At 47.7% G+C, this 140,249-nt stretch overlaps 4 protein-coding genes across 7 annotated transcripts; 1 reads left to right on the top strand and 3 right to left on the bottom strand.

Annotated features, from left to right (window-relative positions):
* Positions 1-24,987: 24,987 nt before the first annotated feature.
* Positions 24,988-34,400, bottom strand: SPARC (secreted protein acidic and cysteine rich). The gene is made up of 10 exons (XM_054287893.1): positions 34,255-34,400; positions 28,451-28,519; positions 28,246-28,296; positions 28,006-28,090; positions 27,477-27,598; positions 27,172-27,292; positions 26,870-27,003; positions 26,593-26,741; positions 25,905-26,053; positions 24,988-25,720 (listed from the first exon to the last, which is right to left on the bottom strand). The coding sequence occupies exons 2-10, from the start codon at positions 28,505-28,507 to the stop codon at positions 25,692-25,694; spliced, it is 897 nt and encodes a 298-aa protein (XP_054143868.1). The 5' UTR covers positions 28,508-28,519; positions 34,255-34,400; the 3' UTR covers positions 24,988-25,691.
* A 12,520-nt stretch (positions 34,401-46,920) lies between these two features.
* ATOX1 (antioxidant 1 copper chaperone) lies at positions 46,921-51,699 on the bottom strand. Its single transcript, XM_054287992.1, has 4 exons — positions 51,624-51,699; positions 50,211-50,286; positions 48,821-48,977; positions 46,921-47,127 (listed from the first exon to the last, which is right to left on the bottom strand). The coding sequence occupies exons 1-3, from the start codon at positions 51,627-51,629 to the stop codon at positions 48,844-48,846; spliced, it is 216 nt and encodes a 71-aa protein (XP_054143967.1). The 5' UTR covers positions 51,630-51,699; the 3' UTR covers positions 46,921-47,127; positions 48,821-48,843.
* A 2,116-nt stretch (positions 51,700-53,815) lies between these two features.
* On the top strand, positions 53,816-73,089 carry G3BP1 (G3BP stress granule assembly factor 1). 3 transcript variants are annotated; one of them, XM_054288137.1, is made up of 12 exons: positions 53,816-53,923; positions 64,831-64,944; positions 66,124-66,205; positions 66,585-66,758; positions 67,559-67,649; positions 68,112-68,205; positions 68,572-68,776; positions 69,200-69,301; positions 69,681-69,792; positions 70,128-70,253; positions 70,362-70,471; positions 71,217-73,089. In XM_054288137.1, exons 2-12 carry the CDS (start codon positions 64,850-64,852, stop codon positions 71,421-71,423), a joined length of 1,398 nt encoding a protein of 465 aa, XP_054144112.1. In that variant the 5' UTR covers positions 53,816-53,923; positions 64,831-64,849; the 3' UTR covers positions 71,424-73,089. The 3 variants fall into 3 exon arrangements, with proteins under 3 accessions (XP_054144112.1, XP_054144110.1, XP_054144111.1); XM_054288135.1 differs by having other exon boundaries at positions 70,341-70,471; XM_054288136.1 differs by having other exon boundaries at positions 53,829-53,923; positions 64,838-64,944; positions 70,341-70,471.
* Positions 73,090-86,564: 13,475 nt separating this feature from the next.
* GLRA1 (glycine receptor alpha 1) lies at positions 86,565-121,749 on the bottom strand. 2 transcript variants are annotated; one of them, XM_054287947.1, is made up of 9 exons: positions 121,672-121,749; positions 106,673-106,803; positions 102,537-102,604; positions 94,774-94,997; positions 92,494-92,576; positions 91,712-91,849; positions 90,759-90,973; positions 90,078-90,224; positions 86,565-86,894 (listed from the first exon to the last, which is right to left on the bottom strand). In XM_054287947.1, the coding sequence occupies exons 1-9, from the start codon at positions 121,725-121,727 to the stop codon at positions 86,580-86,582; spliced, it is 1,377 nt and encodes a 458-aa protein (XP_054143922.1). In that variant the 5' UTR covers positions 121,728-121,749; the 3' UTR covers positions 86,565-86,579. The 2 variants fall into 2 exon arrangements, with proteins under 2 accessions (XP_054143922.1, XP_054143924.1); XM_054287949.1 differs by having other exon boundaries at positions 86,565-86,870.
* Between the last annotated feature and the right edge of the window lie 18,500 nt (positions 121,750-140,249).

Raw genomic sequence — 140,249 nt, 5'->3', positions numbered from 1 at the left:
AGGGAACAGCCTCTCACTTCCAGCTCTGGCAGGAGGTTTCTCTATCAGTATCCTGGTCATTCCCAGATGCCTTGTGTATCACAGACCCTAAACCCTCCTGGTGTGACTCACTGAGGGGCTGGTCCCCTTCACAGGACTTTGCTTGGTCATGCTTTTGTGCACCAGGAATGGTGCCACATTAAAGTCTTTCTGAAGTTGCTGCACTGGACCCCCTTCTCCCCACCATGCACTGCAAGGCAAGCATCATAACATCCCCCTGGGATAATGGCCAGGGCAGGGACATGGTCAGCGCCTTCTGCTGGCCCAGCTTTGCAGGAAGGAGCTGGGGCTGTGATGGGTGGGTGAACACAGATGTGCTTTTCCACCACCCTGAATGAGAAACCAAACTTCAGCTTGGTGTTTGTGGAGGAGATTGGTGGGTGGCAGTGGATAATAGAGGAGGGGACAAGGTGGGAATTGCTTGGGTCCTACGAGGAGCTGGGGATAGAGGACAGTGAGTTAAAGGGCAGAGCAAGGATGAGAAGTTAAATTACAGCTCCATAGTTCAGGTGTCTGTCCAGGGAGAATGAGCCATTCCCAGAAGATGAGTCTCTCCCCTCACTGATGCCACACAACCAGCTTGGACTGGATGTTTAACTTTTAGTCCAGTGCACTGGATTGTGTCCTGGGGATTGCACGGGCACTGGGAGATCAGGCACAGGCAGACCAGGGTCTGCCCACACTCTTGCTTCACCCAAGTGTCTCTGGTTTGCCTGGCTTGAGCAGAAACTCTTTCAAAGTGGAGGTTAATTTTGAAATAGGGAAATAATTTGTGCTTGTTCTGGTCTGGCCTGAAAAACCCTGGACCACTAACTCTTTTCCCTGGGAAAGACCACTCCTCTCCTGCTTTGTCATGCTTTGGGGAAAAACTTCTGTTCTTCTCCAGCCCAAATCCTTTGTACTCTTTCCTTTGCATCGCAGTCCATAAATGTTTATTAATCTGTTAACCCATAGCAGTCCATAATGTTTATTAATCTGTTAACCCATTGCAGTCCGTACATTTTTATTAATCTGTTAACCCAGTGCAGTTCATACATTTTTATTAATCTGTTAACCCATTGCAGTCCGTACATTCTTATTAATCTGTTAATGCATTGCAATCCATAAATGTTTTTTAATCTGTTAACCCTCAGTCCCAGACTTCCATGCTCCCCTCTCAGATCCTTCTCTCTCCTTCTCCTTTGCCTTGGTGCTCAGACCTGACACCCAGTCTTGCCTGGCAGAGAAACCAGGCTGGAAGTTCCTTGCTCCAAGGGCATTTTAAAGAGGCGCCGTTGTGCAAGTCCCAGTCCCAGGAACACAATCCATGTGATGATTATCTCGATACCATCCTCCCTGAACCAGGGCAGCCTCAGCCAAAAGAGGAATTTAGAGCTAAACAGCTTTTGTTTACAGGAAGCCAAGCACGGTGTCTGGGCTTGTACCAGTGCAGCAGGAGATGTTGCTACTGTCTCAGACTGCAAAATATTGATGGATGTGTGTCCCTGAGATTTCCCAGGGACCTTATGGGAGCAGTCTCCATAACTTTTGAAGTGTCTAGTATAGGAGCCTGAAGGGAAAAGTGTTGCCTTTGGCTGACTGGACAACCAAGCAAAGGTCATCAGCTTGATTGGCTGCTGTGTTTGGCCATGATCACCACAGGCTTTGCAGCACTCTGTGCCTTGGGATGGAAGAAGGTTGGGTCTCAGGTGTGTTCTAAAGGGCAGTGGCCACCAAGGGACACGGTACCAGCAGCCCAAACCTCCATGAATTTGTACTACTGAACAAATCCATTGTAAAAACACACACTGATTCCTCACAGGCTAGCAAAAGAGAGGAGACAAACTTCTCTCCCAATACTGAAGCTGCTTTTCAGGGTGTATTATTTTCTTCCTTCCGGATTTGCAAAACCACAATCTTACAGGAAAAAATGCTGGTGGACTTCTCTGCAGAAAGAGGCAAAGAAGCTCATCTCCAAGGCTTGTCCTGCTCAGGACAAGGAAACAAACAATTGAGAGAGAAAATCAAAATGTCTGACTGCTCTCCAGATGTGAGGGAGGGCTTGCCCACATCTGGCAGGGAGTGTTTCTCAATGGAACAGCTTTCCTCAGCCCTGGGCACAGGGCTGGGGGTGGCTCTGGTACCCACAATCAGGATGGTCCAGTTCCTGTGCAGGCAGGTCTGTTGGGGCAGTTCAGTGAGTCAGAGAACATTTACCAGGAGCTTTTTGTGTCAGGAAATGTGTTTTGGTGAAAAAAGGAAGAAGTTTAGAATAAACTGAGAGAAAAAAAGGATTGAAAAATGAAAGAAACACAGATTGCAGAGGCATTCCCAAACAACAAATCCCAGTGCTGAGGGATACCATCCAGCCCAGTCAGGATGGCCTTTGTGGGATTTACTGGGTCCCACTGCCTGCTTTCAACTGAGCCATGTTTGCTAACACCTCTGGGGCTACAGCAAGGCTTTCCCTATCATTGAAACACTTTGTCCAACCATTTGGAGAAATATCTGAGGAATTTACCTTTGGAGTTGTGCTGCTCTGATGTGCATCAGTCCCAGGCTCCTTCCCTTCCTTCCTGGAACAGGGGATAATGATGTCTGTAGTGCTGACAGTCTAAAATGTGTGCTGAGAACAGGGGTGGCAGAGCCTCAGTGATGTTGGGCTGGGTCCATGGCATCCCCCAAATGTCTGTCATCTTCCAGTGCCTGCATCCTTCCAGGGAAGCAGGGGCATCTGTTAACCTCCTTTTCACTGGTGGGGAAACTGAGGCACAGAGATGTTCAGCCATACTTGCAAGTATTTTAAGCCAAACAGAGTAAATGGATGAGGGGAAGCAGAGGAAAGGAGCAGGGACCTGAGGACTGGGAGGTTTGGTGGGGCCAGAAGATACCAGGTGTGGAGATGCTGCCTGGGAAGGCGAGCCTGTCCAGCCTCCTTTGCAGAGCCAAACCTTCTGTTTTGTCAGGGCTGGGGAAGGCACTGCCCTCATCACCCTGCCCAGCAAACCTTCCCCAGTGAGCTGGGCATGAGGGCTCAGCTCAGCTGCTTGAGGTGAGTGCTGGATACACTGCTGGAGAGCAAGGTTGGTCCCCTCTGAGTTTCCCCAGAAAGGAGATTTCTCCATTTTCTGCTATGGCAGCACTCTGCACCCCTGATGCTTCTTGGTTGGGGCTTTTGCTGTGGACCAGCTCTGAGTACCCACCCTTCCCTCCTGCCCTGATCTGTGCAGTTTGGGCATTGCCTGAGCAAGAGGAAGGGGCAACCTTCATTGGAATGAGAGGTAGTCTGCCAGGAAGATAAACAGAACAAGGCCTGGGTGAGAGGTGTGGCGAATCCCTAAAGCTGAGGGGCTTTGCATTAATTATCATATTAAGCGTTCAAACTGCAAAAAAATACCCATCTCCATTTTCATGCGTGTTCACTTTAAAAAGAAATAAAAATCTTGCTTAATTGCTCCACTTAATTCATTAAAGGATTAAGGCAAAGACTAAAGGAAAAAAGTGAAGTATGATGATGGGCGGTTCTGGCATCCTGCTCCAAACCATCCCTGAGTGTTTTGGAAGGAGGCAGGGTGTGAACAGGACTGCTCTGGCCAGTGCTCCTGCCTGTTCCCAGCATGATGGTGAGCCCTGGAGCTTGAGCAACCCCACCACTGGGACCAGTGGGACATGGGGACACAGCCCCAGGCCCTGCTCTTTGCTCAGTGGATGCAAATCCTCCCACTGAGCCCTTTGCAGAAGCTTTGCAGAGACCTCAAGGCATTCTCCATCCTCCTTGTCTGCATGTTTGACAGATGCTTCTGACCCAGGGACAAAACCTCATTCTGAGCCATCCCATCACCCAGGGGTTTCTTTTCTTTTTGTTTTGAAGTGCTGCAGCAAGAGGCAATGTTGGCTTTTGCAAAATGTCCTCTGTGTTTGTTTGCATTGAGCTTAAAAGTAAACCTGGGAGGCTGCTTTATCTCTCAGGCCCATTTTAATTTGAATTCCTGAAGTTTAGAGGTCAGTTTGGTGTGGGTCTGCCTGCATCACACCTGGGCAGGAACTGTGCTGGTAGAAAAAGGGTATGTGGAAAATGTGGGGATTTGCTGCCTGATAAAGGGGAGGGGAGCAGCTGGCTGGAGGTTAAGGTTAAGGTTAAGGTTAAGGTTAAGGTTAAGGTTAAGGTTAAGGTTAAGGAAGCCTGGCTTCCATTCCCTCCTTCCTTTGCTCTTCCCTCTCTGGTCTCATCCCTGACCACAGGTGGTAGCAGGTGCCTCACACAAAAGCCAGATTGGAGCTACAGATCTGTGTGTGTGTGTGAGGGGAAAACAGCAAATCATCCTTGAAACAATGTCCCTTTTCAGAGCCTTGGCTCCTGGCAGGAATGATCTGTCCTCCCTGGGCAGCTCAGCCTGGCAGCAGCTCTGCCTAATCCTGCCCAAGTCGTGGCAGATCTGTGGATTGCTCAACTGTGGGGTGACACGAGAGGCTTCTGCAGCCCCTGGGGAGCTTCTGGGGCTTGTGGTGGCTCTGGAGGAGGCTGGGAGGAAAGGGCAGGTGATGTGTTTATATGGGGAGGCACATCTGTACAGGCAGGCACATCTGTATGGGCAGGCAGGAGTGCTCAGAAGTTGGGTTTGTGCTCTGTTCTTAGGACAGCCCCCATGGGGGATGCTGAGGGTTGATCCAGGGTGGGGATCAGGGTCCATTAAGGAATTAACCTGGATGGGGATCCATTGCTGGGCGGGGAGAGCACTGACTGCTTCTTTGTGGGTCACTCTTGGGCTGGACTCAAAGCAGAGACCCCAGTCCTGGTGTGCTGCAGCAGCTGGATGCTCTGGAATGCCCTGGACACAGCTGCTGTCACCCACGGTGAAAAATAAGGGCTGTTCAAAGATTTCCAGTGACTTAATAACCCTCAGTGACTTAATAACCCTCTTTCCCCAAGGAGAGGAAGAGGCAGCACAGTCCTGCTCTCTGGAGCTGTTTGCAATAGTGCTGCTCAGGTTACTGGGGAGGGTGTGCACAGAGATTTAATTTCAGGAGTTTTCAGCATTGTGGGCTTCTTTCTGCAAGTGAATCTTGTGCTGTTTTGGATGTAATACTCATGGTTTGAAATGCCCTCCCAGAGTTGTTCCCCTACCAACTTTTATCTGTCTCCGCCATCATAAATATCATCTCATTTTATCTCTCAGATGGGCCCTGGAATGAAGGCTGTGGGCTGTCTTGAACCCCAGACTGGGGAATTCACATTTTATTTGCAACATGCCAGGGAATTTTGTTTTCCAGTAACGACTTGTGCTGTAATTGTGAACTTCCTCTTGTAACAGAGATCCAACTCCCCACTTCCCTGGAAGGGAGGCTTGAGCACTGCTGGTGTTTTCTACAGTCCCCTTGGAATTCTCAGTTTCAGCAAAGCTGGTGCAGGACAAGGATTTGTTCACCTTTTGATGAAATTTGGAGCGGGTGATGCAGGAAGGGTCATTGCAGCTGGACCTGCCCTGGAGGAAGGAAGGATGGGAGGAAGGGTGGAAGGAAGGGGAGTTCCTGCTTACACCTCCACCTTTCCTTCCCAGCTCCTGTTTTCCTCTTCCTTTGCCTCCCCCCAGCGTGTCTGACCCAGCCTGGCCCTGGGTCACTCCTGTGGCCGTGTCAGAGCCCAGCTGAGCCCCTGGCCCTGGCAGGGAGGGCAGTGCTGCCCTGTCACTGCTGCCAGCCCTCAGTTACCATGGCAGAGGAGTTCCTTCAGCCTGCTCCTGCCAGACCCCAGGGTGATCAAAGTCGTGTTTAAAGGCAGAGATAGGGCTGGGGAGGGATCAAAGCCATGCTGCCTGCTGAGCTCTGGGCCATGCAGAGCGTGGGGCTGTGCTCTCCAGGTGATGCTCAGCACTCCTCATCCCCTGGCCCTGCTCTGTGCCACCCCAGTGCCAGCCCTGGCTCCAGACCTGCTGCAGGGAAGGCTCTGGGCTCTGCTGGGCACAGGCATCCCTGCACACAAACCCCTCCTGCATTGAGGCACACGGGAAGGTGGCTGTGGTCCCTGATGTTTGGGGGCTCTTTGGTCCCTCCTGGGGGTCACACAGCACCCGGTGTGCCACCTGCAGGGGCAGAGCTGCAGAAATTGCATGCACATTAAAATGCAGCCTGGCAGGCGTGGAGCAGCCTCTGTTCCCACGGACTCATTTACCTGCTTGGAAGTGGAAAGTGTTCAGTACCTGGCGGGCTCTGCTGAGCTAATTAATTTATTTAATAACAATTCTTAGCTGCTCTCCAGGCCTAGCTGCTTTGCATCCCAAAGGGTAATGATTTTTTTTTTATATATTTTTTTCTGAAATTCCCAATGGAGATGTGCCTGGTTTATTTATATAGATAGGTATTGCCTTTTTTTGCAGTTCTCCATTTGAACAGCATGTTGCACAGCAGGGCTCTGGCTCTGTACCCTGCTCTGCCATGCTGTTGTCATGTCCATAGACACTACCACCACTCTGGGGACACTGCTCTGTGGATGCTGTGGGCTCTTCCCTCTGGGACAAGGGGTCCCAGGGCTCCATGGACCAACGGGGCTGCAGCTTGAGCTAATGATCCAGCCTGATTAACCTGAAATCCTCCAAGGATTGCAGTCATTAGAGGGAGATGGGGAAGCCCCTCTGCTGGTCTGGGTGTGGGTGGTTCATGGTGCCCTGTTTCCCTTCCTCTGCAGTCCCCAGGAGGAAATCCAGCTGGTTTGGGGGGATGCAGGAGGATGCAGTTTTCCATCATGACTTGTCAGCTCAGCATTGCTGCTCTCAGCCAGCACCCTTCCTTGGAAGTGGGGATGGAGCTGTGCCCTGGATTGGGGACACACATTTCCTAGCAGGAATTGGGAAAGTCTTGTTACCTGACGGGGAATCTGTGCCCATTTTCCTGCTGCCCCTGGCAAGGCTGTTAGGACAGCTGACTCCAGGGAGTTTGTGTCTTGTTTCAACACAACATGGAAATGCTGATCAGGGCTGCCTTGCCTTCAGGGACAGGCAAGAAAACATAGGTGTGGGAAAAAGCCTGTTACCCTGTAGGGCAGGCGCAGGGCACGCCACTGGAATTACCCACAGCAGTGCCATGGGAGCCTCTGGGTGCTGGGGACACTGGCTCACTGCTGGGGTGCAGGTGCAGGTCTTGCTGTCCCAGGGACTGGGGAAGGGAGGAGAGGAGCAATGTCCATGGGTTGGTTTTCCCAGAGCCTGGCAGTGGCACTGTCAGGGATGAGAGTGACTCTATGGCAGAATTCAGCAAGGTGCACCCAGCCAAACCTCCTGTGACCATCCTGTTCATGGAGGGCTGTGACCGTGTTCACAGGGGTCTTGGGATGAGGGAAGAGACAAGGATCTGACTCCATGTTTCAGAAGACTTGATTTTTTATTTTATGATATATATTATATTAAAACTATACTAAGAGAATAGAAGAAAGGATTTCATCAGAGGGCTAGCTAAGAATAGAAAAAGAAAGAATGAATAACAAAAGCTTGTGGCTTGGACTCTCTGTCCGAGCCAGCTGACTGTGATTGGTCATTAATTAGAAACAACCAGCATGGGCCAATCACAGATGCACCTGTTGCATTCCACAGCAGCAGATAATCAATGTTTACATTTTGTTCCTGAGGTCTCTCAGCTTCTCAGGAGGAAAAATCTTAAGAAAAGGATTTTTCATAAAAGATGTCTGTGACAGGGGGCTTGTGTGGCTGCCTCCTGTCCTGAAACACAAAGAGGAAAGCTCCTAGTGCCGTGGCTGAGTGAGGAGCTTTCCCATCGAGCTCCGGCAGGGCTGGGGTGCAGCATCCATGGCTGAGGAGGCTCCCTCAGTGTGGTGGGCTCGCTCACCGCGCCCCATTCCTGCAGGAGTGCGTTCTCCTCTCAGCGCTCTGCAGCCGTGTGTTCTCCTCCTCGCCCCGAGACAGACCTGGGTGTTTCCGAGCCTGCCGCCCCCGGGTTGTGCCCCGGCGGGCTGCTCTCCTCCCCCGTTCCCCGCTGCTGCCCCACATGCCATTTTCCGTGCCGTTCGGTGAGTCACCCGCGCTGTTGCAATGCTCACCTGGCCGCGACCCCAGCGGAGCGCTGTCGCTGCACGCCGGCGCTCGGTGATTCAGCCGCGATCAGAGCGCTCGCTCCTTCTCCCTGCGCCCAGCTGTGTGTATCCAGGAAGGCATTTCTGCCTGCTGGGCAGTGAATCACCCAGGAGTGGCTCACCCGGCCCTGCCTGCTGCCGGCGGGACGGGCCATGGGAGGAGAGGAGGAGTGCGGGCAGCCTTCCTCCTGCACAGGCACCGGGGCTGCTTGGGATGCAGCACGCAGGTTCTGCAGAGGAGGAAGAATCAGGGATGCAGCACTGGCTGCTCGTGTGCAGCCTTGTAGGGCGCTCTGGTGGCTGTCAGCCCGGGACAGAGCAGAGCAGAGTGTGACAGTGTTCACAGGGGTCTGAGGATGAGGGAAGAGATGAGGATCTGACTCCATGTTTCAGAAGGCTTGATTTATTAATTTATGATATATTTTATATTAAAACTACATTAAAAGCATAGAAGAAAGGATTTCATCACAAGGCTAGCTAAGAATAGAAAAAAAAAGGAATAATAACAAAGGCTTGTGGCTTGGACTCTCTGTCCGAGCCAGCTGACTGTGATTGGCCATTAATTAGAAACAACCACATGAGACCAATCACAGATGCACCTGTTGCATTCCACAGCAGCAGATAACCATTGTTTACATCTTGTTCCTGAGGCCTCTCAGCTTCTCAGGAGGAAAAATCCTAAGGAAAGGATTTTTCATAAAAGATGTCTGTGCCAGCAGAGCAGCCCAGCCTGCCCTGTGCTGGCTGCAGGGGCTGCAGATTATCCCCAACCCCGTGGCTCATCCTCTGCTGTGCTCCAGGCAAGCTGGGACACGGACACTGCCCAGGGGACATCGCTGTGCCCTGCACTGAGCTGGGCTGGGGATTCTCTCTGCCATTCCCACAGCCTGAGCTGGAGCTAGAAGCTGCTCCAGGGCCATCCTGCCTGCCCATCTGTCCCCTCCCACAGGCAGTGGGTGCCATTTTGTGTGGATGGAGCAAACTCTCCTTGTGCTCTTTCTGTTGTGCTGTCCATTGGCTCAGAGCAGTTAAGAATTCTTAATTTAAGAACTACTACAATAAAAACAACTTGTGGCAATGACACCAGTTTTAAAAGAAAGCCAGTTTCTGAGTCTTCCTCTTTGACCTGTCTGCTTTTGGTGCACTGTGTAGCATGATGAGCATTAGTCACTTTAGTCACAAAATCCTCTTTGCACTACAGGTCCTGGGGAAATGGAGTTAGGAGCTGAGGGTAAGGCTGCTTTAGGCTCCCCAAAAAGCTAATGTGGTGGTAAGCCTGGTGAGCATCTCTTTAGATGGGATTTGCAAAAATGTGTCCCTAACAGGTCAAAGCAACCCTGTGGCCAGTCACTGAAAAGCCTGCTGCACTCAGAAAGGGCAGGAAGAGGTGGTGGGGACCACAGACATCCCACCTGCGCTCCCCTGTGTGGGGCTGCTCTGTGCTTGGCTGTTACTCTGACCTGAGCTTTCTGGTGGGTATATTGGCCAGGACTGTTGGGCCTTGCTGCTGGCTCCATTCAGTCTCCACAAGGAGTGATCTGAGCAGCAGCAAAGCTGTGTCTGATCTGGTCACAGGTCCCTAAAGGGCAGCATGGCTGCACTCACCTGTATCTCCTCATCCTGCATCACATCAGACTGCTTGTTGCCTTCATTCTCAGGATGTATTATGGCTTATCCCACCCATCCATGCATCCCTTATTTGATACCAAGCAATGAGGTTGTTCCCTGCTGGTCTTGGGCAGAAGGGGACCTCACCCTGGTGGTGCCACCGTCCTTCAGGTGCTGCTGGCAGGCACACACACGTGCCTGGTGCTGAGGCACCCTGGGACAGGGGCTGTGAGGTGCTGTGGTAATTCACACCATCAATAACTGCAGGGGATGAGTCTCAGATACACATCTCTGGGGCAGGGCGAGGGACCTGCGGCTCATCTATTCCTGGCACGGGAATCAGGAATAAAATCGCAGCCCCTCAAAGTTCAGTGATAAGCCCGACAGTGATAGGTGTGGGGAGGGAATTTCCTGCAATCTGCTGACTATAAACATGGCTGTTAATATTATTCTGAGAGGATCTGGTTGGTGATTTATTAGACCTGTGTGGGGGACAGGCCCATAGAAGGCATATGGAATAAATCAGGTGAAACTCAGAGCTGGATCCACCCCTGCTGCTGCATGAGGGTGGTGGGAGCATGGGGAGGCTTTCCAAGGACACACCGCAGCATGGCCAGGATGGGTCTGAGCTCTGTTAACAGGCCTGGGGTTAGAAGGGGAAGCAAGCAGGATGCTGGGAGGTGAGGGTGAGGGGCTTGGTCCTTCCCAGGCCCCACAATGTCTGGGCTGCAGCACTGAGAGCAGCTCGGTGCCCCACAGCGCCGATGCAGAGAGGGGGGTGGGAGGGAGGCATGTTGCTACAGTTCTGCCATTACCACATCCAAAATTATCGTTCACATAAACAAGGCAAGCAAGAAGCAAACCTCAGGACAAACCAGAACTCGTCTGGGGGGAGCGGGAAAAGGCAGGAGCCACAGGGAGGGGATGGGAGGTGGGCTCCTGCTGCTGGCACTGCGGTTTAACCCCTCTCAGGAGACTCTCACAGCCATCCCACCTGGGGGCTGAGGGGCTGACTTTCCCCTGGTGCAGGTTGGAAGGGGGAGATGAGGAGGTGAAGGAGCAGGGGTACCTGGGGAGCAGCTCCTCCGTGCTGATGTAGGAGCTTCTCCCCAGCCCCAGGCAAGTATCCAGCAGCAATTATCTCCGGTGGGTGCCACCCAGAGCGAAGCTCTCCTGGGTTTTATTTCCCGGCCATCTCTTGAGCTGCCTGAAGAAAGCTCTGCTGTAAAACCTGTGTTCCTCCTCTCACGATGAGGGCTGTGCCTGGCTGACTTGTACTCGGATAAATAACAGCAAATGGGCTCTGTGCGGGGCACTGGACAGCAAAGGGACCGTCTGCCAGGCTGAGGTTTAAAGCCTAGGCTGGAATGTTGGAATAAATCATCTTCCCATTCAGCATCCCCACCTCTCCAGACTCTGGTGCACCCCTATGGTTCTGTAGGGAGGTTTTAGCTCCATGGAGCCCAGTGAATGTTGTGTGCCATGACTGCCCCTTGGGGCTGAGGGAGGGGATTTGACCCTGAGTTTTAGAAGAAGTCATCAGGTATTAGGTGGCTTCTCCTGGGGAATTCATAGGGAATTAACCTAAGGGTTCACACACCAGGCTCTGGAGGGGATGTCTGTGCTTCAGGTGGCTGAGTGACCACTGGGGTCATTCTGCCTTCTGAGGGGCTCTCCCTGGTATCTGGAGAGTGTCTCACTTCAGCATTTTCTTGCTGATAGGGTTTTATTTATTGCCAAATGAGTAATCTGCAGGTGAGCAGTTTGAACATCCTCGGTGTCAAATCAGAGGAGTGAAATATCAAAGTGCCTGAAATATGGAATTTGAAGCACCAGGAGAGCAGGAATTGAGAAATAACCAGTTCCTTGACTGATCATGGGAAACCCAGCCTTCTGGTCTGCTGCAGCACAAGTGTTGCAGGGATGCAGGCAGGCAGATGGATGGGTGAGATCTCATAAATATTGGCCAATGCTGACATGGCTTGGTGTGTGTGTACAGAGGGTGATTGTGAGCAGCCTAAATGTGATTGTTGGGCAATAGTTTGCTGTTATGCAAATCACACCAGCGTTGCACAACCAGGGAGGGGTAATTCCTCAGGTGTCCCAGTGCCTCAGCTGGGGCTCTGCTTGGCTGAGATCAGCTTGAGCAGCACTGCAGGAGCACGATGAGGGGCACAACGTGCAGCTCAATGTCTGGGCTCAGAGGACAGGTTCTGCTCCCTCTCTTTGGCTCTGTTGTCACAAACTCCACCCAGCTGGCTGAGGTGCTTCTCTCTGTGTCCATCTGCCACCGCCTATCCCTTCATTTAACACTGTTCAAAGCTGGACAGGAGCACAGGTGCTGTGGCTCTTGCACAGAGCCACTCCAGACACAGCTCTGCTCTCAGATAAGCTTGGGGCCAGGTGTTTCATCCAGTTTTAAGTCTGGAGAACTTCTTGCTTGCAGCCCCAGGGCGCGAGGAGCCCAGGCTGGCTGCAGCTGGGAACACACCCTGATGTCAATGCCTCTGCTGGGAAGTGTGGCACTGTGAGCTGTTCCCATGTGGATCTGCACTGGCTGATCCCTGGCCAGGCCCAGATTGCTGTTAATATCCTCTTAATGCTCCCTAAGCTGGTTATAGAGGAAATTCTGCTTTAGACACCACCGTGAGCTCCCTGCCAGTCCTTAGCACAGCTCAGTGGCTTTCAGCAGCATGCAGGATTCCCAAATGAATAGGAAATTATGGGGCATAGCTTTGTTAGGTGCTTGGAGAGGATTTCCTTCTGCAAAGCAGTGTGTTGTGTTAATGGGAGAAATTATAAAGGGATTAGGAGGGAACATAGCTCTGCAGCAGATGGGCAAGGGCAGAGCAGCACAGGAAAGTGCAGTGGAGCTGGACCCTGTGGGAGCTCCTTGGGCTGGGTACAGGGAAACCTGGGGCGTGCAGAGCTGGAGAGGGGAGAGCCAAAGCCCCTGACTGTGCACGGTTCTCTCAGGGCAGATCAGAGCAGATCAGATCAGATGAGAGCAGCCTTTGCAGCTCCTGCACCATGGGCCTGTGAGGTATCAGTGGTTGTGACTGAATCCTCAGGTGAGGGGCAGAGCTGTCAGCTGGCACTTGTTCTGACTGAGCCCCTGGGGACCCTTATTCAGGGAGGCTTCAAACCACTGAATCCAAGGGGTTTAAGGTGAGCAGAGCCTCCCTGCTGGGCTGTGCTCTGCTCTGGCGAGATGCAGTTTCAGGGTGAAGCAGGTGCTGGGTGCATGCACTGGCTCTGGCTGTGAGTCCTGGGAAGCAGGACATCCATCAGCATGAGTGCCAAGGCTGGTGTAAGGTGAGGGCAGGTCCTTGTTCACAAAACAGTGAATGTTGTGTGCCATGACTGCCCCTTGGGGCTGAGGGAGGGGATTTGACACTGAGTTTTAGAAGAAGTCATCAGGTATTAGGTGGCTTCTCTTAGGGAATTCATAGGGAATTAACCTAAGGGTTCACACACCAGGCTCTGGAGGGGATGTCTGTGCTTCAGGTGGCTGAGTGACCACTGGGGTCATTCTGCCTTCTGAGGGGCTCTCCCTGGTATCTGGAGAGTGTCTCACTTCAGCATTTTCTTGCTGATAGGGTTTTATTTATTGCCAAATGAGTAATCTGCAGGTGAGCAGTTTGAACATCCTCGGTGTCAAATCAGAGGAGTGAAATATCAAAGTGCCTGAAATATGGAATTTGAAGCACCTTGAGCCAAAGCTTGCTGCGTTCCTGGAGAGTGGGGCAGGTCAGGGGTTTCTGTGGCAGCTGGTGTGCCTGCTGGCCAGGCTGGCTCCAAACGTGGCCCAGTGAGTCCAGCAGGGAGTGTGTGCATGGACAGGAGCCCCACAGTGCCCAGCAGGGACGTTTGCTTCCTGGCTGCAGGGTTTGACATTCTTCTGCTCTTTGTTTTCTGGCAGAACAGGAGAGTGTGTGGATTCTCACAAGTTCTGGTATCTCTGATTTATCTCCTTTCTCTTCATACCTGAAATCACTGAGGATGGGGAACAGAAAGCCTGACTGCCAGCAGCACTGAAAGTGCCCTCAATGTTACCTGTGGTTTATAATTTCCCAAGTGCTTCTGTCCAAAATTACCAGAGGGCAGAACGGCTGTGGGGAACGTGGAAACAACAACAGGATGGCTACAGCTTGCTCATGTTTATACAGGAATGGACCAGCAAGGCAGTGGGAGCATGTGAGTGCCAGATGGACAAATGGACAAATCCCTGGGAACTCCTCACATGGATGGACCTGGCCAGTGTCTTCTGCTGTGGTGGATTTGTGCATGTATGGGCTGCAAACAGAGGGTAAAGGCAAAGTGACCACAGGCTGTGGTGTTCCACCGCCTTCCTGAGTGTGCTTTTGTTCTTACAGAGACACATGGACCTGCGTGGGGCTCAGGAGACAGAAAACTGAAGGTGGGGGAACTGTTCCCTGCCAGGGCCTTTGATGAGAGGCAGCTCTGAAGGCAGAGGTAATTCCAAGGGAAAGAACACAGACGTTGGGGTGTTTTAGGATCAAGGGATTGCCTTCAAAGCTGGTTGGGCATCTTAGGCTAACCCAAGGTAGGTGTTGTAAATAAAACAAGTGACCTGTGAGATACAGCAGCTCTTCACATCTCTGCTTTCCCTTCTGCTGGGCAGCCAGGATGCAGAGGCTGGGGCAGGTTGGTGGGGAATGGTGCTGATCCAAGGACATGACAGCAGCCGTGGAGAAAACCAGGCCAAAGTTGTGCATGTGCAGAAATGAGTGGTTTTAGGGACATGGGATAAACACTTAACACACACATGTGTCAAAACACTCCTGTAAGGTGCAGAAGCAGCTGGTGGTGCAGAATGTATTTATGTGGAAATATGTCTGGGGGTAGTAAACAGCAGTTTGTGCTCGTCTCCATGTATGTGCACAATGCCTTTCATGGCATAACGTGAACATGACTGAAGGGGAGGCCTGGTAATCGAGATGAGAAAAGATATGGAAGCACATGAAAGGCAGAGATTATACATTCTTGTACAGCCTTCAAAGGTGAATTCATGCACTGGTATACAAATATGCAGGGTGGGGGGAAGAGATGTACCCAAACACATCAACAGGGAATTATACCCCCAGAGAGGTGAGCAGTCCCCCTCTCCTTTTGGAGGTATGTTTAATACCTTTGTGATGATAATTAAAGCCCCTGTTTGGGTGTTGCATCTTGTGATTTACTGCGGTCTTATAAATCTTTCAGCAATTTAAAATCTGCAGGAAACAAAGGTACTGCAGAGCTTGGAAAAGAAACAAAGAGAAGGAGCTGCACCACATTGAGCAGAGGGTACCCTGGGCTATCTGGAAAGAGTGGCTGATAGGCAGGGAGGGTAGGAGGTCCCACAGGACTTTCCAGCCCAGGAAACCAAAACCTGTTGCCTGTGGACCCCAATTCCTCCCACCAAAGGGAGGCACCCATCCAAAGCACCTCTCCCTCTGGCTGGCTCTTGCACTCATGGAAGGGGATCTGGGTCTGATTTCTCTCCAAAAGGGCAGAACTTTCCTGGTGGCTCCGTGCCCTCCTAGAGAGATGGAAGAGGAGGGGAGGGCTGAAGGTGGGCAGGGAAAGGCACGTGTGAGGGAGCTGTGGGTGGAGGCAGGCAGAGAGAACACTTGGGAGCAGACAGAAATGGGGTGGAGATGGTTTTTGGGGGAGCTGGGGAGGGAAATGGAGCCAGTGAGGGATGTGCTTGTGAGTGATAGAAATAGAGCAGAAATACTCAGATGAGATGTGTGAAATGGGGGGCTGTGGCAAGAGGCACTGGATGCAGAATTAAGATGGTGAAGATAGTAGAGTCTGGAAGGAAGAGCCAGAGGGCTGGAGAGCTGTATGGAGACCCAGAGGAGTGGAAAAAGGATGTCACAGTGGGATAGAGAACACAGATGAGATCTCTCTAAGAGGATCAATGTGTGAGAGGCAGCTGGGCCAGGAGGGCTCCACTCCACCACAGAGCAGCCCTGCTGCAGGTCAGGGAGAGACCTTGGGGAGGGATCTCTGAGCAGTGGGAGCACTGCAGTGCTGTCTGTGGACATGCACAAACCACATCTCCCCACCCTCCCTGTGACCTTGAGGGTGCTCCCTGTCCTTGCATCCAGGAGCTGATCAGGCTGGGTCAGCACGGCAGAGCTGAGGGCTCAGTCTGTTTCCTTGTGCCACCCCAGCCCTCTCAGACAGGCTGTTTTCTTGTGCCGCCCTTCTTTGGGGTTTGTTTTGCTACCCTGACACTGAACTTGTTTTCTTCTCCTTTTGGCCAGCTCGCCTGGTGCCCAGTTGGCATTTGGTGGGATAGCAGTCACAGCCATGACAGCAGTCCTGACTATTCCTGCCAAGAAATCAAAGCTGAAGAATGTGGAGGTGCAGGTGATGGTGGGACTGAGGGGTGGGGAGGCATGAGAGGCCATCTGCAGAGAGCACGGGGTGGTCTGTGCAGCTGACACGGAGCACCATGACTTGCCCGGTGGAGATGGTGATTTCTGGCTTCCTTTCCAGGGTGAGATCATTCATTGGATTCCCACCAAAAAATCAGCACTCCCTCCCTCAAACAGTTCAAGCCTGCTGAGGGCATCTGTGCTGGTTATTGCTGTGGATGAGGCTCCAGGAACGCCGAGGGCTGATCCTTCAGGGAATCGAAGCCTGGCCACGTGTGGGTGGATGGGGAAGGGAATAAAAGGATGAAGAACTTGGTCAATCAATGCCTCCCAGTGCTGGAATCCTGCTTGTCATCATCACTCAGGTGAAATGGGAGGCACTGGCAATGAGCAAAACTGGAAATGGAGAGAAGTCAGTGGAGGTTTTGGGTGGTTTTTTCAATGATCACCTGTGTGATCATTGTTTCAAAGCAGCACATGGTTTAATTCTGAGCTCTGCAAGGAAGAAAAATGTTGTTGCTAGGCTGCTTCTGATACCTGAATAATCTACAAGAAATCCAACCATCTCTTCTTCAGCAAGGCAGGGTCACACTCAAAGTACTCAGATCAGAGCTGAACCCCACAGCTAATCCCATTCCTGGGGTGCCTGCAGATGAACAAACTCGGCTGCAAAGCTGAGACCCTTCAGTTTGTGCTCATGTTTTCCAGCTTTGCTCCTCTGCAGGTCTCTAGGCAGGGGTCACAGGCAGGGTCCTGCTAGGAAAACGTGCTGAGAGATCAGTGCCTGCTCAACCCCTGAGGCTGAGGGGGGAAGGAGAGACTGATGGGGCCAGGGAATGAACGCTGATATTCCCCTGTGGGTGAGCCATGGACTTGCCAAGAGGGTGGGGAGCAGAGCCTCCTGTTTAGCTCTGGGGGAAGGTTGACTTCACTGCAGAGGGATGGGAGCAGTGCTGGGGTGGCTGCTGGCTGTGGCACGTCCCTGGTGATTTAGATCTGGAGATATGGAGGAGGAAACCCCAGCACAGAGAGGCAGAAAATCCCTTCCAGCATTTCCTGGGAAGTCTGCTGGGTTCTGGAGAAGGCAGGATGGAAAGTGGGCAGGACAAAGGGGTCCTGGGGTGCTCAGAGGAGCTCTCCAGCCCTGTGTGGAGACAAGTTTGGGGACAGCTGTGGCTCTGCGGAGCTGGCTTGGCAGGATGGGATGGAGACAGGGAATGCAGAGATGGAGGGTTTGAATGGATAGATGAATGGGTGCTCCCATCCAGAGGCACCCACCCACCAAGAGTTGTCTCTTGGGTTAACAAGCCCCAGAACAAGCTCCTCTTCTCTGTAAGGCTGGTGTGGTGCCCACAGAATCAGAGCCACCTGGACTCAGCTTTACCCTCAGCTCAACTCACTGGGATGGAAGGAGCTGTGCAAGGATAAGCTGAGCCCAGGGAGAAGCAAGAGAGGGAGTAGAACATGGAAGAAGAAGTAGAAGCTTGTCAGGTAACCAAAGAGCCCCTGTTTGTGCGTGGGTGTGCACACGTGTGTGTGTGAAGAACAGCTCTGCCATTTGGTCTTGGTTTGGTCTGAATGGAAGGGGAAGAATTTTGCTCTCACACCTGGATGGAAAGAGGAAGCATTTCCAAAGAAGCAGGGATGCCAAGGCAGGTTCATTCACTGTCTTCACAGATCCTTTGGCGCCCTCATAGAAGGAACCTTTAGCAGCAGGGGCATGTCTCAACCCCATCTTGTTTCCTCTGTCCCTGTGGCTGCCAGCGGTTCCATCCCTCTCTGCCTCCTCCCTGGGTCCATTCAGAGCCTTCCCAGACAGGGCTGGATCAGGAAGCCTCTCCCAGCTTTGGCAGTCCAAGGCTGGCTTTTCCCCAGCAATTCAATCATTCCTTCTCTCCCAAACGGAACGTGCCCCAACACCTTTGCCTTGAACCGAGCTGCGTTCAGGAACCTGGGTTTGCCCACACATGTTAAAGGTACAGCTGGAGGCCAGGAGCAGGGAATCCAGCCACAGCTCCAGCGTGGAGGGAAAGGGGAGCCCTCAGCAGAGCCCTGAGCTTGGGGCTGAGGAGGGGGGGCTGGCTGCTGGAGCAGCAAGGTGTACCCTGACATCCCAACTCCTTTCCAAGGGAGCTCCGCCTCAGCTAACATTTGGCTTTTCAAGCCAGAATTGAGCGTCCCTGGGGAGAGAAACCATCCACAGTAGGAGGGCTGGGTCTGCCAGGGGGTCATTGCCTGCGTGCCTGTGATGCTGCAGCTGTGTGGCGTGATGGGCTCTGGGGGTGGCAGCAGCAGGGATGGGCACAGCGGGGTGGGAGCACCAGGCTGAGCCCTGCAGTGCCCAGGGCTGTGAGGCTGCTTGGCTCCCAGCCCTGCTCTCCTCCCAGCACGGGCAGGGGTTTGTAGGTGTGAGCTCTAGGTGCAGCACTTTCATCCCTGTCTGTTTTCAGGCAGAGGCAGCCAAGGAGAAGAGGAGGATGGTCTTCTCCTCCCTTCCTCTTTTGCCCTTTGCATATGGAGAGGGAAATTCATTCTTCCACTCTGTGTGCCATGCCAAGATCTCCAGGGGAAATGAGTTTCCATGGGCAGGGGTTGAAGTTTGCCAGCACAGGCCCTGTGTTATGGTTAATGTGCAAGGCATATGGGCATCTCCTCTGAAGGGCAACAAACCTCTGGAGCCCTCCAGATTTCCCCTCTGATTGTTACAGCATGTTTCTTCCTGCCACAAGTAGTTCATCCCATGCCAGCTGCCAGGCAAAGGAGAAGGATGCAAACAAGACATGTTAAGTGAAATACTCCTGGATGAGCAAGCTGTAAAGGAAAAGGAAATTATTGCTGTGGAGCAGGATAAAGGCTCCCCAAACAGACAGCATGTGGGCAGTGCTCAGAATAGGGAAGGGCTCTTTGAAGGGCATGAAAATCTGCACCAGAGCTAAAACCTGGGGCTGGCTCTCAGGTGAAGGGGGAATCATCTGATGGAAGATAAGGTAAGGTTTTCATTGAGGACACCATGGCCAGGAGGAAACAACAGGAATCCTGCAGGATGAATGGTGCTGCTCAAGCCCCAGCAGACAGGGCATGATTGCAGGTGTGGTTAGTGCACAAGAGCAGCAGGACTGGGTCAGACCAAAGGTCTGCCCTGACTCATCTCTGCTCTCAACAGCAGATGCTTCAGGGAGAAGGAGCAGAGCAAACAAGTGGTGATACTTGACCCAGATATTAACCAGCTTCCAGACTGCATCCAGTTCAGGCACCTGTGAGCTGAAGAAGCAGCTCTTCTGGGGGCATTGGTGTTGGGGGAGAAAGAGCCTCCAGTTTCCAGGAGATCCCTCATTTCATGGGAAGGAAATGCATTGCATGGCTGGGCAGCACTGGATGCTCAGCGTAGGAGTCCTGGGGTGGTTTTACACTGCTCCTGGCTGTGAAAAGCCCTGTGAGTGTCAGGTACAGCCCTGGCCACCAGGAATTGTCCTGCCAGGCATGGTTGTGGTGCCACAACTGCCCTGGGCAGCCGCAGACAGTCACCATCAGGCTGTGGCCAGGCTTGGCTTTGAGCATGGGGAATTTCAGCCCCAGACCTGACAGCAGCAGAGTCTCCAAAACCCAGGCAGGCAAGGTGATCAGTGAGGTGTTTGGACAAGAAACAACAGGAGACTTGTGCAGTCTCTCAAATCCAGATGGAGTAGCAATCAAAAGGAATATGAAATTAAGAAAAATGTAGGGAATGCACATAAAAATGTGTCCTGGGGCGAGTTGTTTCCCAAGAATCACAGAATTAGAGTTTCTTTGATTAGGAGCATAATACTGAGCCTGGCAAAAAATGGGCTCAGTTGGGAAATGGCCCTTGTTTATGTGGTAGGACAGAAAGTAATGGAAGTTCTCCATGGGCAGTGCAGAAACTGGCTAAAACCTGACACAAATAATTACTTACTGTGCAATTACCTCGGCACCAGAGCATCAGGCCAAGCCCAGCTCCTGTTAGAATTCAGCATCACTGTGCAGTGAAGTACTTGTCTGTCTGTCAGTCTGTCTGTCTGTCTGCATCCTCACTCTGTCCTCAGGCCACCCAGAGGAATGCCATGGCTGTGGTTTTATGTCCCATCAAATCAAGTTAAGACCAGCCAGTAAGTTCAAAAATTAGAGGGAATGGTACTGAGAAAGACAGAGCGAGCTGCAAAGCACACAGCTTGGGATCTATAAGCCATGAGTCCTTTAGAGTGCAAAATGGGCTGTGCTCCAGAAGGGCTGGGGGGGCTCAGGCACCTTGGGGTGAGATGGGATGGTGTCATTCGGTCACTTAGAGAGTCACTGACAAAGGTGTCAGCAAAAGCAGGTTTGAATGTAAGTTTTTCAAACTGCAGCTTAACAGAGTTTGATCCACTCTGTCACTTCCTATGAGGATGAAGCATACAGAGGAAAATTGACCAAAATAATCTTAAACGGATTTGCTTGGAGACCAGGGACACAAAAGGATAAGAGTGCAAAGGGTGAGGAAGAGCCTCCCATTGAGTCATGAGATTCAGAGTGGACCCCCTGGCCAAACTTAGCCTGAGATTTGATCAACTGCTTTGATAAAATATAATATATTATACATATTATAAATATAATAAATAATTAATAAATATTTATTTATATGTATATTAAATAAATAAATATTTAATATAATAAATAAGATTTGTTATAAATATCGTAAATAATAATTTATTATTCATTATAATAAATAAATATAAATATAAACAAATAATAAATATTATAAATAAGTTTTATAATTTACAAAATCATTTACTATATAAAATCTATTAAATTATTTATAAAATAATATAAAATATATTATACATATTATAAATATAATAAATGCTTAATAAATATTTATTTATATGTATATTTAATAAATAAATAATTATTTAATATAATAAATAATATGTATTATAAATGTCATAAATAATTATTTATTATTTAATATAATAAATGATAAATACAATAAACAAATACTATTTTATAAATTATAAATAAATTTTATAATTTATAGAATAAATTCTAAATAAATTTTATTATTTATAAAATAGATTATAAATATTATAAATACAAATATATTTGTATAACATGTTTAGCAAATGGGATGGGATGGGATGGGATGGGATGCGATGCAATGGGATGGGATGCGATGCAATGGGATGGGATGGGATGGGATGCGATGCAATGGGATGCGATGCAATGGGATGGGATGCGATGCGATGCGATGGGATGGGATGGGATGGGGTGCGATGGGATGGGATGGGATGGGATGGGATGGGGTGCGATGGGATGGGATGGGGTGCGATGGGATGGGATGGGATGGGATGGGATGGGATGGGGTGCGATGTGCGATGGGATGGGATGGGGTGCGATGGGATGCAGTGACCAAGTGTGGTGGGCACGGAGCCCTAAAGGGAGCAGGGCTCTGAGCCGCTCCGCTGCGAGTGGCAGAGCCCTCGGCTGAGGGATGCGGAGCGGGTCCCTCTTCTCTCCCTGCGCCCGGGCAGCCCCGGCACAAGCTCCCTGTGCCCCTCTCCGCTCGGGCAGCGCCTCCCGCAGCCCCGGCTCCATCCCCGGCCGCAGCGCTCCCCCCGCCGGCCGCTCCGCGCCGCTGCCGCTGCCGCTGCCGGGGATGGCACCGGCCGGGGAGGAAGGAGAGAGAGGAGGCGCCCCTCACAGCTTCAGGGGTCAACAAAAGCGTGTGTGCTTCCCTCCCCTCTGCCATCCCTCCCGGCCGGCCGCAGGAGATGCGTCCCTCGAAGGGTTTCCCTCGGCATTGTCTCCTCGCTGGAGGCTGGGCAAGATTTGACTGAGTTCATGTATCTTTCAAATATAAGGGATTTTAAGACCAGAGGATGCTGCACAGGGGATAAGGGCAGTTTGGGAGCTACTCCTCAGGCCGGAGCAGGGCAGATGGATGGAGGAAATCGTGACACTGGGGGACACCCTCTGTGCCAGACCCATTATAAGATTCTCCCTAATTCTGGGGGTGCTTGAACTGCTGTGGCAGAGACCTGTGTGTGACATTCCCACTGGGAATGGTGACTCCATCGACCCCACCACCCTGGGTGCCTGAACACGGGGCAAAGCCCTCAGTTACATGGTTAATCTTCCTTTGCAGGGCTGATTTTAGCTGGTGAGGCTCAAACCTGTGTGAAATAGCAGTCTTCACACATGGAGCCTGAGGGAATCGTGTGAAGCTGTGTCAGGAGAGGCTTACGTCTGATATTAGCAGATATCCAGAGGGTGTTTGGCACTGGAAGAGGCTCCCAAGGGAAGTGGCCACAGTGCCTGCCTGATTTTTAGAATCATTTGGACAACACTCAGGCGCATGTTGTAATTCTGGGGGTTGTCCTGTCGCAGGAGTTGGACTCAGAGAACCTTGTGGGTCCCTTCCAGCTCAGAATTTTGATTCCATGATTCTGTGCTATAGGATGAGTTTAATTCCACAGGTTTCCAGTGTCACTGTTAGCTAGAGCAGAAGCAGCTCCAGGTGCAGCTGCACCTCACAAACAGTGGGGCTCTGAGTCCAGGCTGTTTCCAGGTGTGTGACTGGAGTAGTCCTGGTGTCCCCTTTTCCATCACCTGCATTTTGTACATTTCAGCCACAAACCTTAATGCAGTATTTATGCCACAGTTTGTTTCTCTTACAAAAGTAAGAGTCAGGAAAACAGAGAGCACAAATCTGTACAGAAATCTTTGTCTGCCCCATCTTTCCTCTCTTGAATGCGGGAATGGCTCAGTGGGTAACTGCACCAAGAGGAGCCATCTCTGCAGATGCACTGTAGCACTTGGGTCAGGCTGGTGCTGGTTTTGGATCCAGATCTGTCTGTTAATTATTTTATTTAGTTTGTTGTGGTTTTTTTTCTTTTTCAGGTTTGCAAACTGTGGCCTCAGTCAGCACAAACCACAGGGAGAATTTCCACTCGGAAAGTACAGGGGAGTTTCTTTACTGCTGTGCAGCACGGGAAGGCTCCATTTCAGCTCCAACAGGGAAAGGGCTGTTCTGTTCCACCCTTGCTGACTGTCTGGGACTGAGAGCTCAAAGAGGCCAGCTTATTCCTCAAGTCCTGACATAACCCCTTGTATGGCATTTGCCCCAAGGCAGTGAAATTCCAACCACTTGATACTTCAGGCTGTGAACTTGGAAGGGTTAAGAGAGCCCCAGCTCAAACCTTCTGAGCTCATTCTGATGCTCAGTTAAAGCCAGGCCAGCTGCACTTTGTTGTAGCTCTGAGTTGGCTCCTTTGGGCTCTGCCAGGCTGCTGGGACAGCAGTGTTGTCCCATGGGGTGGGACATGGCCTTGGAGAGGGATCTCTGCACCTTCAGAGCTGTGATAGCCAGCTCTCCTGGGGCAGCCTGCTGGCTTTCCTGAGCTTGCTGGGGAAGGCAGGGGAGAGCAGGGCTGCAAAGCCTTCCCCTGCACAGGACCCAAGCTCCTGTGCTGTTTGGTGGCCCTGGCAGGAGGGCTGGGATGGAAGCAGTGGAGGAGCTGCCTCTCACAGGGGAGCAGGGCGAGGGTTTCTGGCTGAGAGGGAGCGACAGGACAGCAGTTTGCACTCATCTCCTGCAGCCCCTGCCTGTCTTCCTGTCCTCTCTCCTGCCCAAACCTTCTCCCAACGGCTCTCCAGGCCTGCAGGTGGGTCACATCCAGCTGGCTCTTGCAGGGGACATGGGCAGTGGTGTCCCTCTCTGTGTCAGGTCTGCCAGTTTGTAGAGCTGCTCCCACCGTGGGGAGGCATTCACTGTGTCTCCCCTGAGAGCCCCCTTTGGCTAACAGCCCCGGGAGGCAGTGTGGCCAGGGGATGGGTGCTGTGTTCACCTGGCCCCTCTGGGCTGAGCTTTCCCCCCATGGGGGTCACACACCTTGGCCATGCAGAGTGTGTGTGTCCCGTGGGATCTGCCCTGGCAGGAGTGACCCTGTGCAGGATCCTGACAGCACATTCCACAGGGGCTGTCAGCAGGGACCTCACAGCTGAGCCAGAGCTCTTCAAACGTGGCTATTTTTAGCCCATGCAAATGGGGGTGTTTATTTTCCTACTCTCGTGCCTTTTTGCCTTTCCCAGGGATTTTATTGCTGATGAAAACAAGGGCCTGAGAGCCATGTGAGTGTCTGTGCTGGCTGCTGCAGTGACCCCATCTCTTTTCCCATCCAATATTCCCCAAGCCCTTTACAGTGATGGGCTGGAATGGGCAGAAGCACCTGATCTTACCTTGGACCAGAACCTTTTTTGGGGCTGGGAGATCTGTGCTAACAACTTGAACCCATGCATGCGGTTGGTGATGAGGGGGCAGTCCCTCTCACCAGGATGGGATGAAACAGAGGAACATTGCAGGCTGGTTTGTTGTCAGTGTTTCAAATCAGTATTTTTTATTACAGAAACTCATCAGGTTGCTCACACTGTGGCAGGAATTTAATAATATAAGGCACAGGGAACATTCAGAGGTAAAAAAAAGAGTTCTCAGCCTGTGAGATTTAACCATCACTTTGCTCCTGTCAGGACCCTCTCTTATAAAGCAAAATCCAAATACCTTCTCCCTTCCATCCTTTGCATCCCTTAAATCCACAACAGGAAAAAAAACATTACAGCATTTCCCTCAAGCACGTGGCACACAGGCCACTTTCTGGGCAGAAATATCCCTTCCAAGTGTGACACAGCTTCCCTGGAAGAGCAGGGCTGGAATTGAGGCACAGCCAGGGCAGAGGGGTGGGAAGTGCTTCAGGGCACTGTGATTTGGGGAGAGCCAAGAGCTTTGTCTCACCTGCAGCTGAACCACAGCACCAAGGTGAGCCACACATACACCCTGGGGAACAAGCAGCCACACAGAAAACACAACAGCAGCGTGGTCATTGAGTGATGGTGAAGCATGGAGCACTTTCAAACCTTTATTACTCAAGAGGATTTTACAGGATGGGAATAATTTCATCTTATTTGTTTTAAATTCTGTGCGCTTCCCTATTTGCTTGTTCAGTTTATATTTTTTTTTCTGTGCCCAATAACTGCTAAACCCTGGGAATGGGAGGGGAAAAAAAAAAGGAAAACAAAATCCTACCACTCTCTGTCTTTCTCACCCCTCTCCATCCTTCCTACCACGAGCTGGGTGGCCACAATGCCACCTGCAGCTGCTCTGCTTGAGAACCCAATCCTCCTACATCCTCTGTCTCTGCCTTCCCTCGCTGGCATCTGCGCCTGGGGTGGTGAATCAGCTGAGAGGGTTTTGTGTCTGAGTGCCCAGGAACGTGCTGCTAGCGAGAAGTTCAGAGAAGTCTGAGAGCGGATGGTGAGGCAGAGCAGATATTTAGCACAGGAACAATCAGCAGTGAAGACGCAGGAGAGAGAAAAGGCTGGTGAGAGCGTGTGGAAACAGCTGGGTGAGTAATCTAGTGGTGATAGATAAGGCTATGAATGAGGACTGTTATTTCTCTTAGCACCGTTACTACATATGTTTAGACCTATATTAGCACCTTGTTCCCAGGGAAAAACAAAACAAAACAAAACAAAAGCAGTTTAAAAACCAAAGGAAGTGGGAAGGTTAAAACATGACAAAGTTGGCAGCAGAGCAGGAAGGTGAGCGTTTAGATCACGAGATCCTTGTCTATGTCCTCTGTGGAAGGAAAAGAGAGACAAAGTTAGGGGGTGGATGCTGCCAGGCTCCCACTGTTCCTGCACCCTCCCCACTCCCCCTGCTTGCCCTCACCCAGGGCTGGCTGTGATGCATTGCTTCATGCACAGTGGGGTTCTGGGGGTGCTCTCCAGCCTCCCCCACCCCATTCCTCCTGGGTACTTACTCTCCTTGATGCCAAAGCAGCTGGCCCACTCCTCCAGGGCGATGTACTTGTCGTTGTCCAGGTCGCAGGCCTCGAAGAAGCGAGTGGTGCAGTGCTCCATGGGGATCAGGGGGGCACGCAGCGGGGCCAGCTCCGTGTGGGACAGGTACCTGCCAGGGCCACCACACCCTCACGGCACGGAAGGTGCTGGCCCCAGCTCTCTGCTCTGGCTGCTGTCCCTGTGCCCTCCCAGGATCAGCCACTGAGTGTCACCAGGGTCAAGGGCTGGGCACAAAATAGCCACCAGCTGGGGGTCCCTGCCAGCTGCCCCCACCCCACAGGCCTGCGTGTGTGATCACTCCCATGCCCCTCTGCAGCCCACAGCTAAGCCAGCAGCTGCTATCTCAGCTGCTGCAGTTATCTCAGGGCCTTTGGACTAAGATATTTTAGGGGACTGTCATAGAACAGTAAATCTGAGAAGAGAGAAACTCCACACGCAAGGGAGGTGGGAGCAGCTGGGGCTGGGGGAGGTCCCTCTTGCAGGAGGCAAAGGTTCTTCTACCCCAGCCTGGTTTGCCACAACCTCTGCCACCAGCCACCCACTTGTGTCACATCTCCAGCCTGCCTTGACACCTTCTGCTGCCAAATCACCCTGCTCCTCAGGCAGGAGATGGTTCTGGGGTCCTCATCCTGCTCTGCTGGCACTCACCCATCAATGGGGTGCTGGTCCAGCTGCCCAAACTGCCAGTGCACAGGGAAGATGTACATGTTGTAGTTCTTCTCAAAGTCCCTGGCCAGGAGCTCCACGGTGTGGTCACCGGCCTCCAGGCGCTTCTCGTTCTCGTGGATCTTCTTCACCTGCCGTGGGAGAGGTGGGGAGGCCTTGTCAGCAGGGAAATGGGGGCCAAGGCTTGATCCCACAGGTCATTTGGATGTGCTGGCCTCCACGGTGGGGGTGAGCCCCCAGACCCTCGCCCTGTGCCCACCTTGAGCTTCTGCTTCTCGGTCAGCAGGTTGTTGTCCTCGTCGCGCTCGTACAGCGTGATCAGCACGTTCTTGAGCCAGTCCCGCATGCGTAGGGGGAACTCGGTCAGCTCCGTGTCCAGGCAGGCAGGGATGACTGCAAGTCACACACGGGGCTCAGTGCAGCATCTGCACATGCAGCTCCACGCCCTGCACACAGCCCCGGTGCCCTCCCACCTCAGCCCTGAGCTTGCCACCACCTTTGCTCCCCGCTGGGCTGTGCCCAGTTAGGGGTGCCTTTGTCTGAGGGAGTGGCTCCACTTACATTTGCAAGGCCCAATGTAGTCCAGGTGCAGCTTGTGTCCCTTCTTGGTTCCCTCCAAGGTGCACTTGGTGGCAAAGAAGTGGCAGGAGGAGTCGTAGGTCTTGTTGTCAGTGCCACAGACCTGCACAGGAAGGGGAGATGCTGCGTGAGAGGCAGGGAGAGCTTCCAGATGAGATGTTTAACTTGTTCCTGGGGACACCAGATGGGGACCAGCCACCCTGACTCTGTCTCCACGTGTCACCATCTCTGGCAGAGCCTGTGTGGGTCCCTCCCTGCCCTGGGCACTGAGCAGACCCTGCCCTCACCTTCTCGAAGACGCCGGCGCTGGCGGGGCAGCTGGAGGGGTCCTGGCACACACACATGGGAGAGTTGTTGTCATCCACCTCACACACCTTGCCGTGCTTGCAGTGGTGGTTCTGGCAGGGGTCTGCAGCAGGAGGGGAGCAAAGTTAGAGGCAGCCACATCCTCACCTCCCACGAGATGCTCAGGGCACCTCAGCGCAGAGGGAAGACTGAGACTTCACCAAGGACACCTCCCACGTGTGTTCTAACACCGGGAAGATGGGAAGGGTTCCAGAAGTCCATGTAAGCCCTGAGGTTAATCCTGGACTCCTTTCTGTAGCCACACTAGTGGCTTTTCTGTTGCAAAGACGGGCTTACAGAGAGCTGGAAAAAGCCACGTGCCTCTTGCTTTGAATGTGCATCCAGACTGGCATTGTCCTTGTGCTACAGCCCTTCCCAAAGGAGCCCCTCACTGTTTGGGGTGGCTAAAGCTGCCTCACACAGGGAGGGAACAGTGTCCCTGCCAGCTGGAGGGCAGGTGAAGTGACTTACTCTCTGCAACAATCTCCTCTACATCCTCGGTGGGTTCCTCGAACTCTCCCACCTCCACCTGGACAGGGTTAGCCCCCACGGGCTCCTGCAAGAGAGATTGGTGTTTCTGCTAGGGGTGCACAGCTCCTGGGGGGCAGAGCAGCCCCCCATGGCTCCCCAGAGCTTTGTTTGGAGATGCTCTTTGCAGAGCAGTGGGTGCTGAGGGGATGGGTGAGGAGGAGGAGGGACAGAACCACCTACCTCTGTGGTGGGATCCTCGATGACCTCTGTCTCATCGGGCAGAGCCTCCTGCTGCAGAGGAAAATGCACATGAGTATGGGTTCAAGGGGGGTGACCCAGCCTCAAATTGTCCCTCATTCCTCAGTACTTTAATTTTTATAAAAGCAAATCCCCTTGGCTGCTCCAGAGGGACAACCCCAACAGCTCTGCTGTCTCCTGCACTTACCGGCGCTGCCAGGGCTTTGCCTGCCAGGCAGAGAAGGAAAAAAATCCAGGCCCTCATCTTTCAGCAGACCTTGAATAAAGCAGAGGAAAAGGAGGGATGAGGAAGGAGGCCCCTGGGTGCTGCTGGGCTCCAGGCTGAGCAGACACTTCGAGGAAGGCGCTCTCGCCATTTCCTGCCTCGTCTGTTCGGTGTTACAGACCCACATGCTGGCTTTTCTAGCCAAAACCTTGGGCCAAATCATGTTTCCAAGATAAATTCGTTTGATTTTGCAAAATGAGACAGTGGGGTTTACATGTCTGTTGCTCTCCTGGATGCCTTTAGGAAAATCACAGTCAAAATGGCTCTTTCCTTCTCTGGAGGGTTTTTTTTTTCACCAATCCCCCCACATTTTTCATGTTAAAAAATCCAGTGATATGAGTGCCAGGTACAAGGAATGAAACTCTATCATCTTAGTTGCCAATCAGAATAAACATAGAAGTGGATGAAGGAAAGAGATAACAGAGACACAATGAGACAGAGCACTTGAGAGTTAAATCCTTTAGAAAACCCCTTCCCCCATGGACACAGACACCCCTAGGGGTATCAGAGACCAGTCCCTCATCCCCAACACCCCAAAATATTGGTGTGTCTATTGTTTATACCTTTTCTGCTCAGACCTAGGGGTATCAGAGACCAGTCCCTCATCCCCAACACCCCAAGATGCTGGTGTGTCTATTGTTTTCCCCTTTCCTGCTCAGACCCGCGGGTCCCCAGACTGGGTTTGAGGGATCCAAGGCACTTTGGGGTTGTCTCCAGAAGGACGAGCCCTTTGCACCCCCCCAGTCTGAGCTGCTGCAGAGCCCCTGCAGGAGAGGTACCAGCTGCTGTGAGAGCCAGCAGAGCGCAGCTGGTGACATCCCCGTGTCCTTGTCCCCCCCGGTTCCTGTTTGGCAGGGCTCAGTGCTCTGTGTGCGGGCAGAGGGAGCTCAGCTGCCCGCTTGGTATGCGGCTGGCATCGCTGCTGGAACATCCTCTGTGCCCTCCATCCTGCCAGCCAGGGGACCTGTGCCCCTGCCAAGCCTCCCCTTCCGCCTGCTCTCCTCCCCTCCACCTGCACACAGCCCGCCCTGGGGCCAGCCGCGGGGCTGATCATGATTATTGCTGGCACAGAAAGCCTCGGGTGAAGTTTCTCCTTCTCCCCCAGGGTATCCAATGTCACTGCAGCCTTTTCCTGCTCCTTCACAGCAGCTCTCTGGGTGTAAAGCCACCCCAAAGCTGTGCTGCCAGGGCACCAACCTGGCTGGGCTCTGATTTAGAGAGGTTTGGACACTCAGAAAATCCTTCTTCCAATCTCAGGAGCTCACCCAGCCTCTAGTGGGGTGTGTGTGCAAAATAGGGGTCAGGGAATGGAGGGAAGCTTTTTTGGGATGTGTCTGTGTAAAATAGGGGTCAGGGAATGGAGGGCAAGTTTTTTGGGATGTCAGAGGACTGGGAGGTGGTGATGGGGATGTCTGCTGTGGTGGCATGAAAGGCAGGGGTGATGAGCTCTTTGGGGCCATGGGCAGCGGTGATGAGCTCTTTGGGGCCATGGGCAGGGGTGATGAGCTCTTTGGCTCTGTTGAGGCTGCAGCTGAGCAGCTCCCTCCTCTCCTGCTTGGTGTGATCTGTCCTTTCCCTTTGTCTTGGTTTGTTCTGGAGGTTTCTGTGAGCTCTGCCAGCATTTGCCAGCAGAGATCACTGGTTCTTTTTTACTGCAAGGGTTCTTTGATGAGAGAGGTGGAAAAGTACAGGTGATTCTGGCCATCTCCTCCTTGCTGGTATCCCCTGGCTAGAAAAGGCTCCTCCTGGGCTTGCTTGCTTTGGAAGGTGCTCTGAGGTTCAGTGGTGCCCAGCCTGGAGGAGAGGGCAGTGCATGCACATGTGGAAGGTGGCACTAAGAAGAACCCAACCCCACGCCAAGGCCATCTTAGATCATTTCCCCAAGCTTTAAAAAAGCCTTGAATTTCAAAGTCTGGGCATGCAGTCAGTGGGGTCATGGAATTAGGTGTTTGCTAGGAGCCAGCAGACAGCTGGAGCTGACAGTGTTGTGTTTGGAGGAAGAAAAAGTCTGAGCAAACAACCTCTGCAGAACTGTCTTGTGCCTTAGATGGTAAAACAGATTTATAATAAAATCACAACTTTTTGGAGGCAAGGCTGTACAGTGAGGACATTACAGAGCCTGTGGGCCCCTGGCTGGGTTGGAAATGGTCATTCCTGAGTGCCTGGTGGCCAAAAGTCCTGAAATAACAGCTCAGGAGCCCTGCACATGGGATTGCTCTAGCAGGATAACATAGTCCGTGGTGCAAGTCTCCCTCCTTGTGGAGCAACCACGATCCTGCTATCCAAGAGGAGGCTCTTCGGAGCTCAGCATCCATCCCCCAGCTGACCTGGGAGGATCCCTGAGGGGCTCTGCACTGGGAATGCCTGGTGCTGTTTTGTGAGCCCCATGGAGGGCACAGGGCAGCAAGGGGGGGGTGCAGCCATGGGGTCATTTTGGACAGAAGAAAAGAGGGAAAAAGAAGATTTCAGCAAGCAGGCACTTAGGCCCTTCTGCATCCTGAAGGAATCAACAGACATCAGCACTTTGCAGGATGCTGGAAACCAGCACAGAAAAGGCTGCTGAATATAGAATAGGAGAAGTTCCATGGTCACCACCCTCTCCTCAGGCTTGCCCTCCTGAATGCTGTGGATTGAGCTGACAGCAGGGCATCATGGGCTGCAGGACCCATGGGCTGTGCAGATTTTTCGATACCTGATCCCACTTACATCCTACATGGGGACTTCAGCTCCCAGTCACTCTTTAAACAGAGTCTGGGGGCTCCCCCAAACTCCTCCCAGTGGCTCACCTCTCCAGCATGGCCCTCAGCACCAGCTGCTCATTGCATTTCACAGCCATACCCCAGAGAAGAAAACCATGGGGTGTAGAGAGGGCAGAGCCTGACCCTCAGCACCTCCATAAGCCCCAAGCCAGCTGTTCAGGGAATCTTTACCACGCTCCCCGCCAAGCTTGTGGCACCACCATCAGCTCCTCCTGACAGGGAACATACCCTGCAGTGATGCACAGAGAGTCTGCACCACTGGGTCTTTCCTGGGGCCTCTGTGGAGGACACTGATGGGGCGGGTGCAGCCTCCAGGAGAGGCTCCATGGATGGTGGAGCTGGTCCATGTGGCGCTGGCCCTGGCCAGGGTTGCGTAAGCCCTTTGGGATGCCACGTTAGCGTGGGGAGGAGTCTCTCCCTGGCCCTTGGGCAGCTCCTCCTCAAGCCCTGCTACCCCGGGCCAGGGCTCTGCTGCCTCCTCCCACTGCAGCCACGGAGGCAGGAATGGGGGCACAGCCCTGCCTGCACCCCAGCCCGCCAGCAGGGTCTCCTGCACCACCCTCCCTCTGCTCACTGCCTCTCCAAGGCTCTGGAGGATCTGATATTCCCCCACCTCACACTGAGTGTGAAGGCAAAGCTGGTCCAGAAAAAGATTCTGCCAAACCCGACTGGGGCCACAGTGCTCAAGGTGCAGGTGGGTGATCAAGTGTGACCCCAGAGACACGGCACCAAGGCTGTGTCCCCAATCCTGCCCTGCCCTTCCTGTGCAGGCAAGACCCTCTGAGCTTTGCTCAGCAGCCACTCCCAGGCTGAAATTCCATTTGAAGCAGGAGATGTTTGTGTGAGTTCCCGTGAAGCTCCCTGCTGAACACGTCCCTGCACGTTCGGTGCTGGCTCACCCAGATGTGCTGCAGCTGCCTGGGGAGCAGGGCAGGGACGGGGCAGAGGCCAGCCTGGCTCCTGCCACCTGCACAGACCCCTCTGACACACTCAGAGAGCCATGCAAGGCTTAGATGGAAGTGAAATTCCCTTTAGCTCACACTTTGAGTAAAACAAAAGGGAAGGGAAAAAAATCCCCCAACCCCATGTGCTCGTGTAGAGTCACTGAAGACACCACAGCACTGTGTGAGCCCATTCCCTGTGCTGGGAGCTCTGTGTGAGCCCAGAAATGCTCAGATCTCACAGGGCTTGTTGATACAACAGCAAGAGCCCAGCCCCATCACAGCTGTGTGCTGGAGCTGCCATAGTATCTCCAGGTTACAGATTGAATCCCTAATGGAAAACAATTAAATTAGTACCAAGCAAAGAGCCTGGATGTGCTGTGGGCTGCAGGCAGCCGCTCATGGATGAGCCCTGTGCAGACAGGCGAGGCAGAATTTTGCTGTCCTGCCTGAGCTGAGCTTTTCCTTTTGTGTGGGCTGGACCTAAGGCTGGACCTAAGGCAGTGTCCAAAGCAGCCTGGATGCTTTGTGCCAGGTGCTGGAGGTCCCTCCGGCCCCGGGGGTGCCACCAGCTGATCCCACAGAGCTCCACAAAGGAGAATTTATTATATTCTCCACAAAGAGAATAAACGGTCCGATAAATATTCTGCAAAAAATGCAAACCATCTCCAAAGCACTCCCTGGACCTGCCCTGCCACAAGCGCTCCAGCGATAACAGCCCCGACATCCCTCGGACCAGAGGACCCAAAGGTTTCCATGGGAGCCGACATTCCTCTGGGGCTGAGTCATGGAAGAACGGGGTGTTGTGGAAGGAAGGGCTTGAAAAAAAGTTCGAAAAGTTTATTTCTGCTCTTCCCCCTCCCAACAGCGCCCGCACCCCTGCTCCTGCCGATGTGGCAGACAATGGCTTGGCTTTAGTTGCTGTGCTGGATGCCACAGCTTTTATTTTCTGATCAAAACTCGCCTGGCCGACCCTAACAAACGGCTGCAATTAATTTCTGTCCTTTTGGAGGGATGCTTTTTGGGCTGTTTCGAGTTGGTCCCCTCTGGGGACTCGGGAGCACAGGTGACATTGCCGGTACCCCCCGTTTCACTCCAACTTTAAACTTCTGCCATTCGGTTTGGGTGGGAATTCAGCCTCCAACCGGTTAAATTTTCCTTTTTTTGGCTGGATGCTTTCTCAGAGAAGGGACACAAAGAGCAGAGACTGTCACGTCAGCGGGCCGGGAAGGACAGAGGCTGCCTTTAAAGGAAACGAGCCCTCTCTCTTCTGTGTGGAACTAAAATTGTGCCCGATGGAACCCAAGTTCTTAAAACTTAAAAAAACTTCCCAAAAGAGTTTTGCTCCTCCTCTCCTGCAATCTCCGTCCCCCTAACAGTCGATCAGCCCGAGTTTGGCAAGCCAGGGCAGCAGACTTGAAAGGCTTTCAGAGTTTGCTGGGAACAAAAAGCCGAGTGTCTTTTTTTTTTTTTTTTTTTTTCCCAACGAAGAAATAAGACCGGCTGCACTGAGAAAAATAAACCCGCTGACATGAAGCCAGCAGCTCTTTTGTTCTTCCTCGGGATACTCTGGTGAGTAAAACATCACCCTCCAACACACCTCAGGCTGGGAGAAGTGGGGACTGTTCGCGACTACATCTGATTTTTCTGCAGGTTGGTTTGATGTGCCCACACCTTGGTGTCATGGATCTCACTAAAGAACTACCCACCAGCTGAAAACACAGAGGGGAAAAGGGAGGAGAGAGAAGAATGAGGGCAAATCAAACCTTTACAGTCAGGTGCCACCAAAGCATTAAAGCTCTGGCAGCGAAATCGAATAAGAGACAGTTTAGAAGGGGAAATGTTGCGAAGAGGAGAAGGGGATGAAGTCAGGAGGGGTCTCTAAATGCACCGCGTCCAGCTCCCCATCCCGAGTGACGCCCTGCCAGCACTGGATGGGGACAGGGCAGGGACAGCGGGACCCCCACGGGACCCCCGTGCCGGGAGGGAAAGCGCAGCAAAGGCAATCGCGGGGCTCGGGCCATACCTCGCAGTCCCGGCAGCACGGCTGAGGGAACTTCAGGCGCTCGGACAGGCTGGAGGAATCTGCAAGTTTTAGAAGGAGGCAGGAGGGAGGCAAAGGGTGGGCTGGGTTTCCCTCTGCCTCTCCCCCTCCTCCTCCTCTCTGGCTTTCCAAATCGGTCTCTTCCTCTCCTCCGCTTCCCAGTGGGCAGTCCCTGAGCCTGGCTCCAAAGGATAGACCAGAGGAATCAAGCTGAAAATCAAAGGGTCCCTGTCGGGGACAGAGCAGTCCCCAGCAGTCACTGTCACAGCACTGCCTGCGCTGAGTTTTCAGTTCTCTGTCTCTCTCGGACTGACAGCACACGGGGATGGGGAGATGCCATCTCTCTGCCTGGTTCCGCACCTCCTAACACCTCGACTGCTGCAATTATAATGCTAAATGCTGTCATTTCTCAGTCCCTGAGCTGGTGTTTCCCATCCTCAGGGGGATGCAGAGAAAAACAGTTTTTGCTTCTTCGTCCTGTCTCCTGACATTGCTGCTATCTGTGACTGCCTTGTAGAGAGGGAGAGGAAAGAATGACCCAGAGAATGTGGAGGGTAGATAATTTCATATCTGAAATGCTATAAGTAGGCAGAGCAATGCTGGGCTGGTAGATGTGACTCTCAGCACAATGATCTCTCTGTTATGGTTATCATCCAGCAGATCTGGACTGACTGAACAAAACCCACAGCCAGAATTGCCACTCATCTGAATTTGGTGGTCTCTTCAGACATCACTCACTATTTACAGATCATAACTCAGCTGGAGCAGCTGCCCAGCCAGAGGCAGCCAAGCAGCAAAGCTGTTTGGGGTTGAGTTTTCCCATCTGTTCCTCTCTTTGCCCAGGGTGAAAACCCAGCTCCTTTCCCCTTGCTTCTCTCCATGGCTGAGAGGATCTGAGGTGCATCTGCTCCCCCAGCACCAGCATGGCCTTGGCACTGCACTGCAAAGGAGAACCAGTAGCCAAAAATTGCTACAGTTTGGGCATCCACAAAGAATATCTCTGTGCCATGTCCTGAGCCCTGTGGATAATCCAGCTCTTTGCATCTTGTGATCTCCCTGTGGCTGCTCTCCAGGGCAATGGAAAGATGATGTCTCGTGTAGCCAGCAGGATTGCGGACATCTGGGCACCAGCAGTGAGATTGTGGATGCTGGGTGAAGGACACTGAGATCACAGCAAAATTCAACATCGTGTTTTGTCTCGGCTGCCTTTGGTATGGGCTCATTCTTGATTATGTGCTATCTTTGAGAGGGCTGAGACATGGACCTGGGTGCTGAGCTCTTCCCACTGATGCTGCTGAGGATTTAGATGTCAGCACAGGGACTGGGCTGTGATGACCTGCCAGGCTGTGCTGGCTCCTTGCTCTGTGGATGCCTTTGTGTCATGGCTCTGTATCAGCTCACTCCTCACCCGGCCTCGCAGCACTTCTGCTGCATGTGGGAGGTCAGATGTAAGACTAAACATCCCATGGCCAACAGGGAAAAAATATAAACAGGACAGAAAGGGAAGGCAGAGGGGAAAGAATGGAGGAGGGGTTAATGAGAACCCATCATCACTTCCCAGTGAACAGGAAATCTCTGTGATCAGGCAGCTCAGGAGGCTGGTGTCAAAGAACAAGAGAAGAAAATCTTCTTCACCCATTTCTTCACTTGGCTGCACACTTCCAAAAGCCATCCCTGGCTGCTGATATGTGGATGTTGATACCACTCACAGAGACATTAATAAATATTCCATGTGACACTCCCAGCTCCCTGTGGAGGCTGGATTTGTGATGGTGTCTGAGACTCCATGGCTCCTTCTAATGCAATTGACTGGAGCACCTTGTCCTGCCACCACAAGTGTCTGTAGATCCCAGGTGTCACTTGTAGGTCCAGTTTGGCTCCAAGAGGTCACACATCCCCTAAACCAAAGTTTAATTTGCTTGAGTTATAACCCAAGGAGCTGGACACAGCTGTTGAATGCTCTCTGCAGTGGATTAGTCACGGCTCGCATTGAAATTGTGCCGCTGCTGGTTCTTCTCCTAAGGAAAAAAAAAAAAAAAAGACATCTGGAAAAAATTTTAGAGAGGGAGGAAAAAAAAAGGAGAGAAAAGAAACCACGACTTTTCTAACTGACAACGTGGCAACTGCTCTGCACTGCAGCCTGAAGTTGAGCCCTCGGCTAAGGGCTTAAACAAATGATAGCGCCACGGAGATAATTATAGCAGGGGTTTCTTTGTGGATGTGGTGGCTTAGACCCTGGGTCTGAGTGAGAGCAAAAAGCAATGGTGCACTCTCATCTGGAAAATCTGGAAATGGCCCCCAAGCTCATCCAGCGAGCCCAGGAGGGTGGGAGTGAGGGGGGCTCATGGTGCACAGGGTGGGGACAGCCAGGTCTGTGCCTTGGGAAGGACACAGTGCCAGGCATCAGCAGTGGGATGGAGGGGATCACAAAGAGCCTGGAGCAACAGCCTGGCTCTTTAAAGTCATCAGCTTTAAAGAGCTCCAGAAATGACTGAGAGCTTGCAAAGGAAGTCCTGGAAAGTCCTTTCCACTCTTGTAAGGCTTAGTGGGGTCAGCAAAGAGGAGATTTTGCTGTCAGGCTGCCAGGAGGGAACCTGGACCTCACACATATTTAGAAAGCTGTCTTATGCCATCTGGGGCACTGGATGGGCAGGAGATTGCCCAAGGGGCCTCCTCAGCCCCAGGAACCCTGGCAGGGCTGCAGCAGGTCCAGCTCAGGCTCCTGACTTGTGCCAGTGAAATTTGGGCACAGCAGATGAACCCCAGGGCTCTTGGTGCTTGCTCCCAGCTCAAGTGACTGCCCAAACTCTGATGGAAACAGCGAACAGGGCAAGACCCTTTGGGGCCTGAGCTCATTTTACAGCAAAGCCAAGAGGTCTGGAGGGGTGAGGTTTGAACTGCAGCTAACCCCAGATGAAAATCCAAATTTCTTCATCCTGATTTGAGCCAGGCTGGGCAGATCTGGGCTGGTGCTTTCCAAGAGGGGAACAATTCTGCTGTAAGAGATGGAGAAAAAGGCAAGTGAGCAGCTCTGTAGGAGTGATACAAGTGTAGATTAATAATCCTGCTGTCACAGATCTGTCAGTGTGAGGAGCCTTTCCTTCCCTCTGCTCTGGGAGGGATTCTCTAATGAGTTTTTCTCTAAAGGATGTGCATTAATTTCTGGTGGATGCTGCTGCAAAACAATGAACGCAAAGTGCATATAAATAAACAGGATGCCCTGGAACCACAGTGGGAATGTAATTTGCTGTCTTCCTCCCTGGCTGTGTGGCTGAAGGCTGAGCTCCTCACAGGTGCAGGGCAGCGTGGGGGAAGTCAATGGCTGCAGGGGTGGGAGCACCCAGCTCAGGAAAAGTTGAGAGTAAATGCAGAGCAGAGAGGAATCTGCTTATCCCAGGAATTTCCCATCTCTCCTGCTCTCTGCGAGTGTGTCAGCTGGAGAGTTTCTGGTTTTTTCCATTTCAGAAGCAGACCAGAGGCAGAAAGGCTGTGCTCCCTGGGCTTGCACTAAGCAGATGCAGGGCACTGGAAGCAGCATCTGCACAGGGCAGGAAGAACCCAAATGCACTTGGAACATGCCTGAAAGTGGCTGTGTTTGTCCCTGTGTTTGTGGGGCAAGGAATTCTTCCCAGTGGGATGGGACTCTGTCCCTCAGCTGAGCTGTGGGGCTGCTGCCTGGTTCAGATGGAGCAGATGGACACTCAGTCTCTTGGATGCCTGACTGGGTGCTGGTCAGAAGCTGATGGAGAAGGAGGAGTGGATTGCAGATTCTCAGCTGTGATCCAGCAGGGCAGGGGATGGAGAGGCAGCTGTGCATGGCTCTGCAGTGACTCATGGCCTGGGAGCAGGCTGCAGAGCCAGAAAGCAGGACAGGCTTACTGTGAGATGTCTGGTTCTTTCCATGAGCTGTGGGGACTCTCACAGCTATCCCAGGGCTCTCTGGGGGAAGGCTCTTCCATGCCCCATGGGGAGGTCTCTGCCTCCTTCAAACTCCCCCTATATTATCATCTCACTCACTTGGCCTGGGAGGAGCCTGTCTGTCCTCCCTGAAACCAAACTGAGGCCAAACTGAGCTGTGCTGGAGCTGTGGCTGCATCCACAGTGCTTCAGGTGCCTGAGGTACTTGGGGGCACCCTTGGCTGATCCTGCACCCACCAACCCTGAGAATCCACATTTTTATCTCCATTGCTCTGCCACTTTCTGCTCCAGCTGAGCTCACTTCAGAACAAGCCCTGGCTTGAGCCAGGCTGCTGCATGCAGGAGACTCCATTAACAGGCTGTCCCTCAGAGGAGGCAAAATGGGATTGGTTTTGGCAAAATGCATTTGGGAGGATTGGGTACAGAGGGGAAAGTGTTGGTGCTTGGTTGCCCACTGGGGTTACACCACCATAGCCAGTCACAGGCAGCCCTAGAAGCTGGCAAAGGTGATATTTGGGGAGACAGTGGGAAATATTTTTTGACAAGATTTGGGACAGGATATTTTGTGAGCCTGAGCCACTCCTGTTGTGCAGGAGCCATGTGAAGGGCTGTAGGGTCAGGCAGGCAGGGCTGGTAGGGGCAGTGCTGGGATTTTGGCATCTGACTGTGATTTACAGACATGGCCATGCCAGGCTAACACCAAGTGCAAGCACTGACCTCCACATCATCTCTGCTTGCTGGCTCCTTTCAAATCATCTCCCATGCACCTTTGAACCTCTCTAAGCTCCCCTGTCCAGTGTGGATTTTACTCTGGGAAGTTCAAGTTCCTTAAAGTCTTCTTGCCTTGAGCAATTCAGATCTTTAAGGCCATGTATAGGCCCTTGCAAGCGCCAGTGAGTGCAGGAATCATTCACATCATCTCTGTGGAGCTTGATGGAATTTCACTGACCAGAGAGTAAAGGAAACCCAAGAGGACACAACACCCTCAGGTGGATGAAAATCCAGCGGACATATGTGGGCAGAAAATACCTCTTCTATCAGTGCTTCAGTGTGTGAGCTGTGGGGATCTCAATTTAGCCCTGGAGCTTGTTTACTTCCCTTCAGAAACCACCATCCCCTCTGGCCGGGGTTTGCAGAGCGGGGCTGTGGCAGCAGCAGCTGGGCTGTGGGAGGCCCAGGGCTGAGGCCACACTGTGTCTGTGGGCTTGGGGCAAGGAGGGACGTGGGCAGCCCCAGAATAGCGAGGTCATGTGGGGCCCTGAGCAAACGCTGTGACTTTCCATCCTGTGCCTGGCCAGAGCAGGGCCCTCCCTCAGGAGCTGCTGCTAAAATTAGCAGTGCTTCCCCAGCCTATGCCCTGCGTGTGTTATCAGCAGCTGTTTGAGGAGAGGGAGGGACCAAAATCACATTTTAAAAAAAACCCTATCAGATTTGGAGAAGTCCCCTTTAAGCTTCTATTTTATGGGAAAAGCAGAGAGAAAACATCCTTCCTGAAATGTGGGAGAGAGAGAACTCTGGACTCTCCCCTGTGTAATGCTGCTAATGAACATTAATTGTATCAGGCATCTGCAAAACTAACCAGAAAATTTGAGAGATGAGACACAAGCCCTGGTGATGTCACCCCCCAGTTCCTTAACTTCAGACATGCCCACAGGTACCCTCTGCAATCTCTCTCCTGTGCCTGCCCACGTCACCCCAGGGAGCAAGATTGCCCAGGATTTACTACCAGCATTACTGGAGTGGATTTTTAATGGCATGAACATTCAAAATATTCTGTTGTTCACTTAGGGGGAAAAGGTGGGAACTGGGAAATTATGGAAACAGCAGCTTTCTCAATGAGTGGGGTGGTGCAGGGAATTGTCTGGGCCCCTCTGGAGGTACTCAGCTGCAAAACAGGAGGGAGACCACACTCTGCTTTTGGATTATTGAAGGCCATCCAGTAGGATCCAGGCACCATGGGGATGTTCCTCTGCTCCTTCACTAGTGCACACAGAGGCTGATGAAGCTGCGGACAGCGAGGGCATCCAGGCAGCTGCTGAGGGATCTTGGCTCCTGCCTGTGCCTAAGGGCTCCTTTCCTGCTCCTCTCCCCCAGGAAACTCTGGAGAGTCCCAGAACTATACAAGAGTTTGGATTGGAAGGGAACTTTAAAAATCATCCACTGCAACCCCCAAGAACAGAGGTCCTCACTGCCTGAGGTGTGCCTGGCCTGACACTGATGCCATCTCTCTCAAGGCCAGGCAATTCATGCTGGTTTTTCTCCTAGGTATTAGAAATAGTGAGTGCTACCAAGGGAATCTGTGCTGCTTCTGGATGGAAAGTGAAAAGGTGGGTGAGAAGTGACACCTCTTTCTCTGACCCCTCCCCAAATCTCTCTGCGTTCAACCATTTCCAGTGGGATCACAAAGTTCATCCCTCTCCCTGAATTTCTGGGGCTCTGGAAGAAATGAAGGGAGGAGTGAGTTCTCATCTCCTGTCCCCTCCTTTTGCACTTACCAGTGGCCACATCTGGAGTGTGGTCCCAGCCTGGTGTGTCTGGGAGGGCTCCAGCTGCTGCCCCCAGCCCTGGAGCAAGGTGTGCAGCCCAGGGAGGGCTCACTGCAGCTGGGACAGGGACACTTTCCCTCCTGCTCCCCACATGCTGTGAGGCTGAGACAGCTGGGGACAGAGGGACAATGCCAGCGTGGGGAGCAACGCCTGGCTGGCAGTTTTGTGCAGACACACAAACAAGTTTGCTGCTCTGGCAGGAACTGGCTGCTCCTCTGTTGGGGCTGCAAATCTGGAAATAACAGCTGGAGGTTTTCAGCATTATCCTGCTCTAGGGATGAATTTTAAAACTCTCTAGCACTGGGTTGGGTCTATTGTTTTCCATGGCAAAGAGCAGTTCATGCCCAGCTCCCTTTGCCTCAAAGTGGCTCTTCAGCATTGATCCTGAGCACAGCTCCTGCTATTCTCTGGATCTCTGGGTGGCCCACAGGGAAGGTTTGTTGGCCTATTGTAAGGCCTGGGGTGCAGCTGAGCCCATGCCATCCCACTGGCATGCTCTTTGGAGGAATTGTGAGCAGTTCTCTGCCAGGGGGAAGGAAAGCAAGGGTATGGCAGGAGGGGGTTGGACACACTTTGCTGAGTTGATTTCTGGACTTCTGGACACACCAGGACTTGTATCTTCAGCTGTTCATAGCAGAGGTGACCAGCACTAGTGGCAAAGGATGATTATTCATACCTGGGATACACATCTGTGTCTGTAGCACATGGAACCTTGGTGAGAAGCTCAGCACAGAGCCTTTAGAGCCAGAGCTGGCCTCCTGCCTCCCTATGCTCTTGCTTTGACCATGCTTTGACACATTCTGACCTCAGGGCAAGGCAAGCTTGGAGGGCTGCTCCTGGAACTGGAAAGCTGAAAATCCCCCAGCAGTTGTAAAGCCAGCTGGGAGGACTCTGGATGTGCCACATCTCTGCTTTTTTGGCCTCTTCCCTGGCAAACGACAGGCTGAATTAAGAAAGCAAACGGAGAGGAAACTGTGGAGAAATAAGAGCGGCTCTGTGAGTCGAGGACACTCTGGACTCAGTCCCGTCCCAGTTGCCCTGGAAATTGGATCATTCCCACCAAGCTCCCTGCTTTGCTGGCTGCTCCTGGGAGGGCACAAGCATGGAGCACTGGACAGATGCAGGGGAAGTAAAAAACACAGGGAAATAGAGATGCAAATGCTGGTGTCGGAGATTTTTCCACCCAAGGGAGACCCTGTGTCCCATGCCTTTGTGAGGATAATAAAATAATAATAAAATAATCATAACCAGTTGACAAAGGCAAGGGAAAAGCCAAAGGACCTTAGGCTCTATTTGTAGAGCAGCACAGCACAAGCCTGCACTGTGGCTTTTCCACAGACCCTGGGACAGCCCCAGGGACCCCAGCACTGCTCCCCAGGCACCCCCACTCTGGGCCCTGGAGACAGCCCCTTTCCCAAGCAGACTGGTGATGCAATTGATGGGATCACCCTGACAATAGCTGTGTGGGATGGGGTTTTTTGAAGCTGTGCACAACAGATTAAGCTCGAGGCCCCTGTTGTCATTGCCAGGCATTGTGCACCCTGCTGACATTGGCTTCTGTGGGCCAAGCTCTGCCCACAGAACAGCAGGAGCTTCAGAGGGGGGGAAATTGCTCCATCTGAGATGGAGCAGGAGGGTACTTGCACACAGTGGATTCCTGCTCCATTCAGGCATCTCCTTTCATTTACAAGGGCACGAGTTGTATTTGTTGTTTGAGCATTTTCTCACCCATCTGTTGAAAATAGGTGAGCAGGTCGCAGATGGGCTGAGAGAGATGGTCCTGCCCTGGGAATTCCATGCCAGCTGGGAATTGTGGAAAAGTCTGAAATGCTGCAAGATCTCTCTTCTGGCTGTGTCTTGCCCCAGTGACAGCAACCCACTAGTGTGGAGTGATGAAGAGGAAACTGAAACCAGCTCTGCAGCACCCAGCAGTGCTTAGGGAGGTTCTCAGGAACAGACATGATGGGCAGAGGGACAATAGCAGGAAGGGCCAGGCTGAAGGCTCCCATCTATGCAGACCAGTTTCCCTCATCTCTTCAGGGTACCTGGACAGGCCCTGGAGCAGAGGGCAGATCTGCTGCCCCCAGGGCAGCCAGGGTCCTCACATCGTGTCCTGTGCATCCCACAGCCCCTCTGAGGGAGCTGCTCCCTTACCAGAGCTGGCTCCCACCCCTTCCCTGCCCCTGCCCCAATGTGCCACTGCCTGCAGCAGCTGTGGGGCTGTGAACCTCGGCTCTCCAGAGCCCAATAAATTAAACCTTAGTCCAAAAGGGGCTTGGGCTGTCTTTTGCAAACAGAGGCTGCACAAAAGCTGCCTTTCTCCCTCTCGTTTGACTTTGTTTTCTCTCCCTCCCCATCTGCTTTTAGCCAAATGGTTGAATAGCTACAGTATATACTGTGGGAGCCCAAAGCCAAGGCTGGAGCATGGGGAAGGATGCAGAACAGCAGTGCCCTGTGGCCGCTGCTTTCCGGAGGGGCTGGGAACTGTTTGCTACCCTTGCTCTGTAACCCAGCCTCCATCACCTCACTGAACCCTTGGAGAAAGCAGCTCCAAAAGAAAATATTTGTGCTCTGGCAAGCACACGTGTGCACATTTCCTGCTCTTGAAGTCCTTAATTAAGCCTGTTTTTTGTTTGTTTGATTTGTTGGATGGTTTTCTTTTTCTATTTATGCTGCCACAGTCTTGGAGGGGGAGTCTGTCAGAACCCTGTGTGTTTTCCTGTTTTGGAGGGGGAGTCTGTCAGTCCCTGTGTGTTTTGCTGCTTTGGGAGCTGCAATGTGGAAAGCTGCCTGTGATAATCACTCAGGGAATCTGCATGTTTCAACAGGGCAGCTGGGAACCAGCCAGGCCTTTGATGTTGCTGTGTGTGTCAGTGCTGCATTGGGACAGTTCTGCAAATCACCCAGCACAGAGGGGCCTCAGCCCAGCTGAGGCAGATTGGCTCTTTGCAGACCTCATTTAAGAGATTCAAGACCAGCACATTTAGCTCAGAGAGACCACCAAGCTTTTTCCAGTCAGTTTGGGGTCCTCCTGAGGGACACATCATTTGCAGAGAGGTTTGCCCACTTCAGGTGATGCTTTTGACTTTGAACAACCAGCCCAGGGCAGCCCCCAGGCCTAGCTGCACGGCTTTAGCTCAAAGAGCAGCTGCTCAGGGCAGTGTTGCAGATATTGACCCCAAGTTGTGGGGGTATGATCCTGCCACCAGCCCATCACTCATGGTGCTCATCACCCCCCCAGCTCTGCCACTGGGCTGGGAACAGGCAGGCAAGCAAAGGTGGAAGCCTGGGCTGGGCTGTTTCTCACAGCAAACATTTAAAAGCACAGTAAGACTAGAAAATCCCCATCTTTTGGTAATAAATCCCCCATGGAACCATGTAACACGTGTGTCTTAACACCCAGACAGCCACGCCTGTGAAATTCCTGAGATTGTTGCAAACTGAACCCTTCTTTCCCACCCTGAAATTTCACAGCAATTTACATCTCCAAGCCACCAGGAATCACCATTTGCAGGCACTGAGGGGGATCTCCTGTCCTTTGCCTGCTTTCTGCAGCCCGTGGTGCTATTTTGGAAATTCTCTCATTTACTGGGTGGTTCGACTGAGTACAACTGCTCTTTTGGCTAAAATCATCCCCTGCCTGTCATCAGGTAATTAGAAAGTGCCCAAAAGCCAGTGGTGCTTAAGGCAGCCCTGGGATAACCACGGCTTTTCTTTTGTGGATAAAGGACTGGGCTTTGGAGGCTGTAGACTTTTCCACCTAAATTAGATTTTTGTTTAAAATGTGGGGGAAGGTAACAGTGGGTGAAAAATGACACCCAGAAGCACAGCAGCAATGCTGCAAACACAGAGGTGGGTGAGAAAAGCAAATGCTGTCTGCTGGAAACACTGTGGAGGGGGGTCAGGGGGAAAGATCACTTTGAGGCAGGGGAAACAAAAGAACTTTTAGAGCCAGTCCCTCAGGGCTTGCCCAGCTCTTACTGGTGCTGCAGCTAGAGGCAGTTTGTGGATTCTCACAGTTCAGCTGGAGCTGGGCTGAGACCCTTCTGAAGAAACCAGAAGTGAAGAAATTAAATAAAAAGAGACCAGCAGTGAAGCCTCCCTGCAGCTGGGACGCCACATTCATGGATGGCAATGAACCATGGACCCGACCAGCTGCTCATCCTGCTGACACATCAGTCTTCCAGCAGGCCCTGGGATGTCCTGCACAGTCTGGTGTCTGTGGTATAGGAAAGCTCCTTTTCCAAGTGCCACCCTTTCCTGTTTGCATTGCAAACTGAGCCTTTCCTTGTCTGAAAACAGCCTCAGTGTCTGGCATATTGTTTCCTGTGGAAAATGCTGTGGCGATGTTATCCGTGTGGGCTTGTCAGGGTCCCTCTCCATGAGATGCAGTCAAGTTCTGGGTAACATGATAAATGATGTTGCAGTTGGGCAGTGGTGGAACAATGAACAATGAAACTCTGCTTAGGTAGTGACTCTCCTATTCTTTTAGTCTATTCTTTTAGTCTTTTTTCTCCCAAGGCTTTGCCACCCTGCAGGCCTGCAGCTCTGTTCAGACTCAACCACCCCAGCTGTATCCAGCCCAAATGCAGCCCACACTCCAAAGTGAGGACTGTCACAGGATGTCATTACTCAACAGGCCAGAGCTTAAAGCAGAGTCTGCCCTCTGCCCACACTGAACAATGGAGAGGAGAGCTGGGAGATTGCAGCCCTGCAGATGGGTGTTGGAGCTTCAGGTATGTGCATGAACCTCCTGGCTGGCTGTGGGTAGAAACCTTTCCTTGTCTGCCTCAGAGATAACAGGCTGTACCCAAAGCAGAGCAAGGAGGAGGGAGGAGAGCAGCCAGGGCAGCGTGGGCAGCATAAACTGCTCCCCAGACACCAAGGACGAGCAGCTTGGTTTCAGCAAGATGGAGTGGGAGCTGTCCTGTGTGGGCACCACACAGGGGACACCAGGCTCCCTGCCAGCCTGGCAGACAGCAAGTGCCACCAGGACTGTGTCTCCAAGGCCACTGTGCCATCCAGCTCTTCACCAGGTGCCAGCACACGTCCTCCCCCAGCCACCAGCGCTGAGCCACTGGCTCTGGCCGGGCCTGGGAGGAAGATGAGAGCAATAAATAATAACTGAGCTTGGCAAACACCAGCTCAAGGCAGCAAGGGCAGTCTAGGGAAAGGGATTCACTCACTCCCCCGGACCCTGGAGGGGTCACACAGGGCATCTGAGTGCATGGACACAAAGCAGAAGCAGGTCTTGGTTCTGGGTCTTGGCTCCGGAAACTTCCTGCCGAACTGGGAGACTTTAAGGCAAGAAAATCACTTGTAGCCTTTAGCTTCCCTTAATTTAAACAGTAATAAAAAGTGTCTGTAACACATTCCTTGAAGTGCTTCTCCAGCCCCCTGCAAGTCCATCCACAGCAATTAATAATCATGCTTGGATCAAAGGTAAAGAAGGACTTTGAACAGTAAACTACTCTAAGAAAGAATAAATCGCAATTATGTCAAAATTAATTTAAAGTAGTTACAAAAAAATTCTGAAATGCAGAGTAACCTTTTCCTCCAAAGTTTAGTTGCTTTTCCTTTCTGTAGAACAAGCCCTGTCACTGGTAGGTGTGGGAGAATCCCCCATGTGAAACCAGACAGCAGACTGGGACACACACATGCGATCCCTCACTGGGCTGAAAACCTGAATTAAATGAAAGCAGCAGTACAGTCCAGAAGGCTGGTCACTGGGCCAGGAAATGAGAGACCTGGGATATGCCCACACCCTAATCCTTCCTCCATCCCTTCTGTGTTTCTCATCAGGCCAGGCATTCTCTTTTGCACACTTGTGCCTCAAGGCCACATTGAGCTGTAAAGGACACTTGGTTATCCTTGACTTACAGGGGCTGCCAAAGTCATTTCTGCCCAGCACTTGCATCCCAAATGGAAAGTTTGTTTGTTTGTTCTGTGATGGAAAAACAACTTCCAAGATGCAGATTCCCTGAATCTAAGTGACATTCACAGTTCTCCTGAGATATGTCCCTCAGGCAGAGGTTGCAGTCAGCTTCTAAGGATAGCTCCAATTTCCTGGGAAACCTGTCCTGCATGGAAAGGGGAGTCTTCCATCCCTAAAAGCTGCCTCTTTCACAGAGAACCACTCAAAGCAGTACAAAGACACACAGGACACACAGACACACACTGAAAGTTAAAAGCAGTGCCTTGATTTACTGTGGGACTAGAAACACCACACAACCTCCTCCCCCAGCCCTCTCCACTTCTGGAGAACAAGGCCCAGCTGTCTCCTCCTGCCAGCCCTCTGCTTTCTGACATCTGGCAAAGGTCAAATGACACAGCAAGCTGGGACACATGCAGACTGTTAAGCCATCTTTTTGCTGAAGTCATGATTGCGTTCCTGCAAAATAAATACATAAATAAATGAATAAATGAAGGGGAGAGAACAGCAAGGCCCAGAGCAGATAATGTTATACAGAGATGCCCTCTGCCGGTCAAGCAGGAGGAGGGCCAAAGGAAATTCATGCAGCAGAGCCAATGATTTGCAACTTCCCTCCCTTCTTTTACAGACGGGCCCCTAAAAACATTCCCTATGTGCTGTGCAAAGTTTAAATTGAGTGGATTTTTAGCCTGACTGAAGTGATCTTGCAAGGGCAGTCCAGCCCCCTGCTCTCCTTCGTTTTGAGTCTTAAGATCCTTGGATAAGTCAAAGAACTTCAGTAAAAATGCAACAGGAAAACAAAGGCATCCAGAGAAATGTTCTGCCACGCTGGCCAGCTGAACTGACTCACCAGCTGCCTTGATGTCATATAAGGAAAGAAATGGGAAAACTGGGCCAGGAAAAGAGACACACCCCCCTTATTCGAGATTGACTTTGCTCTAATAGTTAAATTCTGCAGACAAATAGTCCACAAGTCCCTGCAAGCTGCAACAGCCCTTGCAGTCAATACTAGGAAACTGAAATACACTGAAAACTATTTGAGGCACAGATCAATTCAGATCAGCCTCCCTCTGTTAAGTGGGGTTGTTATTTGATTACAGCTATGATTTTAAATAATTTCTAAGAAGCACAGAGAGCTTGCTCAAATGATACAAACTGCAGATTTTCAATCTGTTGTCAGCCTATTAAGCAATGCAGATCCATTGCACACACATCACTATCAGCTCAGCTCTTTCTTGTATCAATTTAATTCCTGCTGGTATAAATCCCTGATTTAATTTACTGACTGGGAATTAAATCAGCATGAACTGGTTTCAGTGCATCTGTGCTGGGCATTTGTGATGATCCAACTAGACCATTAAAAAAAATGTCACTGGATCAGAAAGCTGCACTGACAGAAACAAATTCTTAGGAGATGCCATGTAATAATTTTGCACACTAAAGAACGATACATGCAGCGAGTGGGCAGCCCTCTCCCACTTTATTCTTTTCACTGAAATTGAACCTTGTCTGCCAATATATTTTACAGTCAGCAGAGGTTTGTACATGTCTTCATAATGCTGGAATTCTGGGAAAATTGACAGGCTGCAACCATCAGGTTGTCATTGGAGTAGACAGTTGGCCAGGGAATGTGTTTATTGGGAGCTATTCTGAAAACCAACATTTTACATCCAGAAGAGTAGCAGGGAGCTGCTGTTTTTCCATCCTTAAGTGTAATGAAGGATTAAAAGCCTGATCAGGAGAATCAGCTATTGGAGGTGCTTGTGCTGAGAGCCAGCCCACAGCATCTCACACCCAAAGGGCTCTTTGTGTCCCATCACCCTCCCACCACTCTCTCTGGCCAGCTGTTAAGTGTGTTTGGGATTTGTTTCCATGCACAATGTGCTCTGGCAAACCCTGGGTCCATCTGGGAATGGCACAGAGGCTGTGTTCTACCTCTCCACTACAGCCAAGGCTGGCATCACACAGGCTGTGCAGAACAGCTAAGGGGTCCCTGTGTGTGCTCCAGCTGCTTCTCTGACATGAGGGGTTTGCTGAAGCTGGACCTGCAGGTCTTTTTAAATTTGTGCTTTCCAGGAAGATGCTGTTTTACTGGCAGAGCTGGAAAAAGCTCAGATGTCTCTCTTCCACACTGGGTTCAGCTGGAATATACCTAGCTCCTCACACCAGGCAAGGCTACTGTGCAGACTTCTCCCCAAGGTAGGAAGCATTCTTTCCAGTCTTCTTGAGGGTTTCCAAGAGGGTGTCAACGTTGTGCTCTGAGTCAATGTACACCTTCTTGTTGGGCAGGTCAATATCAAAGTTGACACCTATGAGGAAAAGCATTTTGCAGAGTTAGAAGCAGCCAAATGGTGTAAGCACATGGGAAGCTCACCTTCACACATCTGTGCCCCCCAGGGCATCAGACAAATGGACATTTATCTCCTGCCAGCACACTCTGACACCACCACCAGCCAGCAAAACCAGCCTGCTGTCCTGCCAGCTGTGGTATGAAGGAAGTCAAATCTGCTCTAGCTCCACATCAGGTACCAGTCTCTCAACTGCTTTAATCTGCTCACCCCACCTTGGATCAACACAATTGTTCATGTAGGAATCTGTGTAAGCTGATTTCAAACCAACCACTAAAATTTCCACCTAGCTCAGTCTGTGCTCTGGTTTAGTGTGAACAGGGTTAGGAAAGGCTCAGGACAAGATGCCTAAACTGGCAGTGCCACCTACCAGCTGGAAGTAAAAGGAGGAAAAAGACATTTTACCATGTGGATTTCCCTGTGCCTAATAAAGGTGAGCCACTCTCACCCCAGTGAGAGGAACTGGACATGCAGTCTCTATCCAGTTATGTATTTCACAAAACCTGCAGGTATGGATCAGCTTTGAGAGCTATATCTCATCATCACTGAGGCTGATACTGGCCAGCCTGTTGAGGAGTGATAGAGGTGCTGACAACCACACACAGAGAAAATGGATTGTCACAGCCTGGTAATGGGGTCTGGAAGAAGTTGCAAGGCCTTTGCCTTGGTGGCTGGAAGCTGTTCTCCCTCAGAGGGGAGCAGGTCCACACAACTGACGAGTGCAGGCCAGATCCTTCTCTCTCGGAAATGCCAGCAAACAAAAGATGGGTTACAATTTTTATAATTTTCCAGGTGGTACTAAAAATAGGCCACAAAGACAAGCACCAAAGGCTCTGCTCAGCAGCTCTTCCCTGTGACTGCTGATGACACATCTGGGGAAGCACCATGGACACCCCAGGCCTCCTTGGAAACAGGGCCAGGCAGGACATTCACCTCCCTTCCCTCTGGCAGCCTGAGCAGGCCAGGGCTCAGGTGAGGCCCTGGTGACTCAGAGCCACCTGCAGCCATGGCAGCTCCTCCCTCCCTTGACACTTCTCCAAGGGTCACAGACCTGCAAACAACCAGTGACTTGTCACCAGCTAAGGAGCAGCCTCAGAGCAGAGCAAGGACAAGTCCCACAGCGTTATCCTTGAGGATGGAGGAGCCCAGGGCACTGCCCTGGAGCTGGCTGTGCCACAGCCAGCACTGACTCACCTCCCAGCCTGTGCAGGACACGGGTGACTGCATTGGAACAGCCCTCACAGGTCATGTCCACGAAGAACTCGTGTTTCTGGAGAGAAAAGAGGCAGTCCAGGGTCAGGGAGAGCACAGCTGGAAATGCACCATGTGCACTCCACACCTGCCTTTTTCCTTGGGGAGGTTCAAAGCCTCCCAAGTCAAATGGTCCATACACACACCACTAAGGGATGCTCAGCAAAACTGAGAACTCTTGGTAGTCCTCCCTATGGTGTCCTTGTGCTGTCCCCCACAGCATAATCCTGAGGCACCTTTGGAGATTGTGTGGCTACCTCAAAGTCAGCGCCCATGGCCATCTCCATGGCCTCTGTTGGACTCAGCCTGTCCAGGGGACCCAAGGAGAGGCAAATCTCCTGCCTCCACCTACTTGCTGTCCTGACTTAAGTCTGTGAGGTTTTCACCCCATCCTACTCTTCTTGCATCTACAAGGCTTCTGGTCTCCAACATAATAAAAATAAAAGCAAAACATAAATTTAAGGGTCATTAGCGCTGTTTTTCCATCCCTCCACTCCACTGGGGCCCCAGCGATATCTTCACTACTTGTGATCAACACTGGGTCAACAAAACACTGTTTGCCTGTAACCAACCACTGCCTTCAACCTTTGGCACCAGATGGGTCCTAATTTCCTTCTCTTGCACGTGCTTTTTACTTTCATTTAAAAAGAAAAGTAAAACTATTGTGCCTACAACCCATATTTCCTTCTAGTCAGAACCACCCTGTGCCCCCTGCCACTGTGAAGCTAAAATACCCTCTTGGGATTTTTCACCCAGGAAGGAGCCTGGGATGGACGTTCCCATTAGGGTTTTTCTCAGTGTAATTGCCATTTTCTTTGGTTTTATTTCCTAAAGGCCCTGTGTGCTTTGGGGAAGTATGAAGGCAGGGGGGAAGGAGAGTCCCATAAATGCTGCCCTTCTGTGTCTGAGCCCTGAGGGCTGGGAATGGCCCGGGTTTTGGGGGAGTTTGGGCCTGGGGGAGCCTTGGAGTTTGGGGGAGCTGCAGGATCTGGGGAAGCTTTCGAGGGCTGGGGTAGCCTTAGGGTTTGGAAGAGCTGCAGGATCTGGGGGGGACCTTGGGGGACTAGGGAAGCTCTGGAGGGCTGCGGGAGCCCTGGGGAACTAGGGGAGCATCGAGGAGAGGGGAAACTCTGGGGGCTGGGGGAGCCTCGAGGACTGGGAGAGTCGGGGGCTTTGGGGGAGCCCCAGAGCCTGGAGGAGCCCCGGGGGATTGGGGAGCGCGGGGGGCTGAAAGAGCCCCGGAGGTCCGGGGAACCTCGGGGACTGCGGGAGCACCGAGGGTCGGGGGAGCCCTCCCTGCCCTGCCTCCCCGCCACGTCCCCCGGCCCCTCAGCGGCCCCCGGGCCCCGCACCCACCGGCATGGCGGAGCCGCTCCCGGATCCCGATCGCGGCTGCGGGCGCGGCGCGGAGGAAGGGGCGGGCCTGGCCCGGCCTCGGGAGGCGGGGATGTCGCGGAGGGCGAGGGAAGAAGCGGTGCAGAGCCTTGGGATGGTGGCTGGGCCGTGTGGAGCTCCAGCACGGGTGCTCTGCTCCCCTCCAGGCTGGGGATCAGCACGGACAAAGGGCTGCGGGAGGGCGCTGGGGACAGCCATGAGGATGGGCTGCTAAAAAGCTCGTTCGTGTCCGACTTTTGAGGTTTTGAGATTGATTGGCTTGGGAGAGTTTCGGTAGACTGGATATTGAGGGCGGGAGGTTTGGGGGAAATCTCTAAAGCAGAGGAGCATGTTGAGAAGAAGGGTCCTGGTCCTTGAAGATGTGTCTGCTTTGTTTTTGTTTTTTGGTTTTTGGTTTTGTTTTTTTTTTTTTTGTTTTTTTTTGTTTTTTTTTCTTCCCTGCCTGTATGGGCCTTTGAAGGAAAAATGGGCCCCTTTCTAAAAAACTTGAGTCAAGGTGGAGGACCCGGGAGCAGGGAAGCTGGAGTGGGGACAGAGCATCACATCACACCAGGGCTGAGGAGAGCTGGCAGAGCTCTGTGTGTGTGACACTTCCCCACCACGTGCTGGCTCTCAGCATCTTCCCCTTGAGAAGCCCAACGCGTAGCAGGCAATGTAACCAGCGTGTTTCTTGTTTTCTGCCTCACCAGCTGGGGGTCAGGGCATTTCTTTTGAGGTGCACAGGACGCTGCTGCTGTACCGATGGTTTTATAAAAGGGGAATTCCCTGCCCCGCTATTGCTCTGCAGAGAGATGGCCAAGATCCCCCTGGCAGTTTATTCAGGGCGGGCTGTTGTGCTGGGTCACTGGGCTCACGTTAAACTTTGTAAAAGTCTGCAGTGCTGATTTATGATCTGGCAGATTGCAGCGTGGCTTAGGCTAAAAATAGTCAGAGGTATTGGGGGAGGATATTAATGCTGAGGGTGGCCTCATGCCAATCCTGTCTGTATCCCTTGCTGCCAGGCATGGCAGGGAGGGCTTTAGGCAGCACTCAGGGATGTGGCGGTGGGCAGGAAGTCATTTTTACAGGGTGAAATCCATCTCTGAGTGCTTCATGTCATAGATACGTGTGGGATGGGATGTGACACAAACAAATGGAAAGCTATGGCTGCCTGGAAGCTGCTTAGCTCTGGCTCACTGCCTGCTCCCATTCCCTCCTGTTCGCCGGGGTCCCTGGACCAGCACCTGCTGGTGAGCAAGAGGATCTGAGAACTTCCAGGCCTTGCTCCTCCTTTGTAGATGTGTTAGAGAACGCTCCTGCTTGCATTGGCTTTCCTCTGGGGCAGACGATGCTGTCTGCTTTGCTCAGAAGCTGTGAGGGAAAAGCAGAGCTGGGTGAGCCTCCCGGGATGGGCAGGGGTCAGTGACCACCGGTGACCACCACGGTCAGCTTGGCGTGAGCTGCCGGGCTGGGTGTGATGGGGACGCCTTGGGGTGAGCAGCTCCTTCCGCCCACCCGCACTGGGGTTTCTCTCAGGTGCGTGGGACAGATGAGCCCCAAGCAGCCTGTGGAGACACAGCCAAAGCGGGCAGCCACTGCCTGGGAGTTCGCAGCGCTCGGCCGCGGGGGCCGGGCCCTGCGAGCTCCCTCAGCCCCCTCATGGCATCCGCCGCCATGTTAGCGCCCCCTCCCTCCCTGCAGCAGGGGGCGCTGCGGAGCTCGGGACGCCGCCCCGCATGGCGGCCGCCTGCCCCTTTAAGAGCCGCGGCGGGGAACTGTCCGTCATTGCCGAGCGCGCCCTCCCATTGGCCGCCTCTCCCCGCGGGGCCCGCCCCATCTATAACGGGGTTTACCACCACCTTCTCAAGGGCGCTGCAGTGCGGCTCAACCACACTGCGGCGTCCGGCGCGCGCCGCCTTGCGCGCCTGCTGGCGAGGGGAGCGTCGTCCCATTGGCCAAAGCGCAAATCTATCAGCAATCGCCCTCCGCCTATTGGTTCACCCGTCTGTCAATCACTCTGCCCGCCCCACGGAGCGCTGCCTCATGGTTGGCTGGCTGAGCTGCCCCTCAGCTCTCCGCCCGCCTCCTCAGGGCTGTGAGCCAACCAGCATCCGAGCGAGGTCGAGCGCCGCTCTCTGACTGGCTGGGCCGCGCCCGCTGGGGTAGGCTGCGCGCCGGATATATGTAGCCGGCGGCAGAGCACGCCGCTGCGTGAGGCGCTTCTCGTTCGCCGGGCCCTGTGGTGAAGCGGCGCCTCCGCTCCTGTCCCGCTCTGCCCGCAGGTGAGGGGGTGGGGGGCGCGGGGAGACACCGGCACGGCCGCGCCTTTCCCGGGGACACCGCGGGCCGCACGCACCGCCCCGGCTCCGCGGCGCCCCCGGCTCTCAGTAGGCCGCGGGCGGTGCGGGACGGCGCTGCTGGCGCCCCCCTCCCCCTCATCCCGCCCGCTCCCCGCCGCGCTTTGTGGCGGGCGCCGGCGCCCTCCCGCCCGACCCGCGGCCGCGCGGCCCCCGCGGGCTCCGCCGCCTTCGGCCGACATCCCGGTGCCGCGGCGGCCTCGGAGCCGCCGGCGGGAGCGGTGCGGGGCAGGGGGGGCGGCGGGGGAGCCGCTGCTCGCGGGCCCGCATTGTGCGAGGCGAGGGGTGCGGGTCGAGCTTTGTTCTCGCCTTTCCAGGCTCGGAGCCTTTTTCGCTCTCCGCTTTTGGGTTTTGTTTTGGGCAGGTGGGGCCGGGGAGGAGCCCACCCGAAGGCCGAGGTGTTCCCGGTTCAGGGGGAGCTGTGGCTGCGGGTGGAGGGGCAGCGCTGCCTGCTCGCACGGTCCGGACCTGGGTATCAGCTCGGGGTGCCTCCCTTGCTGTAACTTTATAGGTGAAGGAAGTTAAAATTCCAGCAGGAGAGCGTGGATCTTAACCTGGTTTACCGCATGACCTTGGCTGAATCCGAGATTAGGCTAAGATTTAAATGCGGAGTAGTGCTTGTAATGAGACTTTCCAGCATCCTGTAAGGCCCCAGATAAACGTGCTGGAGAAAGCCCAGAGAAAAGGTTTCCATACATCTTCCAGTCACTCCCAGTGTTGATCTGGGTGTTCTACGGCATTCCTCATTCTCTGCGGGCTTACCTGGTGACCTCCTGTGTCAAAGCTTGCATGAATAGAATAAGTAATCTTTACCAAAAAAAGGATTTTTTTGTTCCACCACCGGGGGAAAGCAGCATTTGCAGCACGCCGCCATGTTTCCAGTGTGTGCTATTTTTGGCAAGCCCCTGCTCTCACAGCCAGGAGTGACAGATTTAGGAAATCTGGACACTGCTATCAAGCTTTGGAAGCTGATGCTTCCAGATGTCATAAATCAAACGTGGCGAGGGGTGTGTTGGATTTTTTTTTTTTTAGCTAACAAACCTTGTTAGATTGATGTCATAAAGGGAAGTGCAGAAGTTGACAGACAAAAACTGCATTTTATACCTTTCCTGATATTTTTCCCTTCGACCAAATTTTCACTTTTCTTATTCTCTGTCTGTAAAGAATAAGCCAAACCATTTTTCTAGATAGCTCTGTGACAGTTCCATGATGCTGATGGCAGCATCTTCTCATCCTGTGAACTGAACTCACCTTTCCTGGGATGGGTCAGTCACCATATATAACAATGTAAAGTTGTGAGTTTAGCTTTTTTGTTTTAGTGGATGGTGTATGCAGCTAATTTGAAGGTTGGCTGGAAGTGTTCATGTGCTTGAAGTCTTACATCCTTATCTTTGTGATGGAAATCTCACGACCTTTTTGACAGCATCACGTGTTGCAGGGACTCGTTTGCCTGAAAGGCACTACTGAAACCTGCTAGAAAGTGTAATTGTACAAAGTCTGTTAGGAAAAATCAATGCTGGAACCTTTGCAAATGTATATCATAATTTTATAAATATAAGTCTTTTTAAAAACCTTATGCTTGTATACATCAGGAGTAAAGAGTGGCCCCAGTTCCTGACTGGGGTAAATTTGCCCTTTTTTTGCTAGGTTGTGTTAAGTGTGGACTCCTTAAGTTGAAGGCAGGGAAACATAATTAAAGTGAAAGAAGAAAACCTGGTGGAGAGGACTTGGTCAATGTGTGCCAAGCCCATCAGGATTTCTGTTGGAAATCTTTGTATTTGCAGCCTGAGAAACAACAAAAGGATTTGTTTGTGCTGTGATGGCAGGACCACTGCTCTGCTGCTCCCTTTGGTGCTGGCACCACAGCATCAGTGGAGTTCAACACATCTGATGGAGTTTGAACACCTGAATTTTAAACAGAATCTTTAGGCACTCAATGAAACAGCAAATTCTTTGTTTCAGAGCTTTATTTTTCACATTGCAAATTGTAAGGCAAACATACAGAGCAACACTTTTTGCTGAAAGGGAAATAAAGCAAAGGTGGTGTTGCTGTAAGTACATCTTGGTATTTCTGCTCAAAACAGTAGGAGCTGATGAGAGAGCACTCATAAAGGGGCATAAATGGCCTGTTAGAATTAGAAAACACTATTCTAGTTTTTAATATTAGCACCTGGGCCTTTTTGCCTGACTGAGGTGATGACTGAAGAATGAAGGAGGAAATCCAAGCAGAGCAGGACTTCAGCAGGGTGGTGCTGCTTGCTGTGCTGGCTGTAGTCTGCTCTGCCTGGAACAAACCAAAAGTGATAGTTTGCTCTAGAAGACTGGGTGATTTTTATTATTTTTTTATAGATGCCTATATAAAATCAGCTGAGTTGAAGTAGTTATTTGATTTCCTGGGGTACCTACTAGTAGACTTGATAACCTTAAGCTACCTCATTGAGTAATTAAAAAGAAAACCAGAAGTGTCATCCTCAGGTTCTGTAAAAGAATCCTTAAACTTTGCAGGCAGTGAGTTGTGCTGGCTTGAGGTCCCAGCTTTGCTATATTAAGTCTGGAGCTCTTCCAGGAGGCCGTGGCTGCTGCAGAGCAGCTTTCAGAGCAGGACCTGGCTGCTGTCAGTTATGTAGGAGTGATCTGGGCTGAACCTGACTCCTTGCTGAGGCAAACGTGCAGCTCTGCTCTTCACTGCCCACCTTCCATTTCCATCTGCTCTGCCCTGTGCTGTTCCCTGCCTGCTGCAGGGCTGGCTGTGTTGTGTTTTTAATGTAACAGTGCTGGGATGGGGCAGTCCTGAGTGCCAGGATACAGCTGATACATCAGGTTTAAGCCTCTTCTGTGACCTAAGTGGGTAGAGGTGAAAGAGTTGATTCTCTTTACAGTTCTCTGTTGCTTGGCATGCAGAAAATATTTTGAATCTTAATCTTGGTGATTCTAATCTGAGTGGCATTAAGCTTGAATTTCACTGTAGTGTTGGTGTAGCTCAGGGTTCTGATCTGCCTCTTCTGACTGCTGATGAGTAACTTTTGCTTTTTTACTTTAAGAAGCTGCACTGGAGCCAAATGGAAAATTTGCAGACCTAAGAGAAGATGACTGGACCTGCTGCCAACTTCATCAAGATGTTGGAGCAGCTCTTGGATGTCAAAACAAAACCTGTTCTAATGGCAAAATCACAGGGTCTGAGTAGCTGCTTTATCATGAAGTGATCTGGAGAGCAGTAGAGGCAGAAAGCTGACTTATTTCTTACTAAAGAAAAAGTAAACAAACCATTCAGCACTATCCTACTGCCCTTCAGGATGAAATTTATGTGTTTAAAATGTAGTTTTGGAGAAAAACATTGATCCTAACTGAGGGGTCAATGAGGTTAAAATAAGTTTAGTTAGAAAGGCAAATCCTTCCCCCACACTGGGGAGTTCATTTAGGATAATCTGATTTTAGGATTATTAAAAATGTAGGAATATTTCTGAGAATTCTCAAGGCTTTGAGTTTTCAGAGAACTCGGATTTTGTGTTCCTTTTTGTGGAATTCCTTTTTCCACAAAAAGGAACACAAAATCCGAGTTCCTTTTTGGCTTCTGTCAAATCACAAGGGCCACATGTTTTTCTGTATGCTAAATGCGACAGAGCTCTCTTTTTGTGAGGATATGAAGTGTTGCTCCTTAGGCTCAGGACAAATCACTTCAGTTTAATGTTACAGCAGGTAACTGCTGAATAGAAGTGAAGATTGGTGTCAAGTAGAAACTTAGAAGCCAGGTGAAACAGCTTTAAAAAGGAAGGAAAAAACCCTCAAACCCACAGCATACTAGGGTGTGGAAGGGGAGGCAAAGTGTTTTTAGGGAGGAAGAGAAAAGCCAAACACCTTGTTAAAAATTTCTTACTGTATCACTTAGTTTTAATGGCAGGTTTTTAGGATTCTTCTGGGTTAGATTTTTTCCCCTTCTCTTGTAAGCAGGACCTGATTTGCTATTTGTCTTTGGAGCTTTATGCTCTTAGCCACAGGAATAGTGTTTGGGATCATTTTCCTTACCCAGATGAATGTTCATCCCTTACTGTTTGCTGATATCAAGTACCCTGAGTTACACTTCAGGTGATCTTTGTGTTTTTAATCTGCTTTTGAGTTTAATGCCCTGGAAATAACATTTCTCCAAAATTATCTCTTTTCTTTTAGATTGACTGAAAACATTAGAAATCTTCAGTTTGTCTCTTTCTTGCTTGGTAGAACTGAAAAACACAAGTGCTGAATTTTGTCTAAGAAATGGCAGACTCCACCATATCCATCAACTTGTGGATCACACTTAGGTTTGTTAGCAAAAACACAGGCAGACTTCTACCCTGACAGCTCTTCAGCAATTGCTGCCTTGTTTATTTGTATTCTGCCAGTGTTTGAAGGGCTGTGCATTGCTGCTGAGTAAGGCTTCCCATCTGCCACTGGCAAGCAGAGGGGGTTTGGTACTAGCATGGGCAGTGCTGAATGTAATTCTAAATTATTTTTTAATTTTGTGATGAAAACTTCTTTTTATTGTGCTTAAATTTTGTTTGAGTGGATGATTTGATTAGAAAATAGTTAAGCTTCTAACTTAATTCTTTTTATCCATGTGTTGGTGTGATACATGGCTTTTTTAGAGAGTCCCATGTCAGTGTGACTCAGAAGGGGCTCAGGTATTGCTCTGCTTTTCTGCTGCATCTGGGTAATTCAGCACAGAGAAAGCTGATTGCTTGAAAAAATCATCATTTTTTTAGGTTCTAGTTCCCTGTAACACCTCAAGTATCTTATGAAGGTTGGCACTGCCTGTCTTTGTAGGTTGTGTGGGTCATACAGTGGAGATGAGTCACAAGTGAAAGGAGAAATAGCTGTGCTATGTTTGACAGTCTAGATCCACATTTTATTAGGTGTTTGGGAGATTATTAAAGGCTTCTCTGTCTGCATGATATATCTGACACTTCATTCACTGCCTGCTTCTGGAAGTTCCTGGTGAGTACATTCACCTTACAGACTCTGTGTTTCCTGGAGATGCTAGTAAGAGTTGAATGCCACTAACTTCACAACTTGTCCCAATTTGATCCTCAAATATTTATTTATTGCATAACTTACCCCATCATTGAGCTTCCATTGACTGTGGCTACCAAGCATCTTGCCTCCTGTGGAATGGTGCTGACTTCAGATAACTTCTTCCAGGCTCAATGCTTTGCCTCTGAATCTGTCAAGAGGCAGAAAAGATGAGCTGGTTACAGGTAGGCAGCTGCAGTGGTTTGTGTGAAATACAGGCTGTGCTGCTGGGACTCTGTCCCAGTGACATTGTCTGCCTTCCATCCAGTGGGAGGCAAGTAATGAGACCTATTTTTTAAAGCAGATTAGTGTTTTGGGACTTCATCTGCCTGCTTATTTGAGGTGCATTTTCAGCTCTCTATAATTTAAGCTCAGGTCAACAACTGGATTGGTTTTGGTGTCTTTGTTCCCCTTGGATAGTTAAGGCTGTATTGAAATCAAGGTATCTCAGTGTGTCTGTAGTGTTTGTGTTTTAAATACACATTTAATTAACATCACTCTTCCTACTTGAGAGCAAACTGGTGTGATGATATAAATCCCCAGCTGAGATGGGCCCTGGAATTTGCCATGGGGTTGCCATGGGGTGCAAGTTTAGCTTGTGTTCCATTGTTCACTGTAATATTTTATATCATGGTTCACACAGGTGCCAGCCTCATGGTTTTTTTCTTTTATTGCTTAGTCAGCAGCAGAGCAGATGCTAGTCATGTAAAATGTATGGAGAATTGGAATTAACTGTATTTGTTGTTTTGTAGTTAAACTTCGTCTATATTATCCCTCTTAGAGGCCTGCTGGTGTTTTCTTTCATTGCTTTAAGTTTTTTTGTCCATAGCAGCAGCAGTAACTGCTTCTAGAGCTGGTTTTTCCATCTAAATAACTGGTTTGTGGCTTTGAGCATGCTCACCTGTTGCTAAGCAACTTGGAGAAATCCCAAATGACACTTAATTATGCAATCCCATTAACTATTGACCAGACCTTTAATTTCCAGCAAAATTGCTGTTTGCCACATTTGTGTTGTGTTGTGCTTGGATACAGACCCCTCTTTTCTGTGTAAGCTTCTCCTGCTGTTTCTTCAATTTCCAAAAAGCCTTTTTAAGTTAAGGGATTCACTGATACCAAAATGAGGGAGTGGGGTTGTGTGGAAAGTTTGATAATCTGAAATGATGTTTTGGCACCCTGTAAACTCCACCAGTTTGTAGAGGTGTAAGGAAGGAGTGGAGTTCAGATGTGAGTAGCCAAAGGATAAGGGCTGAACTGTGTGTAGTATTCCACTCAGGACTAGAATGCATTGTAGGAACTTTGGGTTTCTTGAGAAGATTCCTTGTATTAAAATGCAAGTCAAAAAAAATGTAATTAAAGATGGCAGAGAACAAAGAAATGAGGCTAATGTTAAAAACACATCAGAGCCTGTTGAGATTATGATTCAATTTTAATTTGTCTTCTTGTTAGTTTTAACTTTTTTTCTTAACAGAAGTTTAAAATTGCCACACTCTTTGGGAAGTGAAGTTTGGGTTTTGTTCCTTTGGCTTGTTACATCAGGCCAAGGAGCTTTTGCCTGGGTTGTCCTGGGAGTCCCAACATCCTGTGATGAGCATAACACACACTTCTGTTGTGTAGAAGTCCAGTAGAAGCAACATTCAAGCTAAACTTGCCTGATTCAAATTTTTTTAAAAAACCCAAATCCACAAAAACCCCAAACAAATTGAGTTGGGACAGCAGTGATTCGTTTGCTTTCACCACGTTGCAGTTTGGTAAGAAAATAATAACCCATGCTAGATATGAGTGCTGAACCCATTTTTCTGAACACTAATATACTAATAGGTTTTGTGGGCCTAAATCTGAATTTGCTAATGTGGAATTTACATAAATGGCACTAATTTACATAACACTATTTCAGAAATTCAGTGCCTGACATTGATTTTCTGCCAAGTGGGAGCATTGTGACAGATGGTGGAATTTTCCATCAGCCAGGTGATAACCACTGTAAAGGAGGTATTTGTCTTCCTCTAAGTCCTTGGCTTAAGGAAGGGGCTCAGTTATGCTGCAGAATTGTTATAGTGTGGTTGTTAAAATTGGATTTATCCAATTTGTTTTACATATGGGATAATATGAACACATGATTATGAATGAATCTTAAATAATCAGATTTTCGGCTTTTCCTGTCAATTTTCACCCTTTCATCATTATGTCAATTGACAGGAAAATGTGTGGATAAGCTTTTATCAGGAGTAGCACAGTGACAGTTCAAACATTTGGTGCTATTATGTGCTGTGCAATGAAAATGTAGTATGAAGTATTAGCAGTTTTTCTTGGATCAGGGAATAGTGGGGTAGTAAATTGCTCATGAGTGGTAGGGAGCAAATGCTCTCTGAGGAGATGCTTGGCTTCCACCATTCAGGTTGTGCTGGCTGGAGAACAGGAGCAGATGGCAGCTGGCAACGTAGCAGCAGGTGCAGCAGCAGTAAAAACAGATTGTTGTCCTCTGATTAGGTCATGTAGGTCTTTCCCATTTCTTTTCAGATCTGCTTGAGAACAACTGGGCACTCAGCAGTTCCCCTTTTCATGTGAGGAGTTAGTTCTGGTAGATTTTTCACCCTTAGCAGGAGGGAAGTTCTTTTATGCATATTTTTAAGCATGTAAATATGACAGATCTAATCAAGGCACTTCACTTCCAATATTTTTTGAGACCAGCACAGAAGATGTCTGTGGGTTAATGTGGGTGAGGGCTTTCACTGAAGAACAGAAATCTGAAAGAGCTGTTGGTGAATCAGCTGTTGAACTTTGAGTGCTACAGGAGGATTTTGCCATAATGTGAGAATGTCAGGCTTTGTACATTGGTGTTCTAGGAAGCACTCGAAAATAATTCTCAGAAGAGCCCAATTCATCATTTATCAGAACTGAATAGAAAACCTGCCTATTTACATTTGTAGAAATAAGCTTGAATTCCAGGGAAACAACCTTCACAAAGAATTAAGTGTGCCTCCTGTCATTCTCCAAATGATGATGTGGTGTATGGTGGGACTGGCTTCCTGGCTGTAAACTGTCAGCACAGAAGCAAATTTTTAACTGTTGTGCAGCAAAGAAATCCTGGCTTGACAGTTAAGCTGACTGGAGCTAAAAGTGCAGTAAAAGTGCAGGTCATGTCACTCTGCCACTTCTGCTCCCACTGCTTTAGGCCTGGCCTGCTCCTTCTAGAGCTTCACAGGTACCCAGGAGGAAACACAGCGGGAGGAGGAAGTCAGCAGTGGTAGTCACCACTTAGCTGTACTTTTTATCTTTGCTGGGTTCTCTTACTGTCTGATAACATTTTATGGGGATCTCATTTAACATGCTGTAGAAGGCAAGAGTTCATCTCTTGGAGGTTTTTGTCACCTCAGACTGTGCTGTGGGTGTTGGACATCTGTATCTGTAATACATTACATTTTGAGTTCAGAGGCTTCTGCAAAACCACAGATAGTAGAACCTTCCTGAAATGAAAGTGCTTTGCAGAATCTGAGCATTTCCTGCAGGCCAGACCCAGCCATGGACTCTTTCTTCCTTTCTGCATGGTTAACTCTTGAAAGCCCTCTAACAGCTGAAAGCTTCTGAATGTTTTGAAAAGCCTCTTTAAGTTCTAGGTTATATTTAGTCTTTTTTCAGCACATTATCATGTAGGTAACATTTCTTGGTGTGATGGTGATAGGCACATATCCTGGTGAAAGAGAGGGAGTTTATGGACACCTCTTGTGGAGCTCACCAAATCTTTCTTGCTGTGTTTAAACCTAGAGAAAAGTGTGCTTCAAAACAGAATGGGGAGATTTCTCACTTAGTCTAGACTTAAAAAGATGGTAACATGTGATTGTATTAAAAGCAGAGCAAAACACCTCAATGTACACAAAATTATGGCTCTGCTGTTGTGTCTTCTGCCTTGAGTCTTAGCTGCATTCCTGCAGCAAAGCTGATTGCAGTGGATTCTGGCCCCTGCTGGGAGCTTGGGTGTGATCACATCCTCGGATCTGTTACCTGGGTGTTCTGACGGTGTGGCTAAACATTGCCTTGTCCCTTGATTACCATGTGTTGGGTGTTTGACCATTGACTGAGATATGACATTTGCCAGGTTCATTTGGACTTAGCTTCACCCAAAGTGTCAGGTTCCATACCATCTTCTTCACTACATTTCTCTTGGGGCTTAAAGCTTCTGTTATGCATTCCTGGTCCGTCCAGCAGTGTGGTTGTGATTTCCTTTGCAGCTCTGTGTTCGTTGTGTTTGCAATTAACACCAGCCTGGTCACCTCTGTCTCCCGAAGCTCTGCTCTCTGTCAGTTTTTGATATCTAAAGGACTCTGAAATTCACTAAATACAGTGAGTATCAAACATTTCAGATCTGGGACGGGGCTGAGTACAAGCAGGTGGGAAAGCCACTCTTTTTCTTTCCCTTTTGCTATGTTTGAAGCATAAGTAGTGGGCAACTCAGTTTTCCCAGGATAGGGGATACTCTTGGGTATAGTGACAAGAGAAAGCTTGTCCTGAGACATGCCTGCCTTGGCACGAGCTTTTGCAGGCTCCTTCTGGATTATTCTATGCTGAAAGACTACTTAGTTTGGCTTCCATTTTTCCCCCCCCCATTCTGTGTTCTGGCTGTGACCCAGTCTGGGTTTCCCCCCAGCCATTGATGCTGTCATATCTTGTCACTATTTATGGTTATCAGTATTAAATAAAAGCAGATAAGTAATCGATGATTCCTGAAGTGCTTTTTAGAGGGCTCAGATGAGTAGTGTCAGTTTTGACTTGCTTGTGACACCTGGAGGATGTGCATATGGAATTTGAATACCATGTGGTTGGGGAAAAGAGCTCTATAGTGAAGGAGAGAGTTTCACCAATCAGTAGAGAGTGGGGGCTTAGCAAACTGAGTGTGAAGCAGAAAATCTGCTGTTGGTTCTGTATTTGGTACCAAGAACATGGCCTGCTATTGGTGCTTATCCCTGTGAGTTTAAAACTATTTTGAGTGAGTTTGAACAGTGTTTGAGTATTTAATAACAAGGAAATGTGAGAATCTGCTCTGGTTTGAGCTGAAGATACCTGTAATGTGTAACCTACCTGCAAATACTTTTATTTTTGTAACTTACAGCTCCATGGAAGGTAGGTAGAAGTAGATGGATTTGTCCCTGGGCACGGGTGGTGCTGTTCACTTGACTCGTGGTCTGAATTTAAGTGAGAAATGACTTGCTGAGATTGGTGGAAGCAGGGGAAGAGCAGTTTGTGTTAGTTTGTAGCATAATAATTTTAATATAATGTAATATTCCTGCAGAGTGCTTGACACTCACAGCAAGTAGCGCTGTGCTGCTGATAAAAATAGATTGGACTTATTCTGACCTTCTAAAAATGCCCTTAATACAGTAGCACAGGCTTTGCCTGAGAACATCTGACTTTTAATTCTGATTGTGAAGTCAAGTGAGGTAAGTAGAATTTGGATTGACTGTAAATGTCTTAGCCACTTAGCAAATCCTCTTGAAGAACCTTACTTGCTTGCCACCTGCTTTTTCCTGAGGATATGTGGGATGCTTAGCTACTGGCAGGTTATGAGGTGACCTGTCTTGGCCTTGCAGCCTCTCCCACCTCTGGTTTGGTACCCAGGAATCCTCTCCCTGACACCAAAACTCTGATGACTCTGAAAACACATTGCTTAAACTGCTTACAGGGTAAAACAGTCCTGGTTCATGCTTTCCACTGTGATTAGGTGGCTTATGCAATCAGGATCAGAACAGCCATTTGAAATGCTCGTGGTTTATGGAGCTTTTGTTTTTTTCCCATAGTTTTCAGTTGACCAAAGAAATGGTGATGGAGAAGCCAAGTCCCCTGCTGGTCGGGCGGGAGTTCGTGAGGCAGTACTATACCCTGCTGAACCAAGCACCTGACTATTTGCACAGGTAAAGCTCTGCTTCACTTGGAGCTGGTTTTCTGGGTGAATTTCTTAACTTGTGTGTTAAAATTGGTGAATGATCTTATTACTGTGTCTTAGTTTGCTGAATTTTGTCACTTAAAAAACTGATTTATTCAAGATGCTAAGCATCGTTTACTTTTGGTTTTGTTCAGCTGGGTTAAAAGATGGATAATAAAGATTACAGGAATTCTCTAAATATCTGAGTTCTGGTTCTAGCTGAAATGCTGCTTGCCACTTCTGCTTGTAATCAGTATCAAGTGAAGTTGGAGAAATACCACTTAGTTGAGCATTTCTGTAGTTTTCAGCTTGATAAAATGCCCTCTCACTAGAAGGAAAGATTGAATAAGCTTTGTGCATGTCTGCTGGTCTCTCTTGGGAGTCACACCAGCTCTTTCTTAAAGGAAAGTCATGAAATTGTGGATATGCAGCAGACTATAATCTATTATCTAAACAAATCAGTCCTGTTTGGTGTGACAGGTATCCTTCTGAAACTAGTCCTGTTTATGAAGAGACACTTCATTTTGTTGTGTTTTGATAAAGTTTCTGACAACTTCCCCCCATCCAGTCTCAGGAACAGTTACTCAGAATGTTTCTCCACTTAGGTGAATAGCTGACCTCATCTCTGTGGGTCAGGGGCAGTTGACTCTGTGCCATGGAATCCATTCCAGTCTTTTATCTGCTGGCAGAGTGCAGTGCCATGGTGCTTGGGGTGTTTCAGGTGGTAACCTCTCAGTTCCAGAAAGGAAGATCTACTTGCAATATTTTTTTTACTGTAGGAGAGCAAAACAGTCCCAATTGCTTCTTACTCACGCTTGAAATCAGAACTTGAGAGGGAGCCTTCAGCATCCAGGATGTTCAGGGTGTTGTTTTGGGGACCTCATGCAGAAAGAGGATAATGGGATTGGATCATGAGCTCTCATGAGACTTTGGTTTTGGTTGTTGGTGCCTGGGTCTCTGACACACCTGAATGCTACAGCTTACAGTAGAAAACTTTGATTTCCCCCCACCCTCTGATTAGTAACAGGATTATGAGATTTTGTGGCTTTATTCTGGTGATTCAGACAGGAAACTTACTTAAAAGTGAATTATTTGTACTGCACTCTAATGTAGAGGCTCAATGTTCTTACACAGCAAAGCTTGGCATTAAAATATTTCTTTCCAACAGGTTTTATGGAAAGAACTCTTCCTATGTCCACGGTGGCTTGGATTCCAATGGAAAACCAGCTGACGCAGTCTATGGGCAATCTGTAAGAACTTTTAAATAAGAAAGCTGTTCTTTCCTTCTATTTTGTCACCTTTATGGTTGAGAAGAGAAATGTATCCAGCTGTGATTCACCCCCACACACTGTTCAAGCGCTTCCTGTAAAAAAAAGGAAAAAAAAATGGGGAGGAAAAAACCCTCTTGACTGTAGACAGCAGTAGTTAGGCAAAATGTGCTTCCTTTATAGAAAGCTTATAATGTAAAATTGCTTACAAAGCAGACTTAACAAGCATCCTGCCAATCTCTCTCCCCAGAGTTAGGGAATGTATCTTACCCCAGTTTTTATGATTTTTCTTTCTCTGAAAGCTGCTTACTTAGCAGAAATGGCTTCTGCAGCATAACCCACGTGTACCATTCTTTCCTAGGATATCCACAAGAAGGTGCTGTCACTAAACTTCAAGGATTGCCACACAAAGATCCGTCACGTGGACGCCCACGCCACCCTCAACGACGGCGTGGTGGTGCAGGTGATGGGGGAGCTCTCCAACAACATGCAGCCCGTGCGCAGGTTCATGCAGACCTTCGTGCTCGCTCCTGAGGTGGGTGTGCTGCTGGCACCACTGCTGAGCTCTGGCTGCCTCAGGGCTGTAAGCTCAAGGGTTAGACTAGGAAGGTTGCTTGCCACAAAATTCAGCAGTTACGTTCTGAAAATTCCTTTGGGAATCACACTACTTCTGTGTGATTGTACAATGACCTTGGATATTGAAATCAGTTATAAATATCCTGACTTTGGACTCCTAGGTAGTGCAACACTTTTTTTTTTTTTCTTAAGCATATTAAAATTATATTGTCTTTGATTTACTATTCTAGCAACTGGTCTTTTTACTGAAAAAGGGGTAGTAGAAAGAGGGAAATGCTTCCTGTCACTTTGAAAATATGGGTTCCAGATTTTCTTGTTAATAAAGTGCTGACTTAGCATTTGAAGTGGCATGTTTAAATAGACTTTTTTTAACAAAGCAGTTCACAGAAATGAAAATGATAGTGAAAAAGGAGTGTTGCAAGATCACTCTGTTTGACAATATGACTTGGAGATAAAAATTGATATTTTGAACACCAGGAAGTTGTCAATCACACTTCTTTAGTGTTGTGAACTATTGGAATTAAAAGCACTTCAAAATTTTTTTTTTCTTTGTTCCATCCATACCTAACTTGTTAGGAGTGATGTGTTTTTAGTTTCTCGTTTTCCTGCCCCACATAACATTTTCTTAAAAGAGGCAAATTTGGATTAATCTTGTGGGAAGGACAGTTTGCTTAAACCTTTCTTGTTTTCACATTATTTCAATTTTTCATTACTGGGTTGTTGTAATTGATTCAGTTCTTCCCTTTGATTTGCTCTTAGGGCTCTGTTGCAAACAAGTTCTATGTCCACAACGATATCTTCCGCTACCAGGACGAGGTTTTTGGGGACTCTGATACTGAGCCTCCAGAGGGTAAGCAGCAGAAATTTTTGGATGGTTCTGTTGGTGTTTGGTTGTGGATCTATATCAACATTCTATTCCCAGATTAGATTTCATGTGCTTGTAGGTTTTTTCCTTGCCTGTGGTTCTTTACGGTCCACCAAGGAGTTGTGACATGCAGATGGTTATTTTTCTGGCATAATCTGTTTCTATTACAAGAACTGTAAGACTTATTTTGGCAGTTGCAGTCAGATTTGTAGGTTATAAATCTTGTTCTCTGAAATATTTGGAGCACATTTTTTAACCTTGGTCAAAACTGAATAACCAAAGTGATAGTGGAAATATACAAAAATGTCTGTTTCATGTCACATCTCAAAAGTGCTTCTTGTGTGTTCTTTGGCAGAAACTTCACCTGTATTTTGTGATAAGTGACTTGTGTTTGAGCCTCTTACTAAAGATGTGTGGTTTTTTTTTTTCTTTTCTAACCTTATTTAGAATCAGAGGAGGAAGGGGAGGAACCTGAGGAAAGACAGCAGACACCTGAGGCTGTTCCTGATGATAGTGGTGCTTATTATGAGCAGACTGTCAGGTAATAATATATTTATAGATGAAGTCAGGCATTCTGTGGGACAGACTGCTTGTAGAGCAGGTCACATGAATTTATTGCTATTAATAGTTTTCTTCTGACAGTCAAAAAAATTCTGTTTGTTGATCAGCTGAAATTAAAATGCTGTTAGACTGAACATGGAGACTCTGGATTTTTTGTTTTGCTGCTTCATAGTGTACCAATGCAAAAAGTGCATCCTTGTGCAATGTGGCCTTATTTGGCCTTGTTCTTCCTCTCATGTGTCATGAGCCTGACTTCTGTATTGCATAAGTAGCACTGCTTATCACCAATAATAGAATAAATACAATACCACCTATTTTTCCTCTTTTTTGTGCTGCTGTGTAATAGCAATGACATTGAGGAACACCTGGAAGAGACAGCTGCAGAGGCAGAGCCTGAGCCAGAGGCAGAGCCTGAACAGGAACCTGAACCAGAGGTGCAGGAAGAAAAGTCTGAGCCAGTATTAGAGGAATCTGCTCCAGAAGAGACTGTGGAAAAGAGTCCTTCTCCAGCTCCTGCTGATCCAGCTCCTGCAGTGCAAGAGGACTCCAGGGTAATGACAGTGGATCTCTTTTCTCTGATGTGGTTTCATCAGTGTGGCTCTCCTGTCTATTTACACAGCTTTATTTTTACCTGGGGATTTTTGTCACTTCTCAGTGTTAAGGAAGGTACAGTGGACAGATTTGGGTTCAGGAATCCAATACTTTGGTTAACCTTGATGTGGTACTTGGTGTTTGGTGTTGGGCCACTGCTGTGTCCCGTTTCAACTCTCCATTGTCATTGCACTGAGTCTTTTGAATTTAAATAATTTGAAGGAAATTGTAGGGAAACTGCTATTGGCTGGCTCCTGATTTTCAAGTACAAGTTAAATTTGTTCCTGGTATCCTGTGTCTGTTAGCTGTCCTGTCAGTAATAAATTTCAGATGGAGATGTAGTTAGTTAATATCATTCTCTTTTTTTTTTTTTTTTTTTGAAGACATTTTCTTGGGCATCAGTAACCAGCAAGAACCTTCCTCCCAGTGGGGCTGTCCCAGTATCAGGAATACCACCTCATGTTGTGAAAGTACCGGTCTCACAGGTAGGAATCCAGCATCTGGAGAAGTTTAAGTGCTAAACTGGCTGACAGGGGAAAAAGAGTGAAATCTGCTTGCTTCTGATTTGACTTCCCAGGCCCCAAAGACTTTAGCATTCTGTGATTCCTGGTAGGCTTTATGAAGATGTTATTCCTTGCTTTTTGGGTTGAGAATTAATTGTTTCTCATGGAGGAAAACAGGGAACGTTCATGGGAATGCTGCTTGCTTTAAGCATATAAGCCAACATGTATTTTAGTCACAGGTGGAAGAAACTATTACCTTTTCCTGTATTTTTTTATTACCAACTTGATAGTGAGCTCTTAAAAGCTGAACCTGCTGGTATGTCTGACTCTAAACTGTTCACTCCTTTTTGAATTTGTGCAGCCCCGCCCTGAGGCGAAGCCTGAATCCCAGACTCCCCCTCAGAGACCTCAGAGGGATCAGCGAGTGAGGGAGCAGCGAACGAGCATCCCACCTCAGCGGGGTCCTAGGCCAAGTAAGGGAAGCTGGTTTCTGTTGCTTAAAGGTTTTGGAGAAGCAATGTGTTAATTGAAGGTTTTGAAATATCATTATTTTTGTCAGTAAGCACACGATTTTTACTCAAGTAAAAATTCAAGCTTGGCCTCAGCCAGGTGATTAAAAAGCAAATCATTACACACTTGTTAGCGTAGACTACTTTCCTTTTTTTTTATATGAATGGATAGTCAGTGTGAATTGATTCTTTCTAATGGTGATGATTCTGACCATGGCTTGTTTTTCTGTTTGTTCTTGTTCCATTTGTTTTTTCTGTTTGTTGGCTTTTCTAAAATCAGTTTTGCTTTTCTGTTCAAGTTCGCGAGGGTGAACAAGGCGATGTGGAAACCAGGCGGATTGTGAGATACCCAGACAGTCATCAGCTGTTTGTTGGGAACCTTCCCCACGATGTGGATAAATCTGAACTTAAAGACTTTTTCCAAAGTAAGTTGGTTTCTTTGCTGCCCTCTGAGGGGGTGGGGGTTGCAGCCATGGGCGTGGCCAACAGAGTATTCTAATGTATGACCCAAGAACTTGGCTTTTCTCTTGCAGGCTATGGCAATGTTGTTGAACTCCGCATCAACAGTGGTGGAAAGCTCCCTAATTTTGGGTTTGTGGTGTTTGATGATCCTGAGCCTGTTCAGAAGATCCTTAGCAACAGGGTAAATAAATTTCCAGGCAGTGGTTTTCGGTCTGTTGACAACAGACAGTGTTTTTCAGCTTAACAGGAAGAGGATGTACTTGATACCTTTAGATTTTTTTGAGCATATTAAAGTAGATGTGATGTTTTTCCCTCCCGTTACCAAGATTTGTGCAGTCTTTGTCATTGAACTAGCTTTGTCAATGAAGGAGGTCATTACAGAGCCTTTTCTAGTGGGAGATTGCTGAGCACAGGAAGTGTATAAACAGCTTTTAGGAGGACAAGGTAGAGAGAGTCTTGATTCTATAGACAAGTAGAATCTTGTTTGTCAGAGGCTGAAAGGAAGAAGCTGTATTGGTGTGCGTGCTGAAAAGGAATTCTGCTAACAAAGGCAGGAGGTACCTGCTCAGCCTGTCAGCAGTGATTGCTAATGCAGAATGTGTGTCCATGCCTGCCTGCTGTGGTAGGCAGGGACTCTGGATGTACCCTCATAGCCGTGCAGGGAGCTTTTCTGAAACCCATCAGAATGTTCTGTGTTCAGCCTGAGATGGCTTTTCAAGGCTCCCTCCTTCACATCTTTATTTTTTCTACTAAAGCCCCAAGACTGGATGCATGGTTTTGCTATTGCCATTGTTTAGTAGGTAATCCTAAGACCCTTCAGTCTTTCATGGAGAGGAGGATATGAGACCAAGTTGCAGGAATCTGCTTGACTTTGAAGAGCTCCTGGTGACCCATTAATGACAGCACCTTCTGTGCTTCTGTTGCAGCCCATCATGTTCAGGGGAGAGGTGCGCCTGAACGTGGAGGAGAAGAAAACACGAGCTGCCAGGGAGGGTGACCGCAGAGATAACAGACCCCGTGGACCTGGAGGCACTCGTGGGGGGCTGGGAGGTGGGATTCGAGGGCCTCCTCGTGGAGGCATGTCCCAGAAGCCAGGATTTGGAGCTGGAAGGGGGATCGGGCAACGCCAGTGAATTCATCGCGGATGTTGACGTGATGGCGCAAACCCTTTTTCCTGCAGATTTGTGAATTTCAGCCTTGGGTATCTTGGAATGTGGCCCTAGCCTGTTATAGACTGCTACGTTTGATACTATTTTGGCCCCTTTTTGTTTGTGTTATGGTTCTGTGATTTATTTTTTTCTAGTCCTTGTCCCAGATTCCAGCTTTGTGGAACAACGTTTTAGGAAAAGTGGATTTTAAAAAGAAAAGAACTGAATTTTCTTCTTCACCTCAAACTTACGGACTGATTTTTGGTTTTTTTGGTACCAGTGGTTTTTCCTAAGGAATGTCTTTCTTTTTTTCTTTTATGTTTTTTTCCTCCCCTCTTTCTAATGAATTTGGGTGCAGTCAGCGGAATAATATTTCACGTGCATGCATTCAAGAGCCTGTAGGAAAACATAGTTCTTGGCAAGTATTCCAAGGGCAGAAAAGCAAAACTCTTGGTGTTTCTTTGAGGGTCATATGAACATCCTCCGGTCTGGAGACATTGCCACTTGAAAAAATTGACTTTCACCTTTCTGTGGCGCTGTAAAAGTGGAATAATGGGTATCCGTAGAATCTCTTTTCCTTTTGATACATGATCACAGCAAGGAATTCGAACTACTGTTTTACCACTTTGAAATTTTGGATTGTGGGATAGGTTTTAAATGTCTAGAACTTGACTCTTCAAACACTTTTCCTGAACTTGTGAAATTTTTTATTGAAATAGGGAGTTTTTTTCATGTTTAGTTTGTATTTGTATAAAAAAAAAGCAAAATTGTTGTGCCTTCTATTTATCTCTCATTCCAGTTTTGGCAAATTGTTTAAAAAAAAATAAAATAAAAAAGGTCTAGATTTGCTTTATCAAGTCAAGAGTATTTTGGAGTTTGTCCAAGGGGAAGAGGCTCTTCAGTCACTAGGTTTACATGGTAGAGGTGGTTGTAGCTAAAGCTCTTAATACCTTCTGTGCATCACTTTGCATTTAAATTATTGAAAACAAATACTTCTTGGATGCAGAAGTTAATAACTTGAACTTGAAGCTGGGCAGGTCCTGTTGTAACTATTGCAAAATTACAAGCAAAGCAGAAATACCTCTGTCACATCCTTTACATTTCCAACTGCTGTAAGTAATAATTATTTTTGCAGTACTTCATTCCTTGCTTCAGACCTGAAGTGGATAAGAAGGAATTTTTGTCAGAAGTATGGAAGGTGCTTGTCTGTCCTGGTGTTAAGATGTTGAACACTCTCCACTGCCTCTGGAAGAAGATGAAACTGAAAATAAAATACAAAACTGGGTAATTTCAGACCAAGAGATCCTGTAAGATGGTGCTGCACAAAGCAGTATTTCTGTAATGGCTGGTGTTAAACATCTGGATAAAAATGGTGGATTTGTGTTTCCACTGGACCTCCAGGTCTCTTGGTAGCACAGTAGAGCTGTGTAGGAAGTTGGCTAATCTGTGTCAGGTGTCAGTGTTTCCATGTTTCTTGGTTTATGACTATAATGACTGTGCATATGCAGTGTATCATCTCTTGACCTGTGCTTGCTGTAAGCTCTGGAGCAGAGCTGCCCTCAGTATTACCTGTCCCCAGCAGTCATGTTTTGCCTTTTCCTTGCCAGACTTACTGGTTGAAGCTGGTTGTACTAAATGTTGCTGAAGTGTTGGTTTCTGTTTTATTTTTCTCTTTGCATTTGTTACACTGTTTGTCCCTTCCCTCCTTACACCTGTGTCAGATTGGCCTGCCTGCCATCTGTACCTGGAGATGTGATACCTTAGTGAGCTGGGGGAGTGTGAGCTGTGCTGTGCTCTCACAGCCAGCATTTGAGGAAATTCTGCTGCTTCCTCTTGTGGTGGTAACTGGTATTTTTTTGAAAAACAAAAGCTGTCTGCATTTTTCCTATCAGGAATGCCTGTGAGGTGAAAGTATGCAATGGAGATCTTTTACTGAACCCTGTCCTTGTTGTTTGTGATATGTTTTTTTCCCCCTTTTTTGGGTTTCTGCTGTTCTTGACGTTGAATCCGAAGACTGCAGTAACAGGTTGCACTTCAGACTTATCAAAGTGCTTTTAACAGAAGCTTTTATAGCTCTTAACCAAATCTGCAAAAGCATCCATAAGCTTGAACCCCCATTTCTGTAGTGGGAGCTGGACAGTTGGCTCATTGCTGTCTGATTTGAAAGAAGAGTGTCAGTAAAGAATTTTAAAGGGTGAAGTGTGTGCTTGTTCTCATATGAATCATACTCAATATGTTGACCCAGAAAGTCATGTTCTTGTCCCAGGATGACAGGCAAATAAAATATTTACATAAAATTCTGTGGGAATGTCTTGTAAAGAAACACTTTCAAAAAGAAAGTTATGTTACAGAATGACTCTTGGTATTTGCATTTTGGTGGCTCTGGTACTCACTAGTAACAAAGTCCTCTGAAGAGACTTGCTGTAAGATGTTGCACATTGATTTTGATGTTTAGGCTTTATGTAGCCTCCAGCCCTTCTGGTTTCTGCCTTGCTGTACTGTTAAAACCTCAGTATCTCTTGTCTAAGGCCTCCAGTCCTTTCCATACATTCTTGAGGATGACTATGAAGAAACCACGATTTGATTTGCCTCAGTGGGCTGCATGAGCTCCAAGGAGACTAATAATTACCAAGGTAGTCCAGCTCTTTCTAGGAACCAAATACTGCAGTCTGAAATGCATCAGGCTGTTGGTGTCTCCTTTCTAGTACCTCCAGTCAAGACAAGGAGGTGGTGGCACTGAAGTGCTCTTGGTGTCCCAGTGCTCTGCAGGGAGTTGGCAACTGAAGAAGAGCTGTCTAGAGCCATAAGACTTCTGCACCCATCACAGCCTCATGGACAGATCTGGAATAACCTTCATGGTCAAGATACCTTGATCTGCCCTTCTGAGAGTACAGAGTGTTTCATGTATGACTGGTGTGATCTGGCCTCTTCTGCCTGATCTTAATAGGTTAAGACAAGTAGAAATGAGGACATTTCACTTGCAGGGGTGTTTCATGGCACCCAGACCAGAACTGGAAGCCATGAACTGCCCTTGCTGCCTTCCTTCCAAGAGCGTTGCACAATTAAGAATTTAGGTTACCCCTTGAGCACATCTGCAGTACTGGGATGCACCAGCAGACTTGTGTGGGGCTGTTTTGTGAAGCTGAACTGAGATCTGTGTGTTTGGGCATGCAGATGTTGGTTCTGCATTTCAGGATTCAGACTGGGATCACTTCCTTGCTCTGCAGGGCCCTTTTTTTTTTTCTTATTTTTCTTTAAATTTGCTCAGACTGAAGCTCTGGTGTTGCTGGGTGCCCACCATACAGGTGAGTGTGCAAGTGGTGAGCTTGGCAGAGAGGATTTACTCTGGAGGTAGACAACAGCCTGTGTGGTAACAGAGCTGACTTCAATCTGAGCAACTTCCCTGTGGTGCCACAGGGCAGAGATGCCCTGAGACCTGGGAGTTCACTGTGCATGGTGAAAAGGATGATTCTGCATGCAGGTAGGAGGATCCAGAGTTGATCTCTGCAGCTGCTTATTCTGCACATCCTAGAAGGGCATATTTTTAAACTGTTTTTGCTCTGTTATAAGGGCTTTTTTTTGGGACAGGAGCACGCACTGTAAAGTTGTAAGCTGTGTATGCTGTGGGAAGAAGGAATTCCCTCACTGATTTTGTTTCCCAACACTAAGACCATTATCCTTATTTGAGTGTTATATGGAAGAATGAGGAAAGTTGGTCCATTAAAAACTTTTGGTTATGACACATGAAACTGAATAAAATTCTTTTAAATTCCATCATCACTTATAGTTTTTAGAGTAATGGCACATTCTCAGAATAAATTTGAAGGGCAGGATGCTGCCTTTCTATTTCCTGTCACAAAATGCCATTTGCCAAGCCAAGAGGGACCTGCTGTTCCACTGGTGATATTTCAAACTTGACAAAGCACCTGACAGTGGAAGGAAAAACACTTTATTGTGACCATCTTTGTGATTCAGTGTGAGTCCTGCATTCTGAAATGTCGTTTTGGGTGTTTGCACCAAGGTCACTCCATCTACTGAGGAATTTTAAAGCTATATATAAATAATGTCTTAGCTTGCAAAATAGTACAAGAAATACATTTTTCTTTGTGTTTCCAGCTGCTGTGTGGAGCAACCAGCAGTACAAAATCCACGGAGAGAAATTTCAGAAAAATCTTTAATTTTTTTTTATTGGAATCAGCATGAATGTATGATTCAATAAATATATTTTATATACATTTAACAGCAGAAACTTTACATTCCATCTTCAAACTGCTGAAATAGAACTTCTGTTTTAAAATTTTTTTTACAAGCCAGAAAAATAATTTGCCACTGTGGCTGTGTCGTCATGCAAATTGTCTAAGTTACAGGTTTATGTCTTGATGTAAAAATACTGATTTGAAGGAAGCAATTGCTTTGCACTCTGACCCATGTAGCAAAATATCCTTAAATGGAGTGTAAGGCCATACCCATTTTGTGTATGTATAGATTTATACATATGTATATATTGTAAATTCATACAGAAAATACAGGGACATCGCTTTTTAAGGGGGGTAGGGAGAGATATGTAAGTACTTAATGATTAGGCTGATTTATTAATTTTGAAAAATTTTATGTCTTACATTTTAAACACAACTGCACTTTGTGTTTTGTATTTCTCACCTGCCTCCTTTGTTCTTGAGAGGAGAGTAGCGTGAAAATTGAAAAGCACTGACTTTTCCATTCTTTTTTCAGCTTGTCTAAATGAACCAGTAGAGGTACTCAGAGAGCACTTGCATTGCCCACTTCTTTCCTCCTTCTTACATTAACTCCAGGGATTCTTAGTCTGGATATTTTTCTGATTATCTCCTGTGAGATGTGGATATTTCAGCACCCACCTTGTAAAGAAGAAAGTGAAAACAGCTGCATATGCAGCCCTTTCATTATTGTAAAGATGCTCATGTGAAGTTAAAGGGAGATGAGTTTTGTCCTGTTAAGAGCAGCTGCTCCTTTTTCCTTTGCTGAAAATTGATCAGACTGGGTCACTTTTTTGTCACTGCTTCTGAGATCTTGGTAAAATTGGAGAAAGAAAACACTCTGACCTTGTTGCCATCCTTTCCTGTTGATGAACAATGTTGGGAAAACATCCTTTTTGTTTTGTTTTGGTTTTTTTCAGCAAGCACATGAAACCCCACATAAATAGCTCCAATCTGGATTCAGTACTTACAGAAGAACACTGATATAGTGTTCTATATGTGGTGGAGCTGTGTGTCAAGAGGCTCTGTCCTCTGGCCAAGGTTTGGGGCTGTGTTCAACCCCACATTCTAACCCTGAGGTGGCTGGCATTGCCCTCCCTGGGGACAGGGAGTGCTGGCAGAGGGATGGGACACCCTGGAACATCCCCACTGCTGCTGCTGAACCAGCCCAGCCTCTGTAAACAGCACCAAGGCGCTGTTGTGTTTGGGAACAAATGAGCTTTAGTAAGCCAAATTTTGGAAACAAAGATTTTCTTCATACAAATGGCTTGCAGATGGGAGAGATACAGAAAATGGGGCAGTACAATGCCACTGCTTAATAGGCTTTTTTTTCTGAGGTTTTTGAGAGGTGTTCTTCCTAGATACCAGATTTTGAGGGTTTGACTAGTGAAATAAATGCTGTGGGAAACTGAGATAATGTTTATCAAGAACAGAAGGAAAATGCTGCCTAGGTGCTGAACTGTTCCCACTTCTATTTGTTTTGCATATTTTCAATTGGAAAGTATTCCTGCTGTGTGTGTTTGTATCTCCCCTCCAAAGCAAAACCAAATGTGCAATGGTTGTCCTGAAGAGAAATATCTTAATATTTTTATTTTTCTTCTAAATTCATTTACAAAACAATGTAAATGGGTGTGCGTTTATAGTTGGATGGGAGAAATTTGTGGGTCCTCCCCCCTTTTTTTTATGTCACTTAAGTGTAGGTTTTTCATTACTCCTTAGCTGTAATTTAACAAGCATGATATGCTGTACACTGTGGTAGAAGGTGAGAGACAACACAGTCCATAAAATGTCACTGTCCACGATGTTTAGCCTGCTCATGGTGGTGGTTTGATCTCAGGTGGGTGGTGACAAACTGGGACAGGCTTGTGCATCTTCAGGGTTCCAAGGCTGCTTCCAGAGTGGTGTCACCAGTGCTGCAGGATGGCAAACTGCGATGGAGTGCAGTGACCTTTGCGTGTCAGGCCATTTTTAGGTGAAGTCCTCTGTGTGTTGCTTTGTCTCTACTTCTCTCTTAATCCACTGAAGTGTTGCTGTATCTCACACACACAAGTATGAATGGCTTTTAGCACAGTTACCTCCCATTTCAGTTCTTAAGAAACAGTCAAACCTTTGCTGCAGCTTGGTAAGTCCACGAAAGAAGAGGTGAGTTCTGGCCATGATTAGTGCTGTCAGTGTGTCATGGCCAGACTTGGGAGCCACACAGACTTCTCCATTTGTGTAGGAATTCCATTTCACAGTAGGCTTGAGATGCTCCAGGTGGTGCATTTTTCGGGATCATTCATTCCACATGCATGTGGTGAGGTTAGTCCCTTGGCCTTTGTGCCTCAGGTACCTCTGGAGCTGCTGGTGTCCCCTGACCCCCTGCCCTGGTCACAGGGAGCACCGGGCTGGTTGTACAGTGACAAGGAGCTCAGAGGCAGAGTTCAAGCAAAACAGGTCACTCTTCCCATTGAGGGGAAGGTTAACTGCTTACCTGCCTCTCAAATTCTCACATTACATCACTGTTTGGATCTTAATGTTTGTTTCTCCAAAATTACAATTTGAACACTCCCAAAGCTGACAGATCCCCAGATTAACCTGCTGTTGTGACCTGATGTAAGGATTATGGATCAATTATTGTTCTGAAATGTGTGTGTGGCTTTTAAGTGCCCTGTCAAGTTAAGTGGCACTGGTCAGGGCTGGAGGGCTGTGAATGGGGTGGGGTGGGACATCTGGGTGTGGAGGTCCTGTTTTTACAGTTCTCCACTCTGAGCAGGTTAACTTGGGGATTTGTCAGCTTGGCCCATGCTGTTTCTGAGCTTATTTTCTCTTCTGATCTAACCCTAGAATTGGAAGAATGACAGTGTTCAGGACAAAAGCATCCCAGATGTGGTAAGATTGGAATGGAAAGGAAAGTACAGATTCAATGTAGGCAGAGTGTTTCAAAGCCCTGGTTCAGTTGTTTCCTTGGCCTAGATAAGCACAAGGCAAAGGAACTTCTGCTCCCTTTGCTAAGATTTTGTTGGGTCAGCCTCTAGCTGAGCATCTCTTGTACAGCTGAGCTCCACTGCTGTGACCAAGGGACTGGCCACAGCCACTCAAAATGGTAAGGAGAGGATGTAACAATAGCCTAAGTCATTAGTGATTTTTTTTTTTTTTTTTTTTTAATTCTAGTTATCCTGATCACAAGTGGTATTGATGGCAAGTGGAGGCATGCATCTGACCAAGGACTTGCCAGGATGGTCACACTCCTGCCTGTGAAGGATGTACCTGTGTCCCACACCTCGGCCTGCAGCAAGGTGTGATCCCAGCACCATTCTCAGGTAACAGGGGCTGCCCCCTCTCCACTTCCCTTCCTTGCTGGCCTCTCAAGCCCTGTTTTCAGAGGTGACACTGCCCATGCTGTCCCATGTCTCCTCCTCCATGGGACAAGTCCAGCCTCCTCAATTCTCTTTCCAGCCCCTCAAGGAATAAGCAGCAGTATTTAAAGCCTTGACTCCCAGGAAGACCATATTGTTGCAGTGACTGCACTTGACTACAGCAAGGAGTGAGTACTACAGGTTCCTCCCCCTTACACAATCCTTAATCTGCTCTTCCTTTCTCTTTTCAGATCCCTGCCTTCACTCTACTCTTGGCTGGGGAGCTGAACTCTCAGGACTCTTCTACTTTCTAACAGTGCAGCCTCAGCAGAGCAGACCTGGCTGAGGTCACAACAGGGTTGTGGCACATCACAAGCTCCAGAGCTGGCCCTGCTCCTCAGGAACTCCTTGGTTCTTCACCCTAGCCCGAGTATGTGGTGAGGACACTTCTGAGAATGTGTGAGTGCATACCCAGGGGAGGTGGCTAAGGCACCACCCATGGCACAATCTTCAATATTGCATAGTTTTCATTCAGGAAAGGTCAGTGTTTGGGATTAGGTGCCAAGCAAGAAACTCTGGAGCCCAGGCCCCATTTCTGTTCCCATTGCAGGCCCTGCCCTGCTGATGTGTGCAGGGCTCTGACAGAGCCTTGCTGCTTTAAGCAGTTACCAGGCCTCCACTGTAATTGTGACTGCAATGGTGTCATCACTGCAAAGGTGGTTCAGGCTTGAACCTGGAGCAGCAATTTAGTGCCCAAATCCTGTGGTGTGTTTAACCTAGGCCATCTGGCTCAGCTGGTTGCAGCCTAAAGCCTGATTCATGTTTTTGTCAGACGGGTAACCCAGCAGTGCTGCAGTGTCACCAAGTGCCTGGATAAGGCAGATGTCCTCCCACAGACCCTCTGGGGAAGGGGATTTTGGCTTGCTACAGTGCTAAAAGTCCTGGGCCCAGCTTCCCAAAAGCCTCAGCAGCAAAAACTACCTGTGTGCCTCAGACCTGGCAGCTCCAGGCAGCTCTGCCTGCCCCTGCTTGTGCCAAACCTGACTCATCTGCCACAGCAGTGACATGATCACAGCCTGGGCACGTGGTTACTGCTGGTACCTCATGCCCCAGTTTCCTGGATAGGTGAGGAGGATGTCCTTGTTTGACTTAAGCTACTTATGCAATTCAAGTGGAAAATCTGTAAATAAAAGCTAAATTCAAGCTGTGCTGATGGCTTATTTATGCTGGTATCATCCTCTGCCCAGGAAAACATGGATGATTTTGTACTGACATACTTGACCCTCAGTCTGGGGACAGGGTTTGTGTCCCCTCTCCTGGCTGGGAGCTGCTGCTCCCTCTCCCTTGTGCTTTTTGAGGCTCTGAGTGCTGCAGGGATTGTTAAACCCACACACAGCAATCCCCTGCCTTTCCCCAGAGTGGCAACATCAGCTTGTGCTGAATCTGTTCCATCTGTTCCCTCTCCCCGTGCGTGGTCTGGGTCAAACCACAGCTCAACCAGCCCCAGCACTGCTGGGACCCAGTCCTATCCCAGGATGGGCTTCAGCACTGTCTGCAACAGACCCAGGAGCAGGAATATCACAAACATAACACTCCCTTGTCATTTCTGCTCAGAAACCTGGCACAAGGACTGCAGCTTAGGTTTGCCAGACTTGATAGTCATATTTTAATACAATCATATAATTCCTGCTGCCTTGCACCATCCTTGTTGGCCTTGGATGGCAGGAGTGATGTGGCATGCAAACTCAACCTCTCCTAGTGCTTTTCCTTCCCCTTCCTGTTCTCTGCCACTCTTTGCCAGGATCCTCATTTGACACTTTAACCAGTACTTTCCTCTGCTGGGGGCTGAAATCATCCCTGTTGTTTCCTGCCCTGTGGTTTGTGTCCTTTCCAACGCTCCAGCAGCAGGCAGGTGGTGCTGGGACAGTGTGATCAGGGGAGGGAGGAGCTGGAGCAGGAAAGCTGCAGAGAGGTCATTGATCCTGGGCTTGGGGGCTCTCAGGTCAGCATTCCTCACCTGGCACAGGCTGTGCTTCCCTCTGGTGCCTCTAACCTGGGCTGTGCCCTTCAGAGCTCCGGCAGCCTGCATCACCTGAGGGCATCACCCATGGCTGCCCATGCCAGCAGCTCCCAGAGGAGACGGTCCCAGTGTCTGCAAACACCTGCAGGCAGAGCTGGGACAGCTCTGAGTGGATTCTCTGCTCAAAGAGCAGCAGCTCCTTCCACACTGCCTGGTTCACAGCAGCTGATTTCTGGGGGGCCCCTCTGCTCCTCACTATGGTAAGGGACTGAGAATTCAAGGAGATTTCCTATAAGCAGCTGCTGGTTAGCTGGATCAGTGTAAACAGGGCGCTGTACAGGAATAGAGCGACTGAATTCCCTCTCACTGACCCTGCTTTCTTTCACAGAGCACAGTCAGGAAAGCTCTCAGTGGCCACCTTGGCATCCCCCAGGAGTCGTGTCCATGCCTGGCTGGCCATGGGAGCACTTCCCTGGGACCTGTCACCCTGCCTGCCCTGGAGAATGGTTTTAGTGCCATGTTTTGCCAAGACACTGATCCCAGGCCCTTCAAAGCTTGCAGTGCTGAGGAACTGAGCCCCACAGAAATGGAAAAAAGGGAGATGAACACAGAGAAGTGCATTAGACTTGAATGAAGTGAGAGACTTGTATGGGTTCATTTGAGCAAGAGATGTGCAACTGCCCTTAAGAAATAATTGTTAAGGAGGAAGAAAGAAGGGAATGGGAAGACTTAAAGAACCTGAAGTAATTTAAGATACTAAAGTTAATGACTATTAACTTCTGCTTTGGTGCTCATCCTAGCACCCTGAAGAACAATCAAGTATCTCAATTTTCTACTTAACCAGTGCACTCTCTCCATGCACATAATGGAAAACCATTGATGCAGGAGCAGCACAAGATGCCCCTTCCATCCACCTCCTTTGGAGAAGAAGACAGGAATGTGTGGGTGCCTCCAAGCTGGGAATGGACCAGATAATTCCTTTGCTGAACTGGAGTCTGTGGGATGCTGCAGCAGGATTGGGGTTTCAGGTACTGGGGTCCACATTGTGCTGTCCACTGCTACCAGTATCAAGGTTTTGGAGTAAGGAATAGGATATTGAAAGAGATTGTCTGTCTTTGGCACATGGATAAGAACTATGTTTTTATAAGTAATGGTAGTACAGTACAAAAATATGATTGTATGCAACCTTTGAAAAATATGGCACCACTGAAAGCAGCCTTTTCTCCTTTCATGTGTTCCTTTCTTTTCATAAATATACACTGTAAATGCTTCTAACTGTTTTTCTACCAGCATTGGGAAATGAAGTCTTTAAATCACAGTCAAGATAAAGGGCAGCCAACAGTGTAATTTGAATTATCTTTGCTTTGCAAAATGAAAGATCTTCAGAAGAATAAGAAAAAGCTTCCAGAAAAGTCTGAGGAAAACAAAGCCAAAAAGAAGTTCCTGTTTGGAGGATATGAGATTATTCAGCATTTGAAATTGTTTGATAGTTTTAGAAGCAAGGTCCCCCAGGCCTGACAAGCAAAGTCTTCTAGGACAGAAGAATTAGGGCACCACCAGAGCCATGGAGGGAATGACCTGAGTGCTCCCAGGCAGCTGGTGCTTGGCCAAGGCCAAGGCTGAGCACTGCAGATTGCAGCAGCCCACATGCTCACTGCTCTGTCCTGGACCCTCTTCAGCACCTCTCTGGCTTCCATGGCACTGGGATCCCAGAAGGATCAAGTATTAAAGTGGGAAGAACTCTGCTACCTGATCAAAATATAGTAAGCTGGTGGTTTTTTACTCTGGATAATTATATTTATGTGTAAAGAAAAAAAATTCCTACTCACAAAGCATTACGTCTCCAGCAACATCTGGAAATAATATTTGGGATAAAGCTCTCTTTTTCCAAAGAAGCCAAGTGAATTAGGACCCAATTTTCTCTCTTTACTGCCAGAAAACTGCTGTTTTATTCAGAGGTTTTGCTGCTGAGCCTCATTCTTAAGGAAAGATAACAATTATGGAGTTAAATTCCATCAATATGCTGGGAAGTTACCCTGCAATATCAAACCCTGTGCATTCTTACTAATGAGCATAATTGCTGGCACCATTAAAGCAGCCTACTTTAAAGATGAGATAAGTTATCGAGTTCTTTTGCAATACAGAGACTAAACACAACCTGGCACAGATGGAGGAAAATCTTTGATTTTGAAAACTACCCAGACCTGCCAGGGGGTCATGGGACAGTGTAAAGTCTTGTCTAGGTGGTGAAACTCTCTGGCAGGACATCCCTGGGACAGTTATCTCAGCACTGTCACACCTTCACCAAGATTCCTGTGTGTTTCCTGGTGGGGTGTGAGCTGCTCACTGTCACCTGATGGCCCAAATGGAAACTGGCAGCTCGAGGAAGAGAAAACAACACTGCTTATGGTGAGCATCAGATGTGCCCAGAGCTTGGCAGAGCTGAACTGGAGTCCAAGGCAGGCTGGTAAGAGTGTGATTCTTATTTCAGACCCTAAACTTCCATGGGCTCCACTGGCAGCTGAAGTATGGGCAAGAAACAGCATCTCCCTGATGATTTTCAGTCCCTACATGCCTTATTCTGTGCCAGGAAGTGGCACTGGAGCTCCAGTGAAGCAGCAGCTGTGACATAACTGCATCTGCACCCAGGAGGTCCAGGATGAACTTGGGATTCTCCCATGTACAGCTGGAGCAGAATGAAGTGGGGTGGAAATGTCTTCCTCCTCCTTGCTCTGCTCCTGCCCTTGGTGTTTGGGTTTGATGTAGGACCAAAGCTCAGCTGGGTGGGAAGATGGGGCATGGGATTTGTTCACCTTTAGGAAGGAGCCCTGCAGCCCTGGAGAGCCAGCCCAGGCACCCTGGGGGGACAGAAGGTGTGTGAGCCACGGCCAGATTGCCCCACTCCAAAGTGCAAGGTCCAGGCAGTGAGGAACCAGGACATTTTTACCCAAATGACAGCAATTTGAGGTCATTCACCAGCATGAGGAAGGAGCTGTGGTATGTGGGCTGCCAAGCCTCTGCTGTGCTGCCGGGCAGGAAGGAAATTCCCTGGATTTGCCTTTCATCTCAGACAAGGACACGGCGGCGTTTGAAGCAATCACAAACCGCAGCTGGCACAGCCGGCCCTGCGCACGCGGGGAGAGTTCAATAATTCAGCACAAAACCCAGAGCCAGCAGCAGACTTGGGCTCCAGCCAAGGCTCGGGACGCTGCCCCAGCATCAAACAACGCCTCTGCCTGAGATCTCCCTGCCTGGGAAAGCACCGTCTGCCAGGGGAAGGAGGAATCCTCAGCCCACAGGATTTCTGTGCTCCAGCGCAGGGAAAGGGCTGATGTGCTGGCTCGTGCTCCCACTGTGTGACCTGGTGACCTGTCCCCGTCTCGGCAGTACAAAGGGACTCAGAAAACTGGGTGGCCTTTGCCAAAACATTGGCCCTAGTCCACACAGCGACTGCTGTGGTTTTTATCTTTTTTTCTCCCTTTTCTCCTCTTTCTATTTTTGCCCTTTCTTCCTTTCTTTCTTTTTTTTTTTTTTTTTTTGTTGTTTTAAATTTTTTCCTCTTAAACTAAAGTGGTTTTAGTGCTGGTGAAAGGTGCTGAATGGCAGCCTTGGAGGTGGATGTCCCTCTACTCAGCCCCAGCAAGCCCTGGTGTTTTCTCTGGTGTTTCTCCTCCTGGCATCATCCCTGTGCAGGACAGATCCCAGGTTCCCTTGTCCTCTCACCTGCTTCTTTCTGTGCTGGTTGGGACACCCATGGCTAAGCATGACTTCACCCTTCCATCTCAGGCTTGGGTGCTGCTGACCTGGGCCAGGCTGGACCTGGCAGTGCCCCAGGGCACTTTGCTGTGAGCTATTCCAGCCTCTGCAGGAGGGAGCTGTGTGCTCCCACAGCAGATCCCCAGCCCAGCTCAGCGCTGCTCCCACCCTGAGCAGGAGAAGGGAGGACAGTGGATGCACCCCGTGGGTGCCACTTTTCTCTCTGCCTTCTTTTGGTGCCTAAACCAGAGCTGACCCCAAGTGCTTCAGTGCAGACTGATTGTCTCTTCCTTGGTGCTCTCTTTCACCTCTCTCCCTAAAGTGCAAACGAACACAACGGAGTCACCCTGGGTGCTGCAGCCAGCTCACACCCAGGGGTCCAGGGGGACAAGTGGGACATCAAGCCCTTGGCTTGCCCACAGGCCCCAAGCCAGGCTTTCAAGTAACACCCTAGAGGTGCTTGGCACATTTCTCCCCACCCCAAACACCAATGCCAACCTGTGCTACCTCTTGGGCAAAAAGAAACCCCTTTGCTCACCCCTTCCCACCTCCCTCCCCCCTGTCCCCATCCCCACCAAGCTGTGCCAGCCGGCCCCCTCTCTCTGCCAGGCAGCAGAGAGGGGCAAAGCAGCCTGCTCCATCTTCCCATCCATGTTCAAGGTAAAATGCAGCACCAAAATAGATACAAAAATAGAATTTTGGGTCCATTGGCCCAGCTTCACTATTAATATAACTGCTATGAAATGTCAGAAAATAAAAGCTGCTCTCTCTATACACACCTGCCCCCCACCCCCCCTCACTGACAGTATTGCCACACGCCCGGTCCTGTCAAAACAAGGCATCAAGATGCCTGTTTTCTCTACATTTTAAATACTATTGCTTCCATCCCCCCATTGTAAACAAACATGGCAGAAAGGGGTTTGGAAAAACAAAACAGAACAAACAAACAAAACTATTTTAAAAATCCTTTGTCGTTTCTAGTGCTCTGAATAATATTTCTGCCTCCTGGGACTTGAATCCTGCCACACTGTTTAAAAGGACAGAAGGTACCTGTGATTTCTGATGAAGGCCCTGATGTCCTTCTCGGGTTTCCTTTGGATGCTCTCTGGTGGGGATGAGAGAGATAATGTATTTGCTTTCCTCTATGCAAAAGTCACAAAGTGTTTGATGGGCAAACCCGTGACTAAAGAAAGTAAATATATAAAACAAACAGCAATCCACAGCCTCTTTCTTAAGTTTCCCCATCTATCCAGTTTGCAAAGTGCAAAACCTAGAGAAGCACAGAATTATTTTCTTGAGGTGTTTTTCCCCCCGCGTGCTTGACTGGAATGGCCTTTCTATAGCAAAAGTCAGATAAAGCGTAATTGCAGTAGTTTCTGCACATGGAATCATGAATCATTCCAGTGACTTGAGAATCTAAGCTGTTAATAGGCTAAAAAAAGGATTTTTTTTTGTTGGTCTTTTTTTTTCTTTTGTTTTCTTTTTGCATTATAATTAAGCATGAATATATATTACTATATTACACTGCTCGGATTGCTGGAGCAATCCACATCTTCCTATGCTGTAAAACTAACTCCCACCCTGCGCTCCCCGGATCAAGAGCTTCTTTTCTCCTCCCTGTGCCAGACACCCTCAGTTCACATGATTAAAACTCCCTCCCAGCCCCCCTCCCATTTTTTTTTTTTTGTTTTTTGTTTTAAGTAGATATTGCCGCATTCTTAAATTCATGCATTGCTGCATTGCTATTGCACATATATAAAGGATTGCTCGCTCCCTCCCGGCTGCTCCCCTCCCCTCACTGGTTGTGCACGTCCTCTCTGCGGACTATCTTGTAGATGATCCAGTAGAAGATGTTGAAGATGAGGAAGGCCATGGGGAAGCCGATGCGGGAGATCTTGTCGATTTTCTTGGCTCTCTGGATGAAGAGCTTCCTCATCTCCTCGGGCGAGCGCGACGGCGGCGGCACCGGGTTGGCCGTGTTGTTGTTGTTGGCTCCCTTGACAGAGATGCCGTCCTTGGCTTGCAGGCAAGCTGGCCCCATCCCGTAGGCGGTGAAGTTGAACCTGCCTTCACCAGCTTCGTCCTCCTGGAACAGATTGAGCATGGGACTCTACTTAAAATGAGATATAGACAGTGCACCCTCGCTATAAGGCTCTCCGCTGACAGCGTCCTGCTCTACACAGGAAAGATGTTCCAACCGAGCCCCGGCACCCTTGGGCAAACCCCTGCTCTTGGGAGATCAGCCTTATAGAGGGGTGCCAGCTGTGTGATGCACAGATGCAAATCAGGGGATCCAGGCACCCCGTGGAGAACAGCGCTGACTTCCACCCCGTGGAAGTCTTTGACCTATTGGAGGGTTTCTGGCACTGCTTTCATTTTTCCAATTGCATCCCCTGTTTTGCTTCTGCCTCTCCCTACCCCCTCCCACCTCCTATCAGCACCTTCTTTGCTTTGCCTGTGCAGTTTCAGCTTGCCCAGAAGGAGTGGGCTCCATGTAACTCACGTAGCCAAAGCTGCAGCTGCTTCCTACAGAGTTACATGGATGTGCAGGAGCCAGGAGCTGTCCAGGGAAGAGCTCTGCAGGCAGCGTGCAACCAGCCCTCACTCGCCTGCCCACGGCACCCCACAGCCATCCCCAGGAGCCAAATTTCAGGTGAGGAACTGAAGTGCCCTTCTGTGGGTCAATGGGAAGACATGGCTACTTGTGGTAATGCCAATTATTGACAAAAAATATAATTTGTGTTCTAATCTAAAGGCAAACGGTGTTGCTGTTTGGGTTTTTTTTTTGGTGAAAGCTTCACTGGAATCCCAGAATGATTTAGCCCTATTTTATTGAGCGCAGGGATGTAATGACAGGGAAAACTAAGTTTGGTGCAAGTAATTCAATCAGTGATTTGCAGAGGCAGAGTTAGAATCTCAAGTCTCTTGACTTCAGGTCACTGAGAGTAATTGTAGAGCAACGGCCCTAATTAATCATTAACAGAGGCTGATCCATGCTGTGTCCCCCAACACTGACCTAGCAGCCCCCTCCCTTGTAGCTGCCTGCCCACTGTGCCCTGCTGCCCCTTGCCCTGTCCTTTGAAGAGTGTCTTTTCTGGATGGCCCTGCATCCTGTGGGCAGCTGCATGGGATGAGGAGCAGGACACAGAAGATACTGCCATATCTGAGCAAAGCAAAGTTACCCAAATAAAATCAACATCTGGTTTTCTGTGATACTCAGAGCTTATGGACCTTCTCATCATGTCTGTAATGCAGGGTAAAACTGCCTCTGCTCTTTTCCCATTGCACAAATAAACACTTGCCCATGTCTGGCTTAACCTAAACCCCTTGATCCTTAATTTACTGAATTTTTAAATATTTTCATTGCTGAGGGCCCACTGGCTGTGACTTTGTTTTGGCCACCGTGGCTTTGTTTTGGTGAGTGGTGTACTGGGGTTAGAGAAGACAATAGTGCCTTTTTCAAGGTGCCATGCCAAAGGAGAAAGGCAAAGATCACCAGCCACGCTGGGAAGTGTTTCCAAATGCACTCCATGTGGGTCTGATGATGGTGTCATGTTAACCAGACTGGTCCATACCGCTGCAATATCTCTTTTTTTGCCTGGTGTGTCATGCCTAAACCAGTCAGAGCTACCCAGACAAGTCAGGACATCAGGACAGAGCAATTAGTGCCTTTGGCAGCTGCATTAGCCCATTTACATATTAGCAGTCAGCTTAGTTTTCTGATGAGCCTGCAGACCTTGTTCATTTAGCTTTTGCAAGTGTTTTTGTTTATGCTTTGCTCCAATTAAATAGCTGTGAGATTGAGCAGGGACTGTGCTAACAGCCTTGTGTTGAATGGAACAGCTCTCCAAATATCTCTTAAACTAGTCTCTGTATTAGTGGCTTTATTTTCCTTCTTACTGTTTTATCAACAGACTGATCTGCATACAACAGCACAGATCCAGAGACAGGATGCCTGAATCTAGATGAAGAGAAAAATGCACTGTGGAGGGATCCATGTGGGTGGGTTTAGCTCTGCCTCTGTTCAGCTGCATCTTCTAAACCAAAGCTTTGTTGATTTTGGGATGGCAGAGCCCTGTTCTGGTCAAACACAATCAGTGGGTGCCGAGGGTCTCATCTGTTATTTCTTTTCCTTTGCATTTGTCCAACACTTTTCATCCCTGGCCCTGACTGGGTTGAGCACAAATGAACAATGATCTCCTGTTTTGCAGGTAGGATGACTGAAGCAGAGCGAGACAAATCTAGAAAAATACAGGAATTCCTGTTCCTCAAACCCCACTTCCTCCTGGAATGGTAGCAGTTCTGCAAGCATACACTGTGAACTGCTGCAGGACAGGCTGGACCCTGGGAAAGAATTTTAATGGTTGGGACAGCGAAACAATGGAATGGGAGAAGGTTACTGGGTGGGATGGATCATGGAAAGTAGACAAATACCTATGAGGAATATTAAAGGCAGACCTTGGTGGTCACCTACGGGCTTGCTTGAGATTTGCATCAGCAAAATTGTCTTTGGTTTTTCTCTCCTAGAAAATATACTGGAATCTAATGCTGTCCTGAGGGCAGCCTCTCAGGCCTGGTCCTGAAATTTTGCTAACCCCTTTCCTGATTCTACCAGTTACATAGGGACAATTCTCAAGTGCCTTTGGCCTTGTGATCACAGCCCTCTTTATGTTTCTTTCTAATGTGAGGTGAAGTGTTTGCTGTTGGAGCCCAGGCTGGGGAGCTGTCGGAGCTGCGTGCATGCTCAGATTGGGGTTGGGATCAGCCACGGCAGGTAAGCATGGAGCAGGCTAAGGCTCAGAATAAAGCTCTTTCCTTCCAGGAGGAGCTTGCAGTCAGTCTGAGAAGCAGATGCTTTTGAACACGGAGAAGGCAGAGACAAAAGAGGTGTCACTTACCTCTGGGCTGCTGCAGGCTGTTGTGTTGGGGGTGCTGCTCTCTGACAGACGGACAGACAGACAGACACCCCTCACACCTCCCTGCCTGCCTCCCCCAGCCCTGGCTGCAGCTTCTGGGCAGGAGAACTCACCCCAGAACATTGCTGTGTGACACTTGTCCTGTTGAGAACACCCCTTTTGGCTGAGCTAGCAAAACCCAGCTTGCTGGACTCCAGGGCTCAGCAGGCTGTTAGAACAGGCACAATCCATTGAGGCGGCTCTGCTTTGTGGTGTGTGAGCCTCCTTAACATCTGACCAGACACTGGGGATTCCCTGAGGGCTAGAGGCTTGGTTCAGTTGACCATGGTGTTCTGCTGGGACAGATTTCACTGTGTCCTCCATGCTTTATGTATTACCTTATGATGCCTCCTCTTCCTCCTGAACCTGAGCAGCTCTTTGTGCTGCCGGGACACGAAGTTGACAGCGGCGTATTCCAGAAGGGCAGAGAACACAAACAGCAAGCACACAGCCATCCAGATGTCTATGGCCTTCACATAGGACACCTAGGAGTCAGAAAAAGAGACAGAAATGGGGTGGCTTCCTTACCCAAATGCATTTTTACTTGGTGTTTTACATGGCTGACATCTGTTCTTGGATACCAGAATCACACTCATTTAATGTCAATGTGTTATCAGGTCACTGAAACCCCTCATGGACTCTTAAGTAGCAACAATTCCACAGCTTTTAATTTATTCAGGCCTTGATTGTGATTGTTAATATGCAAGGAAAACAGTAATCCACAGTACCGGAAGCCCTTCATAAAGGGAAATTTAGTACTGTTATAAAAGTAGGATGGTCAAGTTTGTAAAGTAGAGAGCTCCTGGTTACTGGGAGTTGTGGTGAGTGCTGAATCTTAGGGCAAGTTTTGCTGCAAGTCATAGAGAATTTAAATTTTTTTCATGATGTGACTGGAATTTGCTGTTTGTCTCCTTACGCAGGAATTGTGCAAAGGCAGCAGGAGGATCTGTGTAGGGATTTCCTGAGGTGCTGTCCCCAAAAGGGACACGATTTCCCTGGTGTCCCAAGGGGTCCCCTACCTTGGGCAGTGATGCTCGGGAGCCAGAGCTCTGCGTGGTCATGGTGAGCACGGTGGTGATCCCCAGCCCCACACGAGCAGGAGCAGCATCCATGTTGATCCAGAAGGAGATCCAGGACAGGATGACAATGAGAAGGCTGGGGATGTACATCTGGATCAGGTAATAGCCCATCTGCCTCTCCAGGTGGAAACGAGCTTCTATACAGGTGAACTTGCCTGGGGAGGATGGGAGATACAGGGGAGGTTATTGGGAAGGCACAGTGAGCCTCCTGTTCTCAGCCAGTGTCTGGGTATTTTCCTTTTCCTTGTGTTGCCTAAACCAGGGTCTTGTTAGGGGAGGAAATGAACGGCTGTCACCCAGGGCATAAAGTGATAGGACAAAGAGGAATGGCTTCAAACTGAAAGAGACAAGGTTTAGATTAGATATTAGGAAGAAATTCTTCCCTGTGAGGGTGAGGAAGCCCTGGCACAGGTTGCTCAGAGAAGTTGTCACTGCCCAATCCCTGGAAGTGTTCAAGGCCACGTTGGACAGGGCTTGGAGCAACCTGGGATAGTGAAAAGTGTCCCTACCATGGCAGGGCGTTGGAGCAATATGGTCTTTAAGGTCCCTTCCAAGCCAAACCATTCTAGGATTCTATGGACATTAACATAGCAAAGAAAGCCCTTTTGTGGTATGTCCTATGTCACTTAAATGTCAAAGACAAAAGAAGGATTTAGGAGAGAAGATCCAAACCAAAAACCCTTGAATTGATGCAGTTGTTACCAGGGACAAGAGGATTTTGCACATTTATGTCCATTAGCCTTTCATTTGCTGCATGTGTTTCCACATGTCTCTTATCTCTGTAAGTGTAGGACAAGGCCAGAGTGCCATCAGACAGAGCAAGAGACTCTGGCAAATGCACAGTCCTGAATTCCTCTCCACTGAGCCCCTCAATTTTGGTTAACAGCACTGACCTGTGTTGTAGTGCTTCGTGCAGTATCTCAAGTCCTTTTCTTCTTTGAGGATAAACTGAGGCAGTGTCAGCCCATCAGCAACTTGCACTGCTCCTTTTTCTTGCCACTCAAATATGAGATCATTCATTGTGTAGCCAACTGTTGAGAGGAAGGGACAAATGTCACATGAATCACGTTAAATACTGATCTGGTAAAGGGCAGTGTTGCAGAAGACAGCTTGGAGGCAGGGGGCATCCTGGCCTTCCCTGACAGTGCTGTTATGAATGGGATTTGGGTTGAGGCAAAACTGCTTGTTCCTGTGGGAAGAGCCAGGGCAGCCACCTCCACTGGAGCTGCAATGGATTTTCTGAAATAAATAACATTTTATTTTCTTGAATTTGCCTTGCTGACCTGTTTTCTACTGTTTCCAATGTGACTGCTTTCTCTGGAAGGAGCTCATCATCTTTCCCTCCTTTGGGATGAGCAACATGTACAAGTGGCAGATGTTCATCCAGAGAGAAAAAATCCCACTTGCAGCTGAAAGCACTTTCACCTCTCCTGCAGAGTGAAAGGCCAATGTAATCACAAGCAAGCCAGGGCTCCTCACATGGGATCTTGTGAGGTTTGGCTTCTCTAGCAAACGTCACATGGGCTGAATGAATGGAAAACCCTAAGCAGGAGGTTCTCCAGCAAGGCTCCAGTGAAGGCTGGGCTGGGGATGGGCTGCAGCTGGGAAAGGAGAGGGCAGGGAGAGCAGCAGGGAAGGGAGGCTGTCTCCTCTCTGAAATGTGCACAGGACTCACAGCTCTCCAGCTGCATGATGCACGTCTGGACGTCCATGGGGAAGTTCTTGAGGTCCATGGGGCAGGCCAGAGTCAGCGTGATCCTGAGGAGAGAGGAGAGCACAGGGGATGGCAAACAGCGGCACTGCTGGGGGCTGAGCTGGGGGAATGACAGATCATCCACCTCTTCCTGCCTGTGCTCTCACTCTGGTGCTGGACAGCATCAGAAATGCTGAACATTTGGATCTGTGACCCCATTCCCATTCTTGTTCCATTGCAGAGCTTCCTCTCAAACAGCTCTGCTGCTCTTCCTGTCCTGCCCCAGGTTCACAGCAGGCTGGGTGAGCAGAAAGCCCAAGCCCACTCTCTGGAACCCCCAGAGGCATTTCTAGAGACTGGCACTGTTTGTAAATCTCTGAACAGAACATTTGTGTGTGATAAAAAAAACACCAAAAAGAAGTTTGATCAAGATCATATGTTTGTGTGTGTGGGGAAAGAAATACTTCAGTGGGATTTTCTGCAGGGACAATGCCTTGTGCTAAGCCAATATGAAATCCTGCATGTTCCTCAATTCCTGCAGAGCCCTTGAGACCTCTATTTCTGTCTCCATTTTCCACTAGGTGCAGGCTGCATTTTCTGTGTTATATTGCTGTGCTGCCCTGTACCATGATCTGCGCTTAAAATGTTTGGTTGGTTCAACAAGCTGATACTAAATGATTTGCTCCAGATAGTTAGACTTGAGTTATTTGGTTTGATAATGTTGAAAATGCTGCTCCCTGAAGTGTTTAGGGTTTTCAGCTTTTTGCCTTGATGTAGAAATAGCAGAGTTACCCAGGGGACAGAAATTGAATTTTTCTATCATCAGACCTACAAGAAACTTATCAGGATGGAAAGATACTTTAATTTAAAATCTTATGTTGTTAGAAATTCTCAGCTTGAGTTTGGAGGCATGTTGGGACAGAAGATGTGACAAAGTCCACCTTCTTGTAAATGTCTTGCCTGGACTTTGATTATTGCTAGTAGTAGCAAAGAACTAGTTAGAAAATGGCACAGTACCTCATAGAGATTTTTCTTTTTAAAGGGAAAGACTATTTCTCCTTCTGGAAGCTCTTTGAATTTACAATGTGCTCTTTAATTTTAATTTACAGTTTCTTTTTAATTTTCACAGGAAAATGTACTTATAAATAAACCTACATTTTCATTTAGAGATGAGTGAGATAGGAAAGTTGTTCTTTTTAAACAAGAACTGAAATATTTTCAGGTTTTTGCCTTGAAAATGGTGATTTTTCCACATTCCCTGCTGAGTCATTGCTTTGTTGGCAGAACAGCCCCAGGGCTGGGGCACCCTGTGCCCCTCTGTGCCCCTGCAGGAACAGGACTCTGTGTCCTGCTCACTGCCAAGCTGCTGCTGTTGGTTTTGCTCCCTGCCTGGTTTTTAACATGAAGAACTGTGAGATTTCCCCATTCAGCCCACACATGACAATTCTGTTGTTGTTTTGGCCGTCAGGGATCTGGTCTTTGGGCTGGAACCACCTTAGTGTTTGATGGAGGCCATCTACTTTGCAGCATTAAGCTGCTTATTTCCCATTTTACAGCTCCATATTGCTTTTCCTTCCCATTGCTGCCAGTGGGAGCTGCAGTGTGAGATGGGGTGTGTGTTCCATAGGCAAATTTACATTTTACATGAGGTGGAAAACTCTTCAATATAGAGTTAAATCTTCCCAGTCTAAGCCCGTGAAGTTTGATCTTAATTTCATTGGTTTAAAATAAAGTGTGAATGGGATTGGAAGTGAAGGTGGGGGCTAAGGTTGATTTCCTGTGGGAAATTCAGTGCAATTAGTTCAATTTTGCTGATGGATTCTTGGATCTAGCAATAAAGGGATAACTGGGAACAACCAGGCTGAGACAAAGCCATGGGGCTCTACTTAGCATTTTCCATGATTTTTACTTTTTTTTAATCAGGAAATGCTGCAGCATTGAAAACAGAGTGTTCATGAGCTTCTACTGGTTTTCACACAGCACAGCTGGTTTTAGGCTTGTACTAACAGAAGATATCTGAAGTAATTTTACATTAGGGATGTTAAGGAATCTACTCCAAGTAGAAGTCCTTGAACTGAATGAGGTAAAGATGAATTCCATCCCAGACCAATCCTCTGCCTCAATATGCTTTAGCAGAGGTCCCTTTTAACCACATTGCTTCATCACTGCTAATTGAATGATCTCACGCCTTAAAACCCCCTAAATTTCTTTTCTCCACCAGCATGCCCAAAGGCTTGGGTGACCTTGGTGGATTCAGCTCACCTGATGCTGTAGAGGACGTTGCCGTTCCGGGAGATCCTCAGCAGCTTGTTGTCCGTGGTGATCTCATGGAAGTGGGCCCCTTTCTCGTTGGCAAAGAACAGGTCAGGCTTCCAGATGGAGTCCAGCATGGAGGGGTCCAGGTCCAGGGAGTCGTCGGGGTACTCGTTGTAGGCCAGCCGGGGGTCGTTCCACTGCTGCCGCAGGAAGATGTTCACCCTGTAATCCTGCACACAGACACACAGCGGGGCTCAGGGCAGGCTCAGGGCGCTGGCAGATGGGGAGCACACTCTAAAAAAAAATCATCCTTAAATGAGCCAGACCATGTCCAGGCCTATGGCTCCCAAGCTATGCCAAGTGGTTTTGGTATTATTCCTCAAGCAACTGTTATTAATTTTTAGCGTCGTAGCTTACAGCTATGGCATAGCATGAGCAGCTGCCTGTCCCTGCATCCCTCTGCTACAGCAATTGTCAGCTGTGTGGGAAGGGCCAGGACCTCTCTGTCTGGACCCTGGGGCTGCAGAGAACAGGAGCAGTTGCAGAGAGCAGAATGGCCACTGTCAGCAAGAGGATACTGCAGGGGAGTAAGTGGGGAAAGAAACTGAGGCCAGCTTTCTTCCAGTGTTTGTACACCTTTAGATAGAAAAATGAAAACTATCTCTTATTAACAACTTTCGCTGCATATACACACTGGGAGTTTGAGTGACTAGTCAATACAGGATAACAACTTGTTAGTAACCAATAAAAGTGATTGGCAAGAAAACTACTGACCAATTGGAGCCCCACACTGTCTGTAAAACTGTATAAAAAGGAGTTATTGAATAAAGAATAGCCTTTTTCCACATGAAGAAAATGAAGTCCCATGTGGTACATTCCCATAAGAGGATTGTGTTGAGTGCTCTGTGTTTTGGACAAGGCACTTCTAGCCAAGCACATGGTCTGGAGTCTGTTTCAGGCCACTTGGTGCCATCTGCACCCTCAGAGCACAGGAGCTGCTAATGACATTAACGATTGTGACAACAGCAAATGAACCAGGGACTTGACGCTAAAAGGAGCAGACCTCTGAACACAAAAAAGAGTTGCAACACTCTTCCCTTCTGCTGATATTCCAAGTGTCACCTTCACGAGTCCTAGTGCATCCCTCTGACTTAATTATTCATCTCTGTCGACCCTGGATAACGTGTCTGGAGGAAATGTGAATAGCTGGGGACAGCTGGGGACCAGGGTCTCAGCACAAGCCTGGAAAAGGAAAGGAGCCATGAATTCCCACTTTCCACAGCAGCAGCAGCTCTCAGAGCTGCCTGTATATTTTCAATTCTCCCTTTTCTGTGCATCAAGATCTGCAGCCATTACAGTCAGGGGAAATCAATGTCACTGACCTAATAGGTAGAAAGCAAAAGGTTGTTTTGCTTATTCAGCTACAAATAAGCTGGATGCTAGCAGGTCAGCTCCAGTTTGGGACTTCTGTCATGTACAACACAAATTAAACTCATGTTTGGAAGAAACTTCAGTGGTAGCTGCCCAGAAGTGTGCTCAGCCTGATGGAGAAGGAGAAGGGGGAGGGAATGGAGCCAAATTCCCTCCAACAGCCTGAGTTACTGCAGGTAAGCTTTGTTGATGGAGCAAATTCACTGCTTCAGCGCCAAAACTTGCTAAAAGAGTAGGAAAGGAGACAGGAGGTGCTGGATGGTTTGTGCTGCCACCACAGAAACAGACCACAGGCAGAATGATATCCAGAGTCTTTGTAACCATGAGGAGGAATCTTCATTAAACAGCTGTGGGCCAAATGAAAATTAACTTTTCACAGTGGGTGGGTGTGAGAAGGCCCCTCCTAATTCACCTCTAGAGTGACTGTGTCCTGTCCTCAGGTCCTGCTGGGAACAGTGCAGGGGCACCTCATGAATGTGTGGTGGGAAAAACTGCACCACGTCCACCCCAGGGATGTGCAGCAGTGTGGGGAGTAACTCTGGATTGTTTTACTGTGTTCCTCCTTTGGAGACAAGTGTTTGCTGTGGGTATTTTTTGTTTTGGAATACAGAAAACAAGGCTTTTACGCTGTGATATAAAAAGGGCAAGGACGAAGAAACACGAAACATGCACTGAATGCAATTCTCTGGCTTTGCCATTTCAGGGCATTAATATTTTACCTCTGTATGTGCATTTATGCAGATCTTCCTACTGAGGGAGTTTACTGCACAGTCCTGGCCTGCTCACTGAGAATGTGGTTTTCTCCCAGATGCCTTTGCCCTCATGTCATTGCACTGCAGCGTTGAAGGCTCTGAGCAGCCTTTTAGGTTCTTTGTGTCGAGCCTCATTTGAACATCAATGTAAAACCAAGCTCTGTGACTGCAAACTGGACATGGCACTGCCTGAGGAGCCAGCAGGAGGCATGGAGAGCAGTCAGGGTATGTCTGTGCTGTGACACAGGCTAAGAGAAGGGTTACAGCGCTCCGCACCAGCTGAGCATCCTCTGTCTGTCCTCAGCATTGCAGTCAGGCTGAGGGGTGATGAGCCAAGCAACACTCATTCCTTGGCTACCTGGAGAGTTGCAGCATTTCTCCTGGATGCTGTATAGGACATCTTAATTAGCATCTCCAACAAGTTCACAGTTATTCCTAAGTGATGGACAGCACTGGCCAATTTCTGATGTGAACTTTCAAGCAAAGGAAGATGTTTGACTGGGGCTGCAAACTTGGCAAAAAAAATAGAAGCAAAAATCTCTTTCTCCATATCCTCCTTATCCCTCACATTGCTCATTTGTGTGCCCATCACATCCAGGCATTGATTATCTTGTGCAGCCTGCTCCTCTGGCTGGCTGGGGAGAGGGGAGCAGCAGCTCTGTGCAGGGAAGGCATTCAGGAGCTTTGCAATTTGGCACAAAGGCATTTCACTCCCAAGAGGGAAATGACACAAGGCAGGAAGAGAATAACTGGAGTGATCAAAGTAGTTCAATTTGATAATGCTGGAATGAAATTCTGCTTGGTGACCTCGCAAGGAGACAAGGAAACAGAAGATCATTTGAGACCTTCCCTTGCCAGGATCCCAGAGCCTTGACATGTCTGCTGAAAGCAGAGGAGGCTGCAGGCAGAGCTGGGCAGGAGGGATGGAGCCCCTCAGGACACTCCTTAGGTTTTCCCTCCTGACTCAGGGGCCCTGTCAGAGCAGCCTCTGCACTTTTGGGGAGAGATTTCCCCTTTGATAAATTTACATTTTGCTGGTAGAAAAATCAGGGTAGAGACTGATCTCCTTCAGAAGGGGATTCTGGGACCCCACCAGAGCATGAGGGGCTTTGTTGGCATTGAGTTAATTCTCTAGCATGGGAATGAACAAACACTTTGAAAGCAACCTGCTTTGTCAAGGAGCTCTACAATAGACTGCAAAAACACCAAGGAGCAGCCCTAGGAAGGTTTAATAGCCAAGTAGCCAATTTGAAGCCAATGTGAAGCCACACCTGGGCAAGGGAGGAGGAGTCTGTACCAGGGAAGGGCAGGCACCTGGGGAGGGGTGGGAGCAGTACCCTGGTGCTTAATAAGTGGGGGCATTTTTATGCTGGAACCCACACAAGGAAGGTTTTTCTGTGTCGTCCTCCAAAAAGTGGGGATTGTATCTCTCTGAACCATCAGAACTGCGGGGATATGAGCTGTAGCCAACATCCAGGATTGCAAATGTAGGTATTTAGTACTGAAGTTTTGTTTTTCAGCTTGAGGGGGTTTTGTGCCCTTGTATTTGAGTTGCACAGTCCAATTTCATGGCTTCTTTTTGTTTTTTTCTTTTCCCCCTCCTTTCTCCATTAGTGCACAGACAAACTCCAATCATGGACAGCTGGAACACTGCAGGTCTAAACACTGAGATGGCAGCAGACTGTGAGTAGCTGTGAAAACCTTTTCATTTTGTGTTTTGTGACTTGTTAGGTGCTTATCATCTCTGTGGGACTGATGGTTGGGTTTAAGAATGACTGACTGCAGGACGTTTTGCTCACAACCTAACTTCTGCTATGGTCTTTGTGCATTGAAACTCATGTATTTTGCTGATTTTGGAGTGAGTGGGACCAGTATTAAATGTGGGACCCAAGTTCTTCATCAGAATCTCTGCTGTACTGGGGTTTGTGAGTCTTGATTGAATTTCTTGGTCTGCTTTGCTTTGTTGTTGGGAATCTCGTGTGCAGATGTCTCTGAGCAAGCATTTAGCATTTGGACAGTTGCAGCCTCCAGCTCCTCCTGTCCCCAGGAGATGCTGGGAGCTCAGTTGTGGCTGTGCTGCAGCTGGCTGGAAGGTCACATTTGCTTTGCTCTTTTCAGATGAGATAACTATGGCATGAAAGCAGCAAAAATGAATTTGCATATTTACACTGTGTCCAAGGGAGGCTGTGCTGGCTCTTCTGTGATTTTTCTTTCTTTTTTGCTCTCTTTGCTCTGTGTGGGTCCTTTTTAAAAGGAGAGTCTAGAAAAGCTCATCCTGAGTCTAGCTGCTAGCATTGCTAGGTGATGATATAAAAATGTATAAACCAGTGGAAGGCCACAAAAATGCAGCTTCCACTGGAAGAGTGAACAAGGACATCTCTTAATTTCAAGTTTGCTGTTATGGCAGGGAATTTGTTAATGAAATGCTCAGATAATCCTATCAGTTGCCTCATGGCTCAAAGAAAAGCCAAAGCTGGTGCAGTTTATTCACTTAAAACCCAAGACCTGTTCCCAAGGTGCTTCACTTATGTTTATTTGGAATGAGGAATTTCTCCATTTGCTATAGGTTTCATAGCCTGGTATGGCTGGGGAGTTGTTTATGTTTTCGAACAGCAAAAAAGGGATTTAAGAGCTTGTGTTTAGGAGTTGTTTGTTGTTATGTAATTATAGTAATTACAGAGAGTGGCTGCACCTTGCACTTGTCCTTGGGAATCCCTTCTGTTGGATGCACAGTTGCAGCGATGCTTTGGGACAGGAGGATCTGGCTGTTGGGGTTGGAACTCTCCCTCCCTGTGGAGCACAACCAGGGATGTGTTCCCAGTGTAACCCCCCCTTGTCCCCAGAGCTCCAGGCAAGTGGGGCTGGGTACCAGCTCTGAGCTGCAATCCAACATAAATGTCCCATCAATTATGTGCACCACTCTAGAGGTTTTTATGTTGGGTCTCCAGCTCTGCAGGATGCTTAAAGGAGTTACTTCACTTCCCTTGCTCTAAATCAGCTCTGCCTTAGAATTCAATTTGGTGGATGACTTCGCCTCTTAATTTTTGTTAAATTCCCCCTCACCTTGCAGCAGTTTTCAGATCTCCATTTATTGCCTTGTTCATTTTGAGCCTTTGTGGGGCAGCTATCACCTTTCTGCCCACTCTGGGCAGTTTGTGCCTTCTCTTGGCTGCAGCTCATTTTCTTTCCTTCTGGGGTTTGTTGTCCCAGCTGTCTACATAAAATACCTGGTTTTTTCTATTTTTCTGTATTTGCTCCTCTTCCTCTACCTTCCATGAGGCCTCAAGCCATAAGTGAGCACTCTCTAATGTCTCTAATCCACTGCATGGTGAGCTCATGGTCTACACTGATTTGTGATATTCAGGCAATGTGAACTTAGAAGGGAGCAGTGGTATATTCTATAGGAAGTATCAGCCCACTATGGAGATATTTTAAAGCCTTCTCTAAGTACATGTGGGGTATACCCATAAAACCTTGTGATTTCTCCTGCAGGTAATAGTGTAATAATAATGAAATATAAGGTGATGGAGCACTCAGACCTGTACCTGATCAAGCTTAGAGTGCCTGATGATGAGTGTTTAAAACATAATTTTCTGTCTCCTTTTGGCCAGTGAAGCAGCTGGGGGAGTTTTGCCATCATCAGTCCCAGGGGTCAGTGATAGGCTGTGGCTTTCTTTCTGGTAAAACACTGATTTGCCCCTCTCCATTTTCAAACTGCCACCCCTTCCTCTGATGTTTGACCACTTGTTTGAATTCAGAATGGTTTCAAGACAGGCTAGTCTGTTCTTCCCAGCAGCTGCTGGGGAGCTAACCCTGCCTGTTTGTCCTGCTGCATCCTCAAACAGCAGGGAGGGACTGGCAGCTCTGCAGAGCAAATCCCAGGTTCCAAATCCCCAGGACCTCTCCAGCTTGCTGAGCTCTCCTTTTCAGCTGCTCCAGTACCTGTGTTCCTTGTGTTGCTGTTGGTGTTTACAAGCAGAGCTGCTGCTCCCGCATGAGAGCATTAGCTCAGGCTGTGCTGCTGTGTCAGCCTGACATCTGGGCTGCCTTGTCAGAGCTGCCTTGGATGTTTCCAGACAAAGCAATGCGCCCACAGGGTGTTCTCGGGCTCCCATGGGGATTTTTTTTTTTCCATGGAAGATTGCCTATGAAATGAGTGGCATCTGGAGATGATAGCGAGTCCCTGCAGCGTGTCTTGGAGGTGAACTGCATCTCCCTTGTGCTAGTCTGTGCTAATTTTATGGAGCATCCTGCTCACAGGGATCATGTGGCATCTTTGGCTGCTCCAGTGCATCTCTCAGTGTGGGACAGATGCACTGAAAAACGCTCCAGTGGAATGTGCTCTGAGCATTGCACAGATCCTTTGTGGGCTTGTCCTGCTCACTTGCGCTCTGGGTTGGTGTGCAGGAACAGCATTTATTGCCTTTAAGGCCAAAGGAGGTAACCAATAAAGAGTAAATTAGGAACAGATGTGCATTTCAGTGGCAGTTCTTCCTCTTTTCCTTTCTATACAAATGAATCCATGCTACACTCCCCACCTGTGAGCTATGACAAATTCTGCAGACCAGGTAGGAAATCTGTTTCCTTGTGCTTGGACAGAATAACAGCTTTTGTTTTCTCCTCCACTGACACAACTGAACCATCCCAACCCAAATATTTCCAGCAGAATGATGTAGTGTCAGAAGAGACTCAAAACCTGAGCTGTGGCTCTCCTTTGACAGTCTGTGCATGCCAAGTAATTTGTTCAATTCAAGGGGTGTGATCTTTATGCAAAGCCTAAAACTTCCTGCCTGAATGCACAGAATGCCTGAAGCTGGAGCCTGGCATTCTTCATTCAGCATCTTTCTAGAAAAAGAATTACCAGAGGGTAATTAAACACCATATTTCTGGATTATCTTTAATTAGCACAGCAGTAAGGCACAGTACCTCCAGTGTTTTCCTTTGCTGTTCACTGGTTATGTCACAACCAATCTCTAATAGTTTTCAGATGGAGCAATTATCTCCTGTTCCAGTGATCCTCTGCTCCTAGTGCCTTGCCAATTAGATACAGCCTTTAGCCATGCTCACTAATTTTGTATGAAGTGAGCCTTAATTCAGAAATATTGGTTTTGATTTTCTACTAAAGATCATTGTCTACCAGAAATGTCTCCAAGAAAACAATCATTGTAATCTTTAATAATTCCCTTAGTCTTGGGAATCTGAAATCCTGGTGCAAGCTGAATTTGAGTTCAGCTGATTTCCCTTCTCTTTGAATCCAGATTAATTTTGGATTTATGCCCACTTAAACACAAAGTATCTGTAACTGTGGCTGAGCTTGGAGCCTCAGAAAAAGATTATTTGTTTTCCTTTCTGACCCTTGTCCTTTGCTCATGGGGTGTTTTTATAAAATGCAGATGGAGACTGTGATCTTCTGCTACATGAAATGAGTCTTGTTGACCATCAATTTACTCAAACTTTGAGCAAGCTTGGGAGCACTGGGTGTTTTTCCCTGGTCCCTCTGAGGAGGAGGAGGGTGATGCTGCATTTCCTGGCAGTGCAGTGAGGCAGAGGCAGCAGCTGAGCAGCTGTGCTGTGATTTTTACTTACCATCGTTGTTTCTGCAATCGAACCAAAGCTGTTGATGAAAATGTTGCAGCTGACGTTCACTGGAGGGCCTGCATGACAAACACAGATTGAAGAGCAGCTCAGAGCTTGTGGAACAAAGGATTTCCAGTCTGGAATTAAAACCTGCTGTGGGAATGGGATGAGCAGGGGAGGAAGGCCTGGGTGACCCAGTCTGGTTTCTGATGCCAGTTTGACACCAGGCAGGGCTCAGGCTCTGCCTCTGTTCCCCTCTTTGGCAATGTTTGCAGATCTCTGCTCAGATTAACAGGAATAGATCAGAGCCAGCCAGGACAGTTTCTAGGTGTCTTGACCTGGCTATATGAGTGGCAATTTCACCTTGGATGTGATAGCAAAGTATCCCAGAAAGGAGCTGAGAGATAACTGACTTTCATTTAGAGCTATACTTATGAAATAGTCACTGAGCTAGGGTGATGTGCTCCCCTCAAAGCAGGGTGAGCTGTAGGGATCAGGCTGGCAAAGCAGAAGGAAATACCCCACATGGTGATGGTGGTGTTGGGCTGACACTGCCTGCTTGACCCTCTGCACCCTCAAGCAGCAGGGAGGGACTGGCTAAATCCCAGGTTACAAATCCCAAAGACCTTTCCAGTGTCCTGAGATCTTTTCAGCTGTTCCAATACCTGTTTCTTGTGTTGCTGTTGGTGTTCCCAAGCAGAACTGCCCATAAACCCCAAGCCCCAGGTGGTGATCCTGACCCAGGGCTCACAGCTGGGTAGGAGAATTCGGGGCTGTGCCAGCAGGAATTCTCTGGCTGTCCTGTTTGGGCAGGAGGTAATCCTGGTCTCTGGGCCATGCCTCTCCCGGGCTGGATTTGCTTTCAGACCAAAGCTGTGCTTACCCTGCATGTACTGGAGAATTTAAGGGGTCACCAAAGTAAAGGGGTAAGGGATGAAAATATTGTGGTTTGAGGCCATGGGAATCAGCCTGTTTGTTTGTGGTACTGATGCCCAAAGGAGTGACTGGAAGTGTTTCATAGCATTGCCTGGGAAATCTGAGGTGGAAATGCTGCACTTACACAGAGGGAGATGCCAAGAGCTGCAGTTCAACACAAAGCAAAATGCTGGGGAACGTTTTGGAGCCAGGGCATACCTGGAGCCTGGCAAACCTGTGGCTTGGATGATTCACACATAATGATATCTCACGCATAATGAGATGGGCTTTTGCAGAGGGTTGAAGCAAAAGGGGCCTCTGCTCTCGGAGCTGCCAAAGGCTGCTGTGGGCACTGCCCAGGATGTGGTGGGGAAAGGCAGAGAGCAGAGGCACAGCCCCAGGGCCCAGGGTCCCCTTTTACACTGGAGTTAATCCCATATCATCCCTCTGACAGATGATTCTGGGAAGATAAGATCTGTGCCAGTAGAGAGTGTGGATTTTCAGATTATTCCCCCATTTTTTATGGAATCAGGGATGGTGTCTGCATTTCAAGCACTGCCTGGTGGCTCAGCCTGCTGGGGGAGTGATGTTCCTGTTAAGGTCACATCTGCAGTCTGGCAGTTGCTGCAGCATGAAATACTGGGGGGAGGAATGGCTTTAACGAGAGCCTGGTGCCTCTAATCACTGCAAACTTCCTCCTGTGTGGAAATTAATGGATTTTCCTGATTGCTGAGGAACATTTGGAGCTTTGCTTTCTCCTCTCCTGCCTTGGCCTCCTCTGTAAGTTTGTGCCTGTTCCCTGCAGTGATGCTCTCTGCTGGGGTTTTCTTGGTGTGAGTCCCAGGCAATGTGAGCAGGCTGTGCCCAGCCAGCCCCCAGACAGGCCCTGCCAGCTCAGCAGCATCTCACACTGCTCAGTCTGTGCAGCTTTCTCCAGGCTGTTAAACACTGGCATGGCTTGAGCTATCAGACACAAAAATTAAATCTTTTTTCCCCCCTGCCTTCACCAACTCCTCTTATCCAGAAGTTTATCCATGTGCTGAAAGCACACAATTATTAGGCTTTAGTACTTGTTCATCCCTTCTGTTGAGCTCAGGGGCGATGTTTTTCTGTCCTGGATTCATTCACAAACCACATAAAAGGTTCTTGGGCAGGTGATTCCCCTCCCACAGGGCACAGTACAAGGAGAACACTGAGCTGATCCCCTGGATGAGTGCACATGCTCCTGACTCTGACAGCTGTGGGATATTTTGGTCCCCCTGTTCCTGATCCAGTGCTGACATGAAGCTGAGGGTGGGGTGGGTGCATGTGAAGGCTTCTTGGGGCAGCCCAGCTCTTGTTGAGGCACTGAGCTCTTCTCAGGGTGTCCAAGGTGAGCCATGAGCTCCCTGCAGGATTTGGTGATTTTGGGGATCTTTTAGCTTGTGAGAGGCTCTAGAAAATTCCCTGCCTGCCACTGAAATATTCCTCCTCTCTGCAGGGATGCAGCTGTGGAGAAATGGAGTTTTCCAGCAGCAGGGATGAGGGCACAGCCTGGGTGAGAGGTCCCTGCCAGGCTCCTCTCTGTCCCTGCTGGAGCTCCTGACTTCATCCTCCACCTGAAAACCCAAATACTGCTTATTTGTTCTCAGAATGTGAATCCACAGCTAAGTCCAGACTTTACAGCATTTACAGAAAAGCTGCAATCTTCTTTTTGTTAATCTTCCCCTCCCCAAAAATCAATCTGATATGGATCTTCAGCATTATTTTCATTTAGATCTAAGCAATTAAAATGTCCGTATGAGTTACTGCAGTTAATTTAAATGATGTGCTTTGAGAGCTACAACCCCAAGCTCTGTAAAACACCTCCTATGCCTCCCATATAAATTGGAGCCTGATTTATGTGTGGGAGGCTAAGCCAGCAAAACTGCCCTGAGGGGAAGGTGTAGTTCATTGAAATAAAACTGAAATTAAATTATCTCAAATAAAAATGCAATACAGCTGCCTTCAGCAGGAAGTGAATGTATACATTTCATTAAATATTAAAGTTTAATTTGTGTGTGTGCATAATTTAGAGGTAGGCAGGTTTACAGGGTGGTATTTTAGCTTATTGTCATTTGGATAAGAGCAGCAGTGTCCTCCGCTGCCTGGTTGGTTACTGGGACACAGGGTTCCCATCTTTCTTTGGGTTTAAAAGCCCAGCACAGAGTTTATTGCTCAAAGCTGGGTGCCAGGTGCTGTCGCCAGTGATTAATGGGTTCTGGGAATCCTGTCAGCCCTGCCAGTGCCTCCAGGGAGAGGGAACTGGTTGCAGGAAACAAAAGTGAATAAAATGAGCTTTGGAGATGGGCAGTGGCTGAGAGGAGCAGGTCCTGCTTTATCTCTGGCTGTGATCTGGGGCTAAGGAGCCCCTGGGAAAGTGAGCTCAGTTAAAAAGAAAGGAAAACAAAAAAATCATAGAATGGTTTGAATTGGAAGAGCCCTTAAAGCCCCTCCAGTTCCATCCTCTCTGCCATGTGCAGGGACATCTTCCATTAGACCAGCTAGAAAAAGCCATCCAGAAACCCCACACTTGATAAAGAGGTGTTTTGAGGAGAAAAGATGTTCTGTTGCCTCTGCCAGGGCTTGATTAATCAGTGCTGCTTGGCTGCCATGGAATATGGGGCAGGCTGGAAATCTGGGTGGGGAGCACAGAGCAGTGCTGGGCTGAGGAGCCCCTTCAGTGTGGGGACAGGGGTGGGTTTGGGCTGCTCTGGCATCTTTTTGGGCTGCCCCAGGAACCCACATTGCCAAGTGGGGTTTCTCTGGAGCTGATGGGAGAGGCTGCAGTGGCTCCAAGGGGGGGGCATTGTGGAGCCTGCCATTGGTGGGTGCTGTGGGCAGTGACTCCAGGGGAAAGCAACGTGGGGCATTTTATCTTTACCTCTAAAGAAGTTCAGCTCCCTGCCAGTCACTGCTTGGTTTGACAGGATCCTTGATCCCTCTATTGAGATTCCCTGATCCAAGCAGGGATTGAGGAATGTTTATAGTATATGAAGTTCTTACAGGGTTGTTTCCACTCTGAGCAGACATTTGTTGATGTCTTTCTACAGAAAGAAATCTACAGGGATCCATGTACCAAATAGCCTTATAATACGTACTTGGTAAGAGCATAAATATTCATATTTCATACAGCATTAGGAAGATATTAATGAGGATTGGATGCAGTTTTCAGTCCCAAAATAAGAAAAAGCTGGGGTTTTTTTGCATACCTTTAAAATTTGGTCTGATCCTGGCATCGTATCCTGAAGTTCTCCCCATCAGCTTGTCCAAGAAGTCAGAAGGAGACATGGGTTTGGGGGCAGATCGAGCTGCTGCTTCAGCTTCCTTGGAGGCTGCCAGGCTGTGCAAGTAGAAATAGAGGAGGTTTCAGCGTGTATCCCATGCTGGGGAGGGCTTGGGGTCCAGAAACAGAGCAGTCAGCATCTTATTCCTGCTGAGGCAGGATGGGTACCCATGTGAATTCCTAATGAGGCTGGTCTCAGCTAATTTGTTTGCCCAGCCCAAACATCTCCAAATACAGAATCCCAGCTGCCACCAAAGTAGAAGAGAGATGATGAGCAGTGAAAATCCTTTTGTGAGTTTAGGTACAGCTCCTTGGTGTGCCACTAAATTACAAATGTGAACTCTGGCGCTGAGCTCCACAGGTAAAATACACTCTGAGATTAGCCTTGGGCAGCAATTACTGCTTAATTACAGGGCAAATAGCAGGGAGCATATGCAGTACTCTGGCAGTATGATTTTCCAAAAGGCAAGTAGGATCAGAGAAATGTGGAGTTTGAGGTTTAAATGAGCATCACGTGATGGCACAGCTCATGCAGAGCCTGTGGGGCTGGAGGGGAGAGGGATGGTTCTGCTGATCAGCCCAGCTTTTGCTACTGGAATCTGCAATGCAGGGTCTGAGTTCAGCACAGAAATGGAGTGTCTGGGGTGTGATCCTGAAATTTTACTCATGTTGGGTTGAAGATGAAAGGAAATGGAATCTTTCTGGGACCTGTGTGGACTCTGGGGCAGATAAATTTGTGATTTCACTCTTTCTGTAGAAGACAAAACCCAATGGCTGGCAATGTGCCTTCTGACTCCATGGGAGTCTGCAAGATCTGCAGAGTGATAATTTGGGCTTAGGAAATCTGTTGTTGCAATCTATAGAGGAGCAGGTAACCCTCAGTATTAGGTGCTCATCCTCAGTTTTGCAGGAAAGTTTGACTTCCTAGGCAGGAGCAGACACCATTCAGTACCTTCCCTCTGGTTTTTATGGTTTCTATTTGAACACCAATCTCTTCCTAGGCTGAAAGTGTTCAGTAAAACTGCCTAGATGATGCAAAAAAAAATCCCACAAATAATCTATGCAATGTGGTTAGGATGAGCCTGTGTGTTCAGGTACCTGGACAAAGCCTGCAGGCAGCATTGCAATGCAAATGTGCAGTGAGCCAAAGAAGCTGCTTGGGAGGCATTGAGTGCTTCACACTCTTCAAAACTGAATTTTTTTAAGTATAAAGGCTGTGGGAATGGTGAGGAGCCCCTGACAGAGCAGCTGGGAGGTCTAAGGGAGTTTACAACAGGCACAAGCTATTTGGCTACACATGTCCTCACAAGCGACACCAGGGTCCTCACCTTGGGAAGTTTCTAGTGCTAAGTACTGACACAAGATCTTTTGGGAAGAATTTGGGACTGTAACTATGCATGGTATTAATGTGATCCTGCCCCCAAAAATGGACTCTTCCAATGCTAGTTTGAGCTGAAACCCCAAAGAGACACATTATCTTGACAAAGCCTTGATGAGAGTGTTTGAACCATTTGATTCCTCAGAAGTTTAACAACTCAGATGAGATTCAACAGTGCTAGGGCACCTAATTTCAAAATGAGGAATCTGGTAACTGCATTGCATTGACTTTCTTTTCTGGTGTCAGCAGCAATGGTTTGGCAGGCCTTGGTTTTCAATCCTGCAAATTCACAACTGCATTCTGGCTCCTTTTGCAAGTTGCAACAGAGTTCTCTGATTGCTGGATTTTTAGCTGTTAAAACCATTTTAATTTGCAGTGAAGAGGGGAGATTAATTCCAGATCACTTCCAGTGAGAGCCTAAAACTGGAATTTTATTCACTCCTTTGTGTATTCCCAATCCACTCCCCCACTGGAGCATTTCTGAACAGGCTGCTGCACTTCCTTCTCTCTGACCAGGTGTGCATCTTGCCCTTGCTACAACCATGCCCCCTTTTTTGTCTTGTCCCCATCTCTGCCCCCAGGAAATATTGCAAAGCAGAGCCAATGTGTTTCAGGGGTAAATGGGGTTGTGGAATGGGTGATGGTTTTTAATTTAATTTGTTTTTAGAAGGAAAGCAACAGGGTGCAATTGATTTGCAAACGCAGAAGAAAGCTGGGAGTGGGAGGACAATCAATACTGGGCTTGACTGCTGCATTCCAATGGAGTGTCTGCATGGCAATGAGTCCAGAGAAAAGATTTCAATTAAGCAGCAAATGACTTGGTAACCAAAGACTTCTGCCACTTCAGCAAGATGCCAGACAGTGCAATACACTGATTCCTTCTCATTAACTGTAGAGTGGATGAAGTATATGGAAATGGAAAATGTGTGTGGGAGGGGAGAGGCAATACAAACCTAATAAGCATCTAATAATCTTTAAGTGGAAAAAGATAATTAGAAACTGCAATTCCCCTGGCATTTGTTTTTAAAAATGAGGTGGAGAAAAGAAAAGAAATCAGTGCTCACCTTTCCCTTAAATTCAGTGTGAAAGCCTCTACTCAATACATTCATCCCACTTCCAGTGAGTGAATCTGTATTTCTTGGGTGCCATTTCCTGATCCTTTCTGCATCAAAGCTGCAAATAAATTAATTTCATGGGCTCACTTCCCACATGGAAATAAATATTTGGGTAACTGAAGCTCAGAATGCTCTGGGAGAGGACCACCCTCTCACAGCCCCACTGGTTCCTGCAGCTTCCTGCCCATCCCTGTGACCAGTCTCTGGGAGCACCCCTGGGGATGTGCTGGAACTCTCACACAAGGCTTCAGTGGCTTGATGCATGTTTAAAATCTGTCTGGCTGCTGTGTGGCTGTGCCTGGGAATGGTGAGTTCCGAGTTCCCCCCAGTTTGTTTTATTACTAGATGCTTTCCTAAAATTGGACTCCCCTTGGATTTAACAAGAAAGCAGTGCATAGGGAGCAGCCTTTCTAGAAGCAGGTAGCTAAATCGACTTTCTATCTTAGAAATAATGGCAGAAAGCACCACTGGGAGCTGCAGAGGCTGGTCCACTGAGGTGGATGGATTCTGTCTAACAGAGCCCCAAAATCTTCACTCTGCTTGTGACAGCTGAGCTTTGCAATGGCAGCCTAGCTCAGATAGCACCCAAAAATTCTGCCAGCTTCCTCTGTCTTCCAGGTCCGTCTGGGCTAGTGCTTTATGTGCTGTCTTGGGAGCTTTCTGGGGTTTTCTCCATCCCTCAGTCCTTCCAGAACACCCTCGAAAGTCCCACAGGACTGTTTGTCTCCTGGCTCACAGAGACAAGGAGAGGGAATTGCAGTGATTCCAAAATTATTGGCACTGGAAGAGAACTGGAAATTTAGTGGGGGTTGTTGTGTTGCTCGGAGAGAAGAGTTATTCTGTGAATAAACAAAGAGAGGCAAAGGCTGCAGCAAACCCACCGAGGATGGAGTTTGCAGTGGTGTAAGAGTTGTCTGAGCCGAGCATTTTAATAGCAGTCAGACAGAGGCTTATCTTATTTATGCTGCTGTAATCCCTAGTGGATCTGGCTGAGAAAGTGCCATCAGGCAATCATCACAGCAGCTACAATGGGAAGGCTCTCTTCAAAGGGTCGATGAACTAGCATAATCTTTTGTGATATTAATGCTGGTGTGTAAGCAGACACCAGCAAGCCCCCGGGAGCTCCAGCCAGGAGCAGGATCTGAGAGTGGTGGAGATGAGCAGGATTGCATCCCTTAAAACAGAGCTTTGCAGGACACCTATTGCTGGTTTTTCCCAGCCTATACAGGCACTCTTTACTCTGTCTGTATCATTTTGTTTCAGCTAAACAGATTATATACTCTAATAAACAATTATTTGGTTTAGAATGTGGCTCTTCTGCAGTCTGGATGTGTCTGTTCACTTGATTCCTGGCTCTCCAGCAGTTGGCTGTTTCCTTCTCTTCCTCCTCCCATTTGCATGATCCTTGAGTAATATTTTTGTCCTTTTTTTTTTTTGGCTGTGGCCATGGTTGTCCATCTAATTAAGTCCAGCATCACAAAATGCCCTGTTCTGGCTGAATGCTGATACTGAGAAATAAATTTTTCTTTTTTTTTTTTTTTTCTTTTCAAAGAGGAGTGATGAAGGAATTTAATTAGCACAGGGCCTCTATTCCCTTGTCAAATAATTTAATTGTTAATCATTAATTCTGAGTGTAAAAAAATCATGTCTGGCAGCAGAAACAAACTGTTGCCAAACAAGTGTTTGCAGAGAGATATTTCCTTTGCAAAGTGTGGAAGGCTCAGGTTCCTGTGAAGGTAAAGTGCTGCCACATCAGTGGCTCCTGAGAAGTGGGATCTCTGCAGGCTGGGGAGATATAGAAGATGCTTCACCCCTACCCTGGTTCTGTGCTGCTCAGCAGAGGTTTCTGAAGTGGTTGGTTTGGGGTTTTTATTATTTTTGAAACACAGCAAGCCAGAAACCTTGGCAGGGATGTGTTGGGAGTAGCGTTCAGGTGAGCTGCCTCACACGTTTGTCCTTCAGATGTGATGTGTTCTTTAAGAAATATCCCAGGGGAGGGAAATATCCATCAGGTCTGAGGCAGGCTGAGGTGTGCAGAATGACTGCTTCCCCCTTTACCTCCAAAGCCAGGCTGGGGCAGTGCTGGGGGATGTGGGAGAATCCATCAGCTTTGTTTTATTGACTCCAGCGGGCCCTGAGAGGGGCAGCTGCACATCAGAGCATTGTGCTGTCCATGATTAACAGTGCAGCCTCTTCCTCCTCCTCCTGAACCCTCCCCAGGCACAGAGCAGATCCTGGAGCTCAGCAGAGCCCAGCCTGGACTCAGAGGATGCTGAGGCTGCCTGTCTCTCTCTCCTCCTCTGCAGCAGGAAGGACAGATCGTCCACAAAAGAGAGAGGGGCAGCCCTAAACTCTGCACCCAGACATTTATTTCTGACTGCACACCAACATGTTATCTAGAGGGGAATGCTGCCAGACCCTTGCTGGGAAGGCTTGGCAGAGACTGCAAGCAGACTTTTCATTTTAATGATTAGATTTACTATCAAAATTAATAGCACAATCAATATTGATATGCAATTCAATTAAATAGGATGAAACTCATTGCCTGCCTGTTTTTCTCCATCACCTTGTCCCAGTTTCTGGCCTGCAGCATTAGAGGTGGAAAGGAGGTGGAACAGGGGAGGTGAGTGGGAGAAGAGAGACCCAATGCTGAATTTTTGGCCTGTCCTGGTGCTGAATAGAAGGAGCTGAGGGTGTTACAGATGTGCTGGCTGCACAGTGGTTATCTCAATCCCTTGGTCGTGTTCAGCTCTGGTGTGGTACAGCCCCTGGTGTAGGGTGTTCTCAGGGGGGAATTTTAAAGCGAATTCTCACAGGTGGGAAGGGAATTTGGACATGATTGTTTTCTTAATTCAGTTGAGTGTTCAGGCAGGGAGCAGGCCTGAATACAGGAACAGGGTGGGAGAGTGGACAGGTACAGTGAGACTGGGGAAATATGGAAATTGAGGACCTGGGGAGAGATTTTACTCGGAGAAAGAAATGGGCAATGAGCTGTTATTTGTCTCCATTAGTGGCAGGAGGATGGGGACAGGAAAGGAAGAGTAGGCTTGTTAAATGTTTCTGTCCTGGATGGCTGTGCTCTGCTGCTGAGAGCTCTTTAAACCAGTTCTAGCTCTTGCACCAGAAGTAACTGCATTGCAGTAGTCACAGGATGTAATCAGTTAAAGTTTTAACCCAAAAGATCCCAAAACACTCTCAAAGGTCCTTCACCACCCCTGTTGTCACTGGCTCCTGTGGCTGTACCTGAGGAGAGGAGCTGGGAGGCATCTTTTCATGAACCTCAGGGAATTAACCCTCTGTGGTCATTCCCATCCATGGAAAGCTATAACAACTTCACTGGAGTGAGAAAAAATCTCTTCAGACTGCAGCATTCTGGTGCCTGTGCTCCACTGCCATGTTCCTGCAGCCCATGGCTCCTATGCCATATGGCAAAACACTCTGTCCAGAACTATAAACCATCCCAATTACACTGATTAATTCTATGGAAAGACACCAGCACTTGGAACATTTGCTGACGCTGCCTGGACAGAGCAGTAAGAAAATAATAAATGACTAGACAACTGGCTGGGGGGGAGGAGAAATCTGCATGTTGTATATGGTTGGGAATAGCACAGGGAGACCAATGAATTGCATGGGAATAATGCTCAGTTTTGTGCTGGGTCTGCTCCTCACAAGGATTGTTGTTGTGTGGTTACTCTTGCTTATCACATACTAAAAAGTGTTTGTTAAATTAAATTTTGAGCCACAGGCATTATCTCTAGTGACTTTCTCAACTATTCCCTCTTCCAGAAGCATCTATAGCTCTTGGAGTCCACGCAGTGACTTTTTGGGGATGTATGATCCTAAGCCTCTGAGGCAGGTCTGAAAAGCAGTTCAAACAACAGAGAAGCCCAAGTCAAAGCTCAGGTTTTAAGCACTTGTGAGATAAATCTAGCAAACACCAGCATTGACTCTCACCTGTGCCTATACTGAGAGGCTTACAAAAAAACCACCAAAGTTATAATTGCTTTTTGTTTTTTGTGGAAAAACAAAGGGGAAAACATCCTTGCAAAGACAAAAGCATGTGTCTGTAGCTTCACACACACACACTGCATATTCCTTTTAAAGTCAGGAGGGCTAAGTCAGATATTCAAAGTCGTGCATAAACAGCCCTCCTGAAGGCAGCAAATAAAGGGGGAAAACGTCTTAACAAGATGAAACTTCATCACCTAGGTAAGAATATTCTCTTTGCTGATGTGCTCCTGATTTGGTGTTTGGATGGAGAGCTGCAATGGGAACCTCAATTGACGTCAGAGGGTTTTAGATCACAGACCAGACAAGTGTCAGAGAATTCCGAGAAGTCGTGGGTGCTCTTCTATCTATAGCTCTGCAGTCACTCCCATCAGTTCAAATAGCTCCCTACAGCAGCTTTTTAAAAATTAGTTTTGCTTTAAGGATTTATGCTGCTTGTTAAGGTGGGGTAAGGATATTGTAACTTTTTTTGCTAAATCAGAAGTGGTATGAATAGAATTCTTTTAAGGGATATGACATGTAGTTCAGTGATGGTGGATTTTATCTTCTGAATCTGAACTTTTTGCTGCAGATCCTTTCACGAGATCTCCTGAGCTAACCTGTGTAACCTACCTGCAAAACTGGGGATCCTGTGGTAAAACTGGGGCTCTCTGATGAGGTCTGTGCTATGTAAAGTGAGTTGTGTGATGAGAGCACTCATGCTGATATGTTCTGATGGAATTGGTCATTGTAATTGCAACACAAATACCCTGCTGGACTTGAGTGTTCCCTCTGTGCCATCTGTGATTCCTGGTGTAATTCATCAGTTTATTCATGAGTAATAATGAAGTGTAACTTCTGCAAGGAATGGCCGAGCCCTGGGTACCCTGCCCAGGAGGGATTTTCTCCTCCTCACTCTTTGTTTGGTCGGGGAACTGAACAAACCAAACTCCATTTTTTCAGCCCTGGTGCAGGAGAGCAAGTTGTGTTTGATGAGGCTGCTGCTTTGTCAGCCACACTGCTGGGAGATGATTTCGAAGTCCACAGCTCTGTGTCAGGGTGTGATGGATGGGGCTGGAAGCTGGACAATGCTTACAATTCCCAGGCCCATGGGGTGGCAGGAGAGGTGGGATACACACATTTTGGGTTGTAAATGAGATCTTGGGAGAGCTGGTGCAGGAAAGAATTCTGTGTTGTTGTGTGGGTGTGCCAGCAACTATTGCCCTGGTCAGCATTGCTTCCAGAGGGCGAAAGCACTGGGAGCAAACAGAGACAGGATTGTAAACATACCCCTCAGAAAGTCACTTTGTGGAAACAGTCTGTGGACAAAATTGTTATAAGGAAAGGTTCCCTCACCCAGCAAGCCAGAGGTTCTCCACTCCTCACTGAGGTAATACCTGTGGTGAGCATGCCCTGCTGTAATGGGGGACTGAACCCCCATAATGGGGGACGGAACCAACATTGCACAGCCACCAGCAGGGACATTTGGAATTAAGGCTTTTTTAAAGGGTGCTGATAACAGCTGGCCCTTGCAAGCTTTCAGGTTTTGTAACTCCGCAATAAGAGAGAGGAGGAGGGGTCTCTTCTCGAGGCTTTATCCAATGCATCTTTTTACGGGCATCAGCCGAAACAAAAGAATAAAACCAACAAAATTGGAAGAAATCACATAAAGGCGAGAAAACCATGATTTTGTTTGGATTTCCTGCAGCATTCCTAGCTCAGCTGCGTTTTGCTGCTGAGCCCGACTGATCCAGCCCTGATCCCCCTTGCGCTGCCATTTAATTGATTTGCGTTCGCTCCGGCCCTGCCGGGGCTGGGTGCGGGATTTGCATTCTGGGCGAGTGGTCGCGGGCAGGGCTGGGGAGCTGCTGGCAGCAGCTCTGCTCTGAAGGCAGCCCGGGATGATTGATGGCACTGCAAGCCCTGCTGTTCCAGCCATGCGACACTCCGGGGCTGGCAGCCCCCTGGTGCTCTGTTCCCTCTTCACCCACCCACAGCGAGGCACTGATAAACACAAGAGGCTTCCCTGGCTGGCTCCTAAGGCACTTGGGTGTTTTGTCCTTTTTTCCCTTTTGTTTTGTTTTATTCTCGCAGGCTGTGAGCCTCAATGGAAGGGCGAAGAGGGAGAAATCAAAAGGAAATCAGAGGCGCTAAAGTATTTTCTTATGTTTTGCCCTCCCTCTCAAAATCTAAATTTTGTGAGGCTTGGTAAATTAAGATTTCTGCTACTCTTTTTGCTGGCACTTATACCCAGCAGAGATGTATGTACAGAATGCCAATGGTGCCCATGCACCAGGAAGATGTGGTGCAGTCCCCAAATCAGCATCACTGTATGGATGAACTAATTGTCTGCACAGTGGGCAAAGCTCAGCTCCTGTGAACAATGGGTGCACCTGCCTCCATCTATTTCTGTTCTCTGCAGGCCCCCTCTGGGCTTTGGCCTTGCTGAGGGGAGGACAAATATTGTATTTCTGGATTTTTTCAGTTTTGGTGCATTAGTCTCTTGAAGCATCAGAGAGATTTAAGAGCAGCTTGGAGGTGTGTGTGGAATCGATAGCACCAGATCAGCTGGACTGTATCAGCACTTTCCCCAGAGGGGAAGGGAACTGTAACATTTCGCACCAATCTTGGCTAAGAAATCCCGATGCAAACCACCTCCTTTGGAGGGAAATGGTTCCTGTTCTGTCTGCCTTTGTAGACACAAATGTAAATTGTTTGGATACTTGGGGGAAAGGATGAGAGAAAAGAAATAGGTGAATTTTTTGTTTCTCTAAAGGGTACTGACCTGTTGAATTAACATTAGTTTATTATGCTGGTACAATGCAAAAATGCTCTTTCCTGGGCTGTGCAAGTAGGTCTGGAAGGCAGCAGCCAGAGTCTGGTGTTGAGTTTTCTGGTTGTGGCTGCTGCTGATCCTTCCAGTGCCTTGCAGGAAGAATTCCTGCTTCTTTCACTCTTTCCTTTTTGCTTCACATATCCCAAGCTGCTGATGTGTTTTGGTGTGTTGCTGGTTTGGGTTGTTGTCATTTTGTTGTGGGTTTTTTTTTTTTTTTTTTCCCCCCAAATGAAAGTTCTCAAAAGTTGTTGGAATTACTTGAAAAATTGAATCCAGCTGTGGTGGGAGGAGTGTGCTGGAATGACATTTTTAGCTTTTGAAATCTTATGATGAAACCTTTCTCTTGGAATGTGTGAGGTGCCCAGGTGTAACCATAGTTAATGAAAAAAACAATAATATGTTCTCTAGCTGATAGATGAAGGTCAGTAGAAATATGCCAGGTAATGAGAGCAAAAGGGTAATTTACTGGAAATAGTGAAACCCTAACTTAATGTGCCACAACAGTGAGAGTTGATACAGGCAAATAAACCAGATGGAAGTCATAATTTGTAAACAGCCTATCTGTTGTCTTAACATTGATCACTTTGGGGTCTCAGAAAAGCTCCAGGTTATAGAAAATAAGCAAGTGAGAATGGGTGATGTGATTTGACATAATTAAATGTTGTGAGTTAGTGTGATTTTTAAAGCATGATTTATTTTTATAAGACCCTTGTCTTTCATCAGTACCTAAATAGAAATTCTATTCATTAGGTGGTCTGACACCTTGTTTTGACACTGGAATTTGGAGAGTCTTTTTAAGCTGCATGCTGGGATTAAATGAGAACAGGCCTATCTGCTGCTTTCCTATTGCAGATGAATGATTGCTGCTCAGTGCTGGGATAATAAAGTAATTTAATTTTGGACATTGATTAACTTCTTAATTCAGACGTTGAGATCCTTTTCTATCCAGGTCAGCTCATGAGGGTTTGGTGAGATGAATTTCTTCAGCCCACAAGGGATGTGCTTGCTCAGGACCAGGGGAGCTGCCCTGTGCTGTTGCTTATGGGAGCTTTCCTTTCTGGCTGGAATCACTTGGTCAGCAGCAGAGTGAACTTCCTGAGCCTTTTCCTGTGCTGTTAAATCTGGGACACCCAGAATCAGAGGGCTGCTGACCTGCTTCATACCTAAGGGTCTCCAACACCTCTTATGGGAGAAGGAAATAAGAATTCCCATGCCTAAATTGTTGTTTTTGAAGGAAGTCTCTGTAGTGCCTTTGCATGTAAGGGCAGGGTCTGACCATTCCCTCCAATCTCCATCTCTTTTCAGAAGCAGCAGCTCTCAGGTATTTGAACAGTAAATCTCTGTTCTGCCAGTGGGACTTGCTGCAGTGTGGGGTAATGTTCAGAGTGAGCCAAGGTGGACAGCCAGGCTGCATTACCTAAAATCTGCACAGAATCACTGCCTCAGACACATTTTATTAGCCCATTGAGAAACTGCAACATTCCTTGTAATGGTTTTGATAAAAAAGTTGGTTATTTAGAGTTTTCTTCTTCTTTGTACCCAACCTAAGGTAGGGGAGAAAAGAATGGTTTTATTTTCACAGACGTTTTTTGGAGCCTGTCTTATGCTCTGAACCATCCACAGAGCAGGTCTGGAGTTGTTTAAAGCAGCTGTCTGTCTAAGAAGAAGGTTAAGACTAGGCTGTCAGAAAATGTTTTATGTAGTTTACGTTGATTTGTCTTAAATGCAAGAGTCAGGATGGATGGATCAAAGTCCCTACAGAAGGCAGGGTCCCAGACATTTTGTGCTTTTACTGCAATGACACCAAATTAATCCTCCTTTACAGAATGATTTATAAAGATTTCTAGAACTGTCTACATGGTCACATTTTTAAACTTTGGCTCTGTAACCCTTTTAGCAGGGTCTCTAATGGGGCTATTAAAGGTTGCAGACCAAAGCAGCTAAAGAGTATCCTTAGAACCATCTGGTCCAAGACTTGCTAAATCACTTTTATTTCATGGAGATGAGGGACTCTGCAGAGGCACAATAGGTCATAAGGCACAACTTCTAGTGGATTTTAGTTAGAATGGAAAATATTCTGTGACTATTGACAACATCTGCTACGTCATTTATCTTGTGGCTCTGGAAGTCTCAGGCTGGAGCTTCACTCTGTAATGTTACCTCTCCCTGCAGAGCTATAGTTAGAACCTAAGAGATGTGGTGCAGGTTATTCTTATTCTTGATATTTTCAAGGAGATGAAACCAGCAGCTCTCCAATCATCCCCTTTACTTGCCAAGACTGTTTTAGGAGATGGTTTGTACGTGTTTTCTTTTCCTCCCTGCAAAGTTTGGGCTTCATGTTCTCAGTGGCGCTTTCTTATTGTTTATCAACTGGCAATGAAGGGCTCTGTTATGACAGGAGGGAATATAAACAGGCCAGGTGGAGCAATCCAATAGGGACTGAGGCTGGCAGCAACTTTTAGCCTGTGACTCACTTGGAGCAGTTGTCTGGAATCACTCCTGCAAGCTGACAGATTGTTGTTCAGAAGGGGCCAACCCTGATCTTGAGACATGAAGGTTGTGCTGCTGATCCCTGATATTAGGACCAAAATCAGGCCCAGAGGTTTTCAAAGCCTCACAGGACAGTGTCCATTTGGGTAGGGGGGTTAGTTATAGGGCATCTTTTCTAATTTGACAAGGTGCATTCCTACTCCAGCTTATGCAGTGGTATTTCTGGACCATTGCAGCTATGAAAATTCAATGGTACCACAGAACGCCCAGGCAAGATCATCACAGGATAAGGGAGCATTTTGTTCTGCATGAAGGAATTCACAGCTGAACACTCAGGGTGTGTAGTTAGACTTTGGGAGAATGATTGATTGTAAATGTCTCCACGGATATAAGCAGGACATCTGGAAATCCCTGTGTCCAATTTTGCCCCAAACTGTCCAGTCTATTTTAAGGAACTAGCACTTTGCTTTACCTAGATACCTGTAAGGAAAGCTTGGCCAAACAAGCTGTCTTCATCTCCCATCCCAGTCCAGTTCCTATCCCTGCCCAGGTTCCCAGGAAAAGCCTGAGTCACAGCTAAGTGACTGCAGTCTGAGGGGCAGGTAGCAGGATGGGAAGTGATCTTCCATAAAGAAAGGCATGTCAGAATAAGCCACATATCACAAATTCCTTCTAAAACACCCCAACTGGAACAGAAACAAATATTATATTGGCAGTACCATAATGTTTGCATTCACACACCAGCTGTTACTCTTTCCCATGGGGTCTTGTTTTTTAAATGGCTGGTGGAGGACATTTCTGTTAAGCAACAAATCAAGCCTTATTTTCTATATTGGCTTATTTTTCTATATTGACTGTATATAATTTTCCTTGGAATATTAGATTTTCTTTTTCTTTTTTTTTTGATATATATATTTGTGTGGTATATATGCTAAATTACAATGGATTCTCTTTGACAGGCTGACAAAGCGCGGTGCACTTTGTAATTTAAATTAATGCATACTTCTCTTATGGATTATTGGATTATCAGCTTTAGGTTTGTTAAACATCATGTATGACTGAGTTTGAGTAGGAGTAATTGGCACACATAATTTATGAATGACTCTTAATTAATAAACTTCTCTTGCTGAAACTGAAATAGCAAAGCTATTCCTGGACTAGAGAGGCTGGTAGATTTTTGGCCTGTAATAAATTGAACACATACTACAAAGCGGGAGAGAAAAAAAGAAAAACATTGCATAGAGTCAGTTCTGAGCAGGAATTACTGATTAGTTTTTTTGTTTTTGTTTTTTATTTTAATGTCTTTAAAACATTATTGCAGTATAGAAACCAATTTGATTTCATCCTTTCCCTGTAATTGTCTTAAAGCATTTTCAAATATTCTTAAATGGTGATTTTGAGGAAGTTAAAGTTACAAAAATACCTTTTGGATGCAATATGATGTAATACCACATATCTCTATGTATAGTCTATAACATTATGAACCTTTGAATTAGAATCTGAAGTGACTGGTTTACCAGGGGTTTGAATTGCTCATGGCTGTGATAGATGTGCTGGGGACCTGTCAGTGCTTACACATGTGGTGTGATGGAGCACAAGTGTGAGCAGGATCTTCAGGACGAGTGTGCATCAATTTCACTGTGAGTGTGCATCAATTTCACTGTTCTGGCACTTCAGAGGCTTCAGTACCAGGGACATGGCAAATGCAAGCCTGGAAACACTATTTTTTTTTTCAGTTATGTGATTTTCCTTTTGCTTTCTGGTGTTTGTGTTGTTTAGTCTTGTTTGTTTTGTTTGTTTTTTAACCCACTCTTCCCAGTGTTGAACTAAGAGTTTATTGCACATCCATTTGCTCCCTGTCAGCCCATCCCACTGTGTCCTGCAGGGCTGCAATACACTTGTGACTAAGATGAGAAAGGATGGCTCTAAAGCGTTGGTTATTGGGCACTGCTTCTCAGAGATTGGTGATTTTAGTTATTTCTAGAACTCTTGTTTTACCTAACATAAACAATTACTGCTTTGAGTTCATGAGACAATCTTGCTGTCTCTGAATTTCTGTGGAATTACAGGAACAAGTGGGGATGTTCCATTTTTTTTATATCTAGAAAGACTTTTGTGTTCAAAAGGAAAGAGGATGTTAGCTCAAAGGCTGGCTAGTACTGGTCTGCTGCTATGATTCATAAAATAATAAGTATTATGCCAGTGATTTTAAGCAAATAATGCCTGTGTTTTCACATTAAACTACGAGATGAGACTTTGGCAAAACACAGAAGTAAGAGCCATGCAACTGAATGGAAGGCTGAGACTGATGAGCAAGTTTAGATCATGAAACAAGGTTTGTTTTTTTTCTCCAATTGCCTATATTGGTGTTTCTCACTTGCTACAGCAGGCTGCATTTTTCATTGAAATATAGAAGCTTCTACTGTCCAATTTTTTTTTTCTATTTAATAAAAGCACTGCAAGGATAGATGGACAAGAAGCAATTCTTTAAGACTAAAGCTGTTCCTTATATCTTAGCCTTAATGAGAAACTGAACACATCTAAACCAGAGTCAAAATACAGCTGGGGGATAATAGGCATAATTGGAAAAAGCTCCCCCCACCCCCTTTGGCTTTCATTTAGATTCTGCAAAGATAGAATATTCAAAACAGCATGAAAGAGAAAAAAATAAGTTGGGAAGGAAGGAGATTATTCTTTGCTTTTGGCGATTTTAAACACAGCCAGCTAAGGACAGAGGGTGATCCCTCAGAGGCAGGCAGTGAAAGCATCCCACGGAACTCACCTGCAATCTGAGCGTGGGGAGGGGGCGAGTTGGGAATATTTACCCGGGCAAATTCAAGTGCAGCATTGCCAGCCGCCGCTAGCTGTCACTTTGCAAGCAGTCGGGCTCGGTGTTTTCAGCACTGCGGTTAGCGAGATTGCGGTGCTAATTAAACGGAGTAACTCCCCGAGCCGCTGAATGTCCCGAGCCCGGGGCTGGGCGACAGCGAGCCCGGGGGGCACCGAGGGAGGCAAAAGGCAGCTGGGGGCAGGGGTGCTGCCCTCGGCTGTGCCCCGAGCTGGGCTGAGTGCCGTGCCCAGCCTGGCCGTGCTCTTCGCGTAAAGCCGAGCCTTACCTGAAGAAAACGATCGTCTCCCACACGTAGACTCCGAGCGCGTTGACGTTGCACATTTTTCCAGCTCTCGCTGTTGTGTTGTTGTCTCTTTTTTTTTTTTTTTTTTTTTTTTTTTTGTACTCCGTGAGGGGTGGGCCGGTGGGGTTGGCCAATAAAGTAACCGGGCACTTGGGGAGAAGCGGTGGGGAGAGCGGCGGAGCCCCGGCACGGGCGGGCTCAGCACCGCGGACAGCGGCGGGCGGGCTCAGCACCGCGGACAGCGCCCGGTGCGCGCCCGCTCAGCACCGCGGACAGCGGCGCCGCTCCCGCCTGGGCTCGGCCCTCCTCCGCCGGAGCCCCCGCCACCGCCGCTGCAGCGCCGCTCGGGCCCGGGGCTGCCCGCACGGAACCCTCCCTTCAGCGGGATGTCGCTCCGGACATCAGGCTGGCGACAGGGGCGGCCGCAGCGGGTGTAGGTTTGCCATCAGGGTGCTGGCGGTGAGGTGGGAGAGGGTGGGGGGACACGACGGCCCTCAAGAACCCAGGGTTTAATCTCCGCTGCTGGCCGGAGTGTCCTCCTAATTACATCCACAGGAATTTGTCAGTGTGGAGCCGCGCTGCAGTCCCGCTTGTGGCGCTTTCCTGCCCGCCGTTTGGCTGCTGTTGATTCCTGCTTCCTGGGCTGTTTTCCTCCCGAATAAGTTATTGCTGCTGTAGGGAAGGTGTCCCATCGCTCAGGGCTAGAGCGGAGGGGAGCGAAGGGGAAGTTTCTTGGGAAGCACTTCCATTGTGCTCGGAAAGAAAGTGGCTCAGTGTCCTCCTAATGCATCTCATCTCCCCTCTGCCCTCTCTCCCCTGCTAGGACTCGCCAGATCTTGGGAGTTTCTTGCTGCATTAATTTACTAAACTAAAAAAAAAAAAAAAGACAGAAAAGAAGGAAAAAAAAGGAGGGGGAGGTGGAGAGAGGGAAGGCAGAGGGGAGGGGGTAACTCAGCCTCTCCACCATCCCAAGGCCCTCCTCTTAGCTGTGCTCATTGGTCTCGGGGCTGAAAAAACTACTCTAGGACGTGGTTGGATAAACGCATGTTGTTCAGCAGAGGCCGTTAACCTTTAAAGCGCTGATACGTTTTGGTTTATTTCCATTTTTTTAACCCAAATTGCTGTCTTTTTAAGAAGTCTCTGAAATCGTCTCCCTTGACAGGGCAAGCAAAACGTGCCTTAAATCTCCATCTCGTGGAAGATCTGCTTGGCTGGCAGCTGATGTGTGTTGCTGTTGGGTTTTAAGGAACATCTCTGTGTTGTGCCTCTTTTGTTGTTTAGCTTTGATTTAGTATTTTTTTTCCTTTTTCTCTTTGTTTTATTTGATTGGTTGTTTTTGGTCTTTTGCATTTGGTTTTTCAAAGAGCTTTGGCAAACACCAGAGCCATCAAGGCCAGGGCAGGTAAGGAGCTTTCAGTAGTTTCTGATCACAGCTCCAGCTGTGCTCGCAGGGCGCTGAGCTGCTGGTCGGGGCGGGGAGGATTGGGCTCCTTGGTCACTTTGTCAGTGTCACTCTGCTGCTTCTCATCAACTTCTGAGAATTGAAACTTAGCTCTCTTAAATAATCCATGATTAATTTCCTTTTCTTCTCTATTGTCCCACTGTATTGGGATTATTCTTCTTTAAGTTCTGTTTTGTTTACTTGTCCTTTGCTTTGCAAAACTCTCCACAGCAAAGGTTTGATTTAACCCCTGTTTAGCTGTCATTAATCTGTTCAAGGACTCTTCTTATCCCACATTAAAAGGTGGAGGATGGCTGCTTTCTCCACCACTATTGTAGCCTCTCCAGGCTGGGAAATAACTACGTTTTTTCTTCTCCTTTTGAGTTGCCTCTCAAAGGACCTTATTGCCATACTAGAATTCACCTGATGTTTTTGATCTTCTGATTTATTTTAATTTTTTTATTTTGGTTCATTTCATTTTAATTTTGTTTTGTTTTAAAGCAGCGTGTCTATGTAGTGAAGCAGACAGAAATATCCTTTGGGTCACCATTCAAAAGAAAAGAAAGACCTGCTTGGCTTCCAGCCACTGGTACAGTGGGAATTTAATCGGATTTACTCCAGCTCCTGGGTCTCAGTGTCTGGATAGATTAATAACAGGGTCTGATTTCACCTCATGGAGATTCCTGGGGATGTGATTCCATGCAGCACTCCCTGCCTACTGCTGGCTGGCTCCTCGCTGTCCCTTCTCTCCTGACATTTGTCCCCACATGGATGAGCCTCTGTCGCTGTGCTTTTCCAGCCCCCTGGGGGCTGACAGACCAGAGGAGGAGCTCCAGACCGAGAGTGTTAACAGGACTCACACAGCAGAAAAGAAATTGTCTTTCTCTGTTTTGTTTTTTTTTTTTTTTTTTTTTACTGGGAAGCAGTACAAAGAGCAGGAAGCAGAATCATCTCTTGGCATTTGTGGGTTAATTGTAGAGCCTGTCAGCCTTCTTGTTCCCTTAGAAATGGAAATGGGCTCTGTAGGAGATAGGAGTGTCTCATGTGATATTTCCCTTGCTTGCAAGTTTGATCTTTATACCAAAGGAATCTGGGGTTGTCTCCTCTTGTCCCCACTTGCTGCCCTTGCACTCTCTTGGGCCAGGAGAGCAGGGGGTTTGTGCTTAAGATCAAAAAAGCAGATAAATCTGTATTTATATAGGATAAAGAGTCTTCTTGGCTGTTACTGTTGAAGGGTCTCAAAACTGCTTTTTCCAGGGAAAGAACTTCTCTGCTTTGCTGCCATCTCTCCTGGTGGTGATGGTGACCAGGGGGCCCCACGGGCTCTTCAGCTGATATTCAAATATTTCTTCCTACTGGAGAGAAACCGGAGCATTGTTTGCTTTGAAATTTAGAGAAATGCAGGAAAAAACCAGGTTGCAACAGAGATTTGGAGCAGGTCTAGGCACTGAGGTAATTTAGACAAGAGAGTAAAAAATAAATGTGAATTTAGGAATATAAATTTTGCATGTTTTATCAGGATGGCACCAAAAGTACCCACACATTCTGCTTTACATTTTTGCCTGTGCTCTCTCACTCTTAACTGCTTGCCTTGGTACAGTGCCCTGTACTGTGCTATGTGAACATGTCAGGCCTTGGCCAGGATGATTTCAGATCCTTGGAATTCACATCCTCTGATTTAACCCTATTGATTCCAGAAACAGCCTCACTGACATCCATCTGTACTTTCTGTGTTCTGTAGTTCCTGATGTTCTTTCATCGGTAGATATCTCTGAGGAAGTTTCCCACATTTGTTCTGTACCATGTCAGATATTTATATTTTTTTCTGTTCTCCAGGAAGTTAAGGGCAGATAAACTGGAAATCGAATAATGTCTGCAATCAATTTTATCACTGCTATTTTAAGTCACCCTTGTCATCAGGTACTTCTCTCCCTGGGTCTGTCCTGGCTCCCTCTTAGACCAGGTTTGAGCTTTCTGCTTGGTTTTGCTGCAGTGGTTTGTGATTTATTTTTTTTAGGGGAAAGGTTCATTTCCCAGGTCTGCTGCTTTTCTAGTAGAGTCCAAATGATTTTGAAAGGCATTAGTCCGTCTCTGGTGGCACTTGCACGAATTCAGAGTTGAAGATAACTTATCATTATGTCAAATGAGGCTCTAAAAATTACAATTACCTGCTGCATGTTCATCTTGTTTTTAGTTTCAAAGTAGATGAGTCTTGTAAAACTCTCTTCTAGGTGAAATTGTCTGGGAAGATTCTGTGTCATCTTCTTTTTGGGCTGTGAGTGATGGATTCTCTTCAATGTAAGACACCACAAAGATAATGGTTTTTATTTGTTTTTCAGCACTGAACTAAAACCTGGGGACATCTGCTGGGAAGGGTGTGCATGAGGACTGATAAAAGCCAGGGAATATCAGTTTTTTCTTTATGTTTCTCCTCCCTGATCCTTTCCCTTTGAGAATTCTTCTCTGTGAAGAAAATTATTCTTCCTGGTAGACTGTGGCTTCATTCTGGTTTTGATAGTTGATAGAATTGCTTAAAGACAAGGAGAACACAGAAGGGCCTGGAAATCACTGCTGAGAATTAACCTAAAGATTAATTCACAACTGCAAGTTGATTTCATTCCTGATCTGTTTTCCATCTCTAGCTTTTACAGCAGGTAGACTCATTTTAGACTCTTCTTGCTTTTTAGAATTCAAAATCTGATAATAAATTCATCCTGGTGATAAACTCCTTCAAGTTGACCATGCACTGCCTTCCCTCCCCAGATAAATGATGGAATTTTTGGTGAAGAGGTGGCCAGCACAGCAGTAAAGTACACTCAGCATTATCTTGGGAATACAAAATCCATTATTGTCAGTTTGTTCTTTGGAGAATGGCTAATGAGGAAACAGTGCCCCAAGAACTTGGATTCTGCTTCCCAAGGCAGAGATTCAAATTGCTACAGCAGCACTACTTGCCTTTTTGACACTAAGCAAATGAAAAACAAATTTTAAATTAGAGTTAAGTTCACAGAATTTTACAAGGTTCTATAAAGTAATTTCCTATTCAGCTAATTTCCATGTCGAGTAAGCTATTTCTATGCAAGATGGTTCAAGTAAATAAAATTTTCCTAGAAACTTGAGAGCCTAGAATTCTTTTTTCTTTTTTTTCTTTTTTTTTTAAGAAAGTAATTTTTCTGGTAAAATAACACCATAAAGTGTTTCTGCAATAAAGTGCAGACAAAGATTCTTTACTTAAAAGATGTACAGATGAAAGAATTCACTGAAACTAATGTAAAGGTCCATCTTCCACTACTTTTGGAAGTATCCATCATCTAAAAATATTTTTAGAATTGAACACTGATGAAATGTTTCGTAAATTCTCTTTTGCTATGCATTGGCTCTTTGGAAAACAATCACTGGTGTCTTGTATAGAAATTCAGCAGCCCAAGACTGGAAGACAACAAGGGATGAAGGTGAGGGGTTTGTGGTGTAGGTGATTGATATTTTTGACTGAAATTCAGAACAAATATCACTTTGACAGCCTATTATCCCACATGTTTTTAAAATTACAAATCTGACTATATTTGAAGTTCAGCCCTACAATTTCCCCTGCAGACAGAGAAGTTCCATGGATTGTCCTTGACCTTCCCACTCCTGGGCACTTTATTTTCTGACGAGTAGGAACTGATTTCTCATCATGGGAAACGTGGGTCCCATGAGCCTGGTGACATCCAAGCTGTGATCACAGACTCTGGAAGGGCAGTGGAGCCCTGGGCTGGGATGACTTTGTGACACACTTTGCAGTGTCATGCAGGAGGCCAAGCAGAGATCTCACTTTGTGCAACATGGTTTGAATGTGTATTTGTCCTCCCATGTCCAGGTTAAGGCAGTAATCCCTGAGGAAGAGGAAATAAAAAAGAATGGATGGTTGTTTCCCCCGAGGAGTGCTGAGTTATTAATAAATTTCCATGTCTCATGTGTCACAAAATGACGCTTGAGCTGTGAGTAGTCTTGCTGAGCATCACAGGCTTGTCATGGTCACAATTTATGTAGTGTCTTGCAGTTAGAAAGCAGCAAGGACCTCACAGCCCTACAAAAATCACACTGCTAGAATTACAGTGCAATCCTAAAAGAAAATTACACTCCCTCTAGAATCCTGTACTATTTAGGTTAATTGTTCCTGACCTGTACAGAACAATTACCAGGCGATTCCCAAAAATCCAAAAGTATAATTTCTTTCAAAAATTTTGACCAAATCTTTTTTTTTTGTTACATTACTATGTGAATGAAAAGAAGCCAACGCTACTTTTACAGCCAGTCTTGTCAGAACTTGTTGGAAGTTGTTGGAAATATCCTGCAGTGGTAGGAAACATTCTCATACCTTTTAGTGTTGTGAAGCCCATTGCTCCTGCCCTAGCTGCCCTCAAGTGCTGTGAGAAATTGAACTTTTCTACCCTTTACCTTGCTTTTAAATGAAAGAAACCCTCTATTTTGTTGTGAGCAGGCACCAGGTTTTGCAGAGGTACAGAAGGATTCAGGGCAGACCTAGAGTTATTCACATTGCCCTCCTCATTCCTGTTGTCCTGGAATAAAAACAAGCAAAACAATAATCGCTCAATTAAAAAACCCCACACCTGTAAAAAAAAAAAAAAATCCCCAAACTAAAAATATATAGGAGGATAAAGAGGGAAATAAATGGAAACAAATACATTGAACACTTCCATTGCTTCACTTGTCTTGTGAATTCAGTGGAGTGTGTGTGGGAAACACCAAGAGTGGAACCCTTTAGAGGAAATGTTTGACTGGAAATGACAGACTTGGAAAGGAAATTGAGAAACAACCAGTGATGCTGAAGTGGTCCCTCAGTGTCCAAATGCTTGGATACAGGAGCATCCTCTTACATGCCCCAATTCACTCATAGGACCAAGCAGCAAAATTTATCTTCTGGAGTGAAAGAAATAATCTGCATTTTATTATTATTATTTTTTAAGCTTTTAGCAACAGAAATATTTGCATGTCAGACATCTAAATGATAAAAAAAAATCCTTGTAGGATTCCTCTTCTTTTAAACATTGTGAAGGGGTTGATCTTCCATCCATTTTAATGAAGCCTTTTGGCTTTGAGGGAGAAGTGTGGAGCTGCTCTTGTTCAGGATCTCAGTTGCTGAAAGTGTTGATGATAGATAGGCTGGGATTCACATTGCACTAGCAAAAAAAGGGCTTTTCACCCATCTGAGGTGCCTCCAGCCTTGATGACACAACTGAGGTGTCACTATCAGCAGGGACTTCCCTCTGGTAGGATGTGATTCCTCCTTCAGTGTCACAGTCCTCTTGACTTGTCCCAGTTTGTTATTTTACTCACATGGGAGTGGCAGCTTTGGCTGTTCCACTGCCATCAAAATCAATCCTGCCATCCCTAGTGGGCTGAGCAGGGATTTTGAGAGGTCATTAGGCAAAGGATTTATTACCCAGCTTTATTTTATTTTATTGTTTAAAACTGTGGGCTTGCAGGAATTTCCCTGAGCATCACTGGCTTGGGTGATTTGTTTGGTGTTCACAAAAGCCTCTTGTTTCTGCCCCTGTGTTCCAGGCAGAGAGGGCTGATGTAGGGCTGGGTTAGCAAGGACACCTCAGCACCAAATTTACTGATAACTGTTTCTGTAAGTCCCAGAGGGAGGTAAAAGATGCCATTTGAAAATCTCAGCTGGGATGGGTGAGTTGAGATGCTTACCTCACCTGAAATCCTTGCCTCAGGAGTGCTATCTGTGCCTCAGGTGAAAGAGAGAGAACAGAGAATTTACCACATTTGCTAAGTTGCTTGCTATTGCCTTGGGCTATGTATTTCTTTGCAGCTTGCTGAGCTAAACCCTGTGACAGGCACAAGGCCTTTTTCATGCCCTCCCTCAGCTCAGTGTTCGCCCAGGGCTTGGACAAAATTCCCCTCCTGCCACCCCCAGGGTGTGCAAAGTTTGTTCAGTGAGCTCTGATTCCAACATTTGGTCTGACACAACTGATGGTTCACCAGCTGGAGAAGGGGATTAGCATGGGCCACTCCTGAGGTTCAGCAAAGGGAATTTGGCAGCTCTCAACAATGACTTATCCTCTGCCAAATATGATTGGAGTGAATGTTCCTCTGTGGACAAGCTCTGCTTGATCATAGCATGTGATGAAGCTCCTCCTCTAAATGACTGCCACCATTAATGAATGGAATTCCTTGATTTTCCTAAGATACTAATAATTAACTTCCTCTTGCACAGTGAATATTCCGACAGGTGCGTGTTGGAGAATCTTAGATCTCAATTCTTTTTGCCCTAACTGCAAGATTGCTTTTTCTGCCAGAATCAAAATTTTCTTCCCTCTTCAAAATACTGAAATCACCATGGGTTCTACCAACTCTCCAGGCAGGCAGCTGCTGTGTCTACAGTTCAAACACAAAACCAAAGTGCTACTGCTTGCAAGTTTTGCAGCATTGCTCTGTGGCTGCTTTTACATGCTTTGTGCTGGAAAGCCCAACATTCCAAAACTTTTGCAAATCCCTGCAAGCATCAGTGGCCTGTATTTATTAGAAGGAATGAATGCAAAAAACTCAGGGTGTAAACAGAATTTTTTTTTTTGGTAAAAATACACTAGCTCTGGGGTTTTTTTTCCCCCCGAGCATCAATACAATTATTTGTAGTAAAAAATCAGAGTGTTACCATGAATTTTTCCTTTGGACAAATCAGAGAAAAGAAACCTCCAGCCTGTTCATAATGTTGCACCACATTGGCCTTTTTGTCTTCTATAGCTTTCCCTTCCCATGAAAATAGTTCTTTGCCAAGGCAGTTGAACAGAACAGAAGTGATTTATGTAGTCTGTGCAAAGAGAAAAGGCTTTGTTAGATTTCACGGAAGACATGGAAACACCCGGGGTGAGAAACAGCTTGGCTGAGAGATGGGAATCACAATGCTCTCATTAAATCCCCAGCCCATGGCCAGGCTGGCCTCTCTTTGCATTTGCTGCCTGATTACCCAGTCCATGGAGCTGCTGTCTGGAAACAAAAAGCAGTAAATCAAAGCAATGGGCAGCTTTCAGAGGGGACTGGAGGATGCCGTGTTCTCCTTTGGCTGGTTGTCTAACACCAAAGCCTGTCCCTGCACATTTCTGTTTACACATGGAAGTGCAAATACACCTCAACTTTTTAACTCTTCATGCCATGTCATCGTGGTCTGGGAGAGACTTCTTATGGAAACAAATCTTCCATTCTCCTTCCAGATGACTTATCCATGGGAAAAGCAGTCCCTTCTGTGACAGTGTTCACAGGGGTCTTATGTTGAAGGAAGAGACAGAGATCTGATTCTATAATTCAGAAGGTTTGATTTATTATGTTATGATATATATTACATTAAAACTATACTAAAAGAATAGAAGAAAAGGTTTCATCTCAGAAAGCTAGCTAAGCTAAGAATAGAAAGGAATGAATCAACAAAGGTTTGTGCTCTGACAGAGAGTCTGAGCCAGCTCACTGTGATTGGCCATTAATTAGAAGCAACCACATGAGACCAATCACAGATGCACCTGTTGCATTCCACAGCAGCAGATGATCAATGTTTACATTTTGTTCCTGAGGCCTCTCAGCTTCTCAGGAGGAAAAAATCCTAAGGAAAGGATTTTCATAAAAAGATGTCTGCGACACCCTTCAGCTGGTAGGGAATTTTGTTTGACATTGTGGGCTGTGATTGGGAGAGAAAAGGAGGGAGTAGCCTTGGTTTGAAGCAGTTTAATTTGATATTAGGCAGAACTTTGCAGACAATCACCTGACTACAGGTTAGTGTCTGTATAAATTATACACAAAATGCTTTTTTTAACTTTGCTTTTTAATTGGTAAAATACCATCTTTTCCTCAGAAAGTCTGCACTGTTTTGGTGGAAGGCTGAGGAGGAATCCAGTATGAAATTGCAACAACAGAAAGTGGACAAAGTTCTAAATGAAATGGAGGTTACAGTGGACTTTGGGCAGTCTGACACTGCTCCTGGCACTGGGTGATGTGAATGTATTTCTTGTCTGATAAATTCCACTTAGCATTGCACCAGCTATCCATAGAGGGTGTTCCTATACTGGATAAAACCTGGGACCTCTGGGACCTTGTCTGTTAAAGTTTGTTGGCCCAATAGACTGGCTCACGTGGCAGTGCTGGATGCTAGAAATCAATACAGCTGCTCTTGCCTTGTCCTAGCCCAGGAAGGGAAAGCTCCAGGGACTGATTAAGTTCTCTTTGCTGAAAAAGCTACTGCATCCTGAAACATTTTAAATAAATGCCACGCGTCTACAGGTAGTTCTGCATTTAATTCAGGTTTTATAAGAGGTTTGCTGTACAGTAAATAAATGCAACTTGATTATAAATAGCTTACTCACTGTAAACACACATCTTATTTAATAGATTGTACATCTCATTATGCTGTTCTCATACTGTTTCTTAATTAGCAGGGTGAGCTGTCACAGTGAATTGTCATTGGCCAGGCTTTCTTGCTGCTGTTGTGATTAAATTCAGTTATCCATTTACCACCACAGCCCCAGAAACAGGCATTTACTTATGAAATGTTTTAATAAGCCAGATAACATTCGTGCTCCTTTTCACTTGGCTCAAAGATGTTTTATTTCATGTCCAAAGCCCTCAGTGGCATCAGCTGGCCAGACTGTCCCATGGGACTCTGAGGAGGAAGAATCTCTGGGAAAGGCATGAGAGGTGTGGGTGTGGAGTGGATTTGAGAGATTACCAAATTTGTAGGTGCCCAAAGATTTTGAACACCTCTTCCTCTCTTGAACTTGTGCTCACGAGGAGTCAGAGTGAGGGTTTGGAGAATTTTGGCTGTGCTGGTGGCTGGGTTTGTGTGTGGGCTGTGAGTGTGGTACTTGTGCCAGCCCTGGTGATGGTGAGTGCAAGTGACACGTGTCTGATGAGTCAGGTCTGTCCCTATGTGCCCCTCAAGGATTCAGGACTAAAATATCACTGAGGACCCATTTGGGAAGGGAGCTAGAGCTGCCTCAGGGCCAACACATGAGTTTCTTTCCTGTTCCAAGCACCAAACTGGAAGGGTCATGCAGCTGGGAATGTGCCAACACCTCATAATTGCATGCCTATGTAAATCTACTTGTCTATGTCCATTTTATGTGCCTGTGTTTATCATGAGCAAAAAAACCACCTTTTCCCCAAAGAAATTGAGAGAGTTGGTTTATGCTGCCCTGTGAATGATTTAGGTGAAACTTCATGCACATAACTTGTGTGGTTACCAATTACCATTCCCAGAGGAGGAGCAGAAAGAGGGAGAAAAGGGGAACTTGGTATGATGGGAGTTAATAATCAGTGTAATTCACAATCTCCAGCTCTTCAAAGGAGTTGCTAATAAGTGTTTGTCTTCTCTTTCCCTCCCACTCCATTCCCCTTAGGAGCCTAGTGAGAGACATAGACAGCACTGATCAGAGAAGGCAAATTGTAAAGGAGGGAAGAAATCCCCAGTGAAAACTCTTTAATCTGCCTCTGGAAAGGCCAATTTGTGTTAATAGGACAAAACTGTAACGTTTAATATTAATTATAGGAACTGGGGGAGGAGCACATGAAAGATGGAGGCAGAGAATAGACTGGAGGGAAGGAGAGATCCCATTGCAAGAGCTTTTTGCTTTACCAGGAAACAGAGCAGCCAGATGAGCTCTGTTTTTCCTATGAGTGAAGGAAGGTTTATCTGCAGCAATCCAGCTGGATTCTGCTCCCAGCAAAGTTTCAGGTGCTGCAGACAGACCCTGCTCCTCTGTGTGCCTCAGTGGACATTGCTGAGCTCAGGCAGGGTCTGTGTAAGATGAGGAAAATTGCGTGGAGTGGATTTCATTGCACAGAAATCCCTCCTCACCTGGACTCTGGAGCACCTCAGCCTGGCCAAGGAAAAGAACCTTCCCCTCTCTGACGAGTCCACCTCCAGAATTTGTAACTGGGCATTGTAGGCAGAGAGCAAAGGGGGAGGAATATTCTGAGGGCAGCAGGGACTTGCCTTGCACGCCTGAATTAATGCAGCCCTATCAGTGTCAGCTCCTGCTTCTGCTGCTCATCTCAGCTCTGCGTTTGGCACCCGTTCCTTCCCTCCAAAGTGTGATAAAAAGATGATAGGAGATTTAATTTCCAGAAAGGGACACCCAGGCAGGCAGCAGGATGCCAGCTGTTGGTTAGATTAATGTGGGAAGTTTTCCTTATCAGATGTTTGGAGTCTCTGTTACGGATAAGCAATGTCTCAAACAAAAAAAACCCCATATAAATGCCCCTTTGCTGATGAAGCATCTTGGTGATGTTCCATTACAAGCAGGATGAACATGAGCTGGATTTCATCTGACCTTTAAATTACCTCCATTTTATCAGTTCAATTTCATCAGCAGCTCCTTTGAGAATGAGCTCCCACTTGGAATTAATAGATTCCTTCACTGCAGGAAGCTGACAGGGGCCTGTGAATAGCCCAGGCAGAGAGTGCTGTTCCAGAAGAGATCACATCTGGAGAGAGGAGCGCTCTGACACATGGGGAGGTGCCTGGCAGGGCTGTCTCTGCCTTGATAAGGTTGTGTTCCTTATAGGAGGAAGTTCATTACAAATGGTGACAGTGGCATAAAATCCTCATTCCATCTTCTCTCATCTGCCAGACTTGTGGGGGCAGGAGACAGGTTATGTCCTTAGCATCCAAGAATAAAAGAAAAGAGCTTCTGTAGTTCTGGAGATAGAAATCAAATGACTAGGTGTGTGAAGGGGTTGGATCTGGGGGTTGTTAGGGAATGATACTGGATTTTTTTTGTTTTCTGTGGTGGTTACTGACTTTTGCACCTTCTGCAAAAGCCACCAGCCAGGGGCAGCTCTTGCAGTGAAGGTTTCCTGGAGGGTGTTCTGGGCCTCCATCCCTCTCACATCTTGGTCTGCCCCTTGTGGGACAGAAAGAGACCTCAGCAAACACCCAGGCTTTGCCACTCCCCTCACAGAGCTGTCCATACCCAAACCACCACAGTGAATGGAGTTTAAATCTCACAGACAGATGTGTCTGGGGGTGAAATGATGCAGGGAAGCTCAGGAGGCTCAAAGCTGCTTTCCTGGCCCCAGGGGAGCTGGGGGTTGTTCTGTGTTTGTGATGGTTCTGAACCTCAGCAGTGTGGGGAGGGACAGCTCCCAGAACCTGCACGGTACAGAGAGGATGTGAGGGGCAGGCATGGGCTCCCAGCAGAAGGTTCCTTCATGTTTAGCTGAATTCTTCTCCTGAGTGACCTTTTGGGGTGTGATTAATCCCTGGGCTATGCACGCACTGATGGGTTTTGTTGTCTAGGCTGTGCTTTGTCATATTCAAGTTCCTGGCAGTCTCATCTACATCCAAGTGAAACATTTTTGGGTGTTTTTTTCATAGTTTTCATTTTTTTCACGGTGCTTTTAGAAAGCTCCACAGTGAATCATAGTCATAATATCATGTATTGTCTTCCACAGCCATTTTTAGGTTGATCCATATATTTATATTGCAGGATGTCACCTCTGAATGAACCTCCCTCCTTGCATCACCTTTAGGGCTGCTGCAAACAAAGATACTCCTGCATTTGGTGAGGAAGATGGAGTTTTATAATGGAGAAATAGCCTGTTGATAGTAGTTAATCTCCTTGTTTAAAGAAAAAAGAGCCATTTCATCTTCTAATTTAACGATAAATTGCAGTGATTCATCAGGGAAGGAGGGTTTATTAATAGAGAGGATAATAAATGGGCTGCAGAGAGATATGAGAAAATAGTTTTGTCAAATAAGGGATTTACGGGGGGAAAAATGCAGAGCTTGAAGTCAGAACTGGAATCTTCAGAATCATTGGTACCTCTCTGTACCCCTCACATCAAATCAAGGACCTTCTCTCCTTGTGTCAGACTTGCTGCTTTAGGTTAAATTCACACTGTAAACGATCCAAGAACAGAAACACCTACAGACCTCTGACACATCTCCAGATCCAGAGGAGGAATGAAAATATTCTAGGAATGTTCTGTGTTGAGGGGAACTGGAACTGTCTATGAATTTGGGTTGAACTAAGGGAATTGTTTCTGACAAGGCTTCCAACTGTAAGATAAAAAATACAAAGTACCTTTTCTTTGATAGAAAATGGGTTTTGGAATTCCAGGGTCTGGTATTCACTTTGCAGAGATGGTGTAGGCAAAGCCTCCCATGTAGTCATCTCCCTTCAGTACATGAAATGGGATTTTTCTTAGGTTTGAGTTAATAGGAACTGAACTTTGACATCTGCCCCTGCAAATGCTGTTTAAATTTGCTGAGGACAAAAACTGGGGATGAGATTTTCTAAAAAGTCACTGGCAAAGTCCTTGTTGTTAGGAAATGTTTGCTTAGCAGTGAAGATAAACTCTCTTTTTCTCCAGATAGAGGGAAAAGTAAATCTGCATTTCCCTTTTCTAGCAGGGCTTTTATTGAAGAAGAACAGGCAGAAGCTGTTGATCTTTTGAGAACATCTACCCCTTCCTGTCCTTTGCTTCTCTCAGGAGAGACTGAGGTAGAATATATTTCCTGTAGGGCACTTCAGAGGTTCCATTTGGACACATAAATGAGATCCTTTCAAGCGTTGTTTTGGTGAACAAAAGAAAAAGTTACATTTTGATCAGATTTTGTGTGTTTTTTCCCCATTTGGGCCACCAGCTAAACTGATTCTCCAGCTCCCAGCTGTTTTCCAGGCTACAGGGCTGCTTCTGACCAGCATTGTGAAATGGGTGATCCTCCTGATGCTCGTTAACAAACAGTTATTAATTGTGCTTGCTTTGTGCCTCCTTTGAAAGAGGAAAAAGGTTGGGAGGTGCAATGCTCAGCTCCTCTTTGCCTTGGAGGAGAGCAGAGGAGAATGTGGGTCAGGCAGAGGCATCACCTGCCGTGCCAGGGGATGGCTCCAGTGTCAGTGCTGCTATTTCAGGAAACCGATTAGAAAAGGGGAGGGAGAGGGAAAATCCCTCTATTAACAAACTCATTAGTGCTGGGACAAGGCAGACCAAATTGCTCTTCAGAAAAGCACTGTCTAGCTGGATTTATTATTCTCTGTAATTAGGGCCAAAACAGGATGGAGTGTGGTACAAGCAGGGGCTGAGAGAGGAAATGCGGCCTGTTCAAAGCCAATTATTTGTAATTACTCAAGTCGAGTTGTGACATTTACACCGAGGAGAGAATAAGATCACAATGGTATTTCCTCACATCAGGAGGCTTTGCTATGCTTGCAGGCTGTCTGCAGACCAGAGACACTGTGAGGGAGAGGGTTTAAAGGGATTTCTGTGTGACAGATGAGAGGGGAGATGCCTGGACACATTTGTATGCTGGTATTTAGGGTTGCACCTGGGGAGGTGGATATTTGTCTTGGATTGGATATTTGTCTTGGATTGTATGGACCCAGCAGCTTTGGGCACCATTCACAGGCTGGCAGAGGTCAGAGCTGGGCATCCTCGGAGAAAAAGAGCCTTGTATGGAAATGACCACCCCAAGCCTCACAGCTGCTGTTGGATCTCACAAGGCTTTCCAGGGAGGATTTTGTCTGCTGGATTTGAGTTCTCAGTGCCCTGCAGTGACTGCCCTGGCAGCAAAGAGAGGGGCAGAGCCTCCCATGGCAGGGAACAGGAGCTCCAGCTTCACCTGCCCGAGCTGAGCTGCCAGCAAAGCTGTCCTTGGCAGAAATTGGTGCAGAAGGGAATAAAAAGGGGTTCCCCAGGGAAATCTGCCGCTTAGTGCCTGCCCGGGAGAGGCTCTGCAGGCACTAGTTGCAAAGGCTTTTGTCTCTGCCTCTTCAAACACAGCAGCCTGAGGGGTTTCTTTGAAAGAGGCTTTTTGGTGTGCTGCTTTCAAGCGGCAGGAGATGTGTGCTGGAGCTGCAGGTGGTCAGCTCCACTCGGAGCAGTGTGTTTGCAGGGCTGGCAATCCCAAACTCTGAGCAGAGAGGAAACATCAGAGAGATTTGAGGCTTTCCGTGCCAGGATATGGCCTGGACTTTGGAAACAGCACAAACTCAAAAGGCTTTCATCACAAAAATGTAAGCATCTCTGTGGAGATCCACAGCTGGCCCTAAAAGTGACTTTTTTTAAAATATAAGTTATTCATCAGAGTAAAATCATATTTAGTTTAAGTCTTCTTGAGTTTAGCTGTTTATGCCTAAAATCTATTTAAAGCAAATATAATAAAAACTTAATCTGGTGGTGTTCCCCTACTCCTACGCCTCCCTCAGTGGCAGTTTGGCGCTGCCTCTGGCACTCTGCCACCCCTGGTTTCTCCTGTTGACTTCCTTCCTCTGTCCCAGTTGCACATGTTCAAACCTGACTTTGCCTCCATGTCCCTCCTTGCTCCTTCTTCCTCCTCCACTGGAGAAAGAGGTTCTGTTTGAGCCTCCACCGTTTGATGGAAGATGCAGTTTGATGGAAGTGCAGCCTGCAGAAAAATCAACAACATATAGTCCCATACTTTTTTGCCCTCCTTTTAAGTATTTGAGTTGTGAATTCTGAGACAGCTCCTTCACCTTCCCCTGTCCTGGGTGGTTCTGTTTCTCTGGGTGTGTCCCTGCTGCAGCACAGTCAGCCTTAAATCAACCTGCTTGGACCTTTGGAGCTGTCAGGCCCTCTGCAGCAGTTTGGCTGCTGCATTCCCAGGGCTGCTCTGTGCCAGCCTGTGGGCTGTGGTGCCTTCCCAAGTGACCACAAGCCTTGTGGCAGGCAGGACTGTGTGACAAAGTCATGCAGGTGTTATCTGAGCTCCCTACAAGCACGGGTAATGGTAACAAAAGGCTTCTCAGGCAGCTCAAAGAGGTGTCCCATGTCCTCACAGAGGAGTCCCATGTCCTCACAGAGGAGTCCCATGTCCTCACAGAGCTCCCTTGCACATGCTTGAAACTCTCTTCATTGTTTTCAGTTTTTAGTTCTCTGGTGTGTAGGAGAGGAAAGGCTGTACCTGTGGTGTGGCACTTGGCAGGAATGGGTTTGTCATGCCCAAGGATCCTCCTGTGGAACAGTCTCTGTGCTGGGGTAGAGAAAATGCCATTTCTTTGCACATCCCTGGTACTGCCAAGTTGGAGAGAGGGACATCTGTGGTGGTGTTCACAGGGGTCCCAGAACGAGGGAAGAGATGAGAATCTTGACTCCATGTTTCAAAAAGGCTGATTAAATCAGAAAGGCTGATAAATCATAATATGGCTGATAATTATAAATCAAATATATATTATATATTATATATTATATAAATTCTATATTATATTAATTCTATATTATATTAATTCTATATTATGAATAAATGATAAATTATCAGAAGGCTGATTTATTATTATATATATTATATTAAAAGAAAATTCTATACTAAAACTATACCAAAAGAATAGAAGCAAGGATTTCATCAGAAGGCTAGCAAGGAATAGGAAGGAAAGGAATGAGAATAAAATCTTGTGGCTGACCAGAGAGTCCAAGACAGCTGGACTGTGATTGGCCATTAATTAAAAACAACCAGATGAGACCAATGAAAGATACACCTGTTGCATTCCACAGCAGCAGATAGCTATTGTTTTTCTTTTCCTCTGAGACTTCTCAGCTTCTCAGGAGAAAAAATCCTAGCAAAAGGAATTTTTCAGAAAATATATCTGTGACAGGCCCCCTTCCATAGGGCATTGTTGGACTCTGGTGTTAGTCCAGCACCTTGGGCTGGCACTTCAGTCCTCATTTCTCAGGATGTCTCACAGCTCAGCAAATGTAAAAGCAAACCAAAGATTTCTGTCTCAGCCTCTCAGCCACTTAACATGGGAAGGACTTGCTGGTAGCCTCTTTGTGTGTGGTGGACACATCTTTGTGTCTGGGGCCATCTGTGCCTCGGGGAGCTGCTTCTGGGCTGGGCAGGGTGGGTTGCTGCGTGCTGGAGCTCACCTGGCGCTCTGCAGAGGCACAGCTGCAGGCTGGGTGCAGCACCAGCCCAGATGTCCCTCCCTGTGGTCCCAGGAGAATCCCAGAGCTGCCTCCACCCTCTCCCTTTCCGTCCTCTCCAGCCCTGATTTAACACAAAACTCCTTTTGCTTCGAGTCAGTTTTCTCTCAGTCATGTCTCTCTGCAGCACTGAGCTGTTTCCAGATATGCTCTGAGAGCACAGTGAGGGGGAAGGGAGGCAAGTTTCTTATTGATAATAGCTATCTTTAACTCTACAAATAGCCCAGCCTCTGGGGATGGCCCTGAGCTGATGAAAGAAGCGTTTATGTTGGTCCAGCTCCTGTGCAAAGCTTGAAAACTGGCAGGAGAATAATGCAGAAAATGTCTTTCTCTAGGAAAGCACAGCATGACTTGGTGGTTTCTCACATTTCCTTCAGGGAAAACAGGGTTAAGAGCTGATTTATACAGAAAGAAAGGAAAAGCAAGAAAAAAAAACTCAGTGCAAAACAAGCAAGGCTGAAACTCACCTGTTATGAGATGGTTTCACAAACTAGAAGAGAAATTGGGTGCTGGACTTCAGTAGAAATGAATGTTATCAGACAACTTTCATTTTTCTTCTTGCACCTACTGGGCCAAGCATCCAGAGAGGATATGTCACATAGCAAATGGGCTTGTCACCCTCTGGAAAACACAGGTTTTGTAGCTCGGGACAGGAATCCAGAAATGAGAGAGGGTGATCCAACACCAGGAGCCTTGAGTGGCACAGGCAGGGCTGCCATGGGGTGACTGTGAAAAGGAATCGGGGACAGAAGACAGGAAATCTGCACTGGTGATGTGATTGTGTAGAGGGAGAGAAGGTGGCTGAGCTCTAAACATTTTGATTTTCTGTAGAATTAGATATATCTTGTCTGCTTTGGCTGCTAAAGACACGACCCTGAGCTAGCAACTTCTGCCAAATGCTGTGTCAGTTGTAATTTTCTAATCAAGTTCCTACTGCAGCCCATCAGAGACAGATAAACAGATTCTCTTCAGTCTCCATCCATGTATGAGCCATCACTGTGTGCTTTGGGGCATCCACAGCTACAAAAGTACTTTTTTGGGGGGGGTGTGGGGGGTTGGCACTTGTATATCTAATAAAAATAGGGATAAAATGAGTGTGGAGGATTAAATCATGACAACCAAAATAATAAATTTGGTTCTTAACATTTGTGGAGGTGTTTGGTTTTTTTAGTGT

Source organism: Melozone crissalis, unplaced genomic scaffold (genome assembly GCF_028551555.1).
Source record: "Melozone crissalis strain CALT ecotype California unplaced genomic scaffold, PUWL_Pcris_2 ptg000061l_1, whole genome shotgun sequence".
NCBI classification, from domain to species: domain Eukaryota; kingdom Metazoa; phylum Chordata; class Aves; order Passeriformes; family Passerellidae; genus Melozone; species Melozone crissalis.
Note: the sequence above shows the minus strand (reverse complement) of the source record. Positions and strands in the feature narration are given on the sequence as shown.

Excerpts from the sequence above, each read along its gene's own strand:
- SPARC (XM_054287893.1), bottom strand. The coding sequence starts at position 28,507 with ATGAGGGCCTGGATTTTTTTCCTTCTCTGCCTGGCAGGCAAAGCCCTG. Across the intron at positions 27,599-28,005 it reads AGAGGAGATTGTTGCAGAGA|ACCCCTGCCAGAACCACCAC; the intron begins GTAAGTCACTTC and ends CTCCTGCTGCAG. Across the intron at positions 27,004-27,171 it reads CTACATTGGGCCTTGCAAAT|TCATCCCTGCCTGCCTGGAC; the intron begins GTAAGTGGAGCC and ends TGTGACTTGCAG.
- ATOX1 (XM_054287992.1), bottom strand. Across the intron at positions 48,978-50,210 it reads TGTCCTGCACAGGCTGGGAG|GTGTCAACTTTGATATTGAC; the intron begins GTGAGTCAGTGC and ends TTTTCCTCATAG.
- G3BP1 (XM_054288135.1), top strand. The coding sequence starts at position 64,850 with ATGGTGATGGAGAAGCCAAGTCCCCTGCTGGTCGGGCGGGAGTTCGTG. Across the intron at positions 66,206-66,584 it reads ACGCAGTCTATGGGCAATCT|GATATCCACAAGAAGGTGCT; the intron begins GTAAGAACTTTT and ends ATTCTTTCCTAG. Across the intron at positions 68,206-68,571 it reads TATTATGAGCAGACTGTCAG|CAATGACATTGAGGAACACC; the intron begins GTAATAATATAT and ends GCTGTGTAATAG.
- GLRA1 (XM_054287947.1), bottom strand. The coding sequence starts at position 121,727 with ATGTGCAACGTCAACGCGCTCGGAGTCTACGTGTGGGAGACGATCGTT. Across the intron at positions 90,225-90,758 it reads CCCGAGCATCACTGCCCAAG|GTGTCCTATGTGAAGGCCAT; the intron begins GTAGGGGACCCC and ends TCTGACTCCTAG. Across the intron at positions 86,895-90,077 it reads GGAAGAGGAGGCATCATAAG|AGTCCCATGCTCAATCTGTT; the intron begins GTAATACATAAA and ends CATTTTAAGTAG.